We start from the raw sequence: 139,524 nt of genomic DNA, 5'->3' as shown, positions 1-139,524 counted from the left end.
TCCCAACAGGACACTCCCCCTCAGAGAAATTATGGGATTAACGTAACCCAAACCAAGACCTTTTCATTTCAACCAAGTAGTTTTGGTGCCTAAACCAACCAAACGGGTGTGTCCTGTTGTACTGTGTACCTGCAGACTTATTTGGGCTGATTACAGCCAACTTCTGACAAAACGATACGCTTTGTGTAAATTTATTTATTTACTCCAAAACAGTTGACAGAAACACACTTAATTCACAATGAATGTGTGTGACATTTCCAGAGTTTTCTTGACATGTAAACAGGAAACAAATCCCAACGTAGAAACCTCAAAAGGAACCAGAGACAACCAACATGCAAACTGGTTCAACTTTGATCAACTGCACACAAATGAAAAAAAGCGTTGACTGTGCTCACACTTAGATTGAACTTCAAAGAATAGTTTTGGCTTGATTTCAAACCTCTGTGATCAATCTCCCAGATTTCAGCAATAAACGTGGTGATTATAATTTTAGCATAACTTAAAAGAATAAAGGTCAAAAGGTGAATATAAATCTGATTTGAAATCAATCAGAATTGTCATTTAAGTGGAGATCATGGATGATGTGAAGAGTGATCAAGATCTTGGTTGTGTTGCTCTTTCAGTGCCCTACTTTTTTAATGGAAATGTATTGTGACATGGGTGTGGAAAGAGGAAAGAAAACGTATCACGGTAGACAGCAAAGACTGAAGCAACTCTTCATCAGCACAATGTGACTAATCAGAGCGCTTAGAAAGGAGCATACCGCGGAGCCACAATGCCATAGCATGACCTTTGCTGTTGCTTATTCTGTTGTAACGTCAATGAAAATAATTAGACTGAACGTAGCCCCGGTAATTTTCAGTTGCACAGTCAATATGCGTGTTATGTGCAGTACTCCTCCCTCCACCTATTGTGTCAACCACTTAAGATAGTTTGAAGTGCTGTTTTGATATAAGAGATAAATGGGATTTGGTCGGGTGCCAGCACAGCCGATGGCAAAAGGTGATCCTTTCCGCCAAAGCAGCCTGTCGTGGGAAAATGAATGTTGAAGTACCTATTTTACATCACAATTCTAGTCTTTTTATGTTGGAATAATATTGTTATGATAATATTTGGCGTTACGAAACATGATCCCTTGCTGACACCATGCAAACACATGGCAAACATGCTGTAGATGAGGACATGTTTTGACCTTAGTGTGAAAGTGAATTTCAGTGAACATAGTAGAAAGCATAGTAGAAAGCAGTAGAAAACATATTTTGTATGTGTTAGTACAAGAGCACATATAGGCCTCATAATGTCCCACAAAAGTACCAGCAGGGGCCAAAGCCTGAGTTTTTATTTTTCTATCAAGTATGGCCATGCTGTCTAGTCTTTTCAGAAAGACGTGATCAATGTGCTGTCTGGAAGGATGGTGCAACATCTTCACGGTCTACTGACCCTCTCTGACACATGCAGAACAGTAGAAAGAACTCTTAACACACACACACACACACACACAAACATACACTGACGCACACACACATCTTCTCAAACCTAACAGTACATATTCACCTTCTAAATTTCATTTGGTTTAGTGTGACATTGTAATACTAAAATCTGACCTACATGAGCTGCTGCCTGCATTTCTTTTAGTTATTTCCATGCTCACAGACAGACACACTCTCCAAAACGTTCCTAAAGGTCCATTAGCCTTATATAAAGAACGTCTGCAGGTGTTATGTTGAGTTCCACGATCAATAAAGATGTCCCATAAATATAATAAATGCCTACTTAAAATGTCAGAGTCTCGGTTCTGCTTCTCTCACATTGAGATAAGCTACTTTCTCTCATTGGGTTTGTATAACTTTAAGATTCCTTTCTGCTTCATCTGGTGGGCTGTTGTTGGCTGTCATTATGGCGGAGAAAGCAACTATATATAGATAGTTCATCATGGGCCGGTCACTGCCTTATTTGATATACTGTATTTTAACATAATTTGTGAATCATTTCTAAATGTAAACATGTCAGACCCTCTGGAGTTATTTTAAGTATACATTTTCCAATTTAAAAGAATAAAACTGCACCAAGTGAACTGGGGATATTATTTAGATTACCCACTTTATACCACCTTCAAGCTATTTTACTTTCTTTTTTTCACTATTGATATTCAGGGTTTGTCTGAAAATGACTGGGATTAATTCTTACATTTCAGTTTTTAAATTGTAACACTCTCACACTCATTAATTGTTAATATTTGATATGGAATTTGATATAGAATTTGTAAACATTTACTATTTGTTATGCAAAAGGAGTAAACGGCTTTTTGTCAAACATTTAGTGATGGGGAAAATAAATCAGGACTGTATTGTCTGCTGCATAGAGCAGAACACTTTATGCCTCACACTATAACACATAATCACTATTGAATCGTGTTAAAATATGTATATTAATCAATCTTGCATGGGAATGCTCAAATGTGATATTAGGGTGTTAGAAAATAAAAAAGACCTTTCTCTGTCATCAGATATGTCAGACACCGCACTGTCTCTTCGCCATTATGTCTTAAAAACATTAACGATAACAAGAAATAAACTATTCCCGCGGAAGATCAAGATTTCTTTTCATAAATAGTTCCAAAATAATAACCACACTCAAATATTGGTCGTAAATCTCAAACTTTTCTTCTCACAATAATAATCTTATCAATTGGCAGATGTGTTAATATGCGAACGCTAATCGTCCTGCAGGCTACCGTATGACGCTAATATTGTAGTATTATTATTTCATTTTATTGATTAAAGACTTACAGAATATCTATAAACGTAGCTCATGTAAGAGGCATTTGCGTTTTTCACAAAATAACTATAATATAAAAGAAACATTCAAAACAAAAACAAACTTCTTCAATCTCAGTCACCATGACCAGCTGAGTGTACAAAAAGCTGCCAACACCTTGACGCTGTGTCCAAGTCATGTGAGCATCCCTCCACAGGACATGCTGCTCATGCTCCAGGGCTGGCAGTAGTAGTGCAGGTAGGTGTGGTACTGGTGGTACAGTGGCACCGTCATTGGGATGTGTACTCCATTCGCCTGGTGGTGGTACTGCTTGAGATTGTCCCTCACCAGCTGCACTGCGACTGTCTTTGGAGAACCATACGGAACCAGCTCGGCCGCCATCTGGCGCCGTTTGGTTTTATATCTCCGGTTCTGAAACCAGATTTTCACCTGGGTCTCGGTGAGTTTCAGAGCTTCTGCCAGATCGGCCCGTTCAGGACCTGAGAGGTACCGCTGCACGTTGAACCGGCGCTCCAGCTCGTAGACCTGTGCGTGAGAGAAGGCCGCCCTGGAGCGCTTCTTCGTTCCGGGTCTGCACCGCTGCTCATCGGACGAACAGCTGACGGTCTCACGGCTGTGGGGACATCCCTCCTCTTCTGCCTCCTCTTTCGGCCGTTCATCCCGCTCCACGTGTGGATGCTGGTCTACAACGCCTATAAACACAACGGAGAGGACATCAGAGGGCTTTCTTCTGCCAAAGTAGCCCCTCTCTCTCTCTCTCTCTCTCTCTCTCTCTCTCTCTCGCTCTCTCTCTATTTCATCTCTTTCACGCCGTCAGAAAAGCAGGATATATCATGGAATAACAATGTCTTTTAGATGAAAAAACATGTTACGAACAAAATCCTCGCAGACAATATGTTGGTGCCGTGTTTATGTGTTCAGTGTCCCACGCACGAGATCTTTTGATCCATTCAAATACTCTTGTTGTTATTGGGAGAGATGATTACATACAATTACTCTAAATACTGCTGAAAATATAGCTATCCATGACACAATTTATCAAACCCAAATTTCATCTTAAAAAGATGACACGAGCATGTGCACTCAGGTGAGACTAATGCATGTTTCAAAAGCAGAATTTCGTTTTTCTTCCTACATTTTGTGACGTTTCCAGTCCAAACTAATAATAAATATGCACGTAATTATAATTGCAGGAATTATAATTGATTATTGTCGACTAGAGAAAAAACTGCTCACCTCTAAACCCCGTCTCCTTTCCTGCGGCCTCGTCGATGTCGGTACCGGGTCGGAGGTTTCCAGCAGAGAGCCTGTGATCAGCAGGAAGTCTCTCCGGGTGGATGCGGGTGTCATCCGCGTCTTGGCGTGACCGATCGGGGACTCTCGTAGCGTGCCCGGTGCCGGTGTTGCGCTCTGCTGTAAACCTAGTAACGCGCTTCTCTCGGGCATCACGTCCTGTGAGGATGTCTTTGATGGAGAAGGACGAAAAACTTAATGTCATGATTAAAATAAGCGCACGGATATTTCCTCACGCTCGCATGCGTGTTATTTGGAGGCATCAAGAGATCAGCTACACGAAAGCAAAAGTCCTTACTGATTAGATCTTTACTCCGTTCTAATTTGATTGTGGTGCTCTAAGTCCGGTCTGCTGAACTACCTAAACCAGGAGCTGTCAAGTCTTACACAATTTCAGCAGCAGCGCCAGTTAACCCACAAGAGGCTGATTTCTCTGCCTGGTCCCTCCTCCGCACCGCCCAGATCCATGCTGCTCTCCGCGCTCTTTTGAGGACGATGGCCACTGACTTTGCAGGCGATGTATTTCACTTTGGTGACGTAGGATTTGTAGTATCGTATTGCGTTACAAACGCCAACAATTAAAAAATAGCTCCATATAACTAAAATGTGTCCAATCCTGTTTAAGAACATTAATGGACACTTTTTCCTTTACCTTGAATGCTGGACACGAATAAGACACTCAGAGCGAATGATATCAACTATTTGTAGAAAGCGGATTGTTTTCAACCACTGTTGGTGTAAAACCAATCTTTATATGTAGACTGTATTAAGAAATGTGGTGCGTAAAGTTCGCTAACCGTGCGTAAAACGTAGCTCAGCAAAGACTTTTGTACACGTGTGGGAAAGTTTCTATAATACAATAGCCTACGTAATATGAAGCATTTTACAACTTTAATGTGAGCCTCCACTCAATTCTACTCCTCTGACAGGACCACTCTAACATAAACAGCGCTACATTTGCTCCAATACATAATTCGAATGTAACATGAAAACATTTAGGATATTTTTTTATCAAACAGCTGTGACGTTTTATGTTTACCATTTTGATCTTTTGGAGACCAAGATGTTTATAACGTGTGGTAACAAACCCCAGGACAGACATGTTACTAAGTATCAGAGATTGACCATTGAGAAGAGAGGACTTGCAGCCTTGTGGCTCAAACAGGTGAGTAGCGCCGCCATGTGGTCATACTGCATATAATTACAACTTTTAGAAGCTCGTCAAAAGAAAAGATGGCAACTTGGCATACCCCCCCCCCCCTCTTCCTCCTCCTCCTCCTCCTCCTCCTCCCCCGCCCGCCCCTATCGCTCTCTCTCCCTCACGCACACGTGCGCGCACGCGTTGCACAATCAGCAGGCCGACTCTTCATCGAGGAGACGCGATGACAGATGCAGGGATCTGCCTCCTCTGTGTTGTTTTGTTTTCTTCCTCTGGCTAAACAGAGACATCTTTCTGTTTGCCACAGAGCGCAACTTGGCTCCAGAGTGTCACAACATGTCCGGATGGGAAATTTATGGTTCGTTAATTATCACAAAATGTAACGTTTTAACATGTTCATATGTACCTCTCTACATAGTAGTATATCCTTTTTGACTGTAATAACTTGTGTGATAGTTGCTTTTATTAAGCTATTTGTGAATTCACAAGCAAAAGCCCGTTTCCAAATGTGCTTATATCTTCAGCCTCCTATATATAAATATATACACACATAACTCGCTTCCACATTGATGCCCATTTTATTTATATAGTGCAAACCACACGTTTGTCTTTGAGGTTTTTATAATCTCAACACGAGCATCCAAGTTTATTTAAAATGTTACCTGCAGACGCATTCAAATTATATATGTTGAATGACTGTACTAACGGAGGAGAGCCTTTACATCAGGATCTCCAAGCACATTTTCTTCTCTATATTTGGGCCCTGCTTCCTTTCTGAGCTCCTTGAGTGGTTGCCATTGGAGACTTTGTTTTGGGGAAACTCCACGCCCAGCGCGGCGTTGATCCGCGCTGCTATCTTTGGAAGCACAAGATAGCGATCGCAGCGCCTGTCAGAGCAGCCATGGCCAGGCCGCGTCCTCAGGCATCGCCGTCCTGTCGCCAGCTCTATTTACACGAGTGACTCTGCAGCACTTAGAGCTGACACCAGGTATGTCCTACCGGCAGTGCAGTAGCCAGGGGAAGTGGCCAGTGAGGCTATCGGAGGAGACAAACACTCTGTTTACGTTGCCATTCATCTCCATTAATAGTGTCTGCATATTCGACCATGCCTATAGGAGGATAAGGTGTTTCCTTAAGTCCATCTAATTGACAGCGTGTGTACGCCTTCGAGTGTGTGTAAGTGAGTGAAAATGTGGGTCATTTTTTATTCTGGTGTAACAATTAAACGTACCGGTGCTATATGATTAAAACATTATTGTCATTATTATTTTAATTAAAAAAGTCATATTTTAATATAAATATACATGTTGGACTTATTTATGTGTCATGTCTCAAGGATATTTTTTTTGTATCAACAATATTTATCATCCCAAATTGTGTGAGTGTATTCGCTCTGTGGGTCCCGAAGATGTTGGCTGTCTGGTTAATGTCCATCTCTGAATCCCGACCGGACATTAGCTCGCCTCTAAATTCTCTCTGTTTCTGTTTCTTGTCTCCAGAGTCTAACACAAGCTTTCTCACAGGGAAAAAAAGTTTGAGAAACGACTTTGGACGATGAGAAATTACGCAGAATAAGTTCAACTCAACATTAATTTATTTGAGTTTCCTATGCTGATTGATATTAATGTTGAAATGCAATAACACTTTCGCTTTCAAGCAACAACAAAAAAGGTCCAAAAATATATTAGGCATACAAGCATACACTTTTACATAAATGTGTTGGATTCTCGGTCGTTCCAAGAAACAAACACACGCACAAACACACACACACACACACACACACACACACACACACACACGCACACACACATCGGTTTGTCATGTTTTGTTGTATCATTTACTTTCATCATCAGTGAGAATCATCGTCATTGTAACTTGAGGCCGTTTTATCAGTTAACAGTTGACATGTTGAGTCTCATGTACTTTGAGTCTACTGGCCAAAAATAAATCACACTGTTACAAATGGGGGGAAAACACAATACTTAATAATATTGCAATATCTAGCCATTGTGGGCCATTTAGTTATTTCTTGCAATTCATTGTATAGGTCAAATTAAATGTGTGGGCCTTTTAGGGCAATACTGGATATGTACTTACGCATATAAACTTGTTTGTATGTTAATATACAATTTCACATTCGTTTTTGTCACGCATTACATCCATTTTCCACCAAGAGGCCACATTTGCACAACGCGCAGTCTTTGCTCGCAGCGGCGACATTTAATCTGACAATCAAATGTCCAACAGCAGGTTTAATACGTTTAAAAAAATATTGTGGCTCAGAGAAAAATGCGCATGTATATCTCAGTCATTGGGTTCCTCGTCGGCCTTCCTTGAGTTACAGCCAACTGGCCTATATGTCTTGTGTTTTAGAGTTTTTAATTGTGCTTTTGTTGCAATAGTTGACCAGGTTTGCATGCTTGAGTCCATTTAGCCATCCCAGATTAGTCTCTCCCGGCTATCATTGTGCGTAAAGACTTGCGCTACCATGCCCGGATGCCCTGCAGAGCTCCCTGGCAGGGTGTGACAAGTGGTCCTTGGGGCGCCTGGCTTTGCGACTGTGCACCAAGGTTTCCCAAATTCATGTTCATAAAAGCATTAGCAGGAGTGTTGTTCGGCGGCAGAGCCGGTAAACTGGAATAAGTACAAGAGTACGTGTTAGTATACACCGAGTTGTTGTAGCTGTAGGCTGGATAGCCGTTGTAGCTGTACGGGTTTGGAGCTCCGACTATGTAAGAAGTGTTATAGTTCTGAGATCCAGTCAGACAAGGCCGCCCGTCCCGCACCAGCACCGGGACAGCCACCCTGCGGGGCGGCGGCGGGGGGTGGTGGTGGTGATGGTGATGACCTGCCATCTCCAGGCTCTTGTCCTGCCGCTGCCTCTTGCATTTGTACCTCCTGTTCTGGAACCAGATCTTGACCTGGGTGGAGGTGAGTTTCAGCGAGCTGGCCAAGTGCTCCCTCTCCGGGGCGGACAGGTAACGCTGCTGCTTGAATCGCCGTTCCAGCTCAAACACCTGAGCCTGGGAGAAAAGGACCCGGGGTTTCCTCCTGGTCCTCTGCTGCTTGGTGGCGGGCTTCTCTGGGTCCTCACTGTCACCCCGCAGCGCACCGCAGCTCTCTGCGTGGAGGAGACACGTTACGAATAGTTCATTATGCAAATAGATATTATTATCCAACACTCTAATATTTCCAAATCACACTGATATACACACACCAATTAATTAATTTAAAAAATGTACTTGTAAAAATAAATTAATACCGTAGAAATGTCTTTGTGGATTTTGAAAATATATACGATCATTTGCATAATGTCCCCACACTATTAAGTTTTGTATATACATTTATATATATATTAAAACCATAAAGTGTACATGGAAATGTATTTCCCAGCTGTTTTGCAATGTGTCCATTCATTAGAAAAATAATATCAAAACGTGGTTTCAAAGAGGACTAAAGGAAAGCGTGAACATCATTTCTCAATTCATTAGTGAACACATACCAATGTTTAGATCTTTTAAATTAAAGGTGAAGATAAATATACTTTATTTGAGGATTTCTGTGATGTTAAAATGCACATTCATTTGGCAACAGTTCTAAATAGTTGTTTATGGATTCATATGGGTTTATTTTTTGAGAATACTATTCACTTCAGATGAACCAACACTTAAATACGGCTTTAAACTTTATGCAGCGACTAAGTCCTGCAGAGAATGAATAGTCTTATGAAACAATGGGCGTTATACTGTATAGTATATTCACCAACAAATCAATTCAATGTAATCCAATTCTGATATATATATATATTTACATTCAATTATCATTTGATATTATTAGTCAATCTCATTCCAGTTGATCAGATTATCATGTTCACTCATTTAGTAAACTAAGCGATCGTCATTTAAACGGTAATCAACACATGACAACTTGTCAGTTCGCGGTAATATATTTCACCAGCAATACATATTACATTCTGTTTAGATAATTTGATGAACGTTTGAATATCTTCTGTCATCTCGATGCGTACTATTAATTACACAATGACTTCTAACAACGAAAGGTATCTTCATCATCCTCCTCGCTCAGTTGTGGCTGAAGGACGTTGTACTCACTGCTCTCTCGCTCCTCCTGTTCGGTCTCCAGCCGGAGGTCTGCAGAGTGGTTCTGCGCCGGGTGGCCGAACACCTCCCCCGGCAGACCGGACTCTGCCAGCCGGTCCTGAGCCGTGAGCTTGTTGAGGTACGACATCCTCTCCTCGACCTCCGAGAGACCGGAGCTGAGGGGACTTGGACTGTCCCTGCCGGCCAACATGCAGGAGGGCGGGGAGTGAGAGCGGAACAGTTTATTTGGGGAAACTCCCGGCGGTGACCGCGCACGGGAGAGCCCGAAGCAGGAGATAAACTGGAGCTGCTGCTGAGATTGTTGCTGCAACTCTACCTTCAGAATATCCTTCACAGAGAAAGGCGTGCTGGAAGAAGTTATGAGCGGGCTGGGAAGCATTATTACCGCCACGAGAGAGATGACAGATAACAGATAGTCAACAGGCCCAAAATTGGCCCAACTTGTCTCCGAACCGCGCGTAAAAGAATTAAATACCGCGTGCGTAGGCGTGAAGGATGGTCGCGCACTGCTTGTTTTTCATGCAGACGGAGGAGGACTGGTTCTCTTTCAGCTGTGACATCCCTCTCCTGTTGGCTGCGGTTACGGCTGGGGGCTGAGGGAGAAGAGAGAGGTCGATCTTGTTTGGTTGGCTGAATTCAGTTATCTAGAGAAAGAGCTGCAGTCAGCCAAGATGCTGTCCTCTCCCTTTCAGTGACGTCCTGAATCGGGGGAGGGACCGATATAGGCAGCCTCTCGCTCTGTCTGTGTGTTTGTGTGTGTGTGTGTCATGATACATTGCCTAATTTATGAAATAATATCACTATCGATTCCCTTCAGACTGTTTAAGGTGTTAAAGGTAAGGATGTTTTATTATTTCTCGTGTTCTCAACAGAAAACACTGAAATCGAAAAGGTAACATGAGGCTTTTCCATTTCGTGTTTGTTTTAACTTTTAAATGGCAAACATCCTTTTTAAAAGTATAGTAATTGTTTGAGTGTATCCAGTAAAATCAAGTATTCATCCCCTGGTCTCTGTTGAATGGTCCCACGACATCTCAGTTCTCCCCATCATCACTACGGTGCTTGTAAGATTAGGCATATCTTCGTTTCCTGTCCCGGCAAATCATGGATAAGATAATATGCCGCAACTGTGGGAAATTAGATACAATTGGCAGCTGAGTAGATATGAGGAAAATACATATATATAGTGCTTCATTTATTTCTCCTTCATTTTAGAAACTTGTAGTTTTTTTCCACCAACATTTGGCCACGATGCTTTCCCTTGACCTTAGGTCAGTATTTCTGGTCACAAGCCATGAGTAAAACGTTTAGGACAGTTTATTCATTTGATTGTATTCGTTTCACGTTGCAAGGAGAACAGGCGCGTGCTGTGGCTCCAAAATAGCTGTATTAGTATTCAATAGATGTTTTCAAAATGTCATATAGGGTAAGAATAGTATTAATAATAGTAAAAATAATAATGTCACCTTTTAAGAAGTTATACGTTTAGTTTAATAAAACATTTTTTAAAATGTGGGTATCACTCCCGGATTCACGTTAGCAGAATAACAATATTCCTAACAAGTATTGGTATTAATATTATTAATAGATGAAAACAATGTGGGCCATGTCTCTTTCTGAACGGTACCGCGCGTGTCAAAGGGCCCGCGCGCTGTAACGGGACACCTCCTCTGGTCGCCTATCTGTGGCCAAGTGCAGGCGCCATGCTCTGAAGGCCCATTGCTCCTAAACCGTGTGGAAAGAAAAGGAGGGCATGTCGGCATAATCTCATCCGCTCACCATCAACAAGGCGCTGTTTAGATTAGGGCCGCGTCTTCCCCTCTTCGGGAGATCTATGTCTTTAAAATACTCCGTTTAAGTGGAGAAGCTGTTAAAGGGATTCGGTCTGGGGACCAAACAGGCCTCAGTGTACACACGGTGTGAGCTCCATGGTTCCAAATGCCCTCCCGCATAAAAAGAGAGAAGTGCAGATTGTGGATGGTGAGTTGAGATGGCGCCCATGGGAAACCACTTAAACAGCTAAGATTATATACTCTTTGTTTAGATTCACTTATAAAGACAAAAGTGATAATCTTCACAATCTCGAAGGTTATTTTGCGCGTTCTACTAATTTATGAGGATTTAAGTGGAATGTATTGGGCTCGTAAAATACCCCAAAAGGCTATAAATCTGTTCAATTCGTTTCCCAAATATTTACCCAGTCCTGTTTATTGAGTGCAATGATTCTAAAGAGACAACATACCAAACACAGGAATCAGCGTGGAACACAGACGACGACAAAAAGAGAGTTTGGGCGAAAATAATTTTAGGCCTGAGAGTATTTAAAGAAAGGAGAAAAGACTGCAGTGCATGTCTCAAACTATTCCGCTTCTCAGAGAGAAGTCGCTGCTGACCGGCCGCCGCAGCCTTTATTCATGTCAATGCAAAGCGTCAGGGGTCAGAGACCCGGGTTACGGAGCTAATGGCGCAATTAGCGTTTCAACCCTAAACATGTGCACGCGCGCGCGCACGGCCTCGAGACTCCACCGCTGACCATCATCAGTGGTCTTCGCGTGCCACCGGCAGCCCGAGAGTGGCCAAGCAGAGAAGCATGTTTACTGAGCGGAAGAGTCTGTTTCCTGCCTGTAACAAAACCCAGACTCTCAGAGAGTGTCAAGGAGCTGCTCCGGTGCTGAATGCGACCCTCCAATACATCATCTTCATTTTTCAGAATCATCGCGATAAGCCGGGCAAGGTCAGGCTCACAGCAAGGGTCAGCTCGGATATGCTGCTGAGCCATGAGCACATGTGTTGGACTGGAAACAAAGAGAAATCTAAACAACTAAATATAAATAAAAAAGTTCCACTTCTTTAGCACACACATTTCAATCATTCCTTCTGATGCACTTTCTGGTGGTCGATGGCTTTTCAAAAGCTGAACGTGTTTCGTCTTGTTCCGCCACCATCTCGCCATGACACCGGCATGCAGGCTTGAAGCAGAGTCCTCTGCAGAGTGGCAGGTGTCCTATCAGTGCTGTCGGCCCACAACACCGATGCATGTGGAGATGGAGGGCAGAATATCCTCTGAAGACATGAAGCAGATCCCTGAACACAGAAAGTGTGATGACTCGCGAATGACTTCAATTATCTATTAAAGCAGAAGCGATTTGTCTGTGATGGTTTTAGCGTGGTGTATACTCTGCATAAGAAAAGCATCAACACGTGCACGTGTGTGTGCGTGTGTGTGTGTATGTGTGTGTGTGTAATAAGATGTGTTTTAGGACTTGACAGCTTTGTAGAGGAGCACTTAACATCTTTCTACAAAGGAGCTGTGGTTGTTTACAGGTGTCACTGGCAGCCTGCATGTGTGATCTGAAGTATGACTATCCATTTATGTAAACCAATAACAAGAATTGATTGCTACATTTGGAAAATAGATTAGCTCAAGTGTGACTGTAAGATATGTCATGTTGCGCATGAAGGGGTGATCTTATAGGGTGTGGAAGCTTTTTCCCAGCATTTTGCATTCGGAGAGCATGTTGCAATATGGAAGGCATGAAGCCACAAACCTTAAAGGATCATGAGTCAGACAATATAGAAGAAAGCACAATTACATGCAGAGTTTACTTTTAATTCTTTATCCTTTCATTTCATGGTTAAGAAAGGCATATAGGACCAAACTGTTAAGTGTCAGTAATGGCTCAGCTCTCCTGGGTCCCGGAAGGCGAGTCTTATCAGCAGCGCATGTGATGGTGTCGGTAGCCAGGACCCAGACTGTGCTATTGTGCCCCTGCCTGGGTCTGTGTGACGGATGACAGCGCCTTCTCTCTGGAGGAAATGAGGAGGCCAGAGGCGAGCCTGGGGCCAGAGTTTTAGCAAAACCCTGTTCTCGCCCACTTACCTTCGGCTCCGAAAGTGCCAAATATTCCACAATTGCGGCTGGGCCTAAGGTGCCAGCTGACTTGCATGTTACAACAGTCCCTCGGGGCTCATTGTGTTAGGATTAGGAAAAAGATTCCCTAATTAGATTGTTTGTTTGAAAGACGGGGTGATGTGTTGGAGAACCGGAGTCCTGTGTATCACGGGTCTAACTTGGAGACCATGAAAGGAGGAAGTGAGGTCAGGCCAGTCTGGGTCCCCTGGCCTTTGCCCTCCCTTGGGTCTCATAAATTAGCCTGCTGTAATTCTCTCCCAGACGGCCTTGCCCCAGCAGGTGTGTGTTTGTATATATGAGCGCTAACAGGGGGATGTGAGGGCTGTAATGTCTGTGATCTACGGTGTTGGGAATGGAGGAAACATGCAACCTAAATATGCTTATCCTCTTTCACACAGGCCATGGAGATAATGACACATTAGGGAGGCGGGATTAGCTGAATAGGATACGTGAGCCTTGAACGTTCCCTTTAGCTGCTTATATGTTCTGTCCTATTTGGCATTGGAAAACGTATCCAAAATATCAAAAGGTTGAATCAAGTTCAGGCTTTACTTGAGGCAGTAATGGCTCTCTTGGGAAAGACAATGTTGCCATTAAATAAAAACTTGCATGTATTTTGGCTTCAAACGGTAAACATCCTTGAATACCGTCTCTCCGGCATCTTTATCAAAGTGACAGTTTGTTTTGGCGAAACTAGGCCTACTTATGAATAAAATTACATTTTTGTAAATAATTACTGTATAAAACAACAAGCGATGCAATGCAATTCTCTGTGAATGGGAGACTTAAATCCCCCGTGAAAATCTCCCCATGTGGATTAATAAAATATCACATCTATAGAGGTTATTATAGACATAGTCAGGTTATTTAGTCACTTATCATTTTTGTGGCTTTAAGGTGACAGAAAATAAGCAATGAGGGTAAAAATTAAGACATGAGCCTTCCATTTCCTGTCTTTGTTTCTTTGCATGCATATTTGTATAAAGCTGAGGCCCTGAGTTTGCCAAAAGACAACATCAATCAATTAGAATAGCACAGTGTAGACCTTGTGTTTGGGTTCACCCAGCCTTATAGGGTAAAGGCCATATCAGTGACACGCTTATTAGCAGATCTTTATAGACATTATCATACATATCAAATATTGTAATCAAGTCAAAACTTACAGTAGATAAAATATCTAAACAGTTTATTTGAACTTTGTTTAAAAATGTTTTAGATCAATACACTTTCTTCTTCTTCTTCTTATTGTTATTATTATTATTATTATTATTATCATTTAAAGGAATTGTTTGACATTTTGTGAAATAACCATTTCACTTTCTTGCCGAGAGTTAGATGAGAGGATTGACATCGCAAAACCTGAATCTGGAAATGTTAGGAAATGGTATCAATCTTCTCTTCCAACTCAAGGCAAGGAGGCGAATAACCAAATGTCCCACAATGTTGAACTGTTCCTTTATTCTGCGTTAGCGGCACATGGAGAAACAATGAGGGATTTCTCTCAGAAGACCATCTCAGAGCGGGCATGGCCTTTATTCTGAGCGAGTCTAAACAAAAATGAACCCGCTGCACTTATTCCTTCGTGTTCTTTTATTGGAAACTCTGTAGTTCTACAAGCATGTAGTTGCACTTGTGCAAAGTAAATAGCTTGAGGTGTCGTGCTGCTGGCAGCTCTGACAACTTGCACTTTACAGCACTTATTGTATTATTTGGAAAATGTTATTCACATTTAATGAGAATACACTAATCCCAAGTACATTCCTGCCCCTCAGGTGCACACATCTCTCCAAAGAGAGCAGTGTAAATAATGTCTGCATGCTCGAGGGAAACAAAGCTTTGTGTCATGAAATCAAATAAAGCACACAAAGCCATGCACACACAAATACACTCGTCGGAATGAAGTCGGACGCACAGAGCACTGATGTCTGTTATTGCATGCATGCTCCATTAGTCATTGGACTACACAGTGAGCAACAGGGAGGTCCTGTGCTCCTTGTTGTGGCTGTGTCTAGTCCCTTGTTAGAGAATTGATGACACTGTCTTTGGAAAACAAACAAGGCGGGGAGCTAAAAAGGTGGTCACTCACCACAGCTCTCTGACCCAGAGACACAGGGGCCATCGCAACATGTGAGCAGCGCTGCAGCGCCCCCCTCGGAATGTGCTGCAGTGTGTGTGTGTGTGTGTGCACACGCTTCTGTTTGTGTTTCAGTGATACCGTAGCTGGAATGTGACTGTCTTGTGCCTGAATGTGTGCCTTTGTGTGTTCTAGTGTCAGCGTCCCACAGCAACAATAACCTGCGTGTAAAATGAATACACGGTGATAAAAGGTACATTGTTGGCAACACTCTTTTTTCTTTTCTTTGTGTGTGTGTGTCATATTTGCATGTTATTGCTATATGCCAAAATAAATGTTTCACATATCAATGTCAAGGAAATGCAGAGAAGGGACCTGCGAATGTTTGGCTGACTAACTCATTGATGTGAATGTGACATACTGGCCCCGTGGGCACTGTCCTCCCGGAGGCTGCTCCTGTCACTTCTTGCTCTGACTCACACTTCACATCACAGCCCACACCGGGGTCCTGGGGCCTCCCCGGTACGAACACACCTCACCCTGCACTGGGCCCCCGAGCCTTGTTCTGGGAGCTCAAATCCCATAATTGCAGGCCTGACAGTGAACATACGAGACACCCTCACCTGGTCGGAAAGAATGAAAACATCTACTGTCAAAGCGAAGCGAGGAGATGTGTGGGGGTGGTACAGGTATGGGGAAAGTGAGAACATCTGGGACACATGGGGAAATAGTAACTCAGTGTTTGGGGATAACTGGTGAATTTAGCTTCATACTGTATACGCTTTAACGAGCGATTCAAGCTTTAGAAATAGATCCTTTATTCATGTTTATAAATCAGAAAAATTGCTTTATTAAGGAAAACCTTTGGGTAATACATATGTATTTTGGGATATACATATGTATTTTTGCAATGTATTGCAAAAATACATATGTATATCCTCTAAAAGAATTACTTTTTTGTGAGCTCGCTTCAATTTATCAGAAAAATAACATATTTCCTTGAATAAAGCTTCAGGGTATCAAGATCAAGTTCAGTTTATTAACTTACAGCAGTATTAAAAGCTAAACAGATTTTTCACAACCTAAAAAGTTGTCCTCATGCATTGTGACATACTGCACAATAAAAAACAGATTTGCTAATAAGTCATTTATTTTACAAAGCCTCATGCATCAAAAGTGGCCCAGCCCACATGGGTTTAAGAGGCCCCGCAAAACAAACATGAGCAATTACATAATGAGAGCGAACATTATATATTTGTATATATCAAGGAAAGTCAAACAGTGTCGAAGGAAATTTGAACAAAACCAATCTTCTTAGGAATCACAGCTATAAAACATAACTAAGACACATCTGAGGCACCAATTGTGCGTCCAACACATACAACTTCAAATGCCCTATTACACTATTAGTGGGACACAATTAATTATGGATTAATTAACCATTGATGCATTCCACAATTGCTGAGTTTAAAACAACATTAATGTTATGCACATTTGGGGGCGTAACATTGGTAAGTAACATTGGACCCATTCTTAGTATCGGCCTCTAAATATTGATTTGTGCATCTACACAAACTAGGTTGGACCATCAGCCTATGTATTGATTGTGTAAGAGCGAGCATTGTATCAAAAGGAAAACTACTTGTTTTACAGAATGGCCCCTCCAGAGTGTGATATTACTAAGTGTTTCACGCTAGTGGTATATTATTACTGAATTATGAACAAGTGAGCGGCATAATATTGTTGAAGCTGGTGGAAGTGGAGCTAATTTCAACTACTTAGTGTTCAGTTCAGTCGACTATGTCAGTTCATAACAATGCATCAATGCAAGTTGTATTTCTGAATCCCTTATTAGGAGATAGTGCTATCTTACTGTGTTGCACCATCACTGGCTAACAGCCACCACGTTACCAGACAGAAATAATAAAAGACAGCACTGAGGCCTCAGAATGGGCTGAGTGCGGCCTCCAGTATTCAACAGTCATGCTCCTGGTAGGGGGGAGCAGAGAGCGGGAGTGGCCCTCATGTATCAACCACTTCAGCTCCTGCAGACAGCTTAGGGGAGAGCACCGTGGAGCCAGCGTGTTTACACCATAGCTCAGCCGAAGCCCTCAGGACAGAACAGATAAAAATGCTTGCACATTCTCATTTACACATCCTTACATGCACACTTACTCAATGTGTGTCAAGCCCAAGCATAATAGCTGTCTGTTCCGTTCGTCTATAATCTATAATGGGATGTAGGCCTACAGCCTCGCTTTCCGCACTGTCCGGCAGATATCTTGCCTGTGAGTCATTTGACCTCGATATGGTTTATTTCACCTATAAAATGGTCGACGTTGCTATCGAGGAAGAAAAGAAACCCTCATGGCATCAGGAGTGGAGAGTGTGGTGAGATTGATCAATGAGGCTGTTGCTCCACCTAGTGGCAACTTCTACCATTGCAGTAAAATCCCAACCCAACCCTAGACATTTGGTGTACTATGTGTAGGTCACGCTGCAGGGCTATTCATTGGTCAACAGCGCATGTGCTCTTGAACTTTGACCTGACCGGAAACAATGCTGGGATTGGCTCGGCAGCAACATCCAATCCGTATTCCTATTGGTAAATCCTCTCACGCCCACTTCACTCCCCTAAATCCAAGTTAAAGGTGAAAATCCTCCTTTCAACCTATGCTTTTATTTCCCGTTAGCTGTCCCGGTCAGAGCTTGTTGCTTGAGCAGGCACAATCTTCAGTTAAATACACAACAACAACAACAGCAGCAGCCATGTCGGTGTTTTGTGACGTCCCACAAACAGCCCCAGTAGCTGTCTTCAAGCTGTCACAGGATTTCAATAACGACCAATTCCCCAATAAGGTGAACCTCGGAGTGGGAGGTAAGTTGTTTGAGTGACAGCTCGGTAGTCAGTGACACGCAGCTGTGCTGACGTTAATGTAGCAGCCTACAGCTGCTCATATTATGGGTTGTCAGCTGAAGCCGGTGATTCTGTAAACTGTTTCGGGAAATCTAATGTCTTTGACGTCTTTCATGTTTGATGATGGTTGCTAGGTATTTGAAAACAGATGCCAAATTATACTGTCTGTACAATAATGCCAAATCCCCCCCCCCTGATACAGTATTCAGATAGGTAACGATGTACCCATCACATTTGAACGCATGCTTTAATATCCCTGACGGCATAGACATGTGGTGTTCTGTCAATACAGCATTTCCTCACAGAATCTGACGGCTCACAGATGTAGCAGTTGATAACGTATTCTTGTTATGTAATAGTGTGGTGACCTCTCTGGTTTCCTCACTGCTGCAGCTTTGCACACGACCCTCTCACCCTGGACTCAGGACTCTATTGGATTACAGTTGCCTCGTGCTCCCCAGTAGGCCACAACCGTTATCAGGTTTAATCTTATTAAGCATAGTAATCCTTGCTGCTCATCATTGCAAAGGAACCGCGTGAGAAACATTGCCTCACTCTGTCACGGCAGTGTATTAATGGCACCGCTCAGCATGACGTGGCTGCCTGAGTCCCATGATTAGTGCAGGGGGCTGAGGCCTTAAGTCCCTTTCACAGAGCTGCAGATGGCCATCAGTTCCTAGGCAGCTGGGAAATGTAGGCAACACAATGTTGAGCATCTAAAAAGACTGAAGATAGAAAGTCTGTTGTATACTTTAATCCTTATCAGGTGGTGACATGAAGTTCAGTTGGCTAAAACAGTCAGCGGGGAAATGATAGTTTGCATGTTTCTGGATTCAAGTGTTTCCTGCGCGGGGGCGTTTCTGTTATAGTTTCCTAGGAAGAGAGTCCTTACCCATCTTTAAACTGATGTGTTAACTGTGTTATCTAAAATGTAATTAACAAGCAACATATCAAGCCTCTTCCCGCGATTTTATTAACCAACATAATTTTTTTAAATCATTTGTTGCAGCCTACCGGACAGATGAGGGTCAGCCGTGGGTTTTGCCAGTAGTTAAAAAAGTTGAACAAATCATTGTGCATGATGACAGCCTAAACCACGAGTACCTGCCCATCCTAGGCCTGCCTGAGTTCAGATCCTCGGCTTCTAAGATTGTACTGGGAGAAGACAGTCCTGCAGTCCAGGAGAACAGGGTGTGTGTAGTAAACACAGACACACAATGTTTCCATTCTTAATTTCTTTTCATTTAAACTATTTAAACTGTCTGTTTCTGTCACTTCCAGGTGGGGGCTGTCCAATGTCTGGGGGGTACAGGTGCTTTGAAAATAGGCGCAGAATTTCTCCGTCGTTTCTACAATGGAAACAAAAACAGCAAAACACCCGTCTATGTGTCCGCGCCTACCTGGGGTACGTCCACTCATACACACAAGCAACCAGTGTGGTGGTATGGAGCGGAAGTGAACATCACGATTTGCTCCTTATTCATGGACTTTGACCTGTTCATCATTCACAGAGACTTTTTATAGACTCAATATAGATCATAAACTCAAGATGTAGAGGGTTCTATTTTTAAATGTAGTATTTTATCAGTGATTTTGGTTTATTATCAGTTCCTGCGTGAGACACGTTGCTAAAACAACACTTACCTTTGTATCTTGAGATAATATACAGAGTTTGTCTTACTGTTCGTTTCAGAAAATCACAATGCTGTGTTCGCCAATGCTGGCTTTGAGGATGTCCGTCCCTACAAGTACTGGGACGCAGTGAAGAGGGGCCTTGATTTTGCGGGTTTCCTTGGAGACCTGGAGGTAAGCAGTGTGTGATAGGGACTCCCGGATACTACTTCATTTTGTTCGGAGTTGACAGTACTTCTTCTCTCTCTGTTTGCCACAGAGTTGTCCAGAGCACTCTGTCTTTGTCCTGCATGCTTGTGCCCATAATCCAACTGGCACAGACCCCACACAAGAGCAATGGATGCAGATTGCAGAAATGATGATGGTATTACACACGTACATACACACAAATACAAGCTGCAGTTTAGACAGTCCCATTGTTTTGCATTCTGAATGTGTACCATAGTAATGTTGTTTTATACTCTTCTTTTTCAGAGGAGGAAGCTGTTTGCGTTCTTTGACTCTGCCTATCAGGGATTCGGCTCAGGCAATCTGGATAAAGATGCGTGGGCGGTCCGCTACTTTGTCTCCATGGGCTTTGAAATGTTCTGTGCCCAGTCGTTCTCCAAGAACTTTGGCCTCTACAGTGAGTGACGCCCGGGTGCATTAAGTTGTAACTCGCTAGCTATGTTGTAACATTTAATAGTAGAAAAGAAGATAAGCCCCCAATTTAGATTGCTGTAATCTTTGTCCACACCTGTATTATGTTCAAACGTGACCAATAGGTCCATGACTACCAGCATAGTGCGAAGAAGTACAGAAGATGTGTCAGTATTTCCACCAACAGGTAAAATATATAATAGCTAGAATATTGTTTTATATTTGGCTTGTGTTTGTCCCGTCAGATGAGCGTGTGGGCAACCTGACCATTGTGGCTCATGATGCAGACAACCTGAAGCGGGTTCTGTCCCAGATGGAGATGATTGTCCGGACCACTTGGTCCAACCCACCGTCTCAGGGAGCTCGCATTGTTGCCATCACTCTCAATTCACCTGAGCTCTTTCCTGAATGGTCAGCACAGAATCTAACACTCAAAGCGCCGTCAGATGTATGCAGGCATAAAGATAATATTATTTTTAAGACGTGGAGTTATTTTCTGTTTCTCTTGCCTCAAGGAAAGACAATGTGAAGACCATGGCTGGCAGGATTTTGTTGATGAGGGCTCAGCTGAAGACTAAGCTCCAAGCTCTGGGGACACCGGGCACCTGGGACCACATCACAGAGCAGATTGGCATGTTCAGCTTCACAGGCCTCAACCGTGAGTCCAAACATAACCAGAAACAAAATGTGTTCTAGTGTTTGTTTAACTTTTAGAGATGCCCCGGTCATGTTCGGTTTTTGACAGATTGCCGAGTCGATGAGCCATATCGGCTGATACAAATATTTTGTGGTCGTTTTGTCTTATTATAGCTGCTGGTATACCGAAATAACAATGTATATTTATTGATAAAAACATAATACATATTTTAGTCTCTTGCCGAACAGCGAGGGGGGATCCATATGAATCCACTACAGTCCATTACACTGTTTCCCTTTGATGCACACAAATATCTTTACAGGATGTGTAAAGCACAACGTTGATAATCAATGAATTATTATATCTGGTTCTGCTGTTTTTCCTGCAGCCAATCAAGTGGAGTATGTTGTGAAGGAGAGACACATCTACTTAATGGCCAGTGGTCGCATCAACATGTGCGGCTTGAACAGCAAGAACATTGAATACGTGGCTGAGTCAATCCATGAGGCTGTCACCAAGGTCCAGTAGAAGACTACACTACCCACAGTTCTCAGTTCTTCCTCCTGCCCATCCCTGAGCCACCTGGTTCCAGGCAACGTGTTTGTATCCAGTATATCTCCTGGAGAAAACATAAACTGTTATTTGCACAAACATACACAGCTATGGCCATAGTCCACTGGCCTTGTTTCCCCTTCCTTTCAGTGTTTATGCTAAGCTAGGCTAAACACACACATGAAAGTTATTCCTTCTAGTAATTGTGTTAATAATTTGCCCCTGCTTTCTTTGTATTGGTCTTCCATTTATCGTGTGTACTTTGTGTGACATCACAGAGGTTCTTCACGTAGTGTGTTTGTGTATGTGTCATCACCATGACCTTTGTGTGGGTTTAGTACATCTGTGACTGTGTTACACTTACCCCGGCAGTGCTGACTCAACGGTCTAGAAATGTTTAATATCCTATTGTTAGGATTCATCCATTCCAAGTGTTAGAAAAACATTTCCAATTTTAATAAACCTGCAGTAATTGGCACGTATGATGAACGGCTGTTAAGAGCACTGGCCAGAAGTAACAGTATTATGTTGACTGCTGTTTGCAACGTGATCAAGAGATGAGTGTTCTCTCGAAGATATTTTTACCTTGAACTTTGTAATTTATAAATGATACTGTCCGAGTGTTTTATTTTCTAGTTTGTGTTGAGTGGCACAGAACTGTTCTAACACGTGTCGTGACTCCAGAGTTGTCTCTGTTTTCACAACTGAAGGTTTTCTGCTGAATGAATGTTGAGGTGGCTCACAGATTGCCTGTTCGTAGCACTAGTGCACTATTATGCAAGACCTCGGGGCCAGTGGCACAAACACATTAATGATCAACCCGTTTGCTGTTGTATCACTGTGCACAGTACACCAATAAAGCAGTCGTAATGAAGCTAATGTGATGATGAACGACGTTAATAAAGAACTATAAATAGCATGTTTCTGGTGTTGTCACATATGTTGGAACTGATTCAACTGTATAAGTAATTAGAAGTGAGTGATGTTCACAAAACATAATATAGTGTACACACTTTATAGTAGTTTGAATTTGGCAAATATACACCACAGAAACAAAACAAATTAGACCAGAGTAATATAATTGGTTCAGTCAATTTATTAATAATTGAATAAATCCTTGTGTAGAACATATAGTCTGTCTTTTGATATCTTTGGGTAACTTATACAATCATCTAAATGTTATATTACAAACCGTATATCAACCCTCACGAATATAAATCTGTGTTAACCAACTGTAAAATGTTTTAAAGTATTCAGCTGAGAGACTTTATGATTCACACAATATCTCGTGCTCAGCGTCTGTTGTGGGATCAAAACATTGTTGGATGCTCTGTACACACAGCGGGGTCAATGTGAATGGCTTAGCAGTGCAGTGTCGTGTGTGTGTGTGTGTGTGTTTGGGGGGGGGGGGTATGTGTGCTTGTGTGTGCGTTTGATGGGAGGTCGTGGAGTGCTTGTTTGCGTCACATTGCTTTCCTCTTTCATGTATTTCTCTCCCTGTTGTGTTGGCAATTTACCTGTCAACATTTCACATTGCAGAGTAGCTATACCACTTCCTTTAAAAAGGATCAAATGGTTATTTCATTATTTCAATAATAGATGATTTCTAGAACTATTGCTTCATTGTTCCTCTCACAAAGCGGCGTCTTATTGGCTCCTCCAAGTAAAGCGCCGCCTTGTTCCAGTATTTATTGCACTTATCGAATAAACAATTTTGATTACATTTGAAATCTTAAGTCACTTAAGATTTCAGTAAGTCACTCACTAAATCTTTGTAGCCTTTGGGAAGCTACTGCAGATCTTCCCGTTCATGCATTCCTCTACTTAAGCATGCATATGGAAAAACGGGGCTTTCTACAGGGGATGATTCAACAGTAATAGCAGCATAAACAAACATGCAAGTTGCAACTAAACTGTATACAGTTTTAGTAAGATGTACTGTAGCCTACATAGAAAAGTGGCTAATGTGACAGCTAACGGTGTGAAGTTGATCGCCTTCGCGCTCTCTTCTGGATGAAAACAAACAACAGGCGAATGATAAGTGAGGTGGTTTACGAGAAACACTAAAGCTGTGTCTGTACTGCTACATATGCAGTGAGAGGGGAATGTTTAGATGGAACGGCATAGGCCTACCATACGCATGCAGGACAAATGCATGTGGGAAGGACGCATTCACTGAAGGTTTGCGTGTATGTGGTGGCCATTTGCACCATGTATGATTACTTATATTGCTATCTGTAAATTACTTTGCGTAATTCTGACACTTTCATATAAAAATCAGCGAAGAAATTGTGTTATTTCAAGCACAGGTATTTTCAAAATTAAGCACATCTCTATGAACTTGCTGAGAGATCAGTTAGTGTGTACAATAAGTAGTCATTCAAGCTGAGACTTACTTTATGGCTTTTTCATAATTGTGTTCTTATAACATGGCATAAAAATTGTGCTCTTGTTTTATGGCTCTTTGTTCTTAGCCGATGGTACTGTTGGTGGTAGGTGGCATCCGTATGGCAACACTAGGAAAGTTCCCTGTACAAACAACATGTTCATTATGTGGGAACTGCCTCATAATAACAAATAAGAATTTGTAAAACTCCTGTATTCAATTTTTATCTCCTAAACTTTCAAAACTGGCTAGAAATGACCCATAATATCCATATTGAGAGATCTTATCAAGTCCAGATGGCCTAAGTGAGCTTCAACATTGATTATGGGTAAAGCAATATTTCCTCGTTTACGAACAAAACATTTGATTAAAACCTCCACGCAGTCCAGTGTAAGGTTGGATTAATCTAAGACTATATTATTTAGATTTGTCCAATCAAGTTTCTTTCAGATCTGTCCCACTTATTATCACCAATCGCTTTATGGGTGTGAAGTCCAGCAGAGGTGGGACAGAGTGTGCCAGTGAGGACCTGAGTGTTACTGGTGGTGACATCACATGAGCTGTGAGCGCTGTGTCAGAGCATGGAGGGAGTCTATGAGGGGCTGGCTGCTTATTAAGGAGAACCAGCTAGTGATGAAGAGTAAGGAGCCTCATCCCTCCCCCTCAGTGTCACTGTGCTAGCTCGTCACTGGCGGTTGCTCTGAACCTTCCTCCAAACTCTTTTCTCCATCCTGAGACCTTTTCCTCCTCTTGTTACCTAGAAACAGAGGAGAGATTCAGGCCATCACTGGTTAATAAAACACCTGTCACTCATAACCCGTAGCTGCATCCGTTTGATCCTGATAATCTCATCCTTACATTTTTTTCAACTACCTTACATTTGCTGTTAACTTCAGTAACATTAGACACACTAAGCAGCACAGATACTGCCCCAAATAATACATTACAGTCAATGAGTCATATCCTCTCTGAGCCAACAGTTGCATCTGGAGAATCTGCTCTGCTGAAGAGTATGGGATGCCACGACACATCCCCTGTTGCTAAGATACGCACGTCACTGTTTCCGATCTCTGACAGAGAAGTTAGAGTCCATGTGACGGTGTGTGGGGGTGTGCTGTTGCATCGGTGATCGTGACAGATTACTCACTCAATTTACGCAACAGCTTCTTCCCAATGTTCTCCTCCGAGCTGGACAGAGACAGAGAGCTGATGAAGGGAGAGGTGGAGGGTTGAGACTCCTTAGGCACGTCTGAGGGAGAAGGTTTGGGAGACAAAAGAGTTAGACAGCGGCGATACAGCAGTGTAAAAGGAGGGAAATAACCCCCAGACCTACGCTGGTATGTACTGCAAACAGCCGACAAGATCGTTGCTTTAAAGACTTCATTAGGAAAACTGACTCCAGCTAAATCAAGGAAGGAATTAACAAACATCTCCTGATGGGAAAAGTTTATACTTAATGTAATATAACTCTTGAACTATGACACTAAAATGTTGTTTAACAAAAGATTCATAAGCTGAGCCATTACACAGCAATCTTCATCCAAAGTTTATATTATATTATTATAATCTCAGCTGACAGGAGCCACCACAAGCTAATAAGTAAAGCGGTAGCAGCAACATTCTTGAGTATATTGAATTGAATGAGGGGCTCATCGCATTTGGAATAAACTGTTCTTTCAAGAGGAATAATTTGTACGTTATTTAAAAAAAAAATGTTACATACATTCTGGATATTGTGAGCATTTGCAGAGGAACACAGATCTTGAACACAAGTCCCTGTTAAGTTTGAACAGAGACACGATGCTATGGGATTCGTGAGCACTCACCATTCTCTCCATAACTTTCCGGCCGGTCCTCACGGATGTAGGGAATCTCATCCAGGCGGAGGAACACCGTATCATTTGGACTCCTCTGCCCATCAGATTTGCTGCCTGTGAAGAGGGAGAAAGACCAATCAGCCCGCAACCGACTGCGAGCCACACAGCAGCAGCTGGTGTGTAGCTCTGCCTGTAGAGGGAGGTAAAGAACTTTCAATTTTTTCGGGTAATGGGTATTTGAGTGTCTTGTACGTTTAAAAAGTGAGTGGATTAAAAGCACAAGGCTTAAATTTCAATTAAAGATGAGCGACAATCGGGTGAGATTTTATGGCCAAAATCTGATGTGTTGTGATTGAACACAAAACCTGGCACGACACGTATAAACCTGGATGCTCCTCTTTTATTGACAACCAGCAGAACCATCTGTCAAGAGATTTTTCGTATGACACTCACACACACACACACATAAACTGCTTGGTGTAAAACAGATGGCATGTGGGAAATCCTTAAAGCCGAGAAACCAGTACTGATTGGATGATGCCATGTTTGCACCAGTTTCGTGAGTCACTGTGGGTGCTTAAATTAGAGAATGCATTCCCTACTGATATAATAAATCCCCCAAAAAATTATCAAACTTGCATTTCGGACACTATCCCGGGTAACAACAATCTCCCCTCACTTTCACTACTTCTTTTCATTCAATTATGTTATTCGGATTTTCATGTTCATCCTGTCAGGTTTTTGTCCCTGAACCCACAACTCACTTCAATCCGTGTGTTTGATCCTTTGAACGTCCTCTTTCTTCCTTTTTAAAATAAGTATTACTTCTCCAGTGAATCATGAATTGGAGCTATACCGCAAGTTCAGAGAGGAAGACCATATACCCCTCAAGCCAGCCATTTATTCCTCATATGTCTGCTCATCATTTCTCACACATGCTCACTCATTGTTACCTTCGCATTGAAAATGCGGAGGGTTATGTTTGGATCGCCGTGTATTTATTTATTTATTTGTATGCGTGTTCCTCGCATAACAAAAAAAGTTTTAAACCGAATCGCATGAAATTTGGTGGGATGATTGGTTATTATCCGGGGACCATTTGATTCGATTTTGGGATCGATCGGGTGAAAGGTCAAGGTCATGAAAAGGTCAAAATCTTCTTGAATCGCCTGAAATTTGGTGGGATGATTGGTTATTATCCGTGGACCATTTGATTCGATTTTGGGATCAATCGGGTCAAAGGTCAAGGTCATGGTCATGGAAAGGTCAAAATCTTCTTTTTACCATAGCGCGGTCAATTTTTATCCAATTGGCATGCAACTAATGCCAAAATGTTCATAATTCAATGCCCAATCTTGTGATATGCGAAGGTATGCGCTCTACCGAGTGCCCATTCTAGTTTACTCTCTGTCATCGTTCGGTGCCGTCAATCATGACACCAGGTGTGCAGATCAGATGGTCCCCTCTATCCAATGAGCACAGGGAAACAATGACATGGCTAGCCAATCATCTCGCTGCTGTCTCATTTAAATATGAGTGTATCTCTACCATGAGTTCCTTTATATTGCTATTATGCACACCTCCACCTCCCCTTCTCCGCCCAGTGTTCACAGATCCATCAGCTTCATCAACTCATCATTCTATCAGCCTCATCAGCACCAGGTCTGGACTCCACGGGGGGATTTATCTTGTTGCTGATCGGGGTAGTCGGCCCTCAATTACAAATCTCCCTTTAGAGTCCAAGCGCAAAAGACTTCATCAATTCATATCATCTGCTAACAATAAACATAATCTTTTCTTCATCCAACTGGTCTATCCCTGATTGAAATGTACGTATATTGAGTATCATGGAGCTGGATTATCATTGATTTATCAGGGCTTTGGATAAACGGATGTATTCCACAGGAAATGAAGTAAAAATGGTATCTCTTTGCACAGATTATTTGTTTATGAATTCATTGATGAATAATTTTAGCACCAATTTACCATTGTAACATAATTACTCTTTGCACAGTGAACACACTACTTACGGACAATACGGTTTCTTTTATTGAGCTGGGAGGTGTTGCGAAGGCCACCGTGGGGATGGAGATGTGCAAGGCGTGCCAGCCCCAGACGAGTGTGTGTGTGTGTGAGAGGGAGGGCGATGCTGTGTGAGCGGGTCTCTGGGACCCCAGGCCTCCCTTTAGCATCAGGATCCACCGGGTCTGGTGTCTGAGGGGAGCTGTCCATCCGGGTGGCCATGAGGGCGTTCTGGTAGTGGATCCTGGTGATCTGTGGGGACGGAGAAAGCAAGTTTAAGACCTGTGCATGAATGGCCGCCTGTCTAACCCCAGAGCACATGGAGAAGGGGTGAAGGGAGAGGCCAAATCCATCATGTAAGGCTAAAATATTCATGGTTGAAATGGAACTCAATTATTCCCAGTGATTAAAGGAGAGAAGTTGATGGAGAAACAAGGAGAACATAGCAAAGGCAAATGTTGTAGCAGAGGATGACTTGGCATTTTGGGGAATTGTGAAGATTAAATGAAGGAAGTTTCAAAGTCTCTTTGCCTGCTTGTCTTCCCTTTCACTGTGCAGGAAATTATACAATTATTTAAGACTATGAATGGCGGTTGCTGATTTTTTCATACATATTCAGTGTTCTGTGTGTAAGCACTCATGTGTGTAACCTTAATGATCTGCAGGTCTGTGAGCTGTCGGACGGAGTAGTCTGGTAAGTAGACCCCTCCTCCTGCAGTGAGCTGTCCCATGCTGCCTCCACTCAGGAATGAATCTGATTGGTTCAGACCACTGCCTCGGGAACTATACCTCGGACCTGAGAAGAAAACATACTGTTAGCTGTGTATTTCTTTCATGCATTATCGCTCTTGGGTCAAAAACTGTCTAATTATTTAAAGTACCCGAATCTATCAAAATACTCAAACTGTATTTTTTAAAATTCTTTATGTCCAGCACTCTGAGGTAAAATAGATGTTTTGGGATCTGCCCTATTTGCACTAATGCAAATGCAAGTCATATGTTTTAACAAAAACAGTTCCTTGACAGACCCACACATTTAACTGTTAATATATTATTCTATTACAGGACTGTCTCAGAAAATTAGAATATTGTGATGAAGTTATCCTATCTCTAAATATTAGAATATATCTTCAGTTTGGTGCCATACCTTCAGAGATGTTGTAATGTTTTACTTACTTTTAATGGAAGCTACAAAAGAGCAGTACAGCACTTATGGATCTCCAATGATCATACTTTTAAAAGTACTTTGTGTGCATTTTGTTGTGTAGGGCTTTTCCATTGACCTACATTTTGAATGGTTTTGAGCATTCGAGCACGGCCTATAGCTGAATGTTGGAGAGCAATGACACCAGAGAGAGAGAGAGACGGCAACAAGAAAGAGTCAGTAAAAAAGATGAGATGTAATTCTGGATTCTGTAATGTCCAAAGAGATTTTTAAATATTTAAAAGGGCTTCCATTTGCTTTAGCTCATCCAGAACAATGCAAAACATGTAACCACCACGAGAGAGAGAGAGAGAGAAGAGAGAGTGAGTGAGAGAGAGAGGCTTTCTGCTTGCGCTGCAGTCTTAGATGGATTTCATATAATCCTGTGCAGGTCATGTCCTTCCACCGGGAAATTCTCTGTAATCTCTTCTTTTAATTACTTACTTCCCACGGCCGCGGCTGCTTTTGCAGGCTGGCTGGGATTTCGACAGCAAACACACATCCACCAGCACTGCACAATTTACAATTATTGGTGCTGAACTGTCCCTGTTGTCATCCTCAACAGCAGCATCATTGTAATATTGATCTATATTGCCTCATGTGTGCTACTTACCAATAGGCAAGGGCATGATGAGTGCTGGCATGCCATAATAGGAAAACGCTCCATTTTCACAGCGAAGCCCCTCCTTTCCTATATCTACCTCCACCCGTCCCTGCAATGCCAAAACAGCCATTTACAAACATTAGCGATATACAAATGGTGTGATACTACTTGATTACTCATCTAATGGAGCCTGCCACACAGTAAATATGCAGCAAAACACTGTAATCATAACAACTACAAGCACAGAAGGGGTTTTTCTACATTATTCATCTGCAACTTCGGTCACTTGTATTACTGTCTGGTTTAAAAAGCAGCAGAAGAGATTTACCTGCAGAATGAGGACAAAGTAGTCCACAGGTTTGTTTCTCTGGAAGAGGTAGTGTTGAGGAGCGTGTTTGTTCTTGGGGTTGAACTTGAGTTCCTGCACAATGTTGGGATGTTTGATGAGACGCAGCAAGATCTTCTCTGACAGGTGGCACTGCCTAAAGGGCTCCACCTCTAAAAGATAAACGCATATAGACACACACACACACACACACACACACACGTAGAATTACACACGTCCTTGTCCTGGTTTTATTTTGCATACCACTGTGTGCACCCATAAATACTCTGCATGCATGCTTAAACACACACATATACGATGCTACCTGTTGTCAAGAAGCGGTGTGTTGCGAGCAGCAACTGGGGCGAGATTTTCACCTTCAGCTCATTTTCTGCCAGTTTGAAGATGGAGAAATCCTGCTGTTTCCTCTCGTGGTTGGACACACGTCGTTTGTTCCTATTATCAGCTATGAACACACACAGATTGCAAATCATAAAAGTGCACAGAAGCCAGTGCTAATTTCATATTTCATATATGCTCTGTTACTCTTTCACTGGTTATTAGTTTGCCTTAAATATAGTAGAAGCTCCGTAGATGTGTGACTGAGCTCATTAGTTGATGCTAACAGGCACTGCATGTATTAGTATGTTTATCCCAGATAGCGTTATCCACCTCTGATTGATCAATTGACTTATCCTCTGCAGACTCGAGGAGCATTACATGCAATACATCCCATTAAATACATCGTAGCTGCAGCAGGAACAGCTGGTGCTATAAATGCCTGAAGTGCAAAGTCTGGAGAGTTTAGCTCCCCTGTGCTATATATACACACTTAATTATGCACATGCAGACACACAAAGATAACTGAGTTGATGAGCTCCCACGCAAGTGACTGCTTCAGACTCTCTGCATGTAATTAAAATTGTAGCACACTTTTAAGTGTTTGGTTCATGGCTTATGGGATTGTTTTTGGAAGTTAATTCCCCAATTGTGCATACTGTGAGAAAGTCCAGTGAGAGAAATTAAATCACAGACCAGATTAAATATGAAATGAAGGGTGTCTGGCATTTGACTTGCTTTCTGTGGAGAGTCTTTCCGGCTAATTAAATATGACCAGATTATGGTGATTATCAGACCATTAATATACTTTATTTAACTAGGCATCAGCAAGAAGCTGGGAGCAACAGAGGAGAGATCGTGGGATCAATAGTTTAATGAGAAAACAGGAGAGGGGATAGTGGAACAGAAAATCAATTGTTCTATAAATGCTAAACTGCTACTTATAAGTTCCCTAAATATTACGATCAACTGGGTTTGTTGTTGACTGTCTCTCCGTGATGTTGTGGACCACAGAGTTGAACAAACTCTGTCAGCTGCTGTGACAAACTGAGAGAACATCTATTGAGTGTGGCAGCTGAAAAAATAATCAAATTGATTCACAGCTAATGCAACAGTGACTTTGAAAACTCAGTGTTTCATAATCGGCTTGTTTATGCATCATACGTACTAAACAGGTCTGTCTCATCCACAATCTCCGACTTGATGATCTCTTCTATGACGTCCTCCAGTGTGACGATGCCCATCACTTCATAGAAGGGGTCTCCGTCACCTTCGCTGTTCACCCTGTGCACCACGGCCAGGTGGGACTTGCCTGCGTTCATCGCAAAAGATAGAGACTGAGTTAATTAAAAGGTTTTCACAATGTGACTTTGTGCTAAAACATGTCCATGCAAAAGGGTTGAGAGGCAACGTCACCGGATAAAAATAACACGAGTCAACAGCCTCCAACTGGCTCTGTGCAGAGATCAAAATCAGCATTAATACACCAGCTGGAGCTGAGAGGCCATAAACACAGGAGAGCAATAACTGAGAGCTTGAATATCGCATTATTCCAAGGTCAGGATGGCCCTTAAATGTGTGTGTGTGCATGTGTGCATGTGTCTGTGAGTCAGACGAGAAGAAAGTGGACACATCGGGGGATTAGCCTGGAGACACTTGACAGTTTGGAAGACTTTGGCCCTTACGTAAACACTGGAGTTATGCAATCAGTCCGGAGATGCCTGCATCTGCTGGCGAAACAGCCCATGCTGCTGCATGCACCCTTGTAAACACATATACATATGCATGTACACACACTTTATACATTCATGAGCTCCCGTTCAGTGAGCCTTCGGCTGAACATGACATGCCTGGCAGATACAATGACACAGGGCGCCAGCGGCATCTCCAGAACAAGTCAATAAAGGAATTGTGACCAGACATTAAAGTCGCCACCACAGTCGAACATCCCCGGTGAAGCAGAACAGACTACCCTGAAGACATCATCATTTTCCAATCCCCAAAGACACAGATATTTGAACGACATATAAATAATAATGTATTCATTATGAATTCCTTTGCATGGTTCTCCTGACGTCAAATGAGTTATCTAACCAAACGTATGACGTCACTAGAACACGTATCAGTGGCTCGTATGAGACGGGATGATTTAGGGGATCACAGGGGAGAAAATGCATCAAATACTGTAATCCACTGCAACAAGACAAAACAACAGTCTGATTGGCTGACAGGCAGCCATCTCCAAACAGGAAACACTGGCTGAGATGTCGAGGTCCTGCTCAGCGCTCAGGTCAGCTTGTCTGAAGAGCTCAGGTGAGTCAGAGACTCAGATCGGCCATCAGCTGGTGATGTGCCCAGGCACTGCATTACATCATTCAAATGTTACATAATACTCTTGCAGACCGACACACACACACACTGACTCACACACACCAACACACAGACACACATGCCCACGGCAAAACTGGATCTACCGTGGATGTCGTTTTTGAAAATGTTTCTGCTCCGCCGGTTTCCCAGCCTCCTCGTTGTTTTGGATTGTGATGCTTATGATCCGTATGATCCGGCATTATGTGTTTGTTTGATCTCTGCAAACATTACAGTCATACATGAGGACATAATGTATTGTTTATCTTTCTATTGTTTTCTCCCTCCCTGTTTTACACACACACAACAACGTATGCATACATTTAGCCTATAAAAACCATAATGTGTTAGCTATTAACTACAAGTGTGGTTTTATTGTGTGTATTGTTAAGTGTACTAAATAGTTTCTTTAGTAGGTTTGTATAATACATTTACTCAAGTACAGCACAGTTGAGGGAGAAATATTGTACATTTTACTCATCTATTTAATTCCCATAGTTATGTACTTTACATCCAAATGATATGGTCAGCTTATACAATATGAAGCATATTTTTATTGAATATGAAGCTAAAGGATCTACACCTTAAATAACTACGAAATTAAATCAACGCATTTGCGAATGGGAAACTACATATGACTGTATTCTATACTAATGTAATAGTAACAGGGGCCATGCCTCACTTTTTATATTTTAACTACATATTGTGAATAATAATTGTAACATTTAATTGTAATGGAGTGTTATTAACATGTTGTGTTACTACTTTGAATGAAGAAAATGCCATTGTTATGCTATGTTATGTATTATTCTGATTTATTCATATTTTTTCTTGACTAGTTTAAGGAAATGTGTAACCTATAAACCGAAAATAAAATGGTTAAAAGTAAGGAAAATCTCCAATAAATATAAATATTTACAGAGAAGTGTGTGTTGCTCATGATGCCATGAACGCACATATGCATAATTGAACTAGAATGGGCACTCGGTAGAGCGCATACCTTCGCATATCACAAGATTGGGCATTGAATTATGAACATTTTGGCATTAGTTGCATGCCAATTGGACAAAAATATATCGTGCTATGGTAAAAAAAGAGTTTGACGTTTCCATGACCTTGACATTGACCTTTGACCCGATTGATCCCAAAATCTAATCAAATGGTCCCCGGATAATAACCAATCATCCCACCAAATTTCATGTGATTCAAGAACATTTTGACCTGTTCATGACCTTTGACCTTTGACCTTTGACCCGATCGATCCCAAAATCTCATCAACTGGTCCCCGGATAATAAACAATCATCCCACCAAATTTCATGCGATTCGGTTCAATACTTTTTGAGTTTTGCGAATAACACTCATACAAATAAATAAATAAATAAATAAATACACGCCGATCAAAACATTACCTTCCGGCATTTTCAATGCGAAGGTAATGAGCATTGCCTTCCATATAAAAATATATGAATGTATGTTCCACTGAACAGCATGTTTGCAGTCCTTTCTTTCTTTTATTTCATAACTGGTGACATTTTCTTTTTCTTTTCTCCAACACCGACCTACCCCTAGCCCATCGCCCTTCCCAGTGAGACGTCCCCACAGCTCCCAGCAGGCAGAAGGAGCCTCTAACCTATGTGAGCAGGAGGTGAGAGGGGAAGGGAAAGGTTGCAGCTGAATTTTTCATGGTTGCTCTGCCGGTTTGGATGACGACGACCCACAGAGTGAAGCTTCAAAGTCACCGCGGGCTAACAATTAGGTGCACACACACAATCGAAAGGTGACCTTTTCACCTAACCTTATCTATAAATAACACACAATAAGGAGGCACACTGGGTTAGACTGGAGCCTGTGGATCACAAGTCAGACCAAAGCTATCCTTCATAATCCCGAACGAAATAAAGCTGTAGACCTTGTGACCTGTAAGTGGCAATCTAATTTATAACCCTGCAGAGGTCTCCTCGGTGTCCGCTTTCACATTCTAATCAGAACCACTTCGGCCTCTGACCGACATATTGAGCTCTCTCTCTGTCAATGAAACAGGTTTACATCCTAAACCCACAAACATGAGCCAATGTCAATGAATATCTTACATAACAGCCGTTCCTGTAGCCTCTCATATGTCTCCTTTTTAGCGTGTGACACCGTCAGGGCACTAGTTTGATCTGTTCGCTACTCAGAATCATATCCAATGTTTTCATCCAGACTGAATGGATTCCCTGGGGAGAAGCGACACACTTGTTTTCGGTAGTGAAAGGATGCTCTCCATCACTGCATGTGTGTGATGTAATACTGTGAATGCACTTGTCAGCAAAGATGCTAATCAGACAAAGATGTGTGAATCAGAGAGCGACAGAGATGATATTCATTAAGTCTACTGACATTCCAGTGAGAGCTAAAGCCTGCACTCTAGCTAAATTCCCTTTGACATTACATGAAAGTGCAAATCCGATAACCGGTGCACATCATATAAAAAGGGGAAACAAGCAGGGGCACTGGGGGCATAAGAGGTTCACCGTATGGTTGTCATGGGAAAATGACTTTTACTACATGCATTTTGAAGGTATAACCCCATTCTGATCCTCGGTAGCCTCTCACTTCTGGCTGAACCAGGCTCCCTGTGTGACACTGTATCAGATTTCACATATGGCTCCCACTGCTCTGGAGTTCAAAGGGCTTTGCTGGCAGGCCCACTGTGAGCCAATGGACTGATGACAGTGACTTCTGCACTGAAAACGTTTTTAAGTCACTTCAAAAAACATTTAACTCCTAGGTGGCAGGAGGGGACTTTGAGATTGTTCCAGGACATACATATGGCGCCTCACACACTCCGACTTCTTACTCATGAGTTGCAAAAGCAAAAGACACACCTCCCTCCTGCAGAGTACTTCTGAAACCTGACCTCTGATATGATTTAAAGTGGAGTTACCTCTCTTAAATTCCTCCAGCATCACATCCAGCTTGGTGTCATTGAACACGCAGTGCATGGGATGCTTGTAAAACTGAGTGATTGTTTTTAGGGGGGTGCAATCGTCAGGATCCACGAAGGCCAAGTCTTTGACAAACAGGATGTCCACGACGTTGGACCTCTCGTTCTCGTAGACCGGAATCCGGGTGAAACCGCTCTGCATCATGTCCGACATGGTGCAGAAATCCAGCGTTGCGTCCGAGGACACCATGTAGCAGTCTGACAGTGGGGTCAGCACGTCCTCAGCGGTCTTGGTCCTCAGCTCCAGGGCTCCCTGGATGATGTTGAGCTCCTCTTTGACCAGGTCGTGGTACGGATCGGTGACGCGTAGCATGGCCAACAACTTCTCCCTGGTGTAGAAGCTGCTGATCTCTTGGTGCAGCAGGATGTCCAGAATCTTTGAGACTGGGTAGGCGATGGGGAAGAACACCAGCATCAGCAGGCGGGTCGCACAGAGGGTCTTGGAGGCGATGGCGAGACTGTGCCTGGACGCCATTGAGTGAGGTAAGATCTCACCAATGAAGAATATCCCCAAAGTACAAGAGGCAGTTGAGAGAGCAGTCAATCCTAAAATCTGGCACATCCACACTACAAAGCATGTATTTGTAAGCACGTTGCCAAGCACCACAGTGCAAAGGATGTAGTTTCCATGTTTACGCACCGACTCTATCTTCCGTGCGTATTTCTGCTCCTTCTCTGTGCCGCTGTTTTGCAGGACCCGCAGCTCCACGGGGTCCAGGGCCAGCATGCTTATGTTCAGACCGCTGCAGAGCGCAGACAGTCCCAACAAGAGCACCGACACACCTGCCTGGAGCCAGACATCTACCTCTGGAGGTCTCTCTGCCACCGCCAACCAGAAGTCTTTGGTGCTGAAGTGTTCCCACTTCACTCCATCAAACGCGCACATGGAGTAGTATTTGATCAGCTCGCCTTTGCGCAGGTCCTTCGCGAGTAGCTCCACAAGAACTGAGTTGTGACTTGAGGCCGATCTGAAAGAGCCCAGCAGCTCGATGTCGGAGCTCCGGGCACTCTCTTCTTCGCAGGGATTCCCTCTGGGCAAGAGCTGCCCCTCCGTGTCCCCGCTGTCCCCACCGTCCCCGCCCGGTTCCTCTATGAACGCGATCCACGGAGCGGCGGGAGCGGCGTCGGGTCTGCGGCTCATGTTCAGGCTGTTGGGATGCTCCATAGCGGGAGATGCGGAGTAGTACACCCTCAGTATGAAGCGAGTGCCCTCGACCGCCCGCAGTACTCCATCCTGCACGGACAGCTTTCCGCTCTGGGTGTCCTCCGGCCGGACGCCGAGCAGTGCTGCTGTCGCGGGAGGTAGAGAGGAGAGGGTGACGGTGAGAAAGAGAAGAGAAAGCTGGTGTGGATGCAGAATGCAGCAGAGAGCATCCACAGCATCAGCAGCCATCATGCTGAATGAACTGCTGAAGGACATGGGAGAACTGGGTCACGTGGTCTGCGGATGGGATAGATGGAGCAGCTGGGTGGCCAATATCACGCAGAAGGGAATGTGTACGAGAGGGTGAGAGAGAGAGAGAGAGCGAGCGAGAGAGAGCGAGCGAGAGAGAGAGGCACCGTTCTTTAAATATGCATGACAAATCATGACGTAGCCTGTCTTATTTGCTTTTTTTCCACATTCTAAATATAGAGGGTAGGAAATGCCCAGCCATAAATGATTAATGTGATACACGGGATCAAACACGTATGGCTATACTTTAGACCCTAAAACGGCTCTTAGACATTTAAAGCACATGTGTAACCATTATGATGAGGAATAATACATCTAAATGCATGATGAGAGGGTCTCCAAAAAAACAATCAAGATCATCCCCGAGTTTTAAGGAACAGAACCGTAGAGCTTTTATTTGTGCGGCAATATTAGTTCGGAACAGCAAATAGTACACAGCTCAAATGTGTGTACTGTCTCCACTAGGTGGCAGTATTATCATCTGTTTATGAAAGTCTACGCCATATCAGGTTTGTGACAAGGGATAGTGTGTGTGGATTTATTTCTTTGTCGTAAGTTCTCAATTTCTTTTTCAGAATTCGCACCCCGTAATGACACGAATAATTGTCATATCTCTCAACACATTTAAGAAGGATACTTTTGGATCCTGCAACTTTATCCATAACACGTTTATATACCACGAAATACATTATACATAAAGACCGACCTATTAAAGGTGAAGTAGGCATACGTGTTAATGTTAAGAACGTGAACAATTTATTCACATTCATGAAAATAAATGACCGATAGTGTTAGTTATTGCACATTGATCATTTGTTCATGAATATACAATGATGGCCGCCTGTCAGATTGAAGGTGAGGACTGAGTCGTGCAGGTCACTGCACACGGCCTCTTTGCTCTGCATCAGCCACAACATGGGAAGAGAAATACTTTGCACACCAGAGCAAAACAATGAGGAAACGTGTCTTGTCTGCACCACTTCTGCTACAACAGTATCATCCAATTCCAACATTGGGAATAAATAATCTCTGATTAAATTCTCATAAAATACAACTTGTATCTGTTAACATTAGTTATGTCGATATTTAAACTTTGTCGTTGACAGATACAACAACAAAAAACGTTATTTCAAAACGAAAATCAACGAAAGTGTTGCTCAATAGAACATTACTCTGTGTTTGGCTAAACAAACATCTTATTATGAACGTATTATAACTTTTAATCTTCTATGTCAGTTGATCAGTAATTGTGAGTTGATACATTTCTCCATCTGCGATTCTACAGTGAAAGCCTGCAATTGTTTTAGTGTCCAAATTATGTAATATAATTATTTTAAATAGTGTACTAACGTAAGTAAAATACAATTCTAGAATAAATGCTTATTGTTATTTACACTGACACATTAACGTTTTGCTAAACAAAATGTGTTAAAGTTCAGATAGTAAGCAGATGAACTGAATTATAAAAGTCCACTAATACAAAATGCCTGTGAATTCAAAATGCATAATTTTACTTCTTTGAAGAACTTGTTAATGTTAAATCAAACAGTTTATTCAGTTTAATTATTTCCTAAACAGCATAACGCTATACGTTTATCTCTTTTTGCACGCAATTCTTTTCGGGGCAGCTAAGTGGGTGAAAGTCATGTTGCTTTTATTTAGTTTTATCTTAAAACTCACATCCAACCCAAATTTCAAAAGTCAAACTGCCGTTTAAAAAGATGCAACATGCAGCAAAACCAAAAGGAAAAAAGTTGTAGTCGGTAAAAACACACCATAATCGCACAAACATGTACTTTATCAATATTATGAAGTTTTGTTAGAGTTCAGTTTATTTATATTTGTATTAAAACATTACCCCCAACACTATCAGTGATGTATACCAGATGTGTCATGGCAAAGTTATAGGAACTCCTATAGATAGATAGGCCTATATAGATATCATATAGATACAGTAAGTATTAAAACACGTAGTTAATTGAAACCACATGTGAACGCAACCCTGTCTCCTAAAACGTGACAGGGTTGGTCAACGAAGTCTAGCTGAGACAAAATGACAACGATCTGCCGGGATCTCTGGGCGGATATGGATAATATACTGCTGGATTACATGAGTTTAAGATACTGTTTAGGCCGGTTTCTGGCACTCAGACGTGACCCTGAACAATTGCTTCTTCGCGTTCAGTTGAAGGATTAACATAACTCTTTGTTAATGATGCGTCGTTACCAAACACAGCCTGCTGGATTGGTTTAATGCGCTTATTGTGAATTGTCGTGCGTAAAACTCCAAACTTTACCACCTTGGATAATTGTGCGGGTTATTGACTTTGTATACTACATGAAGTGTTGTAGGTCGGGAGGAACTATATGGGCTATATTGCTCGTCTGTTAGACTGTTAGAAGTGACCTTAAACGACCATTTCTCGCAACACTGACCGCCCTGGAGAAATCACAATAGACTAAACTTTGTTTGGCGCGACTTCCTCACTAGTGCCCCCCAAAAAACATCTGGATCACTCGTATAAAGAGTTTATAGGTGAGCTCCATGTGTAGAGACTTAAATCCCAAATTGGTTTTGAATGTTTTTGGAAAGCGGCCAAACCGAATGTTGCCATCTCCAAATCTCATTTGTATTAAAAAAATGTGCAATCAATTAGTTCAAGTCAAGTTAAACTTTATTTGTATTTGTGCTGAAGCACAAAATACAAATGAACACAAAGCAATCATACATAAGAACAGGATATATAAATAAACAGTTTGCACATAATATTAGAATAATAACTGAAGATTAATTCAAAAGGGTCAAGCTCAACACAATCAAACGCCAACGAGAAGAGTTGTTCAATGTTTCTGATGAATATGTAAACTGTTCCGGAGATTAGAGGCGGTCACACTCGGTCGCCCTTGTTTGTGTATAGTTCTGGGACATCGGGAGCATCGGAAAGGTCAACCTCAGTGCTCTGAGCATGCAAGAGTTAAACCTTAGACAAAGTAATTAGATCTTGAAATCAAACCTGCAACGGACAGGAAGCCACGAGGAGGGAGACCTGGATATTGGTGATATGTAACCCCGTTTCGTTTGCAGTAGGAAGACGAGCGGCTGCATTTCGTAACAACTACAGACGACGAGTTGTTTGTCAACAACAATTCACCTCACCACAGCAGGGACATGAGCTATTCTGTTGACAATATAGTATCTTTTCTCTTTTTGAAGCATTCATTCTTTTGTTCTTTCAAAGAGAGTTCCTATTCATTTTCTGTTGGAACATTTGTATTCAGCACATTTGGGGATTGCGAAGTTTAGAAATTGTGCCACGATGAGCTAAACCAGTGCGCCACTTGGCTATTATTTGCATTTTAGTTTATTTAAATCTGAATGTAGCTGAGTTTAACCCCTGAAAGGCCTATAATTTTAACACGTGTTTTCTTATTATTTGAGCATTGTATACATTTTAATCTCAATCATGCTTTTCTTCAACTGACTACTTATGTTTCCATAAATTGAAGATTCTTATCTCCACAATAGGAATAGCTATATTGCAATGTAATCATGAGCATCCAATCAACACGTAAATATGTGCAGCTTCTTGTTGACATGAGCACTCTTTGGGTTTAACGTAATGTGTGGAGATGTTGGTCACATTATATTTTGGTCGTTATACTATATTTTCACAAATGATTCAAATACATATTGATGTTCATTTCATGAATAAACAGTCCTTTATCTTCAATATTTAGAAGACAATGCGTCCTCGCCTTTCAATACTAGAACTATAGCATTGTTACTTATACCTCAGAGAACCTTAGCGGGGCGGTGCTGCCTCCTCTCCTGCAGCTGCTGGCTCTCTAAACCGGGAAGGCTGGCTTAGGGCGTGCGCTCTTGGTGAGCAGCTCCCCAAAATGCTCAGAGGGGCGGGGGGCAGAGGGGTGAGACAAGACAGGAAGACAGATCCAGATCGATGAGGCCGAGGTAAAGAACCACCATCGAACTTCGCGGCAGCAACGTTTGTTTATTTGCTTTCCCCCTCTCACCTTTATACGCCTCATTACGCGCACTCAATCCTCCTGTTCTCCAAACCAAGAAGATGCCCAAATCCTCCCCGTGCGTATTCCCAAGGTCATTCCTGTGGTTGGCATCTTTAGCTACTTTGGTGGTGCAATCGGTGCTCTCTTCGTCCTACTCTTCTTCATCCTCATCTACATATCAGAGATCTGCAACCGGTGGGACGCGGCCGGGCTTTATGGAGAGGACGCTGGTTCTCCTGGATGTCAACACCCGCAGTCCGATCCGAGTCGTCAACGACAACTTCCTTTCTCTACAGCTGGACCCCTCGATCATCAAAGACGGCTGGCTGGACTTTCTGAGGTACGAGCGAGTTGTGATGTTCACCAATACCACCAATCTATATCGGACCACCTCTCAAATGTCTGTCTTTTATTCATTACGCACGCAGCCACGTTGTCTGAATAGCCATGAGTGAGCCAGCATGTTTCTTCCTCATTCAGGGCACTGAGTTGACCAATGTTCCACATTACTAAATTATTTTCATCGAAAAAAGTCCCAAACTATCAAATTATTTAATATGGAGATGAGCGTGAGCGATTGGTTCAAAGGCTATCCATTCCGGGTTTGTTGTTGTTATTGCAGACAGTACCGTATAGCCTACAGACAATATGCAGTGTGTCGATTGATATTAGACAAACCGTGTGTCCATTACCCATGTAGAACAATGGAAAATGTCAACTTCGCAAATCATCAAATCAAGTTTTGAGGTTTTATTATTTTCTCTTAAAACAACTAAAAGTCCAATTTGACTTCAGTCTAGTGTCACCCTATAGTTCAAAGTTATTTTAGAATGCCTTTTTGAGATTTAGTTTGGTGACTTTTCACCAAAGCGTATTTTTTCAGAACAGTCAACATGTCACACATTATGAAACTGACTGTACGCCACTGGCACACTTATAGACCGTGGATTATGAATCACGACATCAATAATATTTATCATGTGCTGGATTTTATTTATTACAATGTGACACATTTTATTTCAGTTTCATCACATTTCATTATTGTCAGAGATAACACACACGATGATCTACAGCCAACACATTACATAACTTTGTCAATAGCACTTTATTAACTGGAAACCATTTGCTGACAAAAGGTGAGGAGGGCACGCTTGACCCCGTTTGCTTGCTCCATTATTTCCCTGTACAACTGTTTCTATTATTATTTTACACAATAACATTTTATTTCGTAAATTCCACAACATCACAAAGCCTACCTATTCTCTCTTTCACACAACCTCCATGACAACATTAATTTTTTTATAGTTATTTCCTGCTGAATCATGTTTAGCCTACTATGAATGTATTATAAATAAACATTTTTACCCATATCAACAATTTGAGTAATGTTTGTGTAGCTTGGAATAAGAAGCGGTCTGTACTACAATCTGTATGCCTATCGGCTTCACGTTCTTCCGTCCTTCTCGTGTATTAAGTTTAAGCCGACTGCCACGTCAAATCTGATATGAAAAAAAAGTCCCTCATGAACTTTCGTTTTTTTGCGACATACCGTAAAACGTCATATGCTCTTTATATTCACTTTTTAAATTTGTTTAGTTTCTCGACATATACTATATGTATATAGTATTGTTTTAAATACTAGCATATACAGACAATTCATTATAAGTTTCGTTTGCATACAACAGGAACACATGAGCAAAGAGCACCTTGTGTTTGAGTTCGTGACAGCTAAAAAGAAACCTGCCGACTATTTATTAACTCCATATTTGTGTTGGCCATTAAAAAGACGAAGTCATTGGAACCTCCAATAGTTACGCGTAAAAGCATTTGGCTGCTGCGTGTGTGTGTGTGTGTGTGCACTTTCTGTTTCTCCGGCCTGCTGATGTCAACGAGAACACAGGGCAGTGGTTTAGTGATTGTCCTGCGGTGCTTGAACACACCGCCACTGCACATCTTTTTGATGTGTGGAAATATCAATAATCCGAATGAAAGTAAAATAAATTAAGTGGAATTAGGATTAGCTTTATCACCTTTCCGCTCCTCCTACATAGAACCGTGTACATGTCACGTCTTTCTGTCCTCTGTGTCCGCAGCTCCAAGCGGCTCGTGACCCTCGCGCGCGGCCTGTCTCCGGCCTTTTTGCGTTTTGGTGGAAAACGAACCGACTTCCTGCAGTTCAACAACCAGAAGAACCTCGCCAAGTTCAGAGGGCCGGGGCCAGACTACTACCTGAAGAACTACGAAGACGGTGATTAGACACGACGTTTCTCTTTGTCTCCTTGTCTCCACGTGTCTTCTTGACGGACTTGGAGGCGTCTGCCCGCGTGTTTCGTCTCTCAGTGAACAGTCAGACGCACCGAGTACATTTTTGTGCCACGTTATTATTATTATATTATAGCCTCCATTTTCTTTTAAATACAGTAAGTTACATGTTGGTTTGGGGCACCTATCTTAAAATTACACCGGCCCTACAAATGAATCATACCTTCACGAGGTTGTAGAGAAGTGCTTATTATATTTAAACGTATTTAATGGGTTGCACAACATATTAGAAACACCTCACAATTCACATCAATTTAACCAAACCTCAACATTCAACTTCCGACATTACCATAGCCTAAGGTTTAATTCAGACCTCTTTAAAACAGTTTCAACAAAACCTGAAAAGATGACCTTTAGGATTTATCCTCCAGTCCGTGAAGTAGACGTCATACAGATAGCTAGATGTGACAACATGCCAACTCATTCTGTATAAGGCACTTTAGATGTTGTTTTTGGTACGTAAGGTATAATGCACATCCGTGTTACTTTTTAACAGCGTGTAATTTACCATCTTACTATTGACATATATCTGTTTTTGAAAAGCACATATTTGTTTTTGAAAAGCACTAAATATGGAATTAAAAGGACACAAACTTTTAGGTGTCAAGAGTTGGTTCAGGTTTGACATAGAAATCAAATGTTAAAACAAATTGAGCAAACAAAAGGGCTTTAACTTGTGTTGCATAATCACATTTTGACGAAAATTGCAACATAGCAAAACACAAAAAATTAAATCCATGACAATAAAAATACTAACGTATAGCCTTCATTTCTTCCATCAATGGCAACTTGCAGATATAGTGCGCAGCGACATTGCATTGGACGAGCAGAAGGGCTGCAAACTGGCCAACCACCCGGACATAATGCTGGAGCTGCAGAGGGAGAAAGCTGCCACCACGCAGCTGGTCCTGCTGAAAGAGCAGCTGTCCAACATCTACAGCAACATTACGATAACAGGTAGGAGATTACACACACAGAAATGGCTGGTTTTGTTGGGTGCCTGCTCGTGTCCGAAGAAGCATGTTGTCCACGTTCACATAGCCCAGTCTGGACTTTGAGGGTCATGGACGTTCATGCGGATGCGTAAGTGCACAGACGTGCGTTCTCTCACACAAGGTTCAAAGCGTGCCAATGTAAACCATCAGCTTTCGAAATGACAAATGTAATTTGTAAAGGAGGAATGTGGGGATGGATCGAGGAGTGCAGCAGCAGAGGCTAGTAAACAGAGCACTGACGTTTTCACTGGTTACAGTTAAGTCAAACTGACCGCAGAAGGAACTCTGCAGTCCTGATTTTGGGTGGCCTGTGTTTCTTATCTGTTTCTGTGATTGACTTGGATGTAAATGAGAAACTACAGGAGAACTGAGGGATTTGTCTGGTAAAATTACTGCAGTTTTTGGAGTCGTTGCAATGAGCGAGTCTATAAAAAAGACGGAGTCAGAGTTTCAGAAATGATCAGTGAACGCTCTTTGCATGGATTTAAAGAGGAGAAAACGTTATTTGGTTGTTTAAGATAAAAGAGAACGCAGTTTGAAGATAGAAGACTGAACTAAAGATGAAAGGAAATAAAGGCATTCAAAGAAAAGTAGAACAAGTTGAGCTCCAACCCATGACAAATTGTAAAAGCAACGACATTGTTGGAACAATCCACCGATTGCTATTTCAAGTCTTTCCTGCTCTCTTGGCTCTTCTTACAGAATCACACACGTCCTATCCTCTTAAGCATCTTGGAATGATAGTGGGAGGAGAGTGTTTTTTGGGTGGGCAGGGTTTTTATTCCCAAACAGAGAACCACCCAGAAAGTGAGTCTTGAAAGCCAGAGAGCTCCTGGAAAAATAATTGTGAACTTGGAAGAGAATACATTATTTCTGTGCTATACGGGAGTAAAAATGAGACTTAGATTTTAGATGGAGCACAATGTTCCCTGTGGATCCAGAGCAATATTTATTATTTAATATTTGTCCATGAGTTTTGAAAAGACATTTGATAAATGAAGTTAATCAAAGAATCCATATGTACCTCAAGTGAATGCAGTTGGATGTGCCACCAATACGTTTAGTGATTACACAGAATCGTTGGCTTCCCTTGAGCAGCGTGTTCTCTCTGTTTTCAGAAGGAGCGACGTCACTGTGTGTTGCTGCATGAGTTATAGATGTGGAGCATTTATCAGCTGTGTAATTCAGATACTCACAAGCGTAACAGTCAAAACATGGTCTTGTTGCATTTCTCAAAGTAGGCACATGAGAGGGGCCACTTCAGTTCAGCACCTTATTATTAATCTTGTAGTGTTGCATCTGTGCTAAAAGGCATTGTGGCCCTTGCATCCTTTTGAGTAGGCCCATCATTTAGAAATGTTTACATTCAACTTACAGTTTTCATTTTTTACCAAGCTTGCTGATGATATTTTTGACAAACAAGTATGCATTGTATATTGTATTTAGAAGGATTATATATGTACTTATATATAAGTTCAGAACATTATATCATGTGACTTTAATTACTAAAATCCCAGGCAATATGTAGTATCAGTGTTGTATTTGGTGTAAACTAATAAACCATGTTTGAGACCACGAGCCTCTTTCTCACACATGTGGTATAGTGCTGATGTTTCTCAGAATTAAGACCACATTTCCCATAAACCCTGCTGCTTCCTGTTACAAAGAGGATGTTACCGCTTGCTCACTTAGCGCTGTAACATGGAGACTTCTTGGTGATGTATATACATCGCCAGGATTATGTTCTGAAGAAACGATATGCATAGTTCCTATACTGTTTTGAAGACTAGTTACTTTGGTTGAATTCCTGAAGTTAAAATGAAAATATTAAAACAGATTTTACAGTTGGAAATATGATGACGTATAAGTTTAAAATATTGATTCAACTTCGGGTGATAATGAATCACCACTGAATGTTATTTCCCCACACACCAGACATCTTTGCATATTTTTTACTGAATGATAAACGACCCTATGGAGTGTCTTGTCTTTTAAAATGTGAACTCCCAGTGTGATGGTTATTTTTATGGGATGGCAGCAGAGCTGAAAGACGGAGAGCGGCACCATACTGGTTTTCAACAGGTTCCATAGTTCATACCAGACTGGTTGGTTTGGAGTTAGGGATGAAGCCAAGCAGAAGGACCTCATTTACCCAAAGTTGATATCGTGTGAAGTGTTCTCACAGAATCTCTCATTCTTTCATCACAGACACAAGCAGCACGTTTGCTCCATGGGAAATGTTGTTCAACGATTGTTTGTGAAGGAGGAGCCACCGTTTTCTTTTTACGGTCCAAAAATAAGTCTGGTGGAATCCTGAGTGTGTGAACATGTTTGCCTTATGGGGGCATTTTTTACACTCAGTTGAACTCCAAACATGTTGTGTAAATTAAAATATGTGCATCGCAGTGGTGGAGAGAAACAGGGGTACAGAGTCCAGGGATATTTTTAAATATGGTCTGGTAACAATCAGCCAAGATTCATTGTGTGTGTGAAGGCAGTAGTTGTAATACAGACCTTTAACAGTCTCGCTCCATCCTTTTCCACTCACCACTGTCTGACCTTTGACCTAGGCTTGTTAGAGCTATCAATAATGGAGCCACTCTGAGCTAACACACATGCACATGCACACACACACGTTCAGCTGGGGAATGAAGTCAAGAAATGACCCTAGTTTAGACAAGGTCATGGTCAGGGTCATTTCATGTCTCTCTGCAGGAGCATTTCTATCCGCCAGTCACCACTTCTTCAATTCTCTCTTCTCTTCCTATTCCTCCATCAATTACCTCCTCTCCACAACTTGACACCTCTCCCTCATTTCCCCTCTCATGTTTTACTGTTCGTTTCGCTGTGTATATTGTGACTCCATGTGAAAGTCCAATGTTTGTTTGACAGTTTAGAAAATATGAGGCAGCCAATCCGTTCAACTTGTGACCTCAAAGGCCTCTTCCGTGTGTTTAAGGCTCAAAGGGTAAACACAACTCAATTTCTGAATTCCTATACTGTGTTATTCTTGTAGTCTAAGGCCGGCCGATCAATATTTGAGAACACGGGGGGAGAAACTGGAGGAGTAAGAGTCAAACATGGGATGTTTTCGGTTATAAGGCACAAATGCTTGTGAGACAGTGAATTGCAAACCTGTTTAGCTATTTCTGTTGCAAGTATCATGGATTTCTCTTTCAATGTTTCCTTTGATTTAAACCATTTCGGAAACATTTTGTACAACTCTACGGAATATTGGCATGAGATGACATGAATGTTTCATGTCACGATTGTCCTGGCCAAGATAATTGAGATTCACCCGCTAACCATCAAAACATGCTTAAAACTCTTAAAATAGTCAAATATATATGAATCACTTCTCCTTTCCTTTTGTGAAGAAACATTTGTTGCCATTACATTTAAGACACATATCTTCAGGAATTGGGAAGAAGTGCCATTTAGATGAGATGGAGCTGGGGCAAGAGGAGGGGGAGGGCGAAGTATGATGGAGGCTGGATTTGAACGTGGGTCGGCGCCGGGTTCATGAAACAAAAAAAAACATTTTCTATAACGGAAATGTAGAATAATCTACAATCCTGCACTAATCTGAACCGTCAAAATAGCTGTTGTAAATGTATAGAGTACTTTATACAGGGTTCGTACGGTCATGGAAAACCTGGAAAAGTTATGGAATTTTAAAATGGTCATTTCCAGGCCTGGAAAAGTTATGGTAAATACTTAAATCACAAAAGTGTTGGAAAAGGCATGGAAATTTGTTATATTCACATGTTCATTTACGTCGAATTTAAAATAATTCATATGTTTTTGAAAGGAAGACTCAAATTATAAGCCGGCATACGCCAAGTCCAAACAGATGGATTTGCACATAAAGGATAATAGTTTGATTAAAAGAATAAACATTTATATAAGTGTTTCTAAGAATAAACATGTATAGTAATGTTTATTCTTTTAATCAAACTATTGTCTCTCATTCATTTGTTTCATTTAAGGTATATTGTATGCTTTGTAATTCTCATTGTTTTGAATATTACATTTTCAAAAAGTTTTCATGTACACACCGAGATTTCAGTTTGGTCATGGAAATTTGGTTTAAAGTCATGGAAAAGTCATGGAAAAGTCATGGAATTCCATTGGTCAACATGTGTACGAACCCTGTTTATATCGATAGCTTCCCCTGCAGGAACTATCGCACACAACACGGCCAGCGTGGCTGTGTGTCGCAATGAGACTTCAGTTTTAAGAGATGGAAGTGAGACAAAGCTCACAAAGGGGTTCTGGAGGCATGAAGAAACACATGATACATGAGGTCATATACTTTTATGGATATAATTCTCAGTTTTGGTTAGAGGCATCACATTAATGAACATTATTTGAATGAGCTAAAAGTTGGCAACATGATTGGGCAGACGTCATGATCTCGCCTTTCTCTCTGACTTAATCTGATCTCAGATGTGAAGCATCAAGTATCGCACATGTTTACAGTTTCTAATCAGCTGTTGGATTGCTGAGAGTGCATCAGACACTAATACCTGAAGCCCTCTCTTTGAACTGACTCAGAGGTGCTCAGTCAGAGCCAAAAGCCTCTGACTGAGAGCTGCAGGGCTCCATTGAGGCGAAACATGAGAATGACAAAATAGAGGTGTGATGCAATACTAATGTAACCCTGCTTTCACAACAAACGGGCAAGTGCAACAGAGCAAGGCCAATTTAGGTGGCGACGCACTCCACCAGATTTTGTGGCCTGAGTTTATCTTCATGTAACTTTTACCCAGAATCCGCTGACCTCTAAGTGTTCTGGCATTGACGTCTTGGACGAATCTGCGGCTCACATTGGACGGTGGATTATGCGGCACGTCTGACCTTCATGCAGGAGATGGGAGTTTACATCCTGTCATAGACCTGCAATTAACTTCAACCGTTTTATTAACCATCTGCATAATCTTCGCCCAACTTTAACCACTTGATTTCCTCGTGCTGACCATACCTTAAACATAGCTAATTCCCAAAGTCCATATTCTTTCCCTAACTTAACCCTCCTGTTACATTTCGGGTCAATTTGACCCCATTCAATGTTTAATGTCGGTGTTCTTTGGGGTCAATTTGACCCCAGGCTGTTTTTCACTATGTCAAACATATACGAAATATCAACTTTTTTATATATTTAAAGGGCTATTTAGGTAGTCAACAAACAAACATAAAGTACCTCACACTTAAACTTGGGAAGCAATATTAATTCTAATAATTTTCTGGAGGTTTTAATTGCTGGGGTCAAATTGACCCCGAGGGTAAAATATGTTAGTAAATGTAAAGGCAACAGGAGGGTTAAGTGTCTTGCCATGCGCAAATGTTGTCGAAAGCAAGAATTAAAATGTTCTTTGCCAGTGGACATGTCTGAATGTAGGCGTTGCAGAATTGTCCAGTGTTGAGTCGTTGTGAAAAGGAGAATGGAGGATAAGTGAAGTTTGTGCATGTCTGAACTCTTCTCTCATCCTGCCAGACAGAAAATATCAAATAGGATGGGGATGCTAAGTTGAAGATAGTTTATTATACAGTGACTGTATACGCTCCTACTATATGTAGTTTGTAGCATCCTGATTATCTGCTTTGCAGGATGGATAATGCCTTTTGAGCTCCACTTCATTCTCCACTCCTCTACTCTGTGAAAACTAAAGTATGTGCACTTACTGTAACTGAAGAGCACTCATTTGACAATTTTACAATTGTTTTGGCTGAGTAATCGAATAAGAATTCCAATGAGCAAAGCTCTTTCTGTAATACAATAATGGAGAAGACTTTAAGAAAATCCTTGCCTGACAAAAACTATTATGAGTCACTTAACGGGACATGGAGAACAACAGGAGGTAAAAGACCGGGGCAAACAAACATGAGATCCTAGCACAGAAAGGGGATTTTGCTGAACATCTGTAAATGGCTCGAACATGTTTTCATCAAAACAAACGGGTACAGCTGTCTGTAGTCACAGGGCCTCTCGTTATACATTTCTGTTTTTACTCATTTGAAGAAATCAAAAAATATTTTCTTGCCACAGTGGGAAACATCATTTTCCATTAGTTCTGCCATATGACTCCTCCCAGCCTTTCATCCACTCGTTCCTAATCTCACGTTTAAACCTCATTTGTAAGGAAGAAGTATAATTGTTCCACAAACATCTGCCCTATCTCCTTGGTTTAAACCCCCCCCCCCCCAGTGAATATGCGCGCACACTCACACACAAGGTGTGAATGGTGCTGTTGGTGTTGCAGCTGCCTCAGCACCAAATACCATCTCTCCAGCTCGCTGCTGAATACAGATCTATGAGTTTCTCCCGCCAAGTTTGACACTATAACGCCGTACTACCGTCAGCTTGCGATCACAGCGGGAGAATGAATATATTTCTGCTTGGATTTGTAGTTATTCATAATGATCTTATTGAGTAGAAGCAATTGCTGTGGATCTTGGAAAGTCAAACGGTAAAACAAAGAACATTAAATGTTGTGTGTGTGTTTTTCACATTACTGCCAACAACTGAGGGGAGTCAAAACTCTTAAATCTGCTGTAGCCAGAATACCCACTGTTTTTATATGAAAACATTAAGTGTGGAACATCATCACATGCAATCATTGATCTCGAACAGTGGTTCCAAACTATGAGTTGTTCAACAGAGACTTTCCTGATTCAGTATTAATCATTTACCTCACAAATGAGAAATTCAATGTTTTGTCTTTTTCTTTCTATTATTTTAATTATCTCAGCTTCTTAGTTTAAAATAGGGTTGCACGGTGTATCCATATTAAAACCCATACATTCAAAACGATACGGTTTTGCGTATTTTTAGTATCGCTTATTCATTAAAATAGCGCGCCATCAGAGCGCACTGACTGCTGTGTTCCCTGTCATGCTGCCTGCACGTGTTGGCTGCAAGGGGGCGGGGCTTCCCAGTACGCTGCGTTCACGCCAAAAGTGCTGCTGGAAGCGGCAGTCATTCAGACATAGTCGCTGAAACTCACCGAGCTGTGTGAGCCTCCGGGCGATGTTACGAACCCAAATACGAGGGCGTTAGATGCTCCGACGTTTGTGGGATGTCCTCAACAAGGATAGCGCAGAAGTAGTGGTTATTTATTCCATGGTGGATGGCGGAAATGCTGACTGTTTCCACGGAGTAAAGCCACAATGATAAGGCACGAATGATGCGAAAAAAGCACAACTTGTCAGTCGAGTAAACTCACGTGAGTAAAGCGTTGCTTTTGGTGTGAACGCAGCATAACAGGCAGCGCTCACGCACAGCGATGACCGCTGGGGAGACAACATGGCGTCACATGTCGGAGCTTTTGCCGACCGTCCTCGGCTTTTTGTAAAACAAGATGCTAGTAGTGAAATCAGGAAATACTTTGGCTACATTTCAGATGGTGAAGGAAAGTCCACTTTTTTTTTTTAAAGAAAGATGCTTACAATATAAACTGGCATACGCTCTCAATACACAACATTTTCTAAATGTTTCATGTTTTTACCGAGATTTCAGTTTGGTCATGGAAATTTGGTTTAAGGTCATGGAAAAGTCATGGAAATCCATCGGTCAAAATGTGTAAGAACCCTGCTTAAGGATAAATGATTATTCCATGAATTAAGATAGAATACAATTATATATATAACTAGAACGGGCACTCGGTAGAGCGCATACCTTCGCATATCACAAGATTGGGCATTGAATTATGAACATTTTGGCATTAGTTGCATGCCAATTGGATACAGATTGACCGTGCTATGGTAACAAGAAGATTTTGACCTTTTCATGACCTTGACCTTGACCTTTGACCCAATCGATCCCAAAGTCTAATCAAATGGTCCCCGGATAATAACCAATCATCCCACCAAATTTCATGCGATTCGGTTTACAACTTTTTTTGTTACGCGAATAACACGCATACAAATAAATAAATAAATAAATAAATACACGGCGATCAAAACATAACCTTCCGCATTTTCAATGCGAAGGTAAAAATATGGAAGGAACTTTGTATCATCTGGTCAGTTACAGACAAAAGGCCTACATAGCCGTGTATAATCAATGCTAAGATTACACCATGTAGTTTTCATTAATATCTTGCTGTTGGCTAATACTAATATTAATGCAATTTGTTAAGTATTGAAAAAGCTGGGCAGGAACAAGCTGGTAAAAAAAGGGAACCATACAGATGTTTTATTTATTACTATTATAGATAAATATACCAGTATCGTACCGTATTTGTGGTATCGTATCGAATTCTGGTATAGTAGCGTAAGTATCGAGTATCGTGATATTTATGGCAGGTATCGAATCAAAGTTATCATTTTGGTATCGTGACAACCTTAGTTTAGAACAAAACAATTTAAACTAGATCGGTAGAGCGCATACCTTCGCATATCACAAGATTTGGCATTGAATTATGAACATTTTGGCATTAGTTGCATGCCAATTGGATATAAATTGGTAAAAAGAAGAGTTTTACCTTTTCATGACCTTGACCTTTGACCCGATCGATCCCAAAATCTAATCAAATGGTCGCCAGATAATCACCAATCATCCCACCAAATTTCATGCGATTCTGTTTAACCCTCCTGTTACCTTCGGGTCAATTTGACCCCATTCAATGTTTAACGGTGTTCTTTCGGGTCAATTTGACCCCAGGCTGTTTTTCACTGTCAAAAACATATAAGAAATATCAACTTTTTTATATATTTAAAGGGCTATTTAGGTAGTCAACAAACAAACATGAAGTACCTCACACTTAAACTTGGAAAACAATATTAATTCTAATAATTTTCTGGAGGTTTTAATTGCTGGGGTCAAATTGACCCCAAGGGTAAAATATGTAAGTAAATATAAAGGTAACAGGAGGGTTAAACATTGAATGGGGTCAAATTGACCCTAAGGCAACAGGAGGGTTAATACTTTTTTACTTATGCGAATAACACGCACGCACGCATACAAATACACGGCGCTCAAAACATTACCTTCCGCATTTTCAATGCGAAGGTAACTATAACATTTTGAATTGGTTAAGTAAGTGTTTTTCATGTAGATTCCTTTTCTTTTCAATCTCATTTTGTATTGATTATTGACAAAGAGAGAAAGGGAACATGAGACAGACAGTAAGAGAAGAAGATAAGCCAAGAGTCTGAGGTCAGACATGAGCACAGCTCGCTGATAGAAATGTCCTGGTAGCAAACTGAGCTAAGACGAGCCTGTGGAGGATATGAAACACCACGTTGAAATGAGCTCGGCTTCCCTTTGGAGTCTGCTCAGTTAGATATGAGGGTTTCATGGCAAATTAAATAGGGCATAGGATTAAATGATGGAAATAAATGGACGATGTATTAAAACCAGACGAGGAGTGCCATGAAAATAGCCCAAAATGCGGCTGGCATAAACCAGGCACAACAAATTGAAATCTTGGCATGTGGGGGTGGAACACTTGGCAGCGACTGAACCAACCAACACTACATGAGATTGGTATTACACCAACATCGATTTAAACTTTGAATTATGAAGAACGTGTCTGAACTCTATCATTCTATTGACTTCTTATGTACTGAGATCTGTTGATTTATTCCAATCCATCTTTGCAATTCAAGTTTCCTGCAGTAAAGTTTTAGTGTCTTACAATTGTGGTTTACAAGGAGTTGAGTTTGCACCATGTCCATCTTTTTACCACAGCGGCTTTGTCCTTTTTCCGTCACCATCTGCATCTTTTTGTGCTGAGCTGTGTTTAAAGTCGAGTTGTCTTTTCAGTGTATCTCTAATATTATTACATAGCAAAAAGGTTTTGATCCAGAATGAAGCCCCGCTGCACACTACTTTCTCACACATGGAGGCTTTCTTCAATGTACCTCAGAGAAGTAGAAGTATCAGACAAATGAGCTGTCAGAACTTTAACACAATAAATCACGTGACCTTATATCTAACGTGTGTTTGGCTGAATTCACATGCCATTTCTTCATTCTTACCCGTCAGTCTACAATGATCAGCAGTGATGTAAGCTCACGATGACGAACTCTTGATTGCCTTATTTCCTGCTTTGTTTCCATCCCTTTTTCCACATGGCCTGTACTGATCCAGAAGTGTCTGTTCTTCGTTGATCGAAAGAATACCTAGAGTGTTTAAAGCATGGATGGACATAACATGTAATTCCATGTGTTTGCAATATGCCCAGAGACAAGTGCCAGCAACCTGCAAACGAATGTCATTTTAATAGCCTGATGCATGGGAAATGTTTGAAACAGTCCTTTCTCTCCTATGATTGTTTGGCATGACGTCCAGCCTCCACATTTTCCCTCAGAACTCTAGAAGACATACGTTTTGTGTCAAATTTCAAATCATGGCACAGTGTTCTTGACTGCTCCGAGCCATTTCATACCAATGGGATGGACCTGTAGCAGGAATGCTGGTACCTCTTGAGTGTGTGTGTGTGTGTATTCATACTGTGTGTGTGTGTGTCAGCGCCGTATGGGTCCAGATGAAGTTGTTATCCCGAGGGAAAACATGCCTCCTTCATTACCAGCGAGACACATTGTATTTCTTTAATTTGACTCTCAGGCTGTCGTACTTTATTTATGAGATCGCCCTATATGTGAGTGAGTGAGTGTGTCTGCGCCTGTCCATGTCATTGTGTTTAAGGGTTGTAATGGAAGTCGGGGCTTGGAAGTTGTAAACGCTTTTTAAGGAGGCGGTTTCACCTGGTGTTTAATAATGATATACTAATATTTCCTCTTTCCACTTGAATTTAACACACTCATTAGCCTCACACAAATGTTTGCAGCATTTCGGCATGCGTGTGTGGGCGTTCAAGGAAATAGTCTCCTTTTGGTTGTAGGGACAGAGTGCAGCAGAGTTATGAGCTGATTAGTCATCAGTCAGGATCAAAAGAGATCAGTAATTATTTTATTATGAATTGCAACATTATTTGATATTTTTCCAACTAAATTTAAGATTTACTCAGGATTATGCTTCTGCTTTCCTTGTAACCTTAACGTAATGTTAAATTTTGTTTCTTTTTCGTATTCAACGTATTCCTTTCATCATTCCTCTTCCCTATAATGTTTTCCTCATCTAGTTTGTATCCAACATGGTAGCTTCGCTTAAGTTTTCTATCATAGTTTGAATTATTTGCTTTGATGAAATTGGTGTTTTCTTCCCTACTTAAGTGAGGAAATGCCAGCCAATGTTCAGCACCGGGTAGATCCATCTCAGTCCCAAAGCCCCCATGTATTACTGTAAACTCCAGACATTGTTGCTTGCATAAGAGTTTGGCATGTTTCTCTTCTGGCCACTTGTGAATCCTCTTTAATTCTTCTCTTTTTTCACTTGGAGCATATGGCTTGTTGGATTGTGTCGGACCTTGTCAGGGGCCATCTATCACTTCATGGTGTCCTGCTGAGTTGGAGATTTGGCTCTCAGGCCTCAAAATGGGAAAACAAGAGTGAGAGGGAACACAGTTAGATTAAGAGAAAGGGAAGGAAAAAAGGAAAAAGAAAAAGGGGGATGGAAGGAGTTAGAAATGAAATAAAAGTGACAGACTGACTGGAGGGAGGTGGATGTGAAAAGAGCAAAGAAATAACAAAGTACAAAGATGAGTAAAACATTTTTCCTTCTATGAGTCCAACAAAGACTGTGTTCAGTTTTTTTATATGAACCAATCCTTTTTCCATCTCAGCCAGCTCCGGTAGTTCAGACCCCTCGACCCCGTTAACACCTGTGGTGTAAAACGGCCTTCAAGGTTCAGCAAAGCTGTAAGTGTTCAGGGTTCAATAGCTTCATGCTTGTTAGACTCCCCAACAGCCTCAGAGCACAAATAACATCTTCAGAGCTCTCTTAAGAAAACATCTTTAAGAAGAAGTGTGTTTCAGAAAATCTTTCACAGGCCTTGTGTTCATTTCTGATTATGTCTCACACTAGCGGATGAAAAACCAAAGAATGCATGTTTCATATTTATTTCTAAGAGTATACATATATTGCTTTTTAATTTATATTTAAATAGATACAATTTTATTTTTGGTTGCATTTTTAAAAAATCGACAATATGATATTCTCGAAAGAACTTGATCGAACAACTTTACTTTGTTTTCTATGTAAAATCAACAAAGAAAAAAGAAAAAACAATCATTGAAAAAACATGTCCGTCCTTGTTAAAGTGTTGAGGAGAAGTCTTAATTTAAGCTCTAGCTGCACAGAGGCATCGCTCCTGGCTGTGACCGACCTCTGACCTTCACATGAAACGAGAACATGCCTTAGAGGGATTTGTAAAGAAGTTACTTCCTCATTATCCGTTGTGTCTGATGATGTCCGAAGAGTTGTGAAAACATCTGCATGTTACAGCTGAAAGGAAAGTTTGATTCATAAAACAACACATTGCTGCCCAAGGCATGTGTTGTCCTCTTGTATCTTCTGTGCCACCACAGGTTCTTCAAATATCTTGAAATTATATTCAGTGAAATGTTAATTTCAGACAGGATATGTATGAAGTGAGGACGTATGGCAGATGGAGAAAAAGTGGCCGAATGATGCCAAAGTAACTTTGAAGTTCTTCACCAAAGCTGCATTTAAGGTCAAATGAAGGATACGAACATTGTCCTCCACTATAGCTAAAAGCAGTGCCTCACTGTGAGAGTGATTCATGAACGATTCAAAAAAATTGTGATCAGCATGCATTATTCAGGATGGCTAAATTACCATTTTACTAATTTAACAAATGTACACATTTATTCTCTCAGATGTCATTCAACGTGCCGAATTATCCAACATCATGCACAACTATAAAGGAAAATCACAGCTAACACGCTGGAAAAGTGAACAGATGATGAAAAGGGAGATAAGTAGTCTAATCACCTGTGAACTTTATCAGCAAGTATTCTGCGCATGAATTGTCTTTCTCGCTGACCTCCAACATCAAACCTCTCATGCGTCTGTGTATAAACCCAGACATGGTCCAGATATCCTGTTTTTCTTGTAGACACGTCAACCCTACAGGTGCCCAGCTACCTTCCAAAACAATGACTCAACAGACAAATAACAAATAACCCTGGTATCCAAACCACATGATCCAGAGTTCCTGGAAACGATTGAGATGTGAAGACTTCCTTTTCCGTTTAGTTTTGAAAGATACTGAGCAGCTTTAGGTATTAATGGATCATAGTGCGTCTTATCTTTTTTAACACGTGTCTGTTTCAGATGGAAAACTGTTGTAAACTGAAGTGAGAGCCGCATGATGAAGCTGGGTGTGTTTTGGTCAGGCAGAGCTTTGAATAAGTCTTTCACTCAGAACCCACATCTCTTTCAAAGCCTGGGTATTTGTTTGTCTGTAAATCTTTCAAAGTGTGCTAGAAACCTGGCCGGACACATATGGAAGCCAGTTCATGCCTGGCTGTTAGTATGGCAACCCACTTTTACTGAGCCCAGCAAACAGATAGCGGTTTGGCTCCGTCTGAAGATCAGTCACCTCGGAAAAGTTTATTGGCTCATTAGAGGGGTTGTGGAAGCTTAATGTTAGATGTGTGACCAAATTGTTTTCTTTCTCATTTGCCAAAGTTTCTCTTTGTTTTTGTTTTTGTTAATTGGCTTAAGTATCCAGTAATTGGTGCCTTTGGAGATTTTATTAGATGCCGGCTGATGTATGGTTACAAGATGACAGAGAAAATATCTAAACTATTTTATGGGCTTTCATCACTTTAGCAGTACAGCAGATTTAAAACATACAGTCATGTTACCTGGTAAGCGTCCGGGACACAGTAAACTCAACATCAACTCAAATCGGTAAAACCTTGATTAAAGAACAAAATAATCCACGAGACGTCCACGTTTTCTGACCGTCAGAGCATCTTTCTTGTGCTGACGAGATGCCATGTTTATAGCCTCGATCATGGCGGGAGAGACGGAATGGCTTTGCTGCAACAACACCAATCCACACAGATTTAATTTCAACAATCAAGGCTATCGATGGTCCATGCTGGATTCACTTATGTCTATGTTGACCCAGTGAAGCTTTACCGGGCCGCTTTGACAAAGTATTTTCACTTTTGGCCGCCATTTTCTTACTATCTGTGCATCGTCTCATTTAGTGAATGAAAAATTTAAAAAACACTTCTCAGAGAGAAGAACAATTGGAATATTTCTCAAAATGATGAACTATTTAATTTGTTCAGTACCTTATATTATTTTTAGGGATTCAATCACATTTTAAAATGTTCTTTTTAGATTCTGAAAAAAGGTTTGGATGAATTAAAGGAAATGTATTGATATTCTGATTTGGTCAAATGTATATGTTATGTCAAACATTAAACACAAGTACAACTCCTACATTTGTAAAAAAAAAATTTTTTTATTGGGGACCCACTCAAATAACCATCTGAGTGTCCCAGGGAGTCAGCACGTTGAAAACCTCTCAACATCACTAAACATAGTCTTAACTGTGGATACAAAAAATAGCTGTTAATGTGTCGCAAAGAAATCAAAAGGAACGGAAGAAAGAAAGAACTGGACTCGACCCATGACTGGGTCGCACGCACTGAGGCACCTCTCGTAGCTGGTTGCCCTCCAAGTCCCTTTACTCTAAAACTGTTATTGAAGGAATTTTATGAGTTCATAAGTGTGTAATGAAATTTGCGTCGGTCAGAGAAGTGAAGCACGGAAAGGAGAAGTGGAATTCAATTTTCTGTGGTATTTTCCTTAGACCTGCATTTCCCAAGAGGACGTGCAGGGCTGCTTGCAGCGGCCCAGGCCTGAGGAACCTTTGCCTGAGGTTTTAAACCTCTGCTTTGAATGGCAGGAGTCGACACCTCTAACCAGGAGCAGATGTTTGGCTTCGCGTGGCTTGGCCTGGTCCTTCCCCTGGCAGAGTAGGAAACCCCCGGTCTAATACAGCAGCATGCCCCACTCGCAACGCTAATAGCCTGGCTCTATTTCACTTATTGTTCTCTCCTCGGTAAACTCCACCGCCTTCACAGTCCTTCACTGGAGGACCAGGAAATACATGGGAGCCGAGCCAAGCCATGGAGAACTCCTGCACATTCACACACCATGAGCATCTCAACACGGTAGTGCTGTGGTTCTGTGGTCATGTTAGACAAGTGATGACTCATCACCATTATTCTCTTCCTTTTGTCCCAAGTCTAGTGATCGACTGTTGTTCAGCGATTACGCTTCGAGGTGTTTTTGCAGCGAGCACGTCGGCACACGGACAAATGTTATGAAAAACATTCGTCATTCTTAGTTCACAGAGAGCATCATTGATATATAGTTATTTTGAATGATCTGCTGAATTCAGGTGATTTAAAGGTGTTGCTTACTTATTGTAAACACATGGAATATATCTCCTTTGTTCAACAGTGTTTCAGAGTAGTCATTGAAGATACGACAGGACACTTTGCCGTTTCATCTCCTAAAACGTCTGCTGATTCTCCCAATATGAAACATTTTTGAAATCCTCCAGATGTACCCGAAACATCTTACTTTTACCAGATGTGAACCAGTTTCTCTCCACTGATTCAAAACCTTTTAAAATGTATCGTACACATACATGTTCCTGGTGTCACCGGCATTGATTTTGTTCACTCCCTTTACATATTTGCTAAATAACAATGTTACGCTCTGTCAACTCTGTGGATTTTGCTTTCGTCAGATCGATAGCAAATTATTGTGCTCCAATTTCAGCCTCAGCACCTTTCTTTACGATCTAGAAAAACATTTAAACAGAGGCGTTGGTAATATTGAAGTATATTTTGTATCATGTCACCGCTGTTTGAAATCACTCACTGTGCACACTCTTGCAGTTCAATTACATTTAATATGGTTTGTTATTCTCAGTGGAGATTATTTTGTAATGGGTAAACTAATCTATGACAGAGACGTGACAAAAACTGGTGTTATCTATCAAAACAGTTCTACTTTGGTTTCTATTATACATTTTCAGAGCTACACTTTAGTTTACTTTTACGAGACAAAGCCAGGATTTTGGTTTTCATGTGTACAAAACTGTTTTGCAACCAAATCAATAAAACAAAGTGTGTTTCTGATCTTGCAGTAATGATTTGACGGATCAGTGTAACCTCTTTTTACATTTTCTACAGTGGGTGTAAATTAATTAGTATTTATTTGTAAAAACTGAAACATGCGTGTGGGATTGCTTTCAGACTTTTAGCATACAATATATTTTTTGCACCAGTTGAACACCGCAAGTGTTAAAGCAGCAACGTGGAATATCATTTTTCATACAAACAAACCAATTGACCAAAACACAAAAATAAAACAAATCTGAATCTCACTTGTGTGCGAACCGCTGCCAACGCGTCTTAGTGAAGAAGGAAAGAAAATGGAGAGAAAACGTTGAAATGGGCTTAGATTCAATTATTGCTGCTTCATGTGCTCGACAGACAGGATCAGGGAAACTTAGCAGGAGCTGATGAGAAGACAGCTTCGAGACTTTGGGAGATATATCCGTTAAGGTGAACGGTTGAAAAAAGGTCCCACTCTCTCTTTCTCCATAAACATCTGGCAGGAATATCCGTCACAGTGCTGGGACGAATCCCAAACGAGGGATTGCTCCAGAAACTCAAATGGGACTTAAAAGTCAAGAGTTATGGGAAGAGAGTCCGTCCGCCCAGCCGAGGCAGGTGCCCCCTGTAGTGTGTGTCCTCCACGGGCCGGCCTTTCAGAGAGGATTCATGTAGAGCTTTTGTTTTCTTAGTACACGAGCTGCACAGCTCTACCACCAAATCATTATGTTCCCACCATGATAATGAAGTAATAGCATTACTAAAAATTAAAGTTCACTAATTTAAAGCATTGAACATTGTTCTCTGATCAGCATACATTTTGCCAAATTAGCTGCTTTGTAATGACAGCTCAAGCTTTTACAATAATTAATAACATGCACATGCATCAGAAAAATGTGAATTATAAATGAGGTGAGTGAAAACTGGCTATTTATTATGTTATATGGCATATTCATATTTATTTGACTTTAACTCATTGCAAACGTTTGGTCACATTTGTACCAATATTATATAAATGATTGTATATTTTTTCAGTTATGCAATTATATTAAATTAGGTTCATTATCAATCATTATATTTAAATCACAAAATAGGAAATGACTTATGTAGTCAGTGTAGCATTCTTAAACCATTTTGTAACTCTTCCAAGCATCTGATATTATCCAAGTATAATTAGATATCAATTATATATTGCAAGCTGCTGATCCTGTGACTATTTCATCTGGCTCTGCTTGCTTAGCAGAAGACAGAACCTCCAGCTTCACTAACACATAACTAATGTGTGTGGATATAGTTTGAGAGAGGAAGATGATTGCTGTGATTACGGTGATTATTCTAGCGGTGAAAGGGAGTCTGGGATACTGTGTGTTTGCTTTGCTGCCCTTCTGGGGATCTGGTCTTCATAACCCTCATCCATCACACGGCCTGGGATCAAAGATACCCTTCTTGAGCCGGGAATGTAGCAGATGTCTTAAATACCCCCATAAATAAATGTTTTGTTTGCCTTTGTTTTTGCCAGTCGTACGATTTTTGAACATGATGAAATTCAAGGTGTTAAAAAGCATTTGTTAAGAGCCAGAAATGTTCCTCTTGCCGATGAGTAATCAGTGCACTGAGCAGGTGTTTTGAGGGAAGGCTGCAGACATTGTTTTAAGTCCAAACTCTTTGATGGTCCAGGGGCAGGACAGCCCTGGGCTACTCTCACTCCTGTTTCCCTCTGTCTGCCCGGAGGAGTCTTGTTTCTCCACAATTACAGAGCAATCAGAGCTCAATTCCAGCTTCAGCAGAGGTGTGTGACGAGATGGCGAACCAGATAAGAGGTGGAAGCTTTACGACCGCCCTCTTTGGAGGTGACACTGCTGCTAATCTCTGATAGTCGTAATGTCAGGTGTGGCTCTCATTTGTTATCTTTAACAGTTCTACCCTTAAAAAAAGCAACATTAATGTCGGACACACTAGTCTTATTTTATGTGTTAGAACATAGAACTACGAAAACTTTATTGTTCAAACCTCATCTGCTGGACTTCAGGCAGTTTTGGTTTGATTTTATCTAGAGCTTTAAAGCCTTCCCTTTCTGCATCAAGTGTAACCGTTCAACTGTTGAAAAGCTTTACGACTTGCGTAATGACGCTGGCGAGCTTGGTAAAACCAAAACAATGAGCCGAAAGATGCTGTTAAGCTCTGTGGAGCTGAGAGAAACTGGAGAGGTGGGTTTGTTCTGGAGACTGTTTAAAATGTGGACATAGTCTGAGTGACTTTCCCCGTGACTTCCTAAAGAACCGTTGTGGAGCTCAAAGTGTGTGTGTGTGTGTGGGGGGGGGGGGGGGGGGGTCTGGCCGCCATCTTGGCAGTGGCACCACAGCCTCACTTTAAAATTGGGTGAAGAGGTGGGGGCGCTGATGCAGAGCAGACAGCGATCTGAGACGGCATCCACCTGTCACTCACAGGGGCTAAAGCGACATTGAGAAACGGGAGAGTTACATAAAAATGTACCCTCAGTTCAGTTGTTAAGAACAACGAAATTAGCAAATGGGACTAAAACCGTTTTTTGGACCAGACTGTAAACTTTGTTTATTTCTATTGCAAAGTTGGGCATTTTAACATGGGTGTCTATGGTGTTTTTGGCACTACCGTGCTGGCTTAATTGTTCAGCATCGAAGGTTACCGCTCGGTTCGTCCTCATGAGTAAATCTAGTGGTTTAAATGGCCGATGTCGTCCGTATGCTTCAACACCATTGCTAAAGTACTGTCCTCTTGGTTTTGTTTACATTTTTAATACATTTTAAAATTCACTTTGACAGAGGTTTAACTGAAGTTAAATTCACGAGTTACTCAACAGCCTGTTAGTTTATGACAACAGGAGGATTCATAACAGAACAACAACTCTTAACTCTCTCTCCTTCGGGCGTGTTTGGTTGTGGTTTGTCGGTAGCTTCACAACGCAAACAACAGGCAGAGATAGGAGGTTGTTTCTCTCCTGGGAAACAAAGACTTACACACACCTTGTTTCTTTACAAGCCAAACACGGTGAGGTCATTAGTTTCTAAAAAGCGTACTTTTCTCATTAGGGAGTGATAGACAGTGACTATTGCCAAACAGATGTGCAAATCACTCACAACCCAAACGCATTTCCCTCACACCCTGTTCCCCTAACAAGTGGTTTGAGTTACATTTGTTTCAGTTATTTAGTTCACTTCTCGGTCTTTGATATGTTTTCTGCAGCCTCGGCTGAAGCACACACACACACACACACACACACACACACACACACACACACACACACACACACAGAGAGCAGCAGGGAGTGGGCCCACATAGGGAGTAATGGACATTATGCTATCATACCACTCATCTTACTTACCAGCTCTGTCGACTTTCTCTGCATTTCCTTACACTGGGTGCACTGAAGAAGGCCACACGCAAGTCTAGTCACAGCGAATTCTCGGATTGAGGTAATCTCTCCCTCACACACATGCACGTGCACACACACACACACACACACACACACACAAAGACACATTGGTCCCCCTCTACTAACAGAATTGAAAACAGGTGCCCACCACATATCTTGCATTTTTCCAAAATGCAAAAGTGGTTTGACCTGAATGGTTTCGCTGGAGTGGAGCCATCCTGTATGAAAGAAGAGTCCATGTGGAGATGTGTGTGTGTAAACATGATGGCGTTGGGTTCTGTTCAACACGCCGGTGGAGCAGCACAGACTCACAATATATTGGAACCACATTTCTCCCTCTGCGCAACCCTAACATGCAGTGTCAAGTTAACGTCAGGAGGAGTTGCAGATACACCGTGCGAACATAGCAAGCCACCGCATTTAATAGCTTTCGATACAGTGACCGTAACAGTATATACTGGTCTGGCTTTGACCGATATGGATGAAGGATCAAACTGCATCGATAGCAGTGCTTCAACTTTTGACGATCTTTTTAAGCAAATGCAATTTGGAGACGTCAGCTTGAGATTACCGTGCTACAGTCACATTGTGTCTGTTTCTGCAGCCACAGAAGATCTGGTTTGCGGGGGAACTGGGCCAATGAGAAACAGCAGGCAAAGAGTACTAAACGGAGCTGGTAGAGAAAATAAATTGGAGGAGCTGCTGATGAATGCGATGCACTTGGGTTTTTTCCTGGATATTTTAGCAGTTTACTTCTAAATCTTTCATGACTGGTGATGCTGCTGGTCTGCTGCATGTGTGTGTGCACGTGGTGTGTGTTAAGCATTAACATGAAATGACTCTTCAAAACATCTGGATCAAACCTTAAATACTGTCATCAACAATGATTTTCAGCATGTTGAGAACAATATGATGAATAGTCGGTCTGAGAGTGCGTTTACATCATGCCAACAGTGTAATGCATTATCTTAATTTAATTTCAAGCACATCTTTTTTTTGGTCTGGTCTCAGAATCAATGATAATGTTTTTAGATCATCATCAGTGTGGACACTTGCAATATATTTGAAGAGCTATGAAAGCTTGAATGCAACATGTGTATCTTCAAATACGAAAAAACAGTTCCATATCCATAAACAGGAAAAGGGGCTCAGAATAAATTTCTCTAAACAGCCTTCTCCCCTGTCTGCACATGACTCTTGAGAATTCAGTTTGATTTGGCTTTTAAAGCAAGCCAGGACTCGGCTCAAGTCCTGTGTGTGTGTGTGTTTGTGTGTGCGCGCGCATTTGTATGGTCGAGACTGACTTTGATCGGACTAAACATCCAAATTGATATTTGCTGTGTAAATCAGCTGTGTCTGGCAGCAAGTCATTATATATTTGTGTCTTGAATGAAACCAGAGAGAGAAAACATATTTTTTTCTGTGCTCCCTATTTTCTCTTCCAAGATTGTATTTATGACCAATAAAGTAATAGATCAGCATTTCTAAACCGAGATATTACAGTCCGAGATAATAATTCCTTGACACAGATCCTCTCAATTTTAAATTGGAGGGCAGTAGTGTAAGCTTGTGTCACGGTGCTATTAGAGAGGACCCAAAAGCACGACTCAGACAAGAGTAACAAAGATGAATGTCTTTAGTTGAAAACAGGCTGGGTCAAAACCGGGAGATCAGTCCAAGAAGCAAACAAGTCCAAAAAGGGGCAGGGCAGAGAATCAGAGGTCAGGAATATACACTAATAACGCTGGAGTACTTGGCACGAAAACACAAGACAATCTGGCAGAGGACAAGTGCAAGTGAGGGAATCTAAGTAGACAGGGACTAATGAGGGAATGGGCAACAGGTGAGATGGGCATGAAGACCAGGTGAAGGTAATGAGGGATTGACGAGGGAGTGATCAGAGGCAGGTGAAGGGAGTTGGACTGACGAGATGGGAAGCAGGATCTGGAATGACATGATAGTTAGTTAGACAGGATGAAGACAACTAATAATAAAAGGAAGATGTGGAGCTAAACTGTTACAGCTTGAATGGATGCTGTTAAAGTATTTATTATTAAACGACTAAGCCCGACTTAACTCCCTCACATTAATACAGAACTAGGCTTTTGTATGTCACCTGACAAAATCTAAATATTGAAGCATTTACAGTAAATCATGTACAATTTATTTAGTGGGTGGAGAATTTAATAAACAGTATTTCTCTTTCGGCAACATTGTGAAATATAATGTGACTATATGTCTATGTCTATGTTAGACTGATGCGGTTCACTGCACAGCATTATACAAGAGGGGCATATGGTCTACTTTAGTGGTTTACTGTCTGTAACAATTTAAAAATGTGCCTCTTTTCAACCTCCTTTTCATAAGTAGTTGTGTGAGGATGTTTTTCAATCCTAAAAGTGTTCAAATGTCCCCAAAGCATAATACATAATGATCCAGTTCCTTATAGGGCACACGATATGGTGAAAGCAATTCTTGTAGCTTAAAACTAAAACGGATCTTAATTTAAAGCTGCATCAGGAGATACTTCTCAGATAAAACATATCCTGTCAGCCGACAGTAAGTCACTGGAGGTGCAGCTACAGAACATTTTCATTAAAATCTTCAAATGGGTGTCTGGTGCACGTGTGTGGTACACCAGCAGACACTGTTTGTGTGAGTGCATGCAGGCCCACTGTACTTGGATCTATGTACCTCCGTGTTGGAGGGAATATGCAGAGCTGCAGAAATGAGGCACAGCGCTCACTGATGCTGCCGACTTCTCTGCTTCACACAACTGGCTTTTCTATCAGATAGACAGCTTGACAATATCCAGACCCCACTCTTTCCGCTACACTGAAACCACGCCAACACATGCATGCACACACACACAGGCACGTACACACACACGCACATATACACACACACATATACACATATGTTGGCAAACACTGTTTTCTAGGTTTGTTCTGCTTGTTTCTAACTGGACTGTTTGTGAGATAGAAGATAAGTTCATAGCTGAGAGAGCCCAATAAAGTCTGACCTAGCAAGGCTTTCATTGGGTTGTGTGCAATTGAGGGTTGTGAGACTCATTTTGTAAAATGTTACAACATGAGAAGCTGTCATTCTTATAAGAAATAGCAAACTGAATAATGATGTTGACTCAGAGATTGACGGCATACGTCTCACAGAAGTAAAAGCGATGGCTTGTCGGTATGATTGGTTGTCGATGTGTGCGTTTGTGAAGATCATTTGTTGTGTTCCCATTTGGAAGAATGTAAGTGCTGTTACAGCATTTCACTCTAAATTGCCCATTTTCCACCATGCCACAGATGTCATAGTCCCGGTTAACACACACACACACACACAAACCCTCACACACACGGTATGTGAGCATGTGTGTATACACACATATTCACTGTGTTTTGGTAATGTCATTACTTTTCGTCTGACTGAGATCACAGATGTGTAGCTTCAGGGCTTTCTAGTGTCTGCATAGACACTCTTTGATGTTTGGCCTTAGTGATCTGCAGATTTCCTGACACAAGGAGGGTGAATCTACCCAGCATCCCTTTCTCTTTGGAAGAAGATGCCCTGCTCCTGTCAGGCGATAAACAGGAGCTCGGCCAGTAATATTACACTTCCTCCTCAGGCTAGTAGCTGTTGTTCGTGTGTGCAACCAAAACAGAAACTGGCTAACAGAGGATTAACGACCATTAAAAGGGTAGACTGTTCCCAGGGATTATTTCTATTGTGTGTCCTGTTGACCCAGAAGACAAACTCATGGCTAACCGTAGCGTAGCCAGTGTATGTACCAGCTCGTCTGATTGGAACCCCAAAGTAACATCAAATGTCTTGCTTTTGTACAACAAAATGTCCCAAAATCCCAAATATATTCTATTCAATTGGGATATGACAGAGAGAAGCAGCACATTATTCTACAAAAAGGACTTTAAATGAGTTATAAATTATCAAAATATTTGCTGATTAGCTTTCTGACGATCGGCTAATCGCTCAATCGACTAATCATTTCAGATCATACAGTGATTAATAACCAGTAATTACATTGACATTACCAAATAAATATAATTATGTTACCTCTGATCCACTTTCAGTTTACAAGCACTACCTTTGACATCATCACTCAAAGTATCTTTGAGCTGCAAAAGCAGAAGAAAGTTTGCTGTGAGTTGGTCTGTTGCTGGTTAAGAAGAAGCAATAGAAAAATTGTCCAGGAACCAAGACTGACACATAAAAACAAAGACATTAATTTATTGGTACATGCTGCTCTTGGCACTTCCAGCAGAGAAACAATATTTGTCGCAGCTCTGGGCATTTCGTGATGCCTTTGTGATGTGTGTGCGGGGCAGCGAGCTGTGTGTCGGAGCGAGGCTGGTCGGTCTCAGGTGAGGAAAGACCTGGGATCACTCACCCTGACAGCCACATCTGGCGTTACTTTCTCTGTCCTGCTGCCCTCGACTCTGCTCCTGCAAACATACACCACTCTAATTTACCACAGAGGAAAGGAGTTATGATAATAATGTTATTGTTGGTTATTAATGAGATGGAGGATGGTTTACTTAGTAGAAATAGAAAGAGAAGTGCACTGTGTGTAATAAAAGCGTTGTTACTGCGAGCATTGTTTTGGTTTTCAGGCTTTGTCCTGCCGTTACTGGAAAGCGAATCAATGCCAGGTGCAACAAGCAATGTCTGTTCCCTTTATTTGGACTGTGGATTATAGAAGACCACTGGTCTATCGGAGATAATGACCTGCATTACATTTTGAATAGAAAAACACAATTGCGCTGAAGCATTGTTCAGTGTTCCAATTTATTCTGACTCTGACTTTTGCATCTCTCACAGCCATTGATTAAATATTCTACAGTAATATTAAAGAACCTCACACCTTTCACATGACCGTACCAACTCGACGTGTATCCAGAAGAGTAACCTCACATGCACCTTGGTCTGCGCTGCTTTTGCCTCCATTCCACATCGGGCAGACTAATCAGTTGGCAACTCAGCTGGTGCCAAACCCACAGTTTAGGACAAATGTTGGCCAGAACCAGACGCGCACACGTTCTTCATCTGGTTCCTGTTGAACCTAGGAGGAAATATATCAGATGCCGGGGTAATAGTTACGTAAATGGAATAACTCCAAACCGATTAAATGTCAATACAAGAGGTATCCAGGAGCAGCCTGCAGCCGCATATTAAAATATATACATACACTTTTAGCAATCTCATCATATGGTAGCATGTGTGGCTTCACTGAGCGGTGAGAACAATGTGTTTTAAAGGAGACAGCAGACATACCTTGACTGAGTCGTCAGCTGCCGAGGAGCAGCAGGAGTCCATGATGGGAACGCTGTCTTTTTGCATTCTCACTGGCGGGAGACAAGACTCTGCTGTCATGTAAATGACACACGCACGAACACAAAGTCCAATACCTGGCAGATGACAAAAGATTGCAAAATAGATGTAATTTTAAAAAAAGCTCAGTCCACCCACAATTTCCATACACAATACTGTTGAGGAATTTGATCTTTTAATTGTATATGTTACAATTTACTGAGGTTAAAGAATTTAGAAGAAGCCACCCTTTTTCTTTGAGAGTCACATGCAAATAAGCGTGTTTGTTTAAATAGACAAACCCAATGTTTTTACTAAATCTTTTTCTTCCTTTTTTTACTCTTTTTCTCAGCATTAAAAAGGGCTTTATAAAACAATAACACCCATAATGTTAATCACCAGAGATGTTGCATCATGACAAAATTCAAAAAACAAAATATAACTTTGAGTGAATTTCTCTTCTTTAATCGCTTTATTCACACAACAAAAGCAAACAGAGGCAGCTGAACATATCGGTGGTTATGGCAATGGAGCCAGGTGCGTAAAAAGAATCAAAGTTACAACTGCTTTGTGGGTTTCTCCCAGCCAGGTCTTTAGACAAACTGTACAATTTTGCCGACTGTGCTGGTCTGCACCTGATCCTGGGGCTCAACGCGCTGCACAGAAACCCAGACAACTCCTGGAACACCTCCTCCACCCTGAGCCTCCTCAAGTACGGCGCCGGCAAGAAGTACAACATCTCCTGGGAGCTGGGCAACGGTCAGTACAGCGACACACCACATGCTGCCAACTACATCACGTGACAGACTGTATGTCGCCTTTAATACACAATTAACAACATTTCAAAACAGGACTTTCACTTTGAATTAAAGATTTTTTTCTCCAGAATTCCATTTTTCTTCCCCACAAAAGCTGTGCTATGAAAAATGGTTTGCACATGCTGTTCATTTAACATTTTGTTTTGGATACTTTAAATAGTTGGCTTTAAGTGAGAGTCCAGCGAATGTTCAATCAGGGATGAAAAGGACTGCTAGTCCTCATGTCATCCTAACCATCTGTGTTTCAAGGGAGCTGCAGTGCACACAGAGCCCTGTGTTTCTCTGCTGCACATAACTTAATATTTTCATTTCATCTGCAACAAAGCTCTCAACAGCCTCAAAGTACCATGGAAAATCCATAGATTGAACCATGTGAACATTTGAGTGAGGACTTGGAAGTGCTGCAAAATATTAGTTTGGAGACCAGTGCAAACAATAAGCACATGCATGTAAAGGAATATAGCACCGACACAGCTACTTACACACACAACACAGACATATTAAAGTTGTATTTTGCAGCTTAACCCCAACTTGTTGTTGCCAATCACAGTGCTCCTCAGTAGAGTGGTTAAAGAGCTGTGGGCCGGATAAAGTGTAGTTTTCCTCATTCAGTTTTACTGATTCTACAAGGCCGCCATGTGGGTTTAGACAATTAATCTGACACTGAGTCCATCTGCAACTCCGATCTCCAAGTGTTACTGCCAATTGGCCAATTATCCCTTTTTCTAGTGACTGTTGGATACTCTCTCGGAGAGCAAGATCAGACTACTACAACAACAATATTATTCTCCACCTCCCCACTTTTGCTTGTATAAATGCTCCTCTCGGGCTCAGTGCGCTGCATCTCCTCTCTCCAGAGCCTAACGCCTACCGCAGCATGGTGGGCCGTGCGGTCAACAGCACCCAGTTGGCACAGGACTACATCAAGCTGCGGACCCTGCTGCAGTCTGTACGATACTACCACCGAGCTCACCTCTACGGCCCCAATGCAGGACGACCCCGCAAGAACGCCATCCTGCTGCTGGACGGGTGAGTCAGCAAGTAAAACACTGACTGGGCGGGGTTCCTGTCTGTGTTAGGCTATCCTGCTGGAAACAATGGGGTAAGGTAGTGGAAAGTATGCTGCAGCGGTGTGTGAGACTTTTACCGGGCTTTACTGTGTTTAACACGCACACACACATTGCAGTAGTGTTCGGTGTTTATGGCTTTCCACTCTGCAGGTTTCAGCGTCTCAGCTCCAGTTATACCATGTCAACCTAAATAAAGTGTCATCTGATTGATAACGTGGCGGTGCAATGTCCCACCTGCTGGTTTTACCCAGAAGCTCCACCAGCTCCGGTCTGACTCTTATCTAGCAGCCGCTCTCTCAACTGCAGCTTGTCCCCTCGGGACATTTAAGTGTGAAGTCTTCTGCCAACAAACATTGTTTACAGACTACATTTTATGAAAACTAAAATACAGAAAACAAACAAAACACAAACCGTGTCAACAGCACAAATCATATTCATAAGATAGCTTTTTAATTTTTGGGTCAAAGTTATAAAACTGATGAACAATTGTTTAACATAGGTGCTGATCACAACCCTCAGATGAATTGTGTATCAGAGACTAAATGTAGGTGTGCAGGCTTTTGGATATTGGTCTGCTTCAGTTTGTTAAAACTCCTCTCAGAGAAAGAAAAGAAGCTTTCTCAGTTCTATCGACCAAATAGAAAAGGGCTTCTTAAGAGACGCCGTCATCTGAGCTTTTCTGTTTTGTTGCAATAGAAACAAACGTGACTAAAATGGATGCACCAGTGGCGCTGTACAACAAACAGAATGAAAATCAAACATCGATGGATATACACAACTCTGTCAGTGCTGGACAATCAAAACAAAGCGTGACCTTACGAACTGTTTTATTTTTCCTGAAGGAGAAAATACCTCAATTCTATGAAGAACATAACACTTAGCTGAACAAGTGGAAACTCCCAAATGTTGCAATTATAAGGAATATGTGAAGAAGTTGTAGAAACTCCTCCTGTGGGCAACCATACGTGGAGGATAGTGTATAAACGGGTAATGAGTTACTAAAATGCAGTTGTAAACATTTCCTCAGAGGCGATGCTGTACATGTTGACAGGTATTGTACGTTAATAAACATTTACAGATTGGCCTATGTCTGCTTACAAATACAAATTGTGTTAGTGTGCATTAATGTATTAGAGGTTAATAAAGTGTTTTAAATTATATTAGCAAGTTAATTGAAAATATATTGTTAGTTGAAATATCTTATTCAGTGTGTAATGTATGACAACACTGCTAATATTGTGTTTGCAGCAACAACTAATAGAAATTTCTCTCAGGCATTTGTGAATAAATACAGATGAAATTATGCTATACATTTCATGATGTTTGAGTAGACAGGTTACAGTTGGCAACCATCAACAATAAACTTTATGTTCTGGGTGGCTGAAAGTAATCTGTAATCAATGCTCTACTGGTCTGTCGTCGGGGATTTGAGATATATATTTGCACACAGGTAACAAGACAATTAGAAGTGACGGAGCGGAGGGGGAATGTGTAGCTCTGGCTTTAAATACGTTGTAAAATAAACAGCGAACAGCCTTCCTTTGAACCAAAATAGGGTCCATAAAGTTAAAATAATGTGTGCTGAAATGATGTGTGCCTATGCAAGTGTGTGCAGCTATACAAACACACACACACACACACACGGAACAGTTTAATGTCTCAGGATATCTCAGCCGGAATCTGTCTCCAGCTCCTCTCTGCAACCACACACGATTTGACAGGTAGTTGGAAGACGGAGGATTCAAGATTCAAGATTCAAGATGTTTTATTTGTCACATACACACACAGGGTGTGCAGTGAAATGAAAGTGGCAATGCAAAGAATAATTTGATATGTGTTCCCTCCTCTGTGTACTTGAGCTACTTACATCAGTAAAACCATTAGGAACCGGAATGTTTATCTCACTGAGTACTGACAGTTCACATTTACTGCAAATGAAAGGTGTGTGTTTGTGTGCACTGATTTGTGTATGTGTACTGTACAGTTCAGACTGATTTATTAGCAGGACTCAGATAAGAAGGAAGATGTAGAAGAGGAGGAGGAGGAGCGAGAGGATGAAGAGGACAGAGCTGGAGTATTCGCGGGTCACGGGTGACACATTTAACGACGGGGTGATTCTTGTGTGTTTGACACAGTTACGAGGGGGTGGCTCTTGTGTTTGACAGCACAACTGTTCTGCCGCTCTCAGGAAATAAGATGAATTAGACACTGAGCTGCTCAGCAGTCCAAATATCAGAGCTGGACAGACTAAACAAGCCAGAGCAGTGAAAGTTTAGAGACACCTAGTTGGGCATGTCTGAAGCTGTTACTCCCAAATATGGAGAGATTTGGGTCAGGTAGACTCGGAAAAACACACGAAACGCAAAAGCTCAAGCAGAGGAAGGCATACAGCAGGAGGGACTGTGTTGTGTATATGTTGGGTTTGTGTCCAGCAATCGGGTTTTTAACTAATTAAAAGCAAACTTTATAGCCTGCAGAAACAGCTCCTGAAAACACTTTAGTCATGTTTACCGTTTTTATAAAAGTAGTCAGGCTTGAAATGCATTTTATTGTCTAGATTCTTTGTAGTTTGCAGTTAATACACATGTATTTATTTTAACTACAATGAACAAAATTAATAAATTCACTGCACTTTCCAAATAATTTAGGGTAAAACAAGAATGCCCTGTATGTCTGCCGCATATCCCCAGGTATTGGTAGTTAAGTTGATGGGTACTATTTTATTGTAACAGTTGCTAATTGGCTATTAATGTGAAAATAAGGCCCAGTTTAACACCCATTCACACCCTGATGGGAGGGACTAAGGTTCCACCTGCACATCAGGAGTAGCTAACTTTGACACACATACCATAGGCACAGCTACGGGAGACATTTGGGGTTAAGTATCTCGCCCAAGGACACATCGACATGGGCGAGCCGGGGCTTGAGCCACCGGTTCTCCGATTGAAGGACAACCCTTCGCACCACTACGCCACTGTCACCCCAAACATACAATGTTTGAAGAAAAGGTGCCACACTCAAGATAACTCTGTCTTTCTGACTTTCAGGTTCATGAAGAACGCTGGCTCTGCTGTAGATGCAGTTACGTGGCAACAGTAGGTATTTTACCCTTTTTTCTATTTTAATATTTAATATATAATATGATAGAAAACTCCAAAATCAATCTGCAGTCCTCTATACTACTCACTTAACTAACCATAAATCTAACGACACAGGCCATGTCGTGTTTGTGTACCATTATCAGCACGTTGTGTGTGTGCAGTAGCCAGTAACAACCGTTATTAACACTTTTACGGAGAGAGTCTGATGCATAATGAGGAGAATTGTGTTTCTCCTGTTAAGGGAACAACAGGAAAAAGAGCCTGAGAGTGTTTGTGTTAAATTATTAACACCTGCTATTTATCTATTGCACATCCTGCAGGAATGCATACAGACATATCGGTGGTTTGATCTTTCCCCCATGTTTTATCAGTATCTCTTTACACGCATGTGTTAAACTTGCACAACATAACACACCACTGTAAGCGCAGACGAACCCTGTGTGTCTGAGTGAGTGGTAATTAAGGGGTAGGTCAGGTCTAATCAGGGGAAATTAGAAGAAACGGAAGGAGGCAGGGCTGTCAGTAAGGCTTAGAAAAACACCACCCACACTGTTAAAATCAAACCATATGCTCTGGCTCATTCTCTCTGTTTAGCCCGCTTTACACTCGAGATCCAGATTCCAGTCTAACCAGCCTGCGTGACAGCAACTCTGACCTCTACAAAAGAAGCCAAACGCATAAAAATGGAGACCACTCATTAACACGTCTGCGACACAGGTTGGACTCCACTCCCGCTGGTTCACGTTGCTTTGAATGAAGCGTAGTGGGATGGAAACGGCGTGTTGATTATAAACTGGTTTAGAGCCATGTGGATTTGGTAGAGCTTGTCTGTGGCTCATGGTCAGACGTGTTCTGATGGCTCTTGTGATGATGAAACATGTTGGTTATGAAACGTTTGTGCACCCCCAGATCATAAAACATTGATAAGTGGTTTGCATTATGTGATGACGTTTTTCCCCCACAACATTGCAGTTTGCCATTTGCAGCATCTTGTCTCAGTTACTTCTTATCCGACTTCATCAGTGTAGTATTTACTTTCTGGGACTCTTTCCGTCTTTCTGCAATACAATTTTTTTCAATTATTATCCTGCCATCTTTTTAGAGCACACATCTTAGATATTTTCTCCCTGTAAGTTAAAGGGTCACTATCCCTAAATCACTCACCTACAGTGGTATGTGTCCATGCAGACACTTTTGATTTGCTTCGTCCTTCCACCTCCTTGGTCCACGCTAACTGGACACCTATAAGATGGACTGCCATGAAACGTTTTACAGACGTCTATTGACCACAGAGGATTCATCTCTGGGGATCCCCAGAGCTTCTCTTGTGGCATCATGAGGTTGACGTTTGAGGCTTCAAATTAAATTGACTGGATTGCTATGATTTTTGGTGTGATTGCTTTGGTGATCCAACACTTTAGTTAAGACCACATATTTGACAAACTAATGACATTCCCACCAGCCTCAGCTTTACCTTGTGATTAGTGCTAATTAACTAATGTTGATAAACATTAAGTGCAAAACATGAGCATGATGCTTTGTCAATGGGACTGTGAGCATGTTAGCATTCAGCTCCAAGCATGGCGGTCAGACATGGCACTGCACTGGGGCTGTCGGGCGTTGTAGCCACGTCACAAATGTCTCCCCAGTTAACACTCCTCAAACATTGTTATACTTCGTCTTTTTTTAAACGTAAAAGTTAATAACCATTCACTCTGTCGCTGATCCACGCATATTGTCAGACTATGATGTATTTAGTTTTTGCAATAGAAACATCATTTATTATAATCATTTATAATAATTCATTTTACGAGCATGTACACAGTTAACAGGAAATGTATATTGGTTAAGGTTCCACTTTGCACCAGGAGAGAAAAGATCCTGGCGCCAGCCACGACTGCTGTGGCTAATAACAGCCTCAAAGAGCCGTGAGCGTGCCTGGAGACTCCTAGTCTTGTTTTAGGGCTTTGAGCACACGATTCCATCCACCTCTGTTATATTTCGCTCGTGGCAAACATTTCAGGTATGAACATCGCAATCTTGGGCAAATAAAACCAGAACTATCTGCATGATTAGTTCCCGTTAGACTGAAGTAAGAAAATAAAGTAATATATGTGCACAGATTGTTTCATCAAACACCCAACTTTAACAACCACACCTTTAACCTAAACTCAGTGAACATGCTCTGCCTTACCTAACGTGGCTGCTTTAAGGGGAGAGAGTTAAGTCAAACATGTGATGGCTGCCAGTTCTAGCTGTAAAAAACAGGGACATATTTACGAGTTAGTGTTTAGATCCCCTTGAGCAACACCATTGATGTGAGCTGTCCAGTAATTGTTCCAGCAGTGAGGTATTAGTGGTGTGAAGAAAGCACCCTAATAAACTCATTTCAATAATGAAGTGATGAAAGGTACATTTAATGGCTCTTTCACAGAAGGATCAGAAGCTTTTACTTTTGACTTTTTTCAGAAACATAAATGTTCATCAGCTTTACTCGACTACACTGTTAATCTCTCTCGTTCATTAAGTGATAGTGTAGCTGAGTGGAGGAAAACCATGACAACGATCTCCTCCTTTCTGGTCAGAAAAACACAGACTATAAATTCACTCATGGCATTCCTGAGAGAAGCTATATATATATATTAGTGCTGTGAAAAATAACGCGTTAACGCATTATGATTAAATTACAGGATTTAATCCCCCCCCCCCCCCCCGAGCTCAGCCGCGATGCGCGCACACTGGTGAGCAAGTTATGTGCATCCCTGTGTATATATGTATATATCCGTCTCTTGTCATAAATCTTTATGTTCTCACAAAAATATACTGAGAATATCGGTAATATGTGATTAATCATGATTAATCCACAGAAACCTGTGATTAACCTGATTAAAATTTGTAATCGTTTCACAGCCCTAATATATATATATATATATATATATACATACACACACACACATACATCATTCAGATGTTATGTAATGATTAATCTTATGCTGGCCTGCTGGTACACTTCAATGAACACGTCATCATCTTCCGTTGTGACCCCTCCGCTCATCCCAAACACCAGCTGGCCATTCCTTGAGCTGTTGTAGACTATACTTGTGCTTTATTTGAATAATTGCATTATACTCCACTACAGCTTTAAATAGTAGAATTATTATTATAATGATATTTTCCTTTACAGAATAAGAGTTTGAAAGGGGGGGGAATCACTCACCAGGAAAAAGACTTTGTGACATAAATAAATGCAGCGTGATGTAACTAAGACGTATTATAACTGTCAGGAAAGTGAAGCCAGGGCAGTAACGTGCATTCTTTTGGACAGCCATCGGGGGGGAACTCCTCTGGTTGCAAAAAGAAGTCTGATTGTAGAGAAGTCAATATGACTCCACTTCTCACATGATCTATTACCTCAGGAAACTTTGTAAACAAAAGTTTCTTCAAAACAGCTCGACGTTCTGTTTGTAGTGACGCTGCATTCAGAGTCCAACAGAGCATAAAGCAGGGGGGCTGCTTTGGGGCGGGGCGACGGTACACACTATGAGAAGATGTGACACTGCAACAACCAAACAACGAATAAGAACATGTCCTCTGTGACCATGACCTAATGCAACATATGAATGGGAAAAGACACATTATTATTGAGTTCTTTAGATACTTAAGCACATTTTATCTGTTAATATACTTAACTTTTTTTTTTTAATGGAGGTATTTTAGTTTTAGCTGAGTATTTTTCACTTGTTGTTATTTATACTCTAGCATCTGTTTTAGACCCGCCCATGATGATTACATCTAGTTATTATATTTCTGTTTTAATAAAGTGCTAGATAGTTTTGTTAGTGCGCTGTCTTTGATGCTCTGGCACAGTGAGAGTCAAACATGTGGACAAGTGGATCCTTTTCAGAGAACATTTGGCCAAAGTGTTGTTTCATTTTTGCATTTCATAGTTTCGTCTGGCAGCATCGAGACATGTTTTGGATGAAGAAAGGCAGAGTTCTTGGTTCTGTTTTAGGAGCTTAGGTCTTTCACCAATGCATGAATACTAAGCTGTTATTCTCTAAATCCTGTTCGATATACTAAAACAACTTTCTTTTTATTCATTTCTTCCTCAGGTTTCTGCTTTAATGAACCATCAACCTGAAGTAAATAAAGACAATATTGTCTTGTCACTTTATGCTTTTATAAACCCGAGACACAATTACTAGTAGTAATAATCTGCAGTTAAATACATAGCTATACAACTTAGTATTTTATTCTCTTTCCATATATGAACTGGAATTTCTGTCCCTGTGATCTGGACTAAATGATTATTGTGAGTTCTCATGAAAGATGACAGGATAACCAAATAATTTGTGTGAAGCTCTGACTTAATCTATGCGTTGTTTATAGTTTGGGGCCAGGAGTTTGGGACTCCTCCAACATGGTGATGACATTTTCAATGAGGTTAAACTGAGATTGCAGCACTGTTGCATCCCACATGAATGTAATTCAGCTCTGTTCTCAGCAGCGTTGTTGGCACATCACACTTTTCTAAGTGGGATCAATTGAGGTTCCTTTGTTTTGGAATATTTTGTTGTTATGATTCTCTGGTTTCTTGTCTATTGGCCTTATTATTCACTACACAGAGTACACAGCATTCTTCCTTGGCTTTGCCTCCCATTATATTTGTTGAACTTTTGATGAATACATTTGCTGCTGACTAGTATTCTTTAATCTACTTGCCTTAATATATGTATATAACTATATGTAATGTGACAATACAAGTATTTCTTCTCATTCGTCATTTTACTTTTTATGATTTCAAAGTGTTCGGTTTCTTATGACTGATCTGGGGATTTTACAGACTATTTTTAGTCAGGGTTGTTGCCCTTATATGACATCACTGGATGTGCCGCAAAAAAAGATCATCCAATAGAGTTGGATATTCAGATAATATTCTTATCTTTCAGTATTCATACCTATGAAGTTAAAAATCATGTTGCTGTTACTTAAATGTATATGATTAACATGTAGTGAGGCAAGTACAGTGTGGACTAATATGACCACCAGCCTACTGAGAGAAGATCAGAGCAAATATTTTATAAGCAATGTGAGTGGTAGTGTTTCCTTTTTTAGATCTGGATTCACCTGACCACAAAGATAAGCCGGCTGATGAAGCTTCTAACGCTTTAAGATGCAGTGCCTAATTATTTAATGGAATCACTAATAAATGACTAATAGCTCTCCCGAACTGTTGAACTGGTTTTGAAGAACAGGAAGTTTAGGGACTCTGTTTGTAACTGTAACTAAACCAGTTAACAATGTTAACAGTCTTGTTTGTTCTTATTAATATTGATTTTTTTCCCAGTGTTAATGCTTTCTTATGTTTTTACTAATCAGACATAATGAAACATAAGCAACTTAATCTAAGTGCTGACCGACTGATTGGTTGTCATTTGTTTCAACGCATATCGTTCGATGTTCAGACTCACTCAACAAATCTGTTTTTGCTTTGTTCTGCCAATAAGATGCAAGTGTGTTTTGTGGTATCTGAAACATGAACTAGAGTCCGTGGTTGTTGCGCTCTGATCTTGCAGAGATCTTGGAGAGGCTTTCTGTCTGCCTGCAGCGTGATGGGCTCCGGACGTTGGCTCAATGAACCCTTCTCTCCCTGTGCTCTCTTAACATCCTCCCTCTGTCTTTATCCTTCACACGCACATGGAAGTCTGTATTTTTCCTTTTTCATGAAACCCTGCATGTAATTGGATTGTCAGTATGCTCAGGTATATTTGTATATGTCCATCATCATACACTCATTGCCAACTATTCATACACTCTGTCATAATCACTGAATGTGTTGTAACTCTGTAATGATTCCTTCTGTACACATGGCATCTATTGCTTCTGTCCATCCTGGAGAGGGATCCTCCTCTGTTGCTCTCCTCAAGGTTTCTTCCCTTTTTTCCCTGTGAATGGGTTTTTTCTATTTCTTGGGAGTTTTTCCTGATCCGATGTGAGGTCCTGGGACAGGGATGTTGTATATGTACAGATAGTAAAGCCCTCTGAGGCTAATTTGTAATTTGTGATATTGGACTATACAAAATAAACTAAATTGAATTGAATCCATGAGACCAATGAAAAGCATAATAAGGGCTTTGGATTTTAAACCTGCAGTCCAAAAGGAACCTCAGCAATGTTTACAGAGAATCCATTTTTGCGTTGTATATGTTAAGTTACTATGTTTTTGAAGCTTTAAAGTTAACGACGTGTGTCTGAGCTGCCTGGTAGTGTCCTGTGAGCCTTATAGCTTCAGCCAATAGCCTCTTGACTTGATTTAAATGTGCACTTTTTTCATGACTGTCTGATATAGAGAATAATACAATAACTTCATATAATATATAGTTTTAATTACACAACATAACTGTACATTTTATTTACATTTTTGCCAGATCAAACTCCAAACAGTATAATCCGATTGATGGGTGGATGGATGAGAATATTTCTCTCACAGCATTTTCTTTGCATTTCCATGACAGTTATTACATGGATGGCAGAGTGAACAAAGTGGAGGACTTCCTAAAAACTCGTCTGTTGGACACGCTGACCGAGCAGATCACGAAAGTCACTAAGGTAACGTTTCTCTTAAAGTCCTCAAATTTAACGTAGCTCGTGTACACTTTGTAAATTAAACTATAAATCGACATCAACTATCTATGAAGTGGCTGCTCAATGCATACCATACCTCCGATCTAGAGCTGTATTGTAGATACAACATTCGATTGGGGTCTGGTGTGTCTTTTAGAGGTCATACATCAAACCATCTTGAAGGAAGATGGAAAGAAACAACAAATTTGAAACATTTGCATTTTATTTGAGTTTGCCGAGGCACGCATCAACCCGCAGCTCGTGTTTGTGATGATAAGGCCATATGTGCTTTGCACAAGAGTGAGCCTTCAGGGTAAAAGGGTTGTCTCCTCACGGTGTTAAAATGGGTCATCCCCACGGTTGGCAGTTCAACCCCCGGCTCCTACTGACCTAAGTGTCCTTGAGCAAGACAATCAACCTCACTCCCCTCTTATGCTTGGAATGGTTTAAATGCAGAGATCACATGTTGTGTCTGTACCTGCATGAATGTGACATTTGAAAGAAGGCTTCTAAACATAAACCTGTAATGAAATGTAATGAAAGGGATATTCTTCTGTGGATTCCCACTGATGTTGTCTTATTCTGTGTGCATCTTTGTGTTTGTGTTGTTTAACCAGCTGCATTGACTTACCGTCACTTTGCAGAGTCACTCAAATTCAGTCAGCATCAGAAAAGCATTCAGTAGCACAACATCCAGTTCTTCACGTGCATTGATCCAAAAGACCCAAAAGTGAAATCCGATTGGAGCTTTCACGAAGTTGAATTCAGCGTGGATTTTGTTTATACACCTGCGTTTCTATCACTCTCAATGCAGGTTGTGAACACACATACTCCCGGTAAGAAGGTGTGGCTGGGTGGACTGGGGCCGGCGTGGGCCGGAGGCCTCAGTAATCTCTCTGACACATACGCTGCTGGCTTTCTGTAAGTTATATCACCATGCCGTCGCTGCTTAAGAAACCATTGTGGTGTGTAGGTAATGATACCTTTGATGATAATGAACTGAACCAGCTGCACAAGATAAGAAAGACATATTTGTTCCCAAAGCTTTATTATTGGCGATCAAAGGCTGTGCCGTTGCTTTCCTCATGTTTATTTTCTGTGTGCTTGTGTTCATATCACTGTTGCAGGTGGGTGAACGCGCTGGGTATGGCTGCTGCGCAAGGGATTGATGTTGTCTTGCGTCACTCATTCTTTGACTACGGATACACTCACCTCGTGGACCAGAACTTCAACCCTTTACCCGTGAGTCTCTCCATTTCAGTTCAACAAGAATTAGAAAGGCAGTTGGTTTCCATTGTCACGGCCTCCGTGGCACTCGTCTTCCTCACAACAACAAGGATCTGACCTGAGCAGGTCTGTTGCGCTCTGGTCCTTTTCTGTACCTGACCCAGTGCCTCGATGGCACGTCTCGCTCTTTCCCGTGGGAGCTATTAGGAGAGATGAAAGCCGTTTAGTGGCGATGAGTGCCTAGACGCGGGGGCGAAATGCCATGTAACCTTAGCCCTTTGTCAGTGGCTCAGGACAGTGTCACTGCTCCCCTCAACCCCCATCACAACTGTGTGCTTCTCTGTGCGGGACGGTCCACTGGTGAGAGATCTGCAACCTGAGATCTGATGCACAGGCATGTCAGTGGAATAGTCTGCAACACTGGGAAATGGAACTGCCCAGTCCCAAGTTCCTGGTCCCTTGGTCTGAATCATGCAGGCACAGAGGGACAACACGCTATGTCCACTACTCTGAATTAGTTATCTGATTTACTCCTTGAGTTGTTCATGATCTGACCATGAAGAGGGAATTATTTTAACAATGCAGATGTTGAACGTGCATGTTCTTGGTAATTCTTTTTTTAAAGTCTTGTCATTGTCTAACACTGATCTCATTTTGCTGGGGGGAAAGTTTTAAGGCGTTATCAAATTCTACCGTGTGCCAAGTTTAGAAAACAGATTTAATAAATTCATAAATTATTTTTTAGATTCATCAGAGCAGGGGTGAGATGCTTACATTAAGGCCATGCACGGTACATTATTGTTTCATCATTTGTTATTATTCAAGATTCTTTCATTCTTTCTTTGGTCAGAAATAGCTTCCAGAATGAGTATTGGCAAGCCAAAAATACAATTATCACCATTAATGATATGATGTCCCTCATTGGCATGCACGCCTCACTTCAACTATAAGCTATTTACAATACTATCGAGATGGCTTCATTTTCCTTTTCTGAGAATGAAGGTCTCCCGCTAGAACCACAATGCTTTTACCATGGCTGGATGTCTAAATGCTGCACCAGCTTACCTGCTGAGAGACATTTGGGAACTTGGAACATGTATAAGCTGTCCCTTTCTCCTCCAGGAGGACTCCCCCATTGAGAGAATCCAGTTGAAACCGCTGCCCACTGAATGACTCAACCTCTTTACCTTTTTACACAGTTATGTTTTCCCTTTTTTTTCCTTCCTCATTCTCTCTGTTTTGTTTACACTCTACAGGATGTTGTTGTCCCCAAGATTGTAAACTCCTAAACTTAAGTGAATAGAGAATATTTCTTGGAGAAACTTTGAGATGTATTGCATAATGCTCCTGTTTGAAATCAAATGCTGTGAGGAGAAAAGATGTGCTCCAGTTGTCCACCCCTCACACACATCTCAGAAACAAAGCAGGGAGCTCGTGCCTCTGTCGCATCTCCCCATGTGGAACCTTCAGGCTGCAGCCCTTCATGACGCTGCATATCGTGGGCGTGCTGTGGATATGTTGTTCTCTGTTTACGGGAAACCCAATCAGGAAGAAGATTGTTAACTTCTTCATGGGTCGAGTTAAATTAAAAACACTGACATGTTGAAGATCGCACTGGATGCAGTTTAATAGTATGACTTCATACTTAGATCTCTGGATTCTTGTGGATTATTAGCATCTCAATGAGGCGGTCTGACTCTCATTGGTCCAATTTAGCTAAACATCAAAAGCAGATTGTTATTCTCCTTGTTAGCATCTTTATTCCCTTAACTGTGCAGCTGAGATTTGGTCTCTGGTGTGTGTTTCTACTTTTCTTTGCCATGTTACTAGTTTACTTGTGTTTTTCACTGTCTTGGTCTTTGTGGTGTTTGATTGGTTCTCAAAGAGATGGTTGTTCCTCCAACTAATGTCTGTCTCTCAGGAGAGTTGGGGGCCAAACACACAGGCAATTACACAGAATAACAGACTGTCAGACCGCTGTTGATGTGAACAAATTGAATCTATTTTATGTCCCACCAAATCCGGTTCAGGATGGGGATTTTAAAGGTAACAGCATCCGAGGAAATATTCAAGATGAAAGTTCACTAAAGTTGAAATCCATGCAAATGTAAAGATGGGAATTTGCTTCACCACCGAAAGCAAATGTTTTGCCCCTTCGCTTGCATAGAATGGAAGTGAACAGGAGGCGAATGTTAATGTTGCACATGTGTGACCTTACCCACAACCCCAAAGTTGAAAATATATCACATTTTTTCTGGTTTCTTTTACTTGAGTTTTGAAATTTAAACACAAAGCAAGAATAAAAAATCAGTCTAGCCATCTTACACAAATACAACTCTGGATCTTTCTTTGCGCTGTTTGATACACTATGTAATGATCATTGATCAGAGTTGTGGCCATACATTCACCCATCCATCCTGCCTATGGGCAACACTATACAGTTCCATACTGTGCTCTGCTTCTTCGATGCCTTGGCAGCAAATTAAGTTAAAGCCTGCATGGAAAAAAGAAGCCCTTAAATGTTGCCATATGCAGGATTGCATGGGAACTTCCTGAGGAGCACATGTTGTTCTGGGTCTCTCGGAGAGGTGTTGAGTCTGTAGAGTGAGACACAGTATGGTGGGCCACTCAACATGAAACAGCAATTCATGATGGAGCATAATATTTTGTAAAAATGTCATATTTGAGAGACGTCAATCATAAACCGGTCAGCGGTTGTTCGATACAAAGTGACATGTTACATGGGCTATCAGCTCCAACTCAATGTTTAAGTGTCAAAGGGCAGATATTTTTATGAAATATATCTATTTTTTCCCCCTGTCACTTGGTTGACACATTCTTAATTTTCACAGTTTGCGAAACTTAATCTACAATTACCATAACACTTCAGGGCTGAAGAAACAAAATGGAGATTTTAGTAATATTTCCTTTCTTGGGAATCCAATCCACCATTGCTGTGATGATTGGTCTCTTTAAATAATAAATATTATGGCATATTTACCTTTGTATGTAAGTAAAGTGGAGATGGCAACTGTTCCTTCAGTCAGATCGGGTCTTTAAAACTTCCTTTCCAGTAACCGTGTGTGTGTGTGTGTGTGTGTGTGTGTGTGATGGTGTGATGGTGTGATGGTGTTGCCCTTCCAGGATTATTGGTTCTCTCTGGTCTTCAAGCGTCTGGTGGGTCCGAGGGTTCTGGCCGTGCAGGTGGCCGGGCTGCAGAGGAAGCCGCAGCCCGGACGAGTCATACGAGACAAGCTGCGTATCTACGCCCACTGTACCAGCTACTACAAGTATGTACTACAGCGTACCCACCTTGGATTAGTTTGTAACCGGCACTTAACCCTCCTGTTACCTTCGGGTCAATTTGACCCCATTCAATGTTTAACCCTCCTGTTACCTTTATATTTACTGACATATTTTACCCTTGGGGTCAATTTGACCCTAGCAATTAAAACCTCCAGAAAATTATTAGAATTAATATTGTTTTCCAAGTTTAAGTGTGAGGTACTTTATGTTTGTTTGTTGACTACCTAAATAGCCCTTTAAATATATAAAAAAGTTGATATTTCTTATATGTTTGACAGTGAAAAACAGCCTGGGGTCAAATTGACCCGAAAGAACACCGACATTAAACATTGAATGGGGTCAAATTGACCCTAAGGTAACAGGAGGGTTAAATACAGCAATAGTGTATTTTTTTTTTTTTTCATTTGAAGCTGACAGATGACAAAGCACATCCCCTCAGCTTTTCAGTGATGTGTAGGAATACTTGAATCTCCTTGAAGATTTAAATGTAAAACAGAGTCCCCGCGTCCTGCAAACACCTGAGACTCAGTGTCTGGTGGGGATGAACAAAATTCCCAGCCGGCCCATTCTGCTTCCCATAAATAAGCAGACCACAGAAACCCGCTCTTTACAGCTCAGACCCTACACAACTTAACGGGTATCACTTATCAGGTGTGTCGGTTCTGTCTCTTCCGTCAAAGAGACGCTGAAAGGTGTGCGAGGCCTTTATCCCATCTCGGATTGGCTGGAGGAGGGGCATTTGAGGAGGAGGGACAATAAGGCGGTCTGTGCCGGGGGGAGATAAAGAGTGCAACCATGACCTGTTCAAGGTTATCATTTAACCCAGGCCAGTGGCTGTCAGCACCAGGCTAGATTTACAGCCTTATTCTAGACAGGACTCGTTTACAGGTGGACCATCTCTTAGAAAATTAGTGGAGTGCTGCATAGATAGATGGTTGATAACTGGGCAACCAACGCACACATGAGGCCTGATGACATGCATGCAAACATTTGAAATACTTTTCAACAAGTCGCTTGGGAGCAAAGAGATGCCCACGGCATGTGGTCAGCTCAGCTCCACTCAACACGCCAATCAGCCGTGGACTCATAAGATCAGACAGCAAAGCACTAAAGCGGTCCGTCCTGAATCCAACGTTTCAGTTATTTCTGCCATTTTGTGGTATTACACAGGCAGCCCTTAAGTGGACGAGCCAGTCTAGTCTTAGTGGTTTGACTGCACTGTGTGAGACAGCAAAGACTACAGCCAGTCAGTCAGTGGTTTGAAAAGGCTTTACGGATTAGATATTTGACTTCCCCTGCCCTTTTACCCCTTTCGGTGGTTTGCAGAGCATTTTCACTTTACAGTGACGTTCCAACATCAAACAGCATCAACACATGTTTATGTTCCCAGTTTGGATCGCTGAGAACCTCCTCATATAAAAGGCCTGAGACGTCATTATCCATCCCTCCATCTAACCATCTGATCTGTCACTCAGAGCCAGAGCAGAAGCGAGGCTGCAAGAGTTTAACACAAAGTCAGACACACCGCGTTCCCATCGACAGGACACTCCTTCACTTCTCTCGCTAAATATATTGGCTGAGCCCGAAAGAATTAAGATTAACATCGAACCCGAAACCAAGATTGCTTTATAGATGTGATTTTTTGGAGGTGGTAACTAGGAGAGATGTCTACCAGTCCTGACCCTGAACACGAAGGCCGACATGTGGTATTCACTACAGCTGTGTTGTCTTTGTCCTTGTATCGGGGCCCTTATTAGATTTTATCATGTTTGTCTTATCTGTCTGGCTTCGTTATTTACCTCTGGCCAGTATCGCTATCCCAGTCCCCCGTGCTTTGCTCTGCGGCGAGGGATTCCATCACTGTTGTCTGTGTAACTCAAGAAGTGTTGCCCGTTGCATTCATCTGACCCCGGCCTCCACAGCGACAGGTTTTAATATTGGAAACTGTACAAGAGAAGCAGATTTTCACAGCAGATAGCCTTTAGAGGGATGATAAAGGCTTTGAAAATGAAATGTGGTTCATACTAAATATAGATGATAACTCACTGCTAGTAATTCCATTCTTGAGCATGCTTTATCTTACTTTATTATTTTTCTACAAGCCTTTTGATCCAGATTAGATCAAGGAGTTTGGGTTTGATCCGCTTTCTATATGCGCGAAAAAAATATCAAAGGCTTTCTTTTCTTTGTAGTCATCTTTAATTATAGAGATTTTTATCCAACATGTCAATGTAATATATGATGAAACCCCATTTACAGATGTGGAGAAGAGCCTTCTTTCTTTCACATTGTCTTTTCTTAACGAAAAGGAAAATTAATTTGATGTACATCATTTTCTCTGCAACACCAGTCATAACTATGTGAGAGGGTCCATAACGATCTACATCATCAACCTGCATCGGTCGAGAAAGAAAATCAAGCTGGCGGGGACCTTACGGAACAATATGGTCCATCAGTACCTGCTGCAACCTTACGGCACGGACGGACTCCGAGCCAAGTGAGTCAAACTCATTGTTTTTGCAAATGTGTGAAAGGCGTTGAGATGATGAAAAGGGATAATAAGAATTTCATAAACAAATTTATGGGTCTTTTCTTTTTATTTATTTATTTTTACAATATTAATAGGGTGTTAAAAACTGGCACTTAAAATGCTGGAGGGATCTCCTTTTAAGAGAACTGTGGTTGTTGGACTGAGCTGTATCATTTACAGTGAGTCGGCATGTTTGAATAAACAATCAAATAAATACGCATATGTGCAATAACTGCTTCCTCTCTATCAAGATTTTAAAATGGTTTCAGACAACATTAACAATAATACCATAAAAAGTAAATAAAGAATAAACCCTGTTCCAATTTTAATAAAAAAAACATTGGGTTTCAGGATTAATTTAAACAGTTATGATATGTTCCACTGCTTTCCTAAAACTGCCAACTTTATTTTATATTTCAGTTTTTATTTTGTCAGAGTGACTTAGACAAAAGTGTAATGAAATATACACCCCCATGACATATGAAACAGAAACTATAATGTTTAATATTGTGCAGATTGTGGTTTTTTAGAGTATTGAAAGTGTAAACTCTAATATGTTAGCGCCCCTTAATGAAATGTGGTTCTTTTAATGGGTTTTTATTTCCTTCCATATTTATTCTATTTAAACTCAGAATTCAGTTTACATTTTTTCTATGCTATATTACACTTCATGTATTACATGTAATACAAGTCGTATTGCCTTAAAACGTCCTTTAAAAAGAAAAGTTTAAGCTTTCAGTCTTTCTCTCTTTTCTTTAAGACTCTGGCCTGTTATTCTGACTCAGATTTGAGCCTCAAATCCTGGAATTACAGTCTAATGACTCAGGTGTGTGTGTGTGTGTGTGTGTGTGTGTGTGTGTGTGTGTGTGTGTGTTATATGATGTAGACATACGGCCTTCATTGCGGCTCAGCCATGATCCTTCAATAACAACATAATGACGGAGGATGTTTTAGGTGTTATAACAGGATTACAAGGCAATTAATAGAAAAGAAAGCTAACGGTGGGCCTTTTTCAGGCCTGAAGTGCTTTCCTTTACCACAGGCAGCGCAGAGAGACTTTTATGAAGAATTTAGCAGCACCAGATGTCTATAAATTTGTCTGAGAAGTAGGACTTTTTAACGCTGGCCAAGTATTAAGGTCGATGCATCTTCAAGTAAAGCTTGATTATTTTCTATTTATAACTTCTCCATATTAAGTCCAATTTTATATTCTATAGAATTTAAAGCTCACGTATAAATATCAAATATTATATCATGTGAACTTTACTGTATAACAATATAATACAAAATATGGTTACTAAGAACAGCAGCAGTTTAAAGTTGAAAGGTGTGTGTGTGTTGGTAATGCAAATACAGGTTGAGGAGATCGAGTTATTATGTTGCATATCATAATTAAAAAAGAAACAATTACTTTTAAAAGGCAGCTTGAGCAGGGCCTATCAGTCTATTAATGATTGTACAATCTTCTTTTATATTCTAAGTGTTTTATGCTAAAAGAATTCAAATGAAAAATATATACACTACCGTTCAAAAGTTTGGGGTCATCCAGACAATTTTGTGTCTTCCATGAAAACTCACTTTTATTTATCAAATGAATTGAAAATTGAATAGAAAATATAGTCAAGACATTGACAAGGTTAGAAATAATGATTAATATTTGAAGTATTAATTTTGTTCTTCAAACTTCAAGCTCAAAGGAAGGCCAGTTGTATAGCTTATATCACCAGCATAACTGTTTTCAGCTGTGCTAACATAATTGCACAAGGGTTTTCTAATCAGATATTAGTCTTCTAAGGCGATTAGCAAACACAATGTACCATTAGAACACTGGAGTGATAGTTGATGGAAATGGGCCTCTATACACCTATGGAGATATTTCATTAGAAACCAGACGTTTCCACCTAGAATAGTCATTTACCACATTAACAATGTATAGTGTGTATTTTTGATTAATGTTATCTTTATTGAAAAAACAGTGCTTTTCTTTGAAAAATAAAGACATTTCTAAGTGACCCCAAACTTTTGAACGGTAGTGTACATTTTTAGCTGTTTGCTAAACTATTAACTTTACTTTTACACTGTGATTTTTTGTTGTTGAATATACAGTATAATAGCGACCTGTTCGTGTCTCACGCAACGGTGATTTTAAGGATCATGAGACATTTGATTATATTGAAATAACAATTTTTACAATTTGCCTTTTAAAAAATTATTTACAAAATTCTTATTAGTCCTGTACATTATCTCTATAGCTCAGACAGGAAAGCGCAGTCGTCCAGATTGTTGCAGAAATAGAATATGTTCTTTGCTTGAAGTCTTAAAAATGTATTATTTCAGCCAGCTGACTCAAAACTGTTCACTGCAGAATCCACTCTTTTGCAATTTTGTAACAACAGCGCCTTCAAGTGTACGTTTGACAGAATCAAAACAAAAAGCCTGAAGCTGCATGTCGCCATCTTTTGTTGATGAGGTGAAACATGTTATTAACCGACACGTCTTTCCTGCACATTTGGTCAGAAGCCGGTGGAGAACCGGTTCCCTCCCTGAGCTCATCAGTCTGTATTTCCCGCTTTCCTCGTGTTCCAGGTATGTCCTGCTGAATGGGGAGAAGCTGCTCATGGTGGACAACGAGACGTTCCCAGAGTTGAAGCCCAAGACATTGAGAGCTGGACGGACGATAGCCATGCCTCCCATGACCGTCGGCTTTTACGTCATCAAAAACATTAACGCATACGCCTGCCGGAGATAGCGCCGACCCACGGACCGTCTGCCAGTTTCACCCAAAGCTTAAAAAAATGGTTTGGTTCTTAAATTCTTTTCCACCTCGCTGGGAAGCACAGGGAGGTCAGGACAACACTCTGTTAGGGTTGTCTTGCTCAAGGACACTTCAGTAGAGTGTACACTCGGCCTGATTTCAGTACAGTCCTCTAGTTTAACAACCTCTCCAATCACTATTTCAATATTAATGTTTAGATTACAAATGAACCCAGACTTCTCCTCGTTGTCTTCTCCACTCCGACAAAGAGAGACTTGCCCAGAACACCCGAACAGGGCTGCACTGAACACTTTTCAACTCTTCTCACCAGCAACTCCTCAGAGACCACAAGACCTGACAGTGATTGTTTTGTGGCTTTGTATGAAGTTACGCAATATCGTAAAAGTCCACAGTCTTTGACTTCATTAAGCTATATGTTCTTCTCTTGGATTGTAAAACCTAGAGTTTGTTATCTCTGTGTCCGCCAAGATAGATTTTCTGTTCTAGACTTTCACTGACCAGCTGAGAGGAAACTCATAACAGCAGATACACGTCAGTCAGACACAAAGAGGAAGATGCCATGGTGTGTGTGAACTGTCTTGCCTGGACTGGCCAAGTGCTGTGTGTGTGTGTGTGTGTGTGTGTGTGTGTACCTCTGTTGTATTGATAAAGCTACTGATGTGTCTTTCCAGTCTTTCCTTTCCATGTCAAGTGGCTTAAAGGGGAAGTCTGTTTGTTTTGAAGGCTGTGTTTGTTTGTTTGTTTGTTTGTTTGTTGTGTGTATCATTGCTTTTCTGCTGCAGGTGAAAAATAGTGGGAACACCTCCACAACATCTGGCCTCACATCAACCTGCATTCAGACACAATCTGGGTTTTGCTTTCCATTTAAATATTCAAAAGTAAAATAAAATTCTGGTGTATTTGAACCTATCTCACTATCTTCAGTGTGACACATATTTTATAATCCTCTTATGCTGCTAGGGTTTTTTGTACTAAATATACATTCTATATTTTACATACTTTTGTACAGATTACTATCATATATTATTAGATAATGTATTGTACATAAAGAGAGTGTTGAAAATAAGTGATTTAAGCTTGATTTGTTTACTTACTACACACAGTACACATCTAATTTATACTTTGCTTTGTTTTTATATTTGTATTCTAAAAGTATCTGTTACGTTAGTGGTACTAATGCCCCAACTCTAAAGAAATATCTCAAATAATTTGTCATAAATTTGTGTGATAGATGCACATGTCGTTTTTATTTGTTGTTGCAAGAAAGCAAGTACCTTAAGATTAAGAATGTTTCACATTTATTTAAGTTAATTTCTTAACATTTTAACATCTTATATATTGATTGGCTTCTTATTCTCGAGACTGAAACCAAAGAGTGAGTAAAGACGTCATCGTGTTCTCTGTATTGACACGAATTAAGACAATGAGGGGAAGATAAGCCGAACGCGTTACATTTAAAGAATATTTGTTCATAGTTGACGTAGAGATGTTCATATTTCTTTTGAAGAGCATTATTTTAATATGTAAAGTGTGCCTATATATTATTTTTCTTAAAAAAGAAGTTTACATTGATAATAAACACCTACAAATAACTTGGACGTTGTATTTGTTTTGAATTCATCACGCCACAGGACTCAAACTTTGTCCGTGAACTCACAAGTTGCATTCACGAGACAGCTACGTCTCATCAAGTGAATTAACACTGAGCTAAGACTCGCCAGTGGCTCTCGGGATATAACAGTGATGTGCACACGGTCTCAAGGACAACAAACAGTTGAGAGGATATGCTATATGCCCACATGGGAGCACAAAGAAAAACAGAACCGCATGCCACGAGAAAGAACCTACGTATCCAAACGGCCACATTCAAGCAGACTCCTTACATCCTTACCCACACGCACAAACTGTTACACTCTGAGGCCCCAGATGTGGAAGCAGCTGGAGTCTGGAGCAAGTCTTTGTAGTGGGAAGAGTGCTGTCTTGTCGCTGCTGATGGGAAACATGAAGCCAGGATGGGGCTAAACCTCCGGGCTCCGGCCCAGACAGCCTGAGCCCGGGCCAACGCTGGCTCAGTCTGCTGATGCATTGACAAGCGGGATCTGCTTCGTAGGGTCACGTCGGAGGGAGATGAAGGATCCTGCGTGCACTTTGACTAACATCTTTTATCAGTTTCTCCCAGATGAGCACAGTTTGTGAAAACTGAACTGCATGGAATTCCTATGGAAATTAAATTAAGGCTGGAACTGGACTGAGGTTTCATGACAGTGAGCCATTAACATGGCAGCCCCTCGCGAGCCGTGATCCAAAGCATGTACCTTAGATTATACGTTCGGTTTTGTTCGGTTCCATTCATGGGAAAAGTGCTTTTAGCTTTTATGTATTGAGCAGAAATGTTTGTTCTCGTAAAATTAACTTCAGGAACAGCCTCGTGCTCGCTCGCCTGCGGTTCACTTCAAACAGGCCGAGATTGTTGACTCATAAGAATCAAACCAGACACGTTAACACCTGGTCCGTCGAACCCAGGGTCTGACGGAGAGAACGCTACGATTCATCACACCACGGAGGCCACACATGTGAACACATTTAGATGAATGTGTCGACATGCTTTATTTTCGAAGCACACGCGAAACCTGGAAAACCCGTGAGAGACAGAGAGAACAGGAGTTGTGCTGCCCTTTCTCAAGGAAATCACTTGAATTGTTCTGAGATCAGTTACATGATGTTCGATACATCCATTCAAATGAAACGGTGTGCCAGGGCAACACGTGACCTCTTCATCATTTACAGTTTCAAACTACAGCTTACTCCAATAAAAAAAGTATGTTTGTGAAGTGAACATGCTTGTGAACTTGACCCAAGCAACACAGCAAGGAGGCCTGACGGAGACCTTCAGGGTCTCATCGAGCCGATCCATAGAGGCGGTTTGGGTTGGTACACTTCCTTCATATAACCCGGCACCTTGTGATAACAACTGCCGAGCGTCACTTCCACTGCAACATGTAATTGTGTTGTGATTTAGGCAGACTGCGCCGTGTCTGGCCACTTCTGCGTGACAGCGGCTCTTTAGTGGAGGTAACTGTTGCCCGGGCCTGCCGAACACTGTTTACACTCGGTGATCCATTTTGAGACGTGCAAGGCCCCCTTCCCCTGTTAGCATACACTGAGGATTTCACCATGTTTACTCTGTATATACAGGAGTCAGCTTAAATCAGACTTTCATGAACGCTGGATCCCCAGAAAACTTATGGACTAGATTAGACTTTGGCCCACAACGTAGAAGTCTCTTGGCATTTTGGACCATTTTGACCCAAGCAAGGTTAATAAAACGTAAATATTTACGTTACCATGAGGTTCTTTGCTGAGCTCAGAAGCCAAACATACAATCTGGGCTGAATATTGTGATACAACACAGATTTGTTAGAGCCATCAAAACATTCTCTGAGAAACAGTGTTTGGCGAGTGTGTATACGTGTCTATGCAGCATATATGTAATGTATGTCTGCTGAGTTGCTCCCTGCATGAAATAACTAGTATTTATGGGAGGTTCAAGAATGAGAATTTCGTACCTCTCCTATAATGTGTTGTTATTTTTTACCCATGATAGTGTTTTATTTTTTTGCGCTTATGTCGACTTGTCTTATATATTTTACAATGTAATTACTTTAAAAACACCAGAAATAACCTACATTTGGGAGCTGAGTGATGGGAATGTGTTTATATATTCAGGTCCATGTATGCTGTTGGAAAGCCTTAAGCAATACATTCATAACTTCAATTTATTATAGGAATTTGAGTTGATGTTTTATAGAATTCGAATTTGAAATAAAAATGTATCTGATTCCTTTGTATGTAAACAGTAATATAATTAATATATATATATATATATATAGATGTTGGTGTATTTTGTGTTCACACAGATTCTACGAGTGGATTACTTTATTAAACTACCTTTTCTTTGAGATGTGCCCAACATGGCGAACTCGACGTGCAATCTCAATCTCCTCCATTAAACTGCATTCCTCAAATACCAAACTGTCTCCGCAGCGCAGCCTCTCAGTCACGTGCCCCACTTTCAGCACCAGCACGTGACTTCTCCCCCCTCGCTGGTCACCAGGCTCCTCGAGGAGGGCAACACGTCGAGGAGAGCGTCCACATTCACTACTCACTCTCCCCTCGCAGCGGTCTCACAAAGGTCCTCGCAGCGCGCGCACACTTCCTGCTGCTGCGGGTGTCACGTGACTGCGCGATGCGAGTGGTAGGAGGAAGTAGTCTGGGTTGAGACCGGAGAGCCGCTGCGATGAAAAAGTCCAGGAGCTGAGGAGAGCCGGAGCTTTGGACGGCAGAGACACTGGACCTAGATGTGGGGCTGGTCCGCGGAAGGGAGCACAGAGTGAGTCGTGACGCAGGGCGGAGGGTTTTGTGCACGGACAGTCAGCTGGCATCAAGGAAGTAAACAGTTTGCGGAGGGGAAGTAGCTGAGAGCTTTAGGTAAAACACGGGGTGTCATTAGGATAGGAACAGATTCAGATGATAACATGTACACTTACATGCAGGCTCATGCAGCCAGTGGTGTAGGAAGTATGTTTCATATCCTCTACTGTAAAAGTTCTAATACAATCCTGCATTAAAAATGTCACCGAAAGTAAAAGTATCCTTTTCTAAGTATAAGAAGAAAAATATACTCAAAAGTATTAAAAGTAATAGACAGTCAGACTGCAACTAGTGATTATCCGTTATGAACTAATCTGCCTATTATTTTCTTTATTAATGAAGTGTTTGTTTGGTTTATAAAAATAAGGGAAATAGTACAACAATGACATCATAAGCTCTCAGTCAAAAGTGACACCTTCACAACTCTTGTTTAGTCCAACCAATTTGACAAAATTCTAAATTATTGAAACTAATTCAAAAGATAGGCAGAAAATCGGCACATTTATGAAATGCTTTTGCATGAAAGTTCCCAATTTTCCTCTCAAACAATTAATTTCTTCAGCTGTTGTCAATACTATTTTGTGGTTTTAATTTATAATAATACATATTTTATAATCGCTTTTTATAAACTAATCTTACAGATATGAAGTGAAAAGTACAATATTTCCCTTTTTGAAATATAGTCCTTGAAAATACCTCCAAAATAGTACTTCAGCTCTTAAGTAATCGCACATAGTAACATTTCACCAACTGCATATTGTGTTGTTCCACTTGTGGCAAAATCTGTAAATGTATGAAATTGTACCTTCATGCCATGTCGTAATAGAATACAGCGGATATCAGATGATCTGCACTGGGTTAATTTTAAAACAATATCACAACACTCTCGCGGCACATTAAAATGATCAAAATGCGTTTGTTATGGTGTCAGCACTGCAGGCTGTGTGCACAACATTTATGATGGTTGGCAAAAATAAGGAAGTGTTGCGATCACATGTGTTAGGCCGTTATATGATGGAGAAACCAGAAACATTTCACAATGGTATTACCTAATAATTTATTAACTAAACATCCAATTCATCCATTTTCATCCGCTTAATCCGGGGTCGGGTCGTGGAGGCAGCAGACCCAGCAGGCTGACCCAGACTCCCCTCCCACCCGCAACTAATCACCTTTTTCTATTTTGCTTTGTGACGTAAATGTGATTCCAAATAAAGTCCAATACCTAACAAAGAGTTGTGAAAAAGAAACACACTTTTCTCTGTACTAAATACAAGACGGTGTAGGTTTAGTGTAGTAGTGATTAGTCTTTGAGTAGGCCGATTTCAGAGAGCAATAAGTTTACAAAGCGTAGTCACCGACATCAGACATGTCATCACATTTAGGCTGATATCACCAGATCTCCAAAGACGACCCAGCACCTCCCTTACAAATCATTTAACTACTCTTTTCTTTCGCATAATTAGAATATATCTCTTGCAAACTGCAGCTCGGCGTCAGTGATTGGGTACACGCTGGTCTCTTATGTGCTTTGACTGGCAGCGTTTGGAAATTGTAATTTTTGCCTCCTGTGAAAATAATGTTCGGGACTCTGTTTTTATATTTTTTGCTTCCTTTTTGTTCAGTCCTCAGTCAACCAGTGTGTCAACTGTGTGTAACGTTCTGGCTCTCGAGCACCAGAAGACGTGGAGCCATTGTTGTTGATGAGCTTACGGTTTGAGTAAAGTCTTCAACATGGACAGTTGTTGCTGGAGTTATCGAACTAACACGTTTTATCTTTTTGCTTTATAGCGTAATACACGTGGAGAGGTTGGAGTAAATAGCACGGCACCGCGAAGCCGGATCGGAGTGCATCTGCGGTCCAGATGAAGTGCTTTCTGATTGCCAGTGAGAACGCCGAGGTCCTCTTCTACTGGACTGACCCCGAATTTCTGCAAAATGTCCAGTCGCAGTATGGAGCGTCTCAAGAGGACGGCCAGGGGGTAAAGAGGAAGAAACTAAATCCATACTGTTTGATGCCTTTCAACTTCCTGTCGCTGTTTGAATGACTTTTGACCTTTTTTTAATTTTTTCCCTTTTCTTGTCGTGATTCTCAGCTTCCAGCCTTCGAGGACAGCATCAGCACTCTGTTTGCTCCCATTATTATCTCCTGCAGCACCATGGTGGACATGCTGGGGGACAGCTATGCCTCCTTCACCACAGAAAACAACCATATCTACATCCTACACCAGGTAGAACCGGAATCCCTCAACAATATTTTGTTCTCCTTTTATAACCATGAGAATATTCTTTTTTAACCTTTGACCTTGTTTGAAAATGCCTTCATGTGTAAAGCGGATTTCTTTATTCCTGAACTTTGCCTTGCAACAGCAACTGCACTGTGACCTAAATGCAGGCGCTCATGAAGCGTCATGTGAGTCTTGTTAAGCAGTCAAACGGCGCTTTGTCCTCCAGCAGCGCACGAGCACTTAGATTCTGCTCCATTCAGCTTCAGCAGCCTTTGTCTGATTCCTCCAATCATCTAGTCGGCTATGTCTTTAAAAAAAAGAAGTTTTAGTCCATATGTATTAAACTAGGCGTACAATGTACACGCTTCGTGCGTAAGCGCTGTGGTGACGCCGGCGCAAGGTTGTGCACCTCCTGAATTTGTTTCACTTGTGACTCTCACAAAAGGTTAATAAAAGTACTATTTTCATGTCTAGGGATTATACAGGTATGGCTAATTCCTTTTTAAATGCTTTAGAAATGTTCTTATATTTTTTCATTTGAGTATATATTTTGCCAGCCAAATATAATTGTTTGCAGGATATTCAACTTTTAATTTCCTTATAAAGCATGTACAACCAGTTTATTTACAGGGTTTGTGCAAAGGCAATAAAGTAGTGCATGAATATGAGTTTGTGGAGGTTGGTTTATGGCTTTTTGCCGGTTACGACAGTCTACGGGCATATCTTTGAGTTACACTAGTTGTTTTAGTTTGTACGCCCTCTTTCGGAGAAAAGCACAGAGTCTAACCGGCTCTGTTCGTGGTCGGAGGTCGCGTACGGTCGGCAGAGGCTCGCACTATGACCGTTGATACCGGGGTTTACAGACTGCTGTTTATCGTCCGCTTTGTGAATCAGCTGTCACCTCTGCTTCAACCAGAACAACGCTAATGGCTCTGGGTTGGAGAATGCAGAGAAAATGTCCCCCAGAGGTTCGGTACTCAGCCCCCTCCTCTTCATCCTCCTCATGCTGACGACACCCGGCTCGACATCTCCACCAAATGCTCCTCCCTCTCCTCCTCAGCCGCTGAAACACTCATCCACGCCTTCATCCCCTCTCGACTGCACTACAGCAACAGCATCCACTAAAATCATCAACAAACTACAAAACATCTAAAACTCAGCTGCCCGTCTCTTCTCCCACTCCCACACCAGAGATCACGTGACCCCGGTCCTTCAACACCTCCAAACGGAGAATAATCCAGTTCAAACATCACTTAAAAAGCTCTTTACAACCTCAAAAACTCATCTAATTAAATCTTCAGTTAACCTGTGATGGCTGTGAACCTCGTTGTTGTTGTTTTTGTTATCATGTCATCTCTCTGCCTTGTTCATATTGTTATTGCTTTCATTGTTGTGCCTTTTAAGTACCTTTTTTCAAGCACTATGCAAATAAAATGTATTATTATTCTCATCTTTACTTTATTTTCTATTTCATTCAATGCTATTTATTCAATAGGTCATGTTGTGTCCTCCCCAGTTCGACGAGTGTCTCTACATTGCCGTGAACGGAGACGGCGAGGAGGGAGAGGGTGATCTACGGAGGAAGATCTATGTGATGAAAAAGATGATCGAGGTCCTGTTTGGCATGGTCACCCTCAGCAGTAGCCTCCTCAGGAAAGAGTGAGATAATGTGTCTTGTTCCCTCTTGATCGTGGACCGTTCTTTGCGAGGCGTCCGGTTGATCCACTGTGTTTGTCCCCAGACTGCGTCCTCAGGACACGGAGCAGAGGGCGAGGCTGTGGAAGCTTCTCCAGAGCCTGCTGGAGACCTACAGCCACCTCCGAGAGAACGACCAGAGCTTCCTCGTGGAGGTGCAACGCTTCGCTACTTTATACGGCAGGAAGAGTGTTGTGGTTTTTATTTTGTTTTCTTATTTGTTTGCGGTTTGGTGTCGATTTTTATTCCGCACATTTTTTCCTCAGTATGTTGTATGGAAGACAGGACAATACCAGCATGCACAGCTTTACAGCTACACTGCTGCCATCTTAACACCCATTGTTATTTAGTGGTTGGGTTTTCATTTTTCTGGGATATATTTAATTATTAGTCATATTTGTTGTGTCTTTTCCCCCCCGTAGTGATACATTTTTGGGTCTTTGTTTCTATCAACCTTACAGTTTTCGTACATTGGTTAACAGCCATGTATAATGTTTTTTAGAGTGTGTTTTTATTCACATTGTTTTCAAGTAAAGCTCTGACCATCTTGTGTATTGCTGTCAGATTTAGGATGTGGAACGCTTAACCACTAGATGGCAGGAATGAGCAGAAAGTCTAGTTTAGATGGGAGTTTATATTATTTTGTCTACTTCTTCTTCTTTTTTTATTCCTTTTTTACAAATGATGTGTGTGTTAAACTTTGTCTGTTTTAGATCCGCGATACAATATTTTATCGTGTGTGTTTATGTGGGGATGACGAGCTGTTACAGTGTATATTTAAGTTATCCAAAAAATATACACATGGTCTTATTGCATATCATCTGAAACCTTTCTTTTTTCAAACGTAACAAAAGTAATTTAGGTTGTATTTCCTTTAATAATTACGATGCCTCGTGAATGTATTTCCTCTGTTAAATTAAGGAATAATAACTCCCAGTCCTTTTGACTATTTTAAAAGCCAGTTTGTACGCGTTTAAAAGGCAAATGCAAAGGTTTTCAATGGTTAACGTCGTCTTTCCTTCGTGCCGCTTCCTCCCTCTCTCAGGCAGTGGAGAGGCTGATCCACCCCACGCTGTGTGAGCAGTGCATCGAGTTCCTGGAACGCCGTTTAGTTCAGCAGCTGAACAGCAGCGTGGAGCGAGCAGGAGAGGAGGTGATGCACGCCTTCATCCTGGTTCACACCAAGCTGCTCGCATTCTACTCCAGGTGCACAAGTGTTCACGTGTATTCCACAACTTGCACAGTTTCTTACTTATAACTTCAGCTTCATTTGAGTTTGTTAAAGATGTATTTATTAAAGATGTTGTGTCTTTGCTCTACCGCCCCTTCTAGCCGCAATGCGAGCGTGCTCTCCACCTCAGACCTCCTCGTCCTCATCATCATGGCACAGAATATGTATCCTAGCAACACAGACGTGGATGATCCAAATCCTGAGGTACAGAATGCAGACCGCCACTCACACAGTCACGACACAACACGTTGGCTCTCTTGTTTGTGATTGTTTATGTCGGCTTGTGTGTTTTTGTGTGTGTTTGTCATCCTGTGAAGGATGTTGAGAGTACATCCGGCTCTGGTCCTGAAAGTTTCTACACGCCAGAGCCCTCCCCGACCGACAGGGACTCGTCCAGTTCAGGTGGGTTATGAAGAAGAGTGTGTGTGTTCATATTTAGTCCGCTATGTCTCACTTTACATTTCAACAACAGCAGTATGCATGAATTGTTTTTTCTTTTTGTTCCTTCATGTTTGTGTGTCAGGAGACAAAGTGAGAGGAAGTAGACCTGTGTTTGAGTTTGTGGACCCAGACGTCCAGGTGAGAAGGACTATTCCTAAAAATGAAATCAACGCAAAATAAACAACATGAGAGCGGTCGACTTGATCACATTATAATGTCTTCAGATGGCAGAGGACAGCTTGCGAACTCTGGAATTTCCTCAGCCTGACCCTTCGACCCCTCGCAGAGTCTTTTTAGATGTCTCACTCAAAGATGTCTTGTACCCCATGATGCCTCACTCCATGTACTGTCTGCCTCTGTGGCCTGGCATCACACTCGTGCTGCTGACAAAGGTTTGTGGACACCAACACACTTCCATGTATCATGACACAATTTCTCATCACATGTTCCTGGTTGTCCAGGAGGGGGTACCCTTGAAACACATTTATCTGGACCTATTTAACTACAGTGTTATGCAGTGTTTACAGGACACACACACACACATTGTGCTCCCCTGTTGGACTACTTAAGCATCTCTATTTTATTTCCGTCAGATTCCCACCAGTGCAGTGGCCATGTCCGTGTACACGTTTCTGGAGGCTTTTGCCAAACTGGAGAAAAGTTTAAGCGAAGGCCTAGAAGGATCCGCTGCTACTCGAGGCCAGCGGACGATCCATGAAGTCCGTAGCAAGCTTGATAAGTTCATCAAAGCGCTCGGGCCGAGCGAGATACAGGTGTGTTTTTACGTGTACCAGCGTTTTGTGCACCGTACGAAACTTGTCCAGCAAAGGTTTCACATCTCACCAGGACATGCCTTGCTTCCTCAAATAGCACCCGACAGTATTTCCTTCATAAGAACTGTAGTCACTTTAAAATATTGTGGCTTTTTCGATCACAGACTGTAATAAAACTGAACTGCCAGCCTTCCATCAACCCTCCTGATAGAAACCACGATACAACAGTTTAGTGTTCCTGTATGCGCTGAAAACGCATACCGTTGGACAAACTGTGCCTGTTTTCTCTTGACACACTGAATACCTTCTTAAAGATTTGTATTCTACATTTTAATACATCGTGAAGTTTTGTTTGAGGATTTGTATATTTAATCTGAGTTAATCAATGTAAGATCAAGTAAAAGCACCAAATAGAAAAGGTACCATTGCCAACATTGTCAGTTCCTGACATATGATAAAAACATAGATTTATAGAAATATGTATCTATATTGTTTGGACATGTACAAATCAAATCAGCTTTTGTTCCTTTTTGTTTTTCTTTCCAGTCTAAGCAGTTACAAATGGACTGGACTGAGTTCAAGAACTTGGCCTTCACCAGAGGAGGTCCTGGGTTCAGCAGGGAGTAAGTGTCCCGCAGCCCTCTGCTGGCTGAAATGCTTCATAGCAAAGCTGTAAGATGATTATTTAAATGATTACGTTCATGTTTTCGTTCTAGTCTCATTCCATTGTGTCGGAAGATGACGACTCAGCTGTGTGGCGTATACAGACAGTGTTTTCTCCTTCAGTCGGGATCGAGTGACATTCCTCAACGTCTCTCCCCCGGTCTGCAGGAACGAGCCCAGACCATGGTGCGGTGTGTATCAGTCAGCCGAACATCTCTCCGCACTATACTTGTTGTTTACATATTTGTGACTTTTTTTCAAATCTGAATCCATAAAAGAAAAATCACAAATAGCTGCAAGATAGTCCACCACATCATCCTTAACTGTTCATGTGCGGATCTTCTTTCTCGCCTTCTCTATCTCCCAGGGAGAAACTGATGGACTGGAAGGACTTCCTGTTAGTGAAAAGCAAGAGAAATATCACCATGGTGTCATATCCTGTCAGCAAAATAATCCAGCTCGCTGTGATGCCTTGTGTGTACGTTTATAATACCTCTGGAAGTGCATGTATATTTTACGACGTGCAAACGCCTAGAAATCTCTTTGAAATACAACTGGCCTTGTCCGGAGGGTATTGATCTTAACCCAGGTGATCTCACGTACCTGGAGGATTTCCCAGGCCTCATCCATTTTATCTGCGTGGACCGATCCACCGGCCAAATGATTGCGCCATCGCTCAACTTGACGGAACGCAACACTTCTGAGCTGGGGACGGGACCATTGGCTCATTTCATCAAACGCAAGGTCAGCGGAATCAAAATACACGCCTGAAACTGTTCACGTTATCTCGTCGTTGAAGTCTCATTTTATTCTGTTCCTGCTCAGTGCAAAGAAACTATTCAATTATTAAATATAATAAATAATTTATTGTAAGTTTACTGCCGCTTTTTGGAAAATACATATATATTTTTATATATATATATATTTTGCAATGGTGAAATGAGAAAACGTCTGTTCTTAGCTAAGCTTAAAGCAAATAAATTAAATCAGATGGCAGAGTTCTTGCTCACGGCAAAGAAATAGTCCAGCACATACCCTCTCTATATGATCAGTTTTACACGTTGGTTTTGGTACAGATTATACGGAACATATCACATGTTTATTCGTGAGCTTTCCAGTCTGTATGCTAAGCTAAGCTCCTTTCATATTTACCGTACAGAGAGAATTCTCTGCAACAAAGCAAAGGAGAATATTCACCCCAAAATATATGAACAATCTGTTAAAATGCTCATTTTAGTTTTCTTAAATCAATTGGTCCTCCCTAATCCTGAAGGTGTGGAGCCTGGTCAACACAACACGCCGTTATCTCCAGAAGGGTTTCTCGACGGTAACATTGCGCGACGGAGACTTCTACTTCTGCTACTTCCTCTGGTTTGAGAATGAAACGGTAAGTTACTGGAATGTTTTATTATGCAGTGATAACACAAAAATGTGTCACCCTGGAATACTGTAAATGTTAAAAAAAACTAAAACAGCAGCAAATAAACTGTAGATCTGATCAATCAGGGCTTCAAGTTGGAGGCCGGGGACATACCCGTCCTTCCTGATGACTCCGCCCCCATTGGGATGCTTGCCTGGGACTACTACAGGTAAACAGCGGATGCCACAAATAGGTGTGATTAATCTAAACGAGGGCTACTGACGATATTGAATGTGTCCCGCAGGAAGCTGCTGCGGTACTACAGCAAGAGCCACCAAGGTGAGGTCGTGAAGTGTTACGAACTGCTCACGGTTCACCTGGGGGTCATCCCCACCGAGATCATCATCCAGCACTGCAGACAGCTGGCAATCAAACTGTGGGAGCCTTCACGCAATCCTCTGCTATAGACGCATCCACACACCTAGACTGAGGACACGGTACTCGTTTATTGTTCCAACAACTGGAGTCTCTCACGCTCTACAGATATATGATGTCCAGCTTGTGTTTCATGGTGTACACGTTTATTTATAATCTAATAAATACACCTAACGTTGTTCATTAAGACACTTCAGGTTTATGATGAAACACCAACATGCACTGTTTTGTGTCTTATATAAAGTATATTTAGAATGGCTTGATTTGGGTCATCTATTTTCTAATGACCTGTTTTCTTTTTATTCGTAATACTTAAAATGTTTTGTGTACACTTTTTTTTTTAAACTGCAGCTGATACACTTTTAGAATTACAGATACTGTCCATTGTTGCCTTTACTACTCTGTGTCTTACCATGTCGGAAGAATGCAATAGTTATTGTTGTATGTCTCCAATAATTTAGATTATTATGTGGTCACAATAAATATCAGTATTCTCACATTAATTTGTTTATTGAGTCATTTTTAACAGAATTTAAACATCACTATTCGAACCATTGAACCTTCATATGAATTTGACAAAGCAGGCAAGTCATTCGCTGATGGTGTGTGATAACACAATTATTCATCCATAGGACAATTTACTATATGCGTGACAGCTAGTGATGACAATAGGTTCATTCAATTTACTAGATATGTTAGGTTAAGTTCCACCAATCATGAGCTTGTCCAACCTTTTTAATTTGCTCACTATACAGCCAACCCTGGAGACTGTATTTTAAAGGTCAGTTCATAGGATTCTTCCAGCAGCGCATGGTTGTGCAGGACTCCACACAGGCTGCCAGTGGGAGGAAGGAGTGCATGTTGAGTTCAGTACATTATTAGTCACTGACTCACAGAGCTCCTGTGAGGTCTGTCACAGCTCCTGCAGCCACCAGGTCCCTCAAGAAGAGTTTCTCAGCATTAACGTCATGCACCACCTGGATGATGATGATGATGATGATGATGATGATGGGAATAAGCCAAAGTTAAATCAGAAAGTGAAGTTTGAGAGACTTAAAGAAAAACATTTTAAAAGCGTATGGCTGTTTAGTCATCAGAATTTACCTGAGCCTTTATTGCGTCCATGCGGATGGTCTCATAGTAGTGAAGCCTGGCCTCCGGGTGCTGCATGTCGTAGCCAAAACCTGCCAGGCTCACCTGGTCACACAGCTGTAAAGCCATCACCAACGCACTGGTGCCCAGTGTTGGCACCATCTACTTGGAGAGGAAAACAAATAATTATTATTAACCACTATGATATGTTTCAGAAAAGCCTGTTATAAAAGGCAGTAGGTAAGAAATAAAATAAACCTGTAATGCTCTTGAGGTGAAGGTTGTGTTTGCTCCTCTTTCACTCTCTTTCCATAGTTGCATAGCAAAGTCAACACATGACTGAGCAACGCATACACATGTATTATTCAGGACCGGTTATGCTACTCGGAAGGACCATTGTTCTAGATTATCTTTCTTTCTATTTGGATGCGGTATTGTATGAAAGCATACAACAACGCTTACGAAAAAAACATGTTAGAACTCACGTTTCCTGGTTTCTGGGCATATTTCTGAAGGACTTGTCCTGTTTTGTGAATAATCTCCGGGTGGAGGATCCTGAAGTTCTCCGGTCTCAGTGGAATATCATCCACTACCTCCCTCCAGAACCACATTTTGGACCAGAAGCTCTGTTAAAAAAACAACGCGGGTGATGTAGAGCATGTGAGGCAGTGAGTGTGATGTGATATTGGCGTTGCTGCACAAGTTGCCGTGACATTCGTGGCTTATGTAACATACTGTTTCAGTGTGCAATGGTTGCTGTGACGTAACTACCTACCAGAGGCTGTTTGGTGATGACAGATGTGAGCCAGTCCAGGTCCAGGCTCTTAAAGACCACCAGAGCAACCATGGTGGTATTTTTGTATTCATTTGGGGCGTGGGGCGCTGCCTCTGGGTAAATCAGGCGGATGGTGGTGTGAGAACCAGCGTCTTTCTCATAGCCAAACACTGGCGCATTATTCAGCCTGGTAACGGAGTTAAAAATATATGCATGAAATGGAATTAGTTTTTTGAAGCAGTGTTTTTTCCATCAAGCTATTTCTCCTAACCTCAATCAATCTTTCGCTGCTGAGGAAAAATCCATTGGTATTAGTTAAAAATAGCGTCCATAATCTATCACAGTATACCATACCATTCCTCCTATCTATCCACCGGTGGTGTACATACCGGATGATGATGTCATACTGATCTATATGGGATCCAAGATGGCTCCCGTGTAGAACCCCTCCATTGCCCACCACCACGCATCGCCTGCAGTTGACGTCACTCAGTGACGGAGGCAGGCCGGGCTGAGGCAGACATGAAAGAGCAAGGGCCAGATGCTTCTCACTGCCCCGGAGCCCCAGAGGAGGGGACAGATCCCAAGGCACAGATCGTTCCTGCTGCACAAACACAGGGATGTCTTGGAGGCCTGCAGAACATGACAAGGACTTGAGGTGGTTCAGGCACCAGCGAGGCTGACAGGGGCCTGAAAGCAGGGAGGCTGATTTATTGAGTAAGACCTAAGAGAGGCACACAGATGGAGAGAGGTTAGGTAAGAGTGAAGAGTTTATCTAAAACGATCGCTAAGATGTACCTCTGTACCAGATCTTCAGGATGATGGTTGTCCTCATTGAGAGCTGCCACTATATCCAAGGGGAGATATGCAGGGATCAGAATAGCTGAGTAGCATCCAATGAGCAGCACCAGACTGAAGGCAAGGTTTTTACTCCTATACAACAGAGAGAAAAGGATAACAGCAGTATAACATTAATTCACAGGTACATCATATAAAGACAGTGCCTGCATAGATGTACCTGCCAAGGGAGAATTCCCTGGAGTCAGTCTCTGCGATCAATTGCTGCCGGTAAAGGAGAGGCGTTGGTGTTGCAGCCTCCGCAGCCTCGGGCAAGAGTGGAGAGCCGTCGTCTGGGGCCTCTACACTCAAGTGATTCAGCGTGACCATGGCACCTGTACTTTCACCTGAAACGGGCATTACTGATTCCTTAAATCCTTTTATAACACAAATGTGATGCTTCTCTCTATTGAACATTGAAGTATTTGAAGAGTACCTATTACCTATTTCACTATCAAATGTAAACAAGCACACTGTTTAAATTGTGTCTACACACTGAAACACCAAGAGGATCATTGATGGAGTAATATCAACTCAATGACTCACCGCCAGCCTGCTCCAGATGTAAGCGGATGGCTAACTGTCAGCTCGCCTCATGGGCTCTATGCTTGAAGGGAAAGCCGTGTCCTGTGCAGCTAAAATGGCTGCTGCTGCTTCCTACTCCACTAAACTTTGCCTCCCTCAATAACATGTTAACCATTAACATGTCACTCAGTCACACTCTGGCAGGAATGCCTCTAAATAAACATACCTGTGACAAATTGTCCCATCCAATAGAAATCTGCATGCAAATGTCAACAAGAAACAGGGTGAGTGTCTGATATGAAACACTGGATGACCCCCTTCCAGGTTTGATGCACAAAAAACATACATTGTTATATCTACTGTGTATATCGCACAGTAGATAAAACAAATGTTGTTTTTTTGCGAGTGTGTATTCATATATTAGTTTATACCTAAACATTGTTTGTAAAAAATACCAACGCTGAGGCTGGACAGTGATTGGTTGTTGGTGTGCTTGTATACAGATATTTATAAGGTATCACTTGGCAGGAATAAAACCTTTGTAAATAAAATAATCCCCCCAAACAGTGTGTTGATGAGGCTTATACTCGTGTGAAGAGAGGTACACACTGTTGCAGGAACAGGGGGGAATCAAAACAGGAGCTTGTGGAATGAATGTACGCTCAGCTCATGACTCGGGACATGCCTGAAGGTTTTGTGTGTGTGTGTGTGTGTGTGCGTGTGTGCGTGCGTGCGTGAGTGACAGTGAGAGGAAAAAAGGGAGAGGGAAAGTGAGAGAGATTGAGATGCTGGCACACAATCATACATACACACCAAAGAGCACGCACACCTGTTTGATGGGGTGACAGTGTCCCTCCACAAACCCGGTTTTCCAGCCAGGAAGCCACTGGGCTTGCAGCGCTTTTGTTTAAAGTGACATGCAGCCCGTCCGATTTTACTCCAGGTTCCTAGTTCAAGTTCGCAAGCTTCAACTATTTTTCTTATCTTTTTAATCTTTTTTTCTAGTAAACAGAGATGGAAGATGTGCAGTGGGCAGCCAATGTGATGGACCTTAAAACAGGAGAAGAGATGAAAGCTCAGGTAGGTGAGAGGAATACTAACATTTCCAACGTGACATTTGTGATGATTTTTTATTGATTGGCTCCTAGAATGGTAAATATTATAAGGAGGTTCATATTACTTAATTGATGATCCATAGGAGATTATTTCTAAAAAAATAAAATACTGAATGTTACTCTTGTCACATTATCAACATTTGAAGAGTCCTGATTCGTGAAAACATGTTAATGGTTATTTTATGTGAGAACGTGTGAATTAATGAGCTTTTATATCATAGAAACATGTCAGTGTAGAAGTTAAGCCTCAAATTTGAGAGTAAAATGTCTGTCAGCCTACTTCAACATCTATTGAGAATACATTGAAAAACACATGCTAAGGACCACGATATGAACTGCTTGCAGTTTGATCGTTTTCTTTTCAATCACAACCTGATGCGTTGACGTTACATTTAATTTACCAGAGCTTCACGAAATCCTGTTTGACTTGAATTTGAATCAACAGAAGCGACTCCCGTTCATATGCTTTCCCTTTGAAATGCATAAACAAGATAATGCTGTGTATCAAGACACTTGGTTAAAAGTTGTTTTATTTGGATGCCAAATTGACTTTTACCATATATTTCCGACACAGCGCTGCAGAACACAGTCAATTACAGATTAAGAATGGCTATTATTCCTTATATCTCACACAAACGAAAACATTGACTGCAAAAAAAAGAGATTATCATAGTCAATAATGGTTGACATAAACTTCATGAAAAAACATATAGAACAGGACATTTTGTTGGGAAAGGTTACTTTTGTTATTGCCACGCCTAGCTTGCACTATGCTGTCAATTCATTTGGACATTAACACTTCCATTCCCAGCTATCAACACCCCTTAGCCTACTTTACAAGCCAATACTACCTCTCTCATCTGGGGTTTCCAATTGTGTTCTCTACATTATTGCTGTTTCTGTCATTTTCCAGGCAGAGGAGAGAGTGAGGAGTATTTCCTCAGACCTCCACTGTGAGGTGTTGGACTTGAGTGGAGGAGAGAATATAACAGAGCTGTGCAAAAGGGAAGAACAGATGAAGAAAACATTCTCGCCCAAGTTGTTTGTGGAAAGCCCCGTGGTGAGCTACACTTGACATAAACGTTATGTTCATTAAGCTAAGCTATCGTCATATGCACCACTGAGATATACAAATGTAATGTCTCTCTCTCTCTCCTGTCCTTGTGTGTGTGTGTGTGTGTTTCTCTGTGACAGATAGGGTCCATGGATATTGCAGACTTCATGAATGCAGCCAGTCAAGGCAAACTGAATGTAATAGACAAGTATTTGGCTGATGGTGGGAACCCTAATGTCCACGATGAGGTAGTAGATCAGATACTTTAACAACATATTACAAGTCATTGCTGTTTATAATATACTTGAACTCCCCAGTTGAAGAGGACAGCACTGCATCGTGCCTCTCTGGAAGGACACAGTGCAGTTATCCAAACGCTTTTGGAAAAAGGAGCCGATATCAACTTTGAAGATCAAGTAAGACGTGCGGACGCGTGGCTTGTTTGTAAAGATGATGCTGAGATTGGTTGAGATTATCTTCGCTCACTAAAGCCTCCAGTGGCCTGAGGTGAGCGCTATTAATAGAATGGGACCATCCTACTGTGTTTCAGCTGGGCTCCAGGGCCATACACTGGGCCTGCAGAGGGGGGAGCCCGGATGTTGTCAAAGCCCTGAAGAGCCTTGGGGCTGACCTGAATGCTAGAGATAAGGTGAATGACCATTTTATTAGTACCTGAATGTGAGTGTCCGTGAGCAGACATGCTCACATACTGACACCCAGTTGGTCCAGTATGTGTTTGACTGTGAATGTGTGTCAATGTCCCCCCTGCAGTTGGACAGCACTCCTCTGCACGTGGCCACAAGAACAGGCCACACCACCATTGTCGAGTACCTGCTGTCCTGTGGTGTCAAAATCAACTCCAGGGACAGGGTAGGTATCAGTTCAACAGTGTTTCAATACTGCGTGTCATCATCTCTATATCATGTCCTGCCATTAATAAGGTTGTTCAACACTCAGGAAGGAGACACAGCCCTGCATGATGCTGTGCGTCTCAACAGATACAAGATAGTGAAGCTGCTCGTAGCTGCAGGGGCAGACACAAAACAAAACAATCATGTGAGTGTTTCTTCCTTTTGATGTTGATGCCTAGTTTAGCTTGAAGGGGATTTTAAAGGAATTGTTTGTCATTTTGGGAAATTTACAAATTGCTTTTCCTCCCTCAAATGTAGATTGACGATCATTACCATGCTCACATCTGAAGGTTACATATGGTGCTATAGCCCGTTAAGTTAGCTTAGCTTAAAGACTAGAGACAGCTAAAACTCAGCTTTTAATACAAACAAAGAAACAAAGTGTAAAATATAAATTCGCTGTGTAAGATGGGATGTGGGCCAGACTATTTCTTGGTTGTTAACAGGTACTTCCTGGAGTCTCTTCTAGTCTTCTGGCAACTTGTCCTACCAATAACTATTTGGAGCACATAACTCCCCATAAGATGGCAAATTTAAACTTGGATGTATTGATAAAAAAAAAAGAAGATCTATGATGTTAACTAATGAGCTTGTAATAGCTTTCCCCCCATGTTTCCTGTCTTATGCTAAAATAAGTTAACCTAACCCAATAAATGCTCATGATGAAAGAAAGAGATGAGCTGATGTCGCCTCACATAGATATGTAAGACATTGTCATCCAATCTTCAACAAGGAAACAGAAGAATATTGCCAAAAGGTCAAAGTATTTCTTTCAAGGACACTTATTAAATGCATAAGCTAAGATGCTGTGGCTCATCTCTCAACACTGTACATAGAATATGAACCCTCACTAACACACTGACTGTAATAACGCTGTTCCAGGAAGGAGTGACCGCAGTGCAGCAGGTAAAACAATGGCAGTTTGACATCAAGGAGACCCTGAAGACACTGGACACGCTGAGGGAGGTGGGACCTGAAAACGCCTCCAGAGAGGAGTAAAGATCTCCTCAAACACTATATTCTTTGTGAGATAACTTTACACAACTATCTGTCTCAGGTTCAATATACATTTTGTAATAATTCCACTGTAAGTCTGTGTACATCATATTTGAGTATATGCATATGTGCTCACCAACAAAATCTGCCTTTGCAGGGCATGGGGTGTAAACCTCTGAGATTTGTCTGAACTCTGACACTACAACATGTCAGCTTGGATGTGGCAGATTCAGTTTATCTTATGAAAAAGGAAACACAAATATGTGAATGAGGAAACAAAGCTGAAAATATCAAACATTTTTGCTAAGCTTTAGCTTTCGATGTTCTCTTCTAAATAGCTTTATGATCTGAGGATGTTTCATATCTGATTTGTGATTGTGATGCCTCTGTAAGTTGAATAATATCAAGACACAGTGCTGTGCAGAAGCTGCATTTGAATATACATCAACAGATCCTTGTTTTATTGAGGCGACAGATAAGGCCGCAGCACACAGCAGCTCTGTGTTTGAGACTTGGACTGACGATAGCAGAGTTGGCTGGAATGCCCCCGCTGTAAGTCGGGGATTCGAGGGGAGCTCAGTGGACATATTTTCCTTGTATCATCAGTGGCTCAAATGTTCCTGAGGGAGGTTGGCCATTCACACAGAGGAAACCAACAGCTTGCTCCCATGCTTGCAATGTATAGTCATGTATGCACAGTTAGTCATGACATATGCGGCCATTCATTTTGGGACCACATGTTGTTCATTGGCTACTGCTGCACTCTTCACAATGTAAATGTAATGCTGTTGTGAAAAGAGTGCACTCTTCTGTTAAAAAAGAATATGTTCATTGTAGACAACTCATCAGATATACTATCAGCCACACACAGTATTTCCTGTTCCGAGCATGGCTGTGTAACGGTCAATAGAGACACGTAACATGTGCAGTACAAGGTTATGAACACTACGTGACAGAGTTGTCCTTTATCTGGTCAACCCGACCCTAACAGAGATATCAAAGTAACATAATAAAGTATATTGGATGAGAAAGATGCAATCTGTTGGACTCATATATGTTTTACGTCTTTAGTTATTTTGCTTTCAGTTCCATGTGAGCTTAACACTGTATGCTGTGGTGCTGAACCGTTGCTGAGGGCTGGAGTGGTGTAAATGGGAAGGGGGATGGGAGAACTGGAGGCATCTGCTTTGTGCTGTGTGGCAGCCAAAAACCAGAGGAACCTGTTTATCCATGCAATGGTTAAACATCTTCCCCATGTCTTCAAATAGCGCAAAATCTCAGCCTTTGTGTTCGAACATCAGAAATGGCTGCATAATCATCCATAAATCTACTACTTTGTCTTTTTTCTTTTTCCAAGCGGAATGGAAACACGTTTCTTTTCGACACACCAGGCTTTATTACACAGATTACAGCCTTTGTGATGCATACTCAGACCTATTCCGGGAGGATGTGATACTGTACCTTTATCTAACAGCAGTCAAAGCAACATTATATTGTTCCTGAAAAAAAGGTAACCATGGCAATGATATTTTCCAGGCAGGTAAACGTCTGTAGAGGCATGTTTTTAAAGCACCATGTGTTTCCAGTTGGAAATAGATGTGGAATTCTTGTGAGTTCAATTCCACTTAGGCAGACGTGTGTAGGCAAAGAAGGCTTGAGCAGTTGGCGTCTCCAAAATAGCTGAAAGGAAATATACTATTACATGTTCTGAAAAGCATGGTTACACACTTTGCACATACAGCAAACGTTAAAGTATCATTGTGCTTGTAGAGAGTGGTACTGATGCATGCACGTCTACTTTTCTCTGTCCAATGTTACCTTCAATCGTTCTGATTGTACTTTGCAGAACACTGTGGTACCAAAGATGGTATTCAGAGCAAGCAGCAGTATGGGTTCATGATATTGAGTATTGATTTTGTTTTTTCTTGATCGAAATTAACAATGAAAACCAGGAACTGCGATAATCCAGGCTTGAGACTTGAGGAATATTTACAACAGGATATCATATAAATCTCCTGTTTAATCTTCGGTCCTTTTGTTTTTCTTGCACACTAAAGCCCCAGGTGGATTTGTCCTTATTGATTTTTCTTTATTGTTCAGCTCTAAGAAATTTCACATGTCACTGCTGTTGACTCTTCCAGGCTTCCTTACCTGTAATATCATTTGCTACTCTATGGTTGAGTTTCTATGTAGGCAACCCTAGACAAGCCATTGTCTACAAATGCTTTGTAAGGCCTATACACTGTTCAAGGAAACCAAATTCCTCTGTAATCACAGAATAGCTGTGATCGGCTATAATGCTTAATACATTTCTTAAAATACTCAAACACACAGCCTTAAAACTCAGTAACAACAATTTCTATACCTGACCAATCAAACAAGTATCTCTTAATTCATTTGAAATGTCAGAACAAACACCAACAATGACAATGCATACGTGTACATTTCACAGAAAAGCACATACATTATTACATATTCTTAAATATACATCTGGTTTATAAATGATTTAATTCAGCTGCCTCAATTAAGCTATATGTCTCCAATTGAATGCATTTAATTCATTTAAAAAAAAACAACTTTGAGAAAGTCCAGTCATCCAAGTCTTTCAGGTTCTACCGGGGGAACCATGAGAGAATTATCCAGCAGAGTTCAATCTCCCCTCCCATGATTTCCACTGGGAAAGGAGAGGTTTATTGGAGAGAGGAGAGTTACTGGACTTGAGAGTGACTCAGCCGAGACTCAGCACCAGCTTAGCAACGTATCCCTCACACTGAAGGTAATCTCCAAATAGTCCTCAAATTCATTAGGATAATAGACACCTTGGAGAAAATGATGCAGAGGAGAAGGGAAGGAGAGGGAACTGCACGTCATCTTCAGATGGACAACCTGGAACTACTTTCTTGTACCAAAATGTCTTTAAGGCAAACGTGAATACTCATCTTCTAAAAGGAGAAAGACCAGGGACATAATCTACGCACATGTTAAGTTTGCAGCAGCACTGTTAATTGAGATGAGTTTTTGAAGGTGCCCGTAGAGTGTTCTTTTTTAATAGCTTTAAATTGTACATTGTTTAGGTCCGGATGTCAACACCTCACCGGGGACCTTTAAGTACCACTCTGTTTTTTTCTGTTTTTTTAAGATGAATTGATCAATTTAGTGGCTCAAGTCTTCATTATACAGACTTCCTTTGCTCCTTCTTAGGAAGTCGTTAAACAAAATTGGGAGGTCTCCCATATTCCATTGTTTGATTTATGAAAGCTAACTATTCTTGAGAAAAACACTAAGACACAATTTATGAGTACAATAATTTGAACAAGGGGACCCAGCACCATTTGGTGTTTACGTGACTTGGAAGTGAAAGGTGTGCTTCATGGTGTTGTGCATTTCAAGTCATTCATACAGAAAGCCATTGTTTGCTCACACTGGATGTGAATTCCAAGCCACTGTGAAAGTGAAGGAGGGAAGATTCCAAAAAAGAAAAAAAAAGGTATGGTGAAAAAGAGAGAACGACCCAGAGAGAAGAGCCGAAGAGGAGTATACGAGTACATATCCTTGAGGCTCTCCTGGAAAGTGCTGCCACTCCGACTGCGTCTCCTCCACGGTTCATGACAGTCAAAGTGCCAGGCTGCGCGCATTGGAGGCTGAAGCCTGCGCACGCTGCACCACTCCTGGACACTTTTCTCTCTTTTGCAGCTTGTGGTTTTGAAACAAGCCTTCGTTTCGCGGCACACCGTGAGCTCCATCTGAGAAGGTCAATAGCCCTGAAGGGACAGACACAGGGCACAATGACCGACCACAGAGATACTACAGACATCCCGATGAAACTGTCCCAGTGATGCACCAGACTTACCGTATCCCTCAACGCGTCCATCTTTAAATTCTCCTTCAAACTTCATGCCATCGCATCGACCGAAGACTCCTGCGCCTTGAAACTTTCCGTGTGCAAATTCTCCTTCGTATCTGAAACGGTGGAAGAAGAGCAGGGTGTCATTTGTAGCTTTTAAATGAGGACACAACTTGCTTTCTTTTTGGCTCACTCACCTGGATCCATCTGTGAAGAGCAGTACACCAGAGCCATTGAAGAGTCCATTCTCAAACTGGCCACAGTAGCAGGTTCCATCCTGAAACTTGAGCTGGCCGACACCATGCCTCCGACCTGGAAAGTCGCACAGCAGGGGGAGTAATGGCTCAAACTTCAAACAGATGATGGAAACATAAGATATCCTATCAGGGCAAACAACCACTTTGATTCACATTTGATCCACATGGGTGTCATCACGCCTCATCGAACCATTTAGGCTCTTTTGGATTAATCTTTCCTAAGAGCGTGTACTATACTGTAAGAGATGACCAACTGAGCTTGACATTTGAACTTGCAATGCGGCTCAGGGTTTTATATTCACTTGGTATTGAGAGCCACTACATATGTCACGAGTCAGTCCATGCTCGGATTTAGGTATCCTCCCCCCTCTCTGTCAGCTAAAGGTTTACTACTGAATTAGGAGTCCCATCTGCCTCCTGTGTGGTGGGAATTACAGCACTCTAATCCATCAGATTTTTTAGCAAGGATTTCCACTTTAGGATCCAGACTGTGAAAGCAGTCCAGGAATGTACTTGCATACTCCTCCTAGTAGCCTATGATCCGCCACTGAAGCTTGAAATCATGTCAGAGGGCACACTTCTACAACTGGTTTACGCCTGTATTGTCCAATTGGAAAAATGGGCCATGATGCCTTAGAAGGGTGAAAGAATATACCAGTTAAAATGGAGTGTACAGTGTTTGTGTTAACCTAAAAGCAGCTCAAAATAGTCTTGTTCCCAGTATTTCGATGGAGTTGGTTTCCTCAGCAACAGCTGACAGAAGACTCTCTAAGATTTCCCAAACAGGTCCAAGGTCTAATCCAGAAGATTTGACAAAGCCCGAGCTGGTAAATCTGTCTCTGTTCGTCATGTGTTGCCAATGCTAGCTAATTGGGATTTGATTAGACAGCTTGAGCTGGCATGTCACGAACATCCCTGAATGTGTGTGTGGGAAAGAGTTAACGCGATGGAAACATTCTCTATTCTTTGCCACAAGTGGAAATTTGTCAAATATTTACCATTTTAGTTTACACACATCCTGGCAGATTCATGAAGATATGTGCAGCCACTGGTTCTCGCCAGCTTCTCCATATTATAACAACATTACATGCGGATGATTTAATGAACGTCAAACACATCCTGAGGCGGAGCGTGCTGTACCTTAGCTAATGTAGGGCTGTCACAATATTAGATTTTCAATTTATAATTATTGTGGCTAAAAAACAAATCACAATAATGATATTATCATGACATCTCGTGAAAATTTGAAAAATGATAATCAAATGAATCTTTAACTATGTTCATTGTGTGTTTTGGTAAATACATTACTACACTGAAAATACAAGTGAAGCAAACCATAACTGTGTGATTTCAGAGGCGCTGGATTATTTACATGATATTATCATATGTGTATTATTAACATGTCAACATTTCCTTTTCAAATAACGTTGTTGTTGTCCCAACCTGTATATTGCGAATTTGCGACACCTTTATTTCATCTTTCTATTGTCATTCCCCTCAGTAATAGCTTTGTACATTTGATTACAATTTACTTGCATGTGTGCATAAGACCTTGTTTACTTACTAGAAATACAGTGTATGAGTATAGCTAAACAGGTACGTATGGAACAGATTGGATCCTTTCGAAAAGTATTATGCTGGGAAGCTTGTCAAAATAACATCAACCGGCAACTATGTTATTAATGTGTGTATGTGTTCAGTTTTTTAATTGAGTACCAGCATACAATAATACTTGTGTTGAATCCAAACTTTGAAGAAGAAACACTGAATGCATTTACCCAGTCAGTCAGTGTCTCACCATTCCCTTTCCCTTGGCTATTAAATCACACGTTGATGCCTTACATAGACATTATGAAGACTAGATGTACAGTTAGTGATGCTTGCACAGAAACTTAAACTATATTTAAAAATGAGAAGCAGGACTGTCTTGCCTTCTTTCCACTCGCCGTGGTACTCTTCCCCACTGGCATAGGTGAAAGATCCTCTGGTCAGAGTCATGTCCCCTCTGTTTTTCAACACACAAACACACTCATTGGCAAAAGAGCCAAAGAACACATCTATATCGGTGACCAACAATTAACATTTAAAGGACAGGGTTTTCATAGTGAGAGGGCATTTGTGAGTCTCTTTTAGCTCTGAGAGGCTGTTCTTTAGCTGATCATGACCTCTGACCTCACTGTGGAGGGAAGGCAGGGAAAAGGAAAAACATATCTAATGGGATTATTATTCCCTCAATCCATGAAGCAGAGGGAGTAACTGTGTATTGAGGACAGAGCATACTGTTTTGTCGCATTACCTTTAATTAGGCTCAGTACCATACAGTCATGTGACCGCCCAGTATTCAGTTTCTTGACAGTAGCAAACATCATGAATAAATTAGTTTGAGGGTTATTTTACACGACATGCAGCTTTCACAATGACATATCTGAAGCAGGTTTTGTTCCGTCTCATCGTGGAAATTGTTCAGAATTGTTATGGAAAAAAAACCTTGGTGTAAGTGCATGTTCTTGTACTTTAATTAAATAAGTGTGGGTCGGACCAAATGTTGAAGACACGTTATCCTACCAGATCCTATATCTGTCAACCTAAGAAGTCTGTTTAATGCCAAGTGTATGTTGGTGCTGGTGTAAACCGAGTTTAGGATCACGCTTGGGGACGAAACGCCTTCTGTAAAGGAATGCAACGTGACTGTAGCATGACTGCAGATATCAACACAAGCTCGCAAGGTGACCATTTCAAAATGTAGTTAAAAACAAATGACCATGTTTTACAGAATGGAAGACAGGTGTACTTTCACCCTTTTGGTCGCCATCGAATAAATACTGTTCAGCTCACGCCAAGATTGAAACACTAACGTTACTGTGAGTATGCAATTTCGTCTGCAAACATGTTTCAATCAGTGCAACCTATACATATATGCTGCTAATTGGCTACCGCTATGTAATGACAAGCCTATGCAAATCGATTATAACCTATTGCATCTATAAGCGAACAGCGACAACGCCTATTCATGCTATAATTTACCTGTATGCTACGTTTGTTGTCTCTGAAGCATGGAAGCCAACCTACAGGAGCGGAGGGGCGTAAAAATATGAAAACACCGGCTGAGAAACGTATGCCGCATTCAGGTGGTCCTCGTAATCTCCTAAATCCGAGAGATCAAGAGTAGAAGGACATTCACATCGGCATCGCATGTGTGAGGTAAATCACACAATAACAACATCTGCAGTACAAGCAGTTAAGTGGCCGTTCTTTCACTTTATAAATGGCTTTGCCAAAGTAGCTACACGAAAAATTAAAATGTCTTCTTATAAAATTAAACGAAGAATAGTCCTCCTTTGATTTGCCTCTTATGCTCAGTGACCCATAAAGACTAAAATACTCTACTAAAAACTGTTATAGAGAGCTATCGCTATTTTCAAGTCGTGTTTAGGTTACTTGTGTTGGTGCATGACGTTCATCCACCGCTCAGCTCAGGATTAAAATAATTCCGTTAGCACCTGAAGGTAGCATTACCATAGCATCACTGCAGCCTCACCGCCGCGCTGTTTCATTGCATGACTGTTGTTGGCCCTCATTGAAAACTTTCTCTGATTGGCGTAGTGGGATACTGCTTACAGACTTGTGTCAATCATATTGATAGAAGGCTCTTGGACCTTTTCTGAAGCTTCTCGAAGCACTCAACACTACCGTAGTTTAATTGTAGTTTAGGTTACATTTTGTAAAATCTGTTGGCCATCACATACAAAGTACAGACTAGTGAACTATTAAGGTATTATTGTAACATTATTGCTATTATTATTATTTTCTAGGCTACTACTACCACCAATAGACTACGAGTACTAATATAAATACCAATAATACCAATTGTAAATAGTATTATTGTTACTTTATTATATTCCAAAGAAAACACTGCGGTACCAAATGTATAGGCAGTTTCTGGTATAGGGATTAAGCTAAGCTTTTCTACAGGGTAACTGCATAGACATTAGGTTTTACCGATCACAATTGCATTTTCGCTAAAGTCAGACAAAATGTCCACAATACTTTCTTATCAGGATAACATTTATTCTACTGTAATAATAACAATCTTTAAAAAGCTGTTTTAGATTGTTCCTCTTTCTAAAAATCCAGGGAACATGATGAGTAATCTAGTTCAATGAATATATGTGCTAGAAAAATAGTGTTCAAAATTCATTGGCAATCCATCAAGTATTGTCGAGACATTTCCGTCCAAACCGTATAGCGTTGCCAGCTATGCCTGGATGGTAAACCAGCCTTGGCTAAAGCCTAGTCAATGCTCTACAGTTAATGACCTTTCAAGAGAAAAACACCTCAGCCACATTTGATTTGATATATACCAAAGACATCAACCTAAACCCCACATTAATATTTATTATTATGGACAAATACTATTGTGTTGTTTACATTGGTGGGCTGAATATACATACTTATTATTATTGGATATAATGTGTTTATACGCATTTTCATTTACTTGATTTCCTGAATTCCTAATTTAACTACACTATTGGTTTGGTTACACTGTGACTGAAACCTGCATTTCACTCTGAAGTGATATTCCTCTTCGACACAGAGGCGCGCGCTCACATAGCAGAGCGCTTCCTCTTCCCGTGCTCGTGCCCGCCAGACAAGAACGATAGAAAATGGCGAGTCAGTGTAAAAGGCAGCAATGCACAAACGACAGGCGCGGCTTTCGGCAGGAACTTGACTCGTGGCGACACAAACTAGTTCACTGTGTAGGTAAGGACAATGCCAGTTACACAGGATACCGTTTTACCGGTTGAAATGCATATATGTGGGCCCGTTATTGATGTAAATAACCATCGATTACCGAGCGACTTTTTGTCCTCAACTGTTTCCTTCTCACGCGAGCCTGAGCAATTACTACAATGTTGCGTTGTGTGATAATGTTGCAATACTTTTAGGGGGTTACTTTCTGTTTTTATTGTTTTTAAATCCGAACTGCGGACTTAAGTTATTTAACGTTTCTGGCGTAATGTTAGTTTGTTTAAAGGGCACCGTGCTTGTTTTAAAGGGAGTGTCTCTATGCGTTGCGTCGGCTAAAAGACCCCGTTTGATGAAATGCGCGCTCCCGTGAGATGATACTGTATTTTGGATGGGGGAGGGCTCCCGTGTGTTTTCAGTTCACATTTAGCTTACTTGCTTTTCTCAAATCGCCTCCCGGGTGCGCGCAGTAATGCATTGAGGAAGTGGCTGAGACCCCACTGCTGTGGGAGTTTCCATTGTCGACGACGTTACACAAATAAACTTCTCTAACGTTAGTTCCTCAGGCCCCTTAAAACGAATATTTCAAAAAGTATTGCTGCATTTTGGGTTTAATGCTCGTTGCATTGTGTAAAATGCGTTCAGGTGGGAGTGTAGGCGAAACTGTAATTTTGTAGTACGTTAGCTAAATCACTATCTGCAGGACACAACCTGCATTAAGGGCTTGGACAGGAAGACTTTTAGCTGGTCTGTGTGGTGGTCGGTCCATCACTTTTGTCCAGACTAAAATATATTCCTCCAGAGCAAACGGCAGGCTGACATTTTGGGTTTAGGGGATTTATTTTACTGCAACTACTTGTACCGGTGTGCATATGCTCCAATTGTATGGTCTGGTTATAAGTGTGTTTTTTAACTGCTTTTGCTCTGCTTTAAGTGAGGTAAAACAATTTGACATTTCTGCTTCATCATAGTTTATATTTATGTTGTTCACCGGCTCTTATTCTGAAATACTTCATTAATAAAACATATCCTCCCCATGAACTGTATGAAGTTCTCCGTGATACGTTTTATAACCCACCATCTCGTTATTCTGTTTCACACATATAGAGAGATGGCGTACACCTACATTAGTAGTTTTCACCATTTGATGGAAGAGCTTGAAGAAGAGGGAGAGGCCATTTTTAAATCCATGCCTTGCCATCCTTTCTTTTGACTCAGTAACATAGCAACAGCCAATGTGGACTCTCAGCATCATCACAAACAGATTGATCACGCAAATGAGGAGCAGAGAGTTGGTTGCTGACCCTAATGCTAAAATGAAATCTTTTTTTTGGTACTGGTTTAATCATCATTTATATTCACCTTTATCCGTCTCATAGGGAATACAAAACAAATTATTTCCTGTATTGAATGCAGAATGATTTATTAAGGGGCCATTTCCATTTGACACAGGATTGCGTGCTTTCTGATGCAAACGTGTATCACAAGGACAGAAATCTATACGCCTATGGATACACTGTCTGTTCCGGTTTTTAGTAAGGGTCACTGATATGTTATGCAATATACAGTATTTTACTGCAGTCAAAAATGATTGCAGGTTCAGGCAGAATAGAATAAACTGGAATTCAAAACAGAATTTTAAATGGCATTTGAACCACAAGATGAAAAATCTCATTTAAAAGCCAGAACACTGCTTCAGACGCTGCTGATCTCAAAATGTCACATTAAATCAATCTCAATTAAAGTGGCCGCTGTGTCTAGATCTTATTAAAATGTGTAATATATGGAGTAGGCTGTACTATGTGTGCACAACACATATTGATGCGAGTTACGGGAGTAGTTTTGTGATGTTTCAGGAAGCAGTAATACTAAATCTGATTGAAATATCTATTAATCTGATCTATTTTCTTTAGATTTCCTTTCCTTTAAGAGTTATGTGGTGTTGCATGTTAAACATTTTAAGCCTGTGGTTTATTCAGTGCAGGTTAGATGCTGACATCATAATTAATAAGAGCAAGTGCAGCAAAACAATTGACAGGCTAGCTGCAGCTGTCACCCTACTGTTCGTCAATCAAAGTCCAGTTTAACCAACATTTAGGTCCAGACCATGTTTTAGGCATCCTATTTAAACCCACATCACACTCTTTGCTGTAATAGTAAAGCTATAACTGCTCATCTAATTGTTGGGACTTTGTTACCACCTATTTTGAGTATGGTTGCTATCGGCTTTACTTCTGACTGAGTCCGATCCAGAACAAACTAATTCCAGCTAAGAGGCTACAATACTAGTTGGGCTTTGTGCTCGTCATTGAATAGCAAATCAGGAGAGAATAATAGTTTTGTGACTTGCCACCAGCTCCAGCCCAGGACTGCTCAGTGAGTCAGTTAACCCCTTCATGATTGACAAATGTCCCTTGTGTTTGGGCGATCACTGTAATGCTGCACATGACAGCAGCGTCTGTCCGATGGCTGCAGAATGGCAGATTCTGTCCATGACAACAAGGGCAGACTTTTGTTTGGCGTTTTGGTGGAGAGGGCTGCACGCCACCACCACCCTGCTGACGCTGGCATGGACATTTTGTCCTTGTGTGTTTAATGTGAGCGGTGAAACTGCAGGGCCAAGACAAGGCCAATTGTCCCGCAGAACAGCAGCCACAATTGTCCGCATGTTTGCCTCTTCATGTGTCCGTCGTCCAGCCGCCCCGAGACGCGTCACTGGAAACGTGTGCTCCGTCTGGATTTGGGAAAAGTTATACTGGAATGGCACCAGCTAATATTTGAGACTGCCGGTTATTCATGCTTGCGTTGGACATGTGGGCGGGTGAATTGCGTATGTGCTCAAACAAACAACAAGCAAGTATTGACATCAGGCAGATTGTCTTGTTTATTATTTAAACTTTAGCATGGCCCATCTTTTTTGCTCAAGCTCTGATGCGCTTTTGGCCTACTTTTTCCTTATTTGCTAACCCCCCCCCCCCCCCCCCCACACACACACACACACATCTGGGTGAGGTTTGTTGACATTTTGTGAAATATGACCAGCAGCTTGAAAGCGTGCATTTGGAATGCACTGTCTTTAACACCATTTGACTGCCAGGTTGCATCCTATTATGTTCAGTATTCATGGGGTGGTTCATTTCTCCTCCACTCTTGCTCAAAGCTGCCACCTCAGCGCTTGTCTCGCGTGATCCAGCTGCTGGATATTGCTCGTAATAAACACAATGCATTGCAGCCAAATGTCATTTCCAGCAGTCCTTTTTCTCATGCCCATGTCATGGCTGAGCTTGTCTGCTGACCTCCCTTTTTTGTGGAAAGCATAGTAGGCGACAGTGGATATTTTTGAGATGGTTCAGCATTCGGCTTGGTCTGCATGTGATGGGCCGACTGGGGATGAACAGTCATGGACTGTAGGTCGACTAATTTGTGCACCTTTGTCATCTCTGCACTCGTCCTCAGCCCCGAGCCCTCTCTAACAACTTCATAGAGCATTGCTCGAGGAGGCCAGTGACCCTCTTCATACAAAAATACACTCTTACGGGCATCACAATCTGAGCATTGGTATGGTTTAGAAATATTTCAATATGATGCAGTCCTGTAAGGTAGAATGATTAATAGAAGATCAATCCATCCAGTATTTCCAAAGGACGTAGCCAAACATGCCAGATTGAGCACGGTTCATTTAGGCTTCACACTGCTTTGATTTTCTGCAAGCTTTTGGTCCTTTTGAGATCGCATGTGTACAGGAGTTTGAGTGGGGGATGGGCCGAGTGGGGGTTGATGCAGCACTGTACACTCTCAGCACAGAGCGGCAGAGGGGTGGGTCATCCACTGGAAAGAGCACTGCAGTCCTATGTTGATGCTAAATGTTGGTGTTTGACATTGATCTTGTTTGTAAAATGCAAAACATAACATATGGAGCTTCAGAATTTATATTTAAAGCGTTGGAAGGAATATTAGACATTGAAGGAGCTCATGTTGATCTCCATGCTAATACACATGTTTTGAAAAATACACACACCGCCTCCTTCTCGTATCTTAATAACGATGTATAGGATGCATAGCGTGTTTTTATGTCATTCATTATATAAATATCGTATGAAAATATCCACATAGTTTTATATACTTATTTACTTAGGACAAAAATAAGCAAAATACTAAAAAATTCTGAAAAAATGTAGTAGTCAGTTTGTGCTTGTTATTATCAATTTTGATGATGTCATCGTGATTCACGATATCGCGAAATATTCATCTCATCACAATGTGATTTTAATGAAGGACAATAGATTACCATGTTGAATTATCGTCCAGCCCGACTATGCAGTGACGTTTGTGAACCGAGGCCGTGGTGCTTCATACGGATCCAGTGGCTCTGCCAGCCCCTCTCACACCTCAGTGTCCTGCTCCAATGTTGGGATGGGATTGAATTCCCCCACAGAATAATGGTTGTTGACAGTATTCATTCAGTCACATTCTGCTTCAAGCATTGACTAATGGAACATTAGGTTACATGTTTATGAATGTGAAATTATAATTTCTCTGTGTATGTTTTGAATCACATTTATGTCAGTTTCATTTTTGTCACAATATTGAAGGAAATGCATTGCAATGAACACGCACTGTGTCCAGTACCAGCACTGTGTCCAGTACCAGCACTAATCAGTTTCATGATTAAGATTTGTGGCTGATGCTAAACTGTCGTTATTTATCAAGTCACAATCCCAAACATAGATGTTCACAGTTTCACAAAAGGGATTTGCTTGTTTTTCTCCTTTATGTGATTGATTTTGCTCCTGGTCATACTTTGTAGTTGTAATGCTCCACTTTATTGACAAAAGATCATCCATACATGTTAAGATGAGATGTATTGAACATGATAGTACATTACAGCCCAAATAACTCAAGGTGAGAGTATGTTCTGAAAGACTTCAACTGCCTTAAATTGTACTAATACAAAAGTAATTGCATTATCCCAGGGCTCTCAAGTTTTGAAGACAGGCAAGAGTGACATTTCCATCACCCCCCCCCCCCCCAGAACGAAATTTTCGGATATCAGTCGCGCGCAATTCCAGGATGCTTTATTGTCATTGGTTGCTGGATTAAATCTCACCCAGATACAACAGATACGGTTTTTTTTCTGATTGGCTATTGTGTAGCCCATTTCATTTTTTTGATTGGCTGATAAGTGGCTCCTCACAGCAGAACTCCAGGGGAGCGCTTGATTCCTCCACGGCGAGGGCAGCGCTGCTCATGTTGGCGCGCTGCGGCACATTAAAACATTAAATAGCCGAGAGTTTTTTTCAGCGTGAGAAATACGATGTGTGGCGGGAGTGCGTGACTTAAGACCGAAATGCGTGAGTCTCACGCTCAATGCGTGACACTTGAGAGCCCTGATATCCATAATTTGAATGGTAATCAAGTTGATCTGATCTTACTTTTTGATTTATTCTTTTTGTTGGGGTGCAGCAGCTTGTGACGTGTTGATAGACTGTCAGATGAAATTGAACCTCAACCTAAATTTAGCCTGAAATGTAAGCAGTGCAAGTAAGTCTAAAAATATCCCTTGGCTCTCTTCTGTGTTCCTTTTTCCTGAATAGAAAAGCTTGGTTGAAGCTCCTGTCCAATGTCCCACTGTCGGGGAGGATTCCCAGGTGCATATAAGCATAATTACACCGTCATCTTGTTTCGTTACCTGTAACTTAGCCCACTACTTTGAAGAGTATTTATTTTAAGAGTTTGGCAGGAGTATTTTCTCCATTTTATATAAAAAAATAAATCCTTCAGTACAGTTTTAAAAACTTTATTGTCCCTCTTCATACGAGAGTTATGAGGAAAATAAAAGACAGAGAACTGCATTCAACATTAATAAAGCATGTGTTATGGTTTGAAATATTTCTTTACAATAAATATATCGTAGTGATTTAAAATGAGTCATTATCTATAATTTAAAAATAAGTATATGATTTAATTTCTTAATCAAAGCTGCTTTTTTAAATTTCCAATTCCACATCGAAAATGGGAAATGTATATTAAGTAATTTGTCTTTTGAGCTAAAAAGTCGGTGCGCTCATCTCTAGAACGATGTTGATTTATTTTTTCATTCAAGCGCAAGCAGTGCAATCACTCAACTACCTTGAGCAAGCCACAGTATTTATTTGGAGTAAATAAAAAATAAAACACTCCAATAAGGGTTGAAAATAGCAAAATGGTTTTGAATCATCATTCCCCTCATATACAGCAAGATGAATGAGTAACTCTCCCAGTAAAGGAAAGAGATGCAATAACAAGTCTGAATAAAAGACAACATCTTCTAATTAGGCTCAATGAGACATTGTCAATGCAATTGTGCCTGCAGATGCATTCCCTCCCATTTTTGCAAAGCTAGCCTTATTAACCGGATATCTTTGTCCTGACTGAGGTTTTGATATAATTAGGATTTATGCCTGCTGGCAAATAATACCGGGCACTTTTTTATTTTTCTCATTATCACTTTGTACCCCATTCTCATATTGTATCTGGGCACTGATCACTATAGATTAAACTAGATATGTGTAGTAGTGGCTCATTTGTGGCCTAATTCTCTGGAGTTAATTAGTTGGTGAACGTTCATTCAAAAAGGAAAGATACCTTAAAGGATGAACGGTACAGTGTTGTTTCTGCATCCAAAAGTAGAATTAAGTGTAGGCCTCGAAATACAGTGAGGCGTTCTATTCCGTTGATACCTTTTAACTGTGGCCATTATTCCATTTTTATACTCATTCATTCTGTCGAGCATGCATGACAGCTATACACGCCATCAATATGTTATCCTTTGCACATGCAGGCAGCTTGTTCTTCTAAATTTAAGACTCTGGTTTTGTGCAAAGATGTTTTCTTAGTCACTCCACCCTACTATGAGCCGTCAGTAGGAACGCGTTCATATTGCCTCAAAGTCATGGTTTGCATTGTGACACATTTTTAAATGCCCCAAACTGTATTCCTGAAGAGTAGTGTGATGTCACGGACTGGCAAACCAAAGTGGATGACCTACTTTTCTCTCCCTGCCTCTGAAATATTTCAGAAATAGGATTGGATAGCTGAAGTCCTGTGCACTAACCCAGAAACCGACCTATAGGCAAGGCTGTGTTTCAACCCCCCCCCCCACACACACACACCCTCTTTATGTTTGGCTGTTGAAAAGTGGGTGGGAATTTGTCGAGAAGCAGAGCGAGGACATTTTAACAGATGACAGCTTTTATTGAACTCACTGAGTTTAGGAAGAGAGAAGACGATCAGGGCTCATCTTTTCTTTTCTGTTTTTCACTTGTCTGTGAAGACATGCTGTAAGTAGATGATCAATTTAACACGTTTGGTGAATTTAACTTGTGAGAATCATTTTTGATATAGGTTTTAATACTGCCGTAGCTTTAATGTTCAATGTTTGTTCATAGTTTTTTAACAGTCGTCCATTATGTGCTTTGTTGTCAACACGGTTGGTTTCATGACTCGTTCTGTTAGTGCGCAGTACATCATTTAACCCTTGTGTTGCCTTTGGGTCATTTTGACCCGATTCAATGTTTCACCCTCCTGTTACCTTTATATTTACTAACATATTTTACCCTTTGGGTTCAATTTGACGCCAGCAATTAAAACCTCCAGAAAATTATTAGAATTAATATTGTTTTCCAAGTTTAAGTGTGCGGTACTTTATGTTTGTTTGTTGACTACCGAAAGAACACCGACATTAAACATTGAATGGGGTCAAATTAATCCTAAAGCGGGGGGAGGGTGTAATATTGATTCGGGTCAAAATGACCCTAAGGCAACACAAGGGTTAAGATCCAGTTGTGTAGACAGATGTTACCTCTGACCTCTTTAGTGCTTGTTTTAATGCATGTTGTGGTTTTGGATTGGTTCTGCTGACCCTGCGGCAGTAAGCAGACATTGCATACTGTGTTCATGCACTGTTAAGCAAAGTCCTCTGCAGCATAACACAATGTATGTTGTCAAACAGCTGGGACTGTAACATACCACCATCTCATTGATAATGCATATACCATTTTTTTATTAGCCGGTAAATGCGATATAGGCTGTTTTGATAAAGGCTTGTAAGTTGCTTGACTACGAACTCTCATTTAGTGGATGGACGATTTAGTTTTGGTCCAATAGTCTTGTTTCTGGCTGTTTCATTTTGGCATTACAGTGTGAGGACACTCCCAACTCAGTAGGTGCTTTAGTTGCCTGGCAACAGGAGGATGGAGTGCATGCATTTACTGTTGAAGTAAACACCTTGGGTGAAAGCTGATCATACGTGTTTTGATAGAAGCAGGTGGTGCTCACAGGGCTGGCCACATTGAAATGGAAAGACGAGCCTTGGTGAATGCAGAAGACATTCTCATGTTCAGTGACTCTACCGGACAACACATTACGTTGGGCCCTTGGGCGGATATTATTGTTTTAAACAGTGATTTGTTTTGCGTTTGTTCTGCTGCAGTAAATCTTAACTATATACAAACACACACACACACAGTTTGAAGCTGCGTAACTATTTCATCCCGTGTCTTTCCACAGGTTTTGAGAGCATCCTCGAAGGTCTGTTTGGTCCAGAGCTGGTAGAAGACCTCACATTATTTAAGGGTAAGAATCTCAGATCATTTTCATTTTCATGAATACTGGCCATGATCATACAAGCGTATGGATGACATGAATGACAATGTTGTGGTTGAAGCATTATGTGTTATCTGTTCATTATGACACTGCTGCTGCTGCATTGTACCGTCTGGTACCCCTCGACATTCACTCTACAAGACGGCCCTCTGGCCGCAGAAGAGAAGATCCCTTGTGTTCCTACAAAGTTTGTGTTTTGGATGGCGTGGGGCCAGTGCAAAAGTCTAGTGTCCTACAGACATTTTTGCAATACATGTGGTACAAAGACAATAGTGGACATTCTTTGGGATTTAAATATATTTGCAGAGTGAGGGCGGTAAGTAGACTGTGTCCACTCGCAGTGGGTACGATGGCTGCTGATGTTGAGCTGAATCAATCTACTCCTGATTCAGTCTCCCGACAACACGTCAACACTCTGACAGGCATCGGCTCGAGCTCTGAAGTCGGCTATAAATACTGTACATGTTGTTTAGAAAAACTAAATGCCAAATATTTTCTCACACAATTGTATTTTATTTCTTGTCCTCCTTTTTGTGTCCATAGACTTTGAGCCGACAGCCGTGTCTGACTGGTCATTTGATGAAAATTGTCTTTTCTGTTGTTTGAGACGAGACAAAGTTAAGGTAAGACTTCCCTTTTCTCTACTTTGGTGGTGTCTTTAAGAATTGTATTCAGATGTAGACGGTAGATGATTAATGGATGAATTTTAGGAGTGCAATTAAAGTGCCCGTGCGCTCTAATCTGCCAGGGTTTCATCGCAGAATTAGTTGCCATTAGTTACCTAAAATTTGGACTAATGGATCTGAATGGAATAAAACTAAATCTTCTTCATGCATTGTTCAGTGTATATGTATCTTATTTAAGTTTGAAGACCACAGATTTAACAGTTTTGTCATTTTACAGGAACACCTTATTGGCTTAAGCAACGAGGAGCTTGAAGATACAGCTAAACCTCTCCTCGTTAAAGATCTGAACACAATCAACAAACTAGAGAAACAAGCCGAGGAATTTCTCAATGCAGTCCTCAGCAGAAAAGGTGAGTCTTCATGTTTCGGTTAAAGAGTGGGCTCATTGCAGAAGTATTTTGCATTATGACACTAATGTGCTTATAACGGGAGAACCTGCCTAACAAGAACACTTATGCTTTTATTGTTAATTATGAATGTTAATGGTCTTTGCATTAATTATAATTGTTCCAACTACATCAGTTGTGGCCTTGTGGCAAATTACTTGCATGTATTGTTAATTTTACCTCGTATTTGTTTCCTTTCAGATGTGCCAAATTTCTCTGACCCACACATTCCTGTAGTGGCTCGAGAAATCCTTCAGAGAATGATCCGACAGTTCGCTGCCGAATATACCTCAAAAACCAGCTCCCCTCAGGACAGTGGCTCTGAGTCCCAGCCTTGCTTTGACCAAAGCCCAGCCTTGCTCTCAGGGGCTGCTCCTTCTACCAGCCCTGCTGGGCCTGCACACAACCAGAACCCCGTCCTCAGCAAGCTCCTCATGGCTGACCAGGATGCTCCTCTTGACCTCACCATCAAGAGGCCCCTGGCTGTGCCTCGTGAACAAGGTAGTGTGAACTTCAACACGTCTGTGACGGAGCAGCTGATTCATGCTTCAACAAGTGCACTGGTAAAATGCCCGACTCGACTTAATTGAAACTAAATGGATTTCTTTCCTTTCCTTTCTTGTTACAGATGGAGTTCTGGACTTATCTATCAAGAAGAATCGCTGCAGCAGCAGCAGCAGCCTGCCTGTCCGTAGTCCCTGCCTTTCGCCAGCCACATCCATGCTCAAAGGGTAAGATGGCTTTCTTTTTCTTGGTCGCTTTAGTCTCCAGTCTCTAGGCAGCAATGTTTTTAAGGGTATCTCACGTTGTAGTTGAGGATGACTCATAAAATACATTTGGAATAAACAGGTGCGTGTAGGGAATCAATGCATGGGCATTGGCTGAAATTTAAGTCCAGAAATTGGAGATCACCCAGCCAGTTGGTGGCTTAATAAAATTAACAGCCAGTTGGTGCCTTGATAAAAGTGAACAGAGACAAACAAGGTTGTGCTAACAGAAGTGTTTTTTGCCACAAAAAAACATGGGAAAGGGTTTTACCTCCTGCAACATATTTAAATATTCCATGTGCTTCCACTACTGGATTCTGATTTTAAATCTCACTCCAGTGCATCCTCGTGGATGCCGTTTGTATCATGCTGCCATTCAAAATAACTGACCTTGCAAACTTATAGTTAATGCAGCTGCCTGGTCCTAATTTATTGTCTCATAAGTCGCTGGTATCGCCAGCTCCAGACTGATTGGGCAACACCTTGTAAGTTTGTGAGCTGCTGTGGCTTAGAAGGATTCTGTCAGTGCGGTCTTGTTTTTGATGATTATTGTCTGGCAAGGCACCGGCTGGCTTGATGACGATGATGATGATTTACTGAAGGACTTATAGCCATGCTATTACTATTATTGCATCTTGCTATACACAACTCTCCTTCAGGACTTTAGTCCTGCATAAATGCAGTATGAGTCGATTTTTATTCAACCCTCAGAGACTCAAATGATTCTCAATGATGTGGTTGTAGTAGTAGTAGTAGGAGTAGTAGTAGTAGTAGTAGTAGTAGTAGATGGGGTGTTCAAATATGATGATTTCACATTTGCACGCCATGTTCCTCTCCCAAGGAAGGATTGCATTCAGTTGTTTTATTCTCAAAATGTAAGCATCTGTTGTAAGCGTCTGTTATTATACTGGTAACGCAACTATTTTTCATTCCATACATACTTCAGATAAACATGATGCCAACTTTACCTGCAGAGCATAATCACTCATCCTAACTATGATAAAATATACATACCCTCTAATGTTGTCATCCAAATCAGGGGGCTGTATTTCAGATTTAAATTGCATTCTCACATTTCCATTTGACCTCATTCTTTGATCAAACATTAAAGACAATATCTGTATCTAAATAAGATTTATTTTATTTTGTAGTTTTGTTTGTTCTTTTTTGTTTCCCTTGAGAGGCGAGCCTCTTGATGCTGTTATACCCATCTGGCCTTGAATATGCCTATAATTAAATTTTGAGATGGATTAATGAAGCACTAGTGGCTGTGCATGCTCCTCTTCTGCTGCTTTGATAGCTGATCTAAAAGTGATGATCATTCCTAGCAGTATAAAGATGGCTCAGCTCTTCATCTTTCTTTGAATATGATTCACAACACTGTCCTTAGTGGGAAGGTAGTCCTCAGTCAATTACATCTTATCTTTGGGTGGAACAAATATTATCCCTTTTTAAAATATATTTTTTAATAATTTGTTATCCAACTGCCGGATACATATTTATTCTTAATAAATAGTGCATTTTCTTCCTTTTTTATGTGATCACACTTCAGTTTTGACTTTGATACACATAACCCTCTACTGGCTTACTCTTTTATTTCTGCGCTTGTTCACTGGTAACGTCACTCACAAAATGTCAAGAGCTTTATTTGCATCAGTCCTTTTGTATGACAGTGTGCCCTGCTTAACAGCTATGTGCCAAGCTGCCTTACTGCAACGACAAATAATGCCTACTTCTGGCTATGCTTTATGTATTCCAATCATTGCGCTTTTCTTTGCTTTTTGTTTTTATTGTTTCTTTGCCCTTCTTTTGCTTATTTCTTATGTTGATGCAGATTTTGTAAACTATCATCCCAGCAAGTCAATAAAAAATTGTCAAACTTGAGCCTTTTTTGTTCTTAAAAAACATATACACAACCCTGCAGTCAGTTATTTTTTAAAGATAGTGATGTTACCAAAGCAAGGTCATATAATAAAGGAGTGGCCAACATCCTCCCCTCCCCAACCCATCCTCCTTTAGAAAAAAGAAAAAGGCAATGTGCAAGCTCTGCTTACACCCAATTTCCTTCCATTCAATCAGGCGATCCTTGAGAGCGGACGGGCAAGTCGGGCTGTTTATGAAGAGCCTACAGGATGGGAGGAGGAGGGAGAATATCGGCCACTCCACCCGTTATAAGCCTTCCTCATCTCTTGCATATGCGCTGCACATCAAAGAGGAGCCAGATCTGGAGAGCGACCCAGAGTCACCTCTCAGCCGCAGCTCCAGACCTACTGACCTTTTCAAAAATGGATCTGCTTCCTGGAATTCCAAAAGTGATTTTGGGGCCCTCCTCAAGCTCAAAACCAACAGTGAGGCTAGTGAGCACCTTAAAGACATACCCAGGTTGTTGGAAGCTGCTGGACTTTGGACAAAGTCACTTGCCTATGAGAAAGGAAACCTCCAGGAGGCTTGCAGGGACCACAGCCTCTCGCTCTCTCATTCATCATCTTTTGACCTCAAGATTCCCCAGGTGCGGGTTTTGGCAACAGACCCATCGTGGGATTCCCTGTCCACTGTGTATTCAGGATTAGCTTGTGAGAACAGTCTGGGAAAGGCACTTCGTTCCATTCTACCAAGGCAGATCCAGAAAAAGAGCGGTGGTGGTTTCAGTAGCTCAGGTTCAGAGAAGGAATACTGGCCTCAAGACGCTGATCGCAAAGCCTTGCGGGGAAGCGATCCTCTGGATTCAGAGTCAGACCTCATTAACAAGCAGCCAAGGAAGAAACGTGGGCGCTACAGACAGTACAACACTGACCTGCTCGACGAGGCTATTGATATGGTGATGGGTGGGAAAATGAGTGTGTCTAAAGCCCAAACGATCTATGGCATTCCACACAGCACCCTGGAATACAAAGTTAAAGAGCGACTGGGGACCTTAAAACATCCACCCAAGAAGAAACTGAAGCTGATAAAGATTGAGGAGCAGAGTGTTTCACATTCCCCAGGGAGGAAAGAATTACAGAACTCCCAGCACATTGATTCTGAGAAAAGAGAGGGTGCATCTGAAGAGAACGGAAATGATTTCCATGATGGAAGTCTCTCATCCAATGAGTGATATAATTGTAAAGTACTTGTAAAGATGTACTTTTTAACTGGACAGATATTGCATTTGCCAGACAGTGGTAGTAGCTGACTTGTTTTCCCATACAACCCTAATAATTGTATGTAACATTTATACCAAAATACTCCTATTTATTATTACCGTATTTAATGTTATCATTGTAAAAATTCCCTGCCCTACATATTGAGCCTGAAAGGCATACTTGCTGTTTTGAAATTATAATATACTAAAGTTTATTGTTGATTGATTTCAATTTATTTATTCAGGTTATGTTTTAAAAACTATAATTTCCTGGCTCCATAAATTAATTATTAATATGCAGAACCAAATTGAATCATCTCTAAGGAAGTGGTGCCCCTCAGTGTCTTCTCCCAGTATTGTTCAGAGCACTTGGTCCTATGTGTGTGTGTGTGTATATGTATGTATATGTGTGTATATATATATATATATATATATATATATATATGTTAGTTATATTGTGTATTTAGGCCTTTATGGATAGCAGTGAAAGCCAATGTCACTGTTTCGCAAATGCATATCTGTGACTGAAATAGACACTGGAGATGTAAGAAAAGAACCGTTTGTCCAAACACTATTATATTCAGAGTATGTATTCATTCTAAACACTATATTCAACATATTTATATTTTATTTTAATTCACTTGCCTTTTGAATCCAAACTAAGCATGATACGTTTGTGCCACCCATATTTTCTTCTGTATGTTTGCCGTCCGATATGAATGTTATGATTTTTATTTATTCTTTACATTGCCTTCGCTGCACTCAGGATAACTTCAGATTGGAACGCAGTGATTTTCAGTCAAAGAACATGTCCCTTCTCAGATAGTGGATCACTGTACATACTTCTATATACCTCAGCTACAGAATCATTGCCTCATGCAAGATGGGGAAGGATAACATGCCCAAATCCCCCCCTCTTCAGGTAACATTTCAGGATGTCTTACTGACAAATATGTGTGTCCTACTCTCAGATGACTTCACAACATACCTTAACTAGTTGTCGGTAGCATTTTAGTGCCAGTGTAAGCCTTCAGGTGTGAGGCATTATCTCTGGGAACGTCTTTCTCTGAGACACAAGAAGGGCAGAATCTTTCTTTTTCTATTTACGATGTATGAACGTACTATACATATACTGTACATGGGTACAAGTCGAGCTTGCCATTGGCACATGATAAAGAATGGTTTCTTCAGGTTAATTAACAACTCCTTGTTCGTGAGGATGATACTCCGTTATTGTGACCTGATTATTCACTTTCATGAAAGGTGCACTCGCTAAACTCTTGGTGTCCTATTCATTTAAACTGTCGATTACATTCAGGTATATTTAAAGTGTTTGCTGCAGAAAAACGAGATAATAAGATTAGTTATATGTTCATGTTAGTCTCAATAAAATCTACAGGCATTGTCATTTTAGAAGCTCTTAGTTCACAAAGTCATTATTTTATTTAAAAAACTAAACTTTTATCGAGCAATATTAGCAGATGGATCTTAACATACTGGTTGACTGTACTAGCTTATTAACATTTACTGATTAATAAAATACAGAAGGTTGGGTCATGGTGCTGGTACTATACGTAAAAGTTTTTTAAAAACGTCCCCGTGTTGCCAATACATGCCATCTTCATTGAATTGTAGCCAAGTGGACTCTGCCGAGGGATCTCCGTGTGTGTTGCTCTGCCTCGTCCACAGGCATCGTGTTGCCCGATCAGGACACCTCATTGTGCGTTATCATTTATACCTCAGGACATTCCAGAATATGGGATAATGGCCTATAATGCTTTCATCAGGTTGATGGACAACTCGAGTAAATCTTGGTTCATATTTTTTGCAAACACTGCAGGATTGTAGATGTACACAATGTTGCTTCGATGAACGTTGATGTTTTGATAAAAGAAATGATTCCTTCACTGCAGGCATTAGTTCATACGTTTTATTTACAGGCATATAATACATCCATTTGCCTGGATTGTAAACATTTCTGAGTGAGATTTTGTAGTAACACATAGTTCAGGGACTTGCACACATGACTTATTACTTGTATGTCAATAGCAGTGTAACGATAGTTTAACTTTATGTTAGGTGGTAAACTTCTCTGGCTTCACTTCAGTTTTTTTATTTGTTTTATAAATTCAGGAATTCTTTAGTTTTTTATGTTTCCATTTCTTGTCACTTCAGGGTTAAAATCTTCATTATGTATAACTAATGAAGTACTTTGAATTGCATATAATTTTCATGAATATAACAAAATGTGTGAATATGTTTTGGCTTAGTAAAAACAATTAAAACAAAGCAGTTGCTTGAAGTACACATACGATTAATAGCAAACTTTATTTTCCCATTTAGCGTTAAATTAATTTCAATTAATATATTACAAGCGCGTTTGTTGTGCTGGCAGGTAAAACCGGTTATTGCGCTCCTCACTGTCTATTGTAGCAAATCTAATGGTTGACTACCTCATCTGGAAAACCCTGTTTTAATGTAGCATTTTTTCATTTCCACACATTCTATTGTAACATTTTGAAAGCCAAATAGTTTATAGAAAGGGCGTTCATAAATTATATAAGATGGTAAAACATCTGTCAAAGTGCAACCATTTGTAAACATTTCAGTGTATCCATGAAATTAATGGTGCCCTGCTCTATTTAATATATTCTTTGTCTCAACACTTTTCTTTTCATTTTGCGGTGGGGATGTTGTTAGACAGTTATGACCAAAACATTTTTTATTATCCCCTGCTTTGGAGGATCCGTTTATCCTCAAAGTAGAGGAAGAGTTTCATCCTCTTCTATACTTACTCAAACTGATATGTTTGGAAGTATTTTGTTTATGTAGTCTTAATTAATCTATATTTACTATTGAATGGTTTTATCATCAATTCAGTAACCATGAATGTAAATTGCTTTGATCAAATAAGAAGTAATTCACATAGTGTTTATAGACACACGTAGATCATTTTAGACTAAAGATATATTTAACTCTCTTTCATTATCGATGTGGAGGGTTTCTCCCACTATATTCTGTCGCAATTAGGGTATCTTTTGCTTGTTTAATATAATGTATGTGGACAAAAGTCGAGTGACCCTGTCCACAAAAATATATGTACAGATCACGTATATTTGATTTAACATGGACAATGTGTACAGGAATGACACTGGGTATGTTGTGCATGATTGGACAAAGTCATATGTGTCAGTGGGAAGTTAATTGAATATCGTGAAGTTGATCTTTTAAGGCAGTTTTATTGAAAGTACTGGAGTGTTGGTGTGTTTACTGTCAAGTCAACAATGTATAAAGTAGAGTGTACTGTGAACGTGAAATAGCCCTAATCCAGTTCTCAATCTGGTTAATGGTTCACTGAACGTGTATGATGAAATATAGTAGTTTGTAGTCAACAGATTATCTAGATGTGCAGTATATGAACATCGTGGAAGAGTTAACACAACTTTGGTGTGTGTGCTTGTGAAATATTGTGGAAATGAGTTTGGTTTGCTTTTGCTTGTTGGATTGGTTATTTTATTCCTCTGGACGAAGATGGCGTGCACTCTGTGTCAGTTCCTTACTGTAATGCTAAGTGAAACAAAGAGCGAAACCCTCAGGGATGAAACACTTACCACTCCTTATTCAGGTACTCCACTTTACTCCTTAGACCTTGCAAAGAGGGATGTGAAGTTTATGAGCTTAGCTAAACAATTGGTCAGGTTCCAGGTCCAGCAAATGTTATTTTTTAATCCCGACAAAATATTTTCTGATCTCAAAAAGTAATATTTGAGATCTGTTGGCATGCTGTATGAATAATTTAGTTTAGAGCTAAAAAAAAGTCAAACATGCTTTCACAGTTTTATTGTTTTAATACTTAGTTACACACTGAATGTCAATATAACCTCATTGCGAGTAAGATGGTAATTAATTAATAACTTTCTTTCCAGTTCAGTGCCTCAAACAGTACTTTAAATTTTTTTTTAAACAACACAAACTGCATTTCTGGGGATTTCACCAAGTCTTAAGACTCACGCCTCCTACTTCAAAGGTTGTATTGTTAACATTGCAATTTAAAGCTGACATTTTGAATGTTTTTTGAATCACTACTCGATTTGTTAGTTTAGTGCAGTATACTTACATCAGTTTGACTGTTAGTTTGTAAGTATCTATTTTAAACACATTTTAGATAATGCTCAACAGAACATTTTCAGAATTTTCTGTGCAACATGCAGTTGCCAGCACCTCTTGCTCAGCAGCACACGCTGGGAGAAAAGCTACTTCAATTCATCATTACCCAGCAAAGCCTTGTGACATGTCACCTCAGGGATCAAGATGTGGTTTCATTTGTGTGTTCGTTTTCTTGTTAAAAGACCACAATGAATCTTGGGAAGGAGTTTTTTTTACAAAGAATTAACCTTTTCAGAGTAAGATTTATATATTTTTGGCGTACTATGACGGTATACATGTTCCAAGGCTCTGGGAGGGTTTTGTAATGGACCTACCTCACTCAAAAAAACGTAAGCCAGAAACACAGAAACAAGACCCGACCCAAACAAAACCTCACACGTATTACAATAACAAAATGTGCATGTTGCGCTTGATTTTGCTTTTAATAGATAATTTGTATGAAGTTGTTGAGCACTTGTGTCTAAATGTCACCCGCTGCACTATTTATTAAATGAAAAGCTGACACAAATTATGTACACTATATTTCCCCCTTATGTATTTTAAGGTGATGAACATGTGTTTGACTTGTTTTAATCTAAATGGGCAACCATTACTAAATGTCTTGTGCATGTTTAAGATTTTCTCGATGTATACGGTAACAAAAGGCACCACTGTGCACAAAAGAAAAATGTTATAGCTGTAACAATGTAATTGGTCAAGTTCACTGGAAAAAAGATTCACTTTTAAAATCACCTATTCTTCTAATAAATATGCAATGATAAACATTGTTTTAACATTTGTGGATTATTTCACACAAACATTTAGCTGAGTAGGGACTTGTGGAGATGAAGGGACGTTTGTCTTCATATGTGTAATAATCACATACCAATCAATGGTATGAAGCAATGCTGCTTCTTCTTGATGTGCAATTTCATCTATGTTGTTCTTTGTTCCCTCAGTGAGCCTCTTGATTTGCCTATTGCAAAGGCCAAAGACCTGCAGTCCTCCTCCACGCTGGAACAGTTCATGGCCAAACTCTGTCACCACCATCAGAGACAGATGGTAAACGCCATCGGCTTTCTACAGACGGAGGTCAAAGCACTGACATCTTCCAATACACAGAAAGCCCCTAAATCTACCTCTGGAATCCAGGTAACGGCTTGTTCTACCGCAAAATCCGGTGCAGTCACCGCTGAGAAGTCATGCCCTGAGCTAAAGTTTCCCGGTATATTAACTCCCAAGTTAGAAGTCCAGGAAATGTCCCATTCTATCCCAAGCAGCTGTGCAATGAAAAACGTTCCAGAGAATGCTGTTTCGCTGAAAACATCGGCTAGCCCTGCTTTGGATCTTCGCAGCCCGGGGTCCGGGGGAAATCGAGCTCCGGTCACTCCCACTGCTAATCCAATGGAGGCAGAAAACAACCGTAATGGTGATCATGCCCCTCTTAAGATGAAAATCATGACCAGCAACGTTGCTGCTGGTAAGAAGTTGTCCTGTGTGCTCGACACCTCTCTTTCATCTCACTCTGACACTTTGGAGGACAGACAGGGTAACTCCAAGACATCCAACAGAACAGAAACTCATAG

The 139,524-nt window shown here is 41.1% G+C and overlaps 10 protein-coding genes across 13 annotated transcripts in view; 5 read left to right on the top strand and 5 right to left on the bottom strand.

Annotated features, from left to right (window-relative positions):
- Positions 1-175: 175 nt before the first annotated feature.
- Positions 176-4,408, bottom strand: nkx3.3 (NK3 homeobox 3). The gene is made up of 2 exons (XM_056435705.1): positions 4,015-4,408; positions 176-3,470 (listed from the first exon to the last, which is right to left on the bottom strand). Exons 1-2 carry the CDS (start codon positions 4,274-4,276, stop codon positions 2,953-2,955), a joined length of 780 nt encoding a protein of 259 aa, XP_056291680.1. The 5' UTR covers positions 4,277-4,408; the 3' UTR covers positions 176-2,952.
- A 2,398-nt stretch (positions 4,409-6,806) lies between these two features.
- Positions 6,807-9,954, bottom strand: nkx2.3 (NK2 homeobox 3). Its single transcript, XM_056435697.1, has 2 exons — positions 9,343-9,954; positions 6,807-8,351 (listed from the first exon to the last, which is right to left on the bottom strand). Exons 1-2 carry the CDS (start codon positions 9,728-9,730, stop codon positions 7,714-7,716), a joined length of 1,026 nt encoding a protein of 341 aa, XP_056291672.1. The 5' UTR covers positions 9,731-9,954; the 3' UTR covers positions 6,807-7,713.
- Positions 9,955-18,012: 8,058 nt separating this feature from the next.
- Positions 18,013-22,634, top strand: got1 (glutamic-oxaloacetic transaminase 1, soluble). Its single transcript, XM_056435491.1, has 9 exons — positions 18,013-18,216; positions 19,265-19,446; positions 19,537-19,660; positions 19,949-20,061; positions 20,147-20,251; positions 20,362-20,512; positions 20,772-20,937; positions 21,042-21,184; positions 21,552-22,634. The coding sequence occupies exons 1-9, from the start codon at positions 18,108-18,110 to the stop codon at positions 21,689-21,691; spliced, it is 1,233 nt and encodes a 410-aa protein (XP_056291466.1). The 5' UTR covers positions 18,013-18,107; the 3' UTR covers positions 21,692-22,634.
- A 161-nt stretch (positions 22,635-22,795) lies between these two features.
- On the bottom strand, positions 22,796-37,199 carry LOC130207483 (metal transporter CNNM1). The gene is made up of 10 exons (XM_056436118.1): positions 35,707-37,199; positions 31,581-31,724; positions 30,399-30,539; positions 30,077-30,246; positions 29,758-29,857; positions 28,591-28,736; positions 27,949-28,192; positions 25,928-26,032; positions 25,249-25,350; positions 22,796-24,858 (listed from the first exon to the last, which is right to left on the bottom strand). Exons 1-10 carry the CDS (start codon positions 37,184-37,186, stop codon positions 24,779-24,781), a joined length of 2,712 nt encoding a protein of 903 aa, XP_056292093.1. The 5' UTR covers positions 37,187-37,199; the 3' UTR covers positions 22,796-24,778.
- A 3,998-nt stretch (positions 37,200-41,197) lies between these two features.
- Positions 41,198-92,342, top strand: hpse2 (heparanase 2). The gene is made up of 12 exons (XM_056436167.1): positions 41,198-41,585; positions 43,339-43,493; positions 44,363-44,524; positions 69,914-70,087; positions 71,004-71,175; positions 74,264-74,311; positions 80,833-80,926; positions 81,756-81,862; positions 82,069-82,183; positions 85,313-85,458; positions 87,825-87,971; positions 90,591-92,342. Exons 1-12 carry the CDS (start codon positions 41,305-41,307, stop codon positions 90,751-90,753), a joined length of 1,764 nt encoding a protein of 587 aa, XP_056292142.1. The 5' UTR covers positions 41,198-41,304; the 3' UTR covers positions 90,754-92,342.
- A 2,594-nt stretch (positions 92,343-94,936) lies between these two features.
- Positions 94,937-104,540, top strand: hps1 (HPS1 biogenesis of lysosomal organelles complex 3 subunit 1). 3 transcript variants are annotated; one of them, XM_056435902.1, is made up of 18 exons: positions 94,937-95,170; positions 97,003-97,193; positions 97,308-97,442; positions 98,956-99,098; positions 99,181-99,289; positions 100,180-100,340; positions 100,467-100,569; positions 100,683-100,767; positions 100,889-100,944; positions 101,031-101,198; positions 101,400-101,579; positions 102,126-102,202; positions 102,296-102,433; positions 102,610-102,675; positions 102,842-102,986; positions 103,516-103,629; positions 103,749-103,831; positions 103,907-104,540. In XM_056435902.1, exons 2-18 carry the CDS (start codon positions 97,077-97,079, stop codon positions 104,067-104,069), a joined length of 2,043 nt encoding a protein of 680 aa, XP_056291877.1. In that variant the 5' UTR covers positions 94,937-95,170; positions 97,003-97,076; the 3' UTR covers positions 104,070-104,540. The 3 variants fall into 3 exon arrangements, with proteins under 3 accessions (XP_056291877.1, XP_056291876.1, XP_056291878.1); XM_056435901.1 differs by having other exon boundaries at positions 98,935-99,098; XM_056435903.1 differs by lacking the exons at positions 103,749-103,831; positions 103,907-104,540 and having other exon boundaries at positions 98,935-99,098; positions 102,296-102,428; positions 103,516-103,604.
- On the bottom strand, positions 104,529-107,398 carry st3gal7 (ST3 beta-galactoside alpha-2,3-sialyltransferase 7). Of its 2 annotated transcripts, XM_056435904.1 has the most exons (8): positions 107,288-107,396; positions 106,923-107,088; positions 106,711-106,837; positions 106,294-106,628; positions 105,905-106,091; positions 105,615-105,755; positions 105,142-105,291; positions 104,529-105,014 (listed from the first exon to the last, which is right to left on the bottom strand). In XM_056435904.1, the coding sequence occupies exons 2-8, from the start codon at positions 107,069-107,071 to the stop codon at positions 104,928-104,930; spliced, it is 1,176 nt and encodes a 391-aa protein (XP_056291879.1). In that variant the 5' UTR covers positions 107,072-107,088; positions 107,288-107,396; the 3' UTR covers positions 104,529-104,927. The 2 variants fall into 2 exon arrangements, with proteins under 2 accessions (XP_056291879.1, XP_056291880.1); XM_056435905.1 differs by lacking the exon at positions 104,529-105,014 and having other exon boundaries at positions 105,208-105,294; positions 107,288-107,398.
- A 739-nt stretch (positions 107,399-108,137) lies between these two features.
- Positions 108,138-112,376, top strand: ankrd2 (ankyrin repeat domain 2 (stretch responsive muscle)). The gene is made up of 8 exons (XM_056435713.1): positions 108,138-108,346; positions 109,295-109,441; positions 109,576-109,683; positions 109,753-109,851; positions 109,986-110,084; positions 110,207-110,305; positions 110,393-110,491; positions 111,229-112,376. The coding sequence occupies exons 1-8, from the start codon at positions 108,281-108,283 to the stop codon at positions 111,343-111,345; spliced, it is 834 nt and encodes a 277-aa protein (XP_056291688.1). The 5' UTR covers positions 108,138-108,280; the 3' UTR covers positions 111,346-112,376.
- Positions 112,377-112,714: 338 nt separating this feature from the next.
- On the bottom strand, positions 112,715-118,533 carry morn4 (MORN repeat containing 4). Its single transcript, XM_056436344.1, has 5 exons — positions 118,468-118,533; positions 117,375-117,448; positions 115,384-115,498; positions 115,193-115,302; positions 112,715-115,103 (listed from the first exon to the last, which is right to left on the bottom strand). The coding sequence occupies exons 2-5, from the start codon at positions 117,439-117,441 to the stop codon at positions 114,955-114,957; spliced, it is 441 nt and encodes a 146-aa protein (XP_056292319.1). The 5' UTR covers positions 117,442-117,448; positions 118,468-118,533; the 3' UTR covers positions 112,715-114,954.
- Positions 118,534-120,107: 1,574 nt separating this feature from the next.
- The window catches only part of wu:fc17b08 (serine/arginine repetitive matrix protein 2), a 25,151-nt gene continuing 5,734 nt past the window's right edge, over positions 120,108-139,524 (top strand). The window contains exons 1-7 of the mRNA XM_056436226.1: positions 120,108-120,204; positions 128,737-128,802; positions 129,376-129,455; positions 129,736-129,868; positions 130,106-130,405; positions 130,533-130,635; positions 138,898-139,524. The exon at positions 138,898-139,524 is cut by the window's right edge and continues 5,734 nt beyond it. Of these exons, the coding sequence (XP_056292201.1) occupies positions 120,108-120,204; positions 128,737-128,802; positions 129,376-129,455; positions 129,736-129,868; positions 130,106-130,405; positions 130,533-130,635; positions 138,898-139,524 (1,406 nt within the window). The remainder of the gene's footprint in view (positions 120,205-128,736; positions 128,803-129,375; positions 129,456-129,735; positions 129,869-130,105; positions 130,406-130,532; positions 130,636-138,897) is intronic.

Source organism: Pseudoliparis swirei, chromosome 17 (assembly GCF_029220125.1).
Source record: "Pseudoliparis swirei isolate HS2019 ecotype Mariana Trench chromosome 17, NWPU_hadal_v1, whole genome shotgun sequence".
Classification (NCBI taxonomy): Eukaryota; Metazoa; Chordata; class Actinopteri; order Perciformes; family Liparidae; genus Pseudoliparis; species Pseudoliparis swirei.
Note: the sequence above shows the minus strand (reverse complement) of the source record. Positions and strands in the feature narration are given on the sequence as shown.

Excerpts from the sequence above, each read along its gene's own strand:
- nkx3.3 (XM_056435705.1), bottom strand. The coding sequence starts at position 4,276 with ATGACATTAAGTTTTTCGTCCTTCTCCATCAAAGACATCCTCACAGGA. Across the intron at positions 3,471-4,014 it reads AAAGGAGACGGGGTTTAGAG|GCGTTGTAGACCAGCATCCA; the intron begins GTGAGCAGTTTT and ends TTGTGTTTATAG.
- nkx2.3 (XM_056435697.1), bottom strand. The coding sequence starts at position 9,730 with ATGCTTCCCAGCCCGCTCATAACTTCTTCCAGCACGCCTTTCTCTGTG. Across the intron at positions 8,352-9,342 it reads ACAGGAGGAGCGAGAGAGCA|AGAGCTGCGGTGCGCTGCGG; the intron begins GTGAGTACAACG and ends TCCTCCACGCAG.
- got1 (XM_056435491.1), top strand. The coding sequence starts at position 18,108 with ATGTCGGTGTTTTGTGACGTCCCACAAACAGCCCCAGTAGCTGTCTTC. Across the intron at positions 19,447-19,536 it reads CTGCAGTCCAGGAGAACAGG|GTGGGGGCTGTCCAATGTCT; the intron begins GTGTGTGTAGTA and ends TGTCACTTCCAG. Across the intron at positions 19,661-19,948 it reads TGTGTCCGCGCCTACCTGGG|AAAATCACAATGCTGTGTTC; the intron begins GTACGTCCACTC and ends TGTTCGTTTCAG.
- LOC130207483 (XM_056436118.1), bottom strand. The coding sequence starts at position 37,186 with ATGTCCTTCAGCAGTTCATTCAGCATGATGGCTGCTGATGCTGTGGAT. Across the intron at positions 31,725-35,706 it reads GCTGGAGGAATTTAAGAGAG|GCAAGTCCCACCTGGCCGTG; the intron begins GTAACTCCACTT and ends CGATGAACGCAG. Across the intron at positions 29,858-30,076 it reads ACTTTGTCCTCATTCTGCAG|GGACGGGTGGAGGTAGATAT; the intron begins GTAAATCTCTTC and ends TTGGCATTGCAG.
- hpse2 (XM_056436167.1), top strand. The coding sequence starts at position 41,305 with ATGCCCAAATCCTCCCCGTGCGTATTCCCAAGGTCATTCCTGTGGTTG. Across the intron at positions 74,312-80,832 it reads GATGCAGTTACGTGGCAACA|TTATTACATGGATGGCAGAG; the intron begins GTAGGTATTTTA and ends TTTCCATGACAG. Across the intron at positions 82,184-85,312 it reads AGAACTTCAACCCTTTACCC|GATTATTGGTTCTCTCTGGT; the intron begins GTGAGTCTCTCC and ends TTGCCCTTCCAG.
- hps1 (XM_056435901.1), top strand. The coding sequence starts at position 97,077 with ATGAAGTGCTTTCTGATTGCCAGTGAGAACGCCGAGGTCCTCTTCTAC. Across the intron at positions 100,570-100,682 it reads TGGATGATCCAAATCCTGAG|GATGTTGAGAGTACATCCGG; the intron begins GTACAGAATGCA and ends CATCCTGTGAAG. Across the intron at positions 103,630-103,748 it reads TCTGGTTTGAGAATGAAACG|GGCTTCAAGTTGGAGGCCGG; the intron begins GTAAGTTACTGG and ends CTGATCAATCAG.
- st3gal7 (XM_056435904.1), bottom strand. The coding sequence starts at position 107,071 with ATGGTCACGCTGAATCACTTGAGTGTAGAGGCCCCAGACGACGGCTCT. Across the intron at positions 106,629-106,710 it reads ACCATCATCCTGAAGATCTG|GTCTTACTCAATAAATCAGC; the intron begins GTACAGAGGTAC and ends TGCCTCTCTTAG. Across the intron at positions 105,292-105,614 it reads ATGCCCAGAAACCAGGAAAC|ATGGTGCCAACACTGGGCAC; the intron begins GTGAGTTCTAAC and ends CTCTCCAAGTAG.
- ankrd2 (XM_056435713.1), top strand. The coding sequence starts at position 108,281 with ATGGAAGATGTGCAGTGGGCAGCCAATGTGATGGACCTTAAAACAGGA. Across the intron at positions 108,347-109,294 it reads GAGAAGAGATGAAAGCTCAG|GCAGAGGAGAGAGTGAGGAG; the intron begins GTAGGTGAGAGG and ends GTCATTTTCCAG. Across the intron at positions 109,442-109,575 it reads TGTTTGTGGAAAGCCCCGTG|ATAGGGTCCATGGATATTGC; the intron begins GTGAGCTACACT and ends TCTCTGTGACAG.
- morn4 (XM_056436344.1), bottom strand. The coding sequence starts at position 117,441 with ATGACTCTGACCAGAGGATCTTTCACCTATGCCAGTGGGGAAGAGTAC. Across the intron at positions 115,303-115,383 it reads CTCTTCACAGATGGATCCAG|ATACGAAGGAGAATTTGCAC; the intron begins GTGAGTGAGCCA and ends CCACCGTTTCAG. Across the intron at positions 115,104-115,192 it reads TGGACGCGTTGAGGGATACG|GGCTATTGACCTTCTCAGAT; the intron begins GTAAGTCTGGTG and ends CTGTCCCTTCAG.